This window comes from Mastomys coucha, unplaced genomic scaffold (genome assembly GCF_008632895.1).
Source record: "Mastomys coucha isolate ucsf_1 unplaced genomic scaffold, UCSF_Mcou_1 pScaffold23, whole genome shotgun sequence".
Classification (NCBI taxonomy): Eukaryota; Metazoa; Chordata; class Mammalia; order Rodentia; family Muridae; genus Mastomys; species Mastomys coucha.
The window spans coordinates 36,259,220-36,397,420 of NW_022196906.1; the positions used below are offsets into that span (position 1 = coordinate 36,259,220).

Below are 138,201 nucleotides of genomic sequence, written 5' to 3' on the forward strand. Positions count from 1 at the left end.
TTTTTTAAAGCTGAACATATATTGTCAGGTGTGTTCTAAATAGTGAACACATACAGTGTAGTATATGTGATTTTTTTCACTGTAGATAAAGAATAGCGATAAGAGTCTTGCCAAAGCAAAGTTTCTTTTTGTGCACTGAGATGGGGATTGGGAGGAGGGCAAACCTGATTGGCATCTGGATGCTGTAAGCTAGCTGTGTGCCTTGGAGCTGCATGTAAATGTCAGCTGAAGAGAAGATTGTTTATATATGTAGTGAAGTAGAAACAAACACCCAGGATCCTCAAATGCCATTAATAAAACATCGGGAGTGTTATTCTGAGTTAAGCAGCTCTACGTGGCTTTGTTAAAGATGGCTGGGAATTGTTTTCCTTTCAAAACTCAACTCCTTAGGGAAGCACTGAAAATCCATTTCTCACTTAAAAAATAGTTGTTGTTCTTTCCTATAAAATGTCACAAGGAGCACAATAGGCCCTCTCCTACAACATTGCCTCTCTTGAAGATGCCTTCCAGCATGTCAGAATGTGAAGGATTGGGTGCATCACTCTGTCCTCTGGCTGCCAGATGATTCCAATCAACATAGCTACAATGGGTGTCCTCCCATGCACTGGGTAGCCTTCAGCCTTGCTTTGCTTCTGGGACATGCTTGATAAGCAAGCCCCATGCAGAACACATCAAGGGCACATTTGTATTTAGACAAATGTACCCCCAAGTTTGGAAGCCATGTACTGGGGCAATGTGCAATCATTACTAGAAGAGGTAGCTACCTATCTATGGTAGTGACTGTGATCACCTGAGATGAATTTGTGTGAGGACATTGCTCATCTTGTAATATGTCTTATAGGGAAGGTGATATTGTAATACATGGTATCTATTCTAGTTTGAAATCACACTATACACATGCAGTCATGTATTCATTTTTTCTAATGTCTCACTGTATCTGTCTCCTCTCTAAGACTTCTGAAATGGTTTGTATGAATGGACTGTGGGCTGAGGATATGTATTTCTAACTAGTCTCTGATAAAAATCTTGACCACAGGAGATAGGCAGAATGGCTCTTACAACAGAAGGGGTTTTATTTTAGATCTGTGTTATCTGCAAGTGTCATAAAACTGTTGAGTTCTCCCTTAAGTCAATTTGATGCATGTTTGAATTCCTACTATGAGCCAAGCAAGCACTTTGCTAAATCTGGAGAGTAAAGCACATGAACTCATCTAACTGGGGAAGATATGATGACAAACCAACAGGTAATTGCCACAGGATAAAATGGGTACCCTAGACATCCACTCCATGGAAACTCAGAGGCCTCTTCCTCAAGAACATGAATTTGTACTCTTTAAGATAACTGATTTTTGTTAGGAAATCTCTATGTATTCTCTGTGCTTAATGTAATATTTGGGAATATGTATACACTACTAATTTATATACATATTCTTTTTGTGGTGAGAACCCTTGGGTTGGTGAGTTGGTTTGTCTGTTTGTGTTTGAGCATGGCACATTGTGACTGACTACAGTTGCCAACATGCTGACAGGTTTCTTGGACTTGTGTCTCCCATCTTAAATGCAATTTAACCATTTTGCCAGAACCTTTCCACATCCTCCTTGCACCACACCTCTCCTGTAAGATGACTTGAGAAACATTTGGTACGCTGTATATGTGATCATATCACTGAGTGTAAAGTTCAGCTGTGTCTTATATTTCCCATTCCAAGAACCATGCCAAGTTTCTGGCAGCTTACAGGGATGTGACCTTTCCTACAAGCAAGTGTGGAAAACGGAATTCTTGTTCGCCATGCTTGACCATGGAGTGATAGGAGATGTTCTGTAAGTGCTTCACAGTTCTGTCCTTTTTCAAGTGTAATTAAAATAACTGGTCTAGGGTGTGGGTTATGGCTTTGCTAGGAAGCAACTTATTGGTATGGTTCCTTTGAAACACTGGATAGCAGTGATTTAAATGCATGAGGAGCTGTTTTTCTGGAATGAACCAGTCAAGCATTGTTTTGGGTGTTCAACATTGAATGAGAAAAATGAAAACACACATCTCTTGCATCACTTCAATATACTGAGAATCTGTCTGGTATCTTTCATACAAGATGATTTTCACATTTCTCATAAACATTTGGCAACCTGTTAATGCCCACTCTTTAAATTATTCTGTATAGCATCTATGCTGATGAATGAGATACCAAAAATAGAAAAGCCACCTCTCCTCTCCTCTCCTCTCCTCTCCTCTCCTCTCCTCTCCTCTCCTCTCCTCTCCTCTCCTCTCCTCTCCTCTTTTCTCTTCTCCTCTCCTTTCTTTCTTCTTTGTTTTGCTTGGTTTATTTTCAAGGCAGGGGTTTCTTTGTGTATCCCTGGCTGTCCTGGAACTCTCTCTGTAGACCACACTGGCCTCAAACTCAGAGAGCTGCCTGTTTCTGCTTCCTGAGTGCCAGGATTAAAAGCGTGCACCACCATCACCTGGCAAAAGCCATTGCTTTACCAGTACCCTATGGCCATTGTAGTCTTGGTATCCCTGGCTTCCATGGTATCCCTGTAAGGCAATTTTTGTAAGGCTAATTTTTGATTGAGAGGACAAAGAGAATAGAAGGTGGAAAAGTTAGGACCTGAGGTGGAGAGGGGAATGGTAATGGCTGCTGTGCTTTATTTTCTCATATCAAAGCGCTTTTGCAGAGATCATGATGCATATTCTGCTTTGGAGTGGGCAGGGTTTTGCAGTTTAGCACAGCCTGGCCTCCAACTTAAAGTCCCCCTGCCTGAGAGTGCTGACTCACAGCAGGGCAGAATCATTGTCTCCTTCACCAATTCCGCCAGCAGCGATGACATCATTTGTGAGTCAGAAAACCTACCTGTCTCCTCTATCACCATCATGGATGAGTGGACTTGAAAGCTGCTACGGGAGGAGTGAGGAAACTTTAACTTTGTTCATATGACCCTTTAGTTACTAAGGAAACATTATGCTTCACTAATAATGGATATGTTAGTTAATACTGACACCCTCATTCAATCTGTAAATCAGATAGCTACCACCCATGGCAGGCTAGTCTCTGGAATTCTGGGGAAAGAATGCAAATATCACAGTGTAGCAGGATGAACAGTAATGTTTTCAGTCATGATCACTCCTCATACTGTCAGTTAGGCCAGTTATTCATACCAAGTAAAATTGATCATTTCCAAAAGAAATGTAAAAGTAAAAGAAAAGAAAAGTAAAGAGTCTGACAAAGAGACCACAGACAAAACACAAAAATAACACCACAAGCAAGTACAACTTAGTAAGAAGATGAAAAGAAGTGTGCATGTGTGAAAACCGGGTGATCATGACGATACATTGTATATTATATAGAATTTTGTCAAACCAAATGCTAAATTTTTGTAATAGAAATTGGGAAACTTTTTAAATGAATGACTGATCATAGAAAATGCCGCACATCATATTTTTTAGGATTGAGGCAAATTTTTTTTTTATAGAGACATTTGTAATGTTAACTACTATGTAAGAAAAAAAACCATTAGTTTAATTAGTTCAGCTTCTATTTTGAGAATTCATAGGAAAAAAGCAAAAACAACTCAAAGAAAATAGGTAACAAAAATGGGCAGAAATTAATGTGGCAGAAACATGATTAGAAAATATTAGCGACATTAGAGTCTGGCTTTTTGAAAAATAAAGTCTGTTTGTTGCTGAGTGCTTGCTTTTCTTCATGAGGTTTGGTGTTTGGTTCCTAAAACCCATGTATGGCTCCTCGAACCAGCCTACAATCTGTCTTCATGCAATCTAGCGCCCTCTTCTGGACTCTCTGGGGACTGCATTTATGTGCACATTTCCTCACATAGACATAGACACAAAAACAGACACGCGTGCGCGCACACACACACACATACACATGTAATTAAAATTAAATATTCAAAATATAATAAATAGCTATAATAACTTATGACATAACATTTAGTTTTTAATTTTAACAAAAAATTAAAATAGTCTCCAGGTGGTGGTAGCACACACCTTTAATTCCAGCACTTGGGAGGCAGAGGCAGGTGTATCTCTGAGTTTGAGGTCAGCCTGGTCTATAGAGTGAGTTCTAGGACAACCAGTGCTATATAGAGAAACCCTGTCTTGAAAAATCCAAATATAAAACAAAATATTAAAATAAAATTTAATTTTTAGTTAAAAATTAAGTTTAATTATGTTTTAGTTAAGATTTAAAATTTTCAATTAAAATAGTAAAAAACTTAAAAATTGAAAAATGAAAGGTCAAAATCAACTCAAGAAGAATTAGAACATTAGAAGATGTTACAACTGTTAAAGAAATTGAATAGATTCAAATTTATTCCTCAAAGAAAATTCTAAATCTACAAAGATTTTGAGGGTGAAACTTCAAAAACAAAACAAAGACATTTTTAATAGGAAGAAATTTTAATCTCCAAAAACAATTGTGGACAAAACTAGCAAATATTCTAGAACTCACAAGGGCAACATAATTTTGATTTGAAATTCCATGGAGGAATATATGCAAAGAAAAAAACATGGGGAAATATAAACTAACTATTAGCAATATCACAATGTCAAAGAATCAGTAGTAATTTAATTAAAGTAACAGTAATAACAGTAATTTCAAGTAAAACCTTAAAATTAATAGTAACAATTAATAGTAATTATCTCTCAAAATTGAGAGAAGCATTCAACATGCAAAAGAACCCATGTTTCAACATCAGCAACAATTAGAAAAAATTTAATGACATAGAAAGTCTAGGTCTTGAAGTTACAATGGCACCCATGTATATTTCATAAATAGATTTTTGTTATGTCAGAAAAGCAAGCTAAGCATATTATAAAAGACAAGCAAGTGACCACATCAATCAATCAAAAGAATTAAACCATCGGATCAACTCAATACATACTGAAAAGCCCTGTGAGAAAACTCAGTATGACCACAATGTCAGCTATTGGAAAAGTCTGAGAGCTACCATAGATTGATCAAGAATATTCACAAAAAATCAAAAGCAAAGCTCAACGGAGAAATGGGAAAGTTTTCATTTGTCATAAAGAACACTTCCAAAGCTCCTGTCATATATACCAGATGGTGATCTGGATATTCTAACTAACACAACCAGGCCAAATCATCAGAAGATATAAGAATTAGAAGGGGGCCTGGGGTGGAGCTCAAGTCATAGAGGGCCTGCCTGTGTGCACATGGTGCCAAGATAGAGGCAGAGATGGCAATGAACTCAGGGACAGATTGGACAGAGGTCAAAAAATGGACGTGACAGGAGAGATGGATAGTCATGGTACATGGAGATGTATAAGTTATCAACATTGCAGAGATCATCAAAAATGAGAGAAACGTCCAATATTCAAAGGCGCTTGTGCTTCAACATCAGCAACAACTAGAAAATATGTTAAGAAAGAAATATCACTTCTATTAGCAACAAACTTTAAGCACCAGGATTTTGAAAATAAACATTCCTGAGCCCTCACAAGCAAAAGGAAGCATATTTGGAAAGAAATTAAAACACAAAATGGATACAAATATTATGTTCTCCATAGAATTTAGCTTTTTAAAGGTGTCCATTTGAAAATGGATCTTTGGATATAATTCGATTCTTATAAAAAATTTCTAACAGCTTTTGGTTGCGTGTTCTGATTTTGGAGAACTTGAGTCGATTTTAAAATTTGTAGGCAAGAGCAGAGACCCAAGACTATCTAAGATATCTTTTCTTTAAAGATTTATTTTTTTATTTATTTATTTTTATGAGTACACTGTAGCTATCCTCAGAGGCACCAGAAGAGAGTATCAGATCCCATTACAGAGGGTTGTGAGCCACCATGTGGTTTCTGGAAATTGAACTCAGGACCTCTGGAAGAGCAGTCAGTTCTCTTAACCACTGAACCATCTCTCCAGCCCAGACATCTTAACAAAGGGAATAAAATGGAAAGATATGCTCTTCAGTGTATTGAGATGTGTTATAAAACCATAGAAATTGAGTCTGTGTTTTTAAGGCATGAGTAAATAGGTCAATAGATAAAACAGAGTCCACACGTAAGGGGCACTGGAAATCACTGGAAGAAAGATAGGCTACCACATAACTAGGCTTAGGCTTCTCATTAGCAAGTGATAAGAAAAATTGAATTTTATTTCAATTCACACAGACCACAATTCTGGTTTAGGAGAATAGCTTTACTTTCTAAATTTTGGGTAGGAAATGAGTTTTAAAGCATATACAGTGGAACATTACTAATTATTGATGGATTAAATCACCTATATTAAGAATTTGTATTTTGTTAAAAAAAAATAGACAGAGAACAAAAATAGATCTCAACATGGGGAAATGCCTTTTCAGTACATGTAAGTATAGATACTAGACTCCAGACAATAAATGAATTATATGACTCAACAAGAGAGGGACAAATGACTCACCAAACAGATGTACAGCAGACACAAACAGATGACAGTAGAAACCGGTACAGAAACCCATGTACTGATAATTTGCCTCAGCAGGAATGAAATGTTAGACCTTTCGTTCTTTAAAATTTTCTCCATATGAACGCCTGTGTTCCTGAAGGCCAGAAGAGGGCACCAGATCCCCTGGAGCTGGCGTTAAACAGTTGCAAACCACCTAAAAGGCTTGTTGGGCACTGAAATCAGGTCCTCAACAAGAGGATCTTAACTGCTGAACTATTTCTCTCCAGTCCCCTTTACATTAAAACCTTGAAATGTAGTTTCAGGCTCAACAGACTTGGGGGAAAACGACTTTGTAAAACTAGATGTAGGCAAGGCAGCACAGGACCAGAATCCAGTTCATGGAGATATGAAGAAACAGTCAGTGTCTCCCTGATGTCACAGAAATATTTAGGTTTGCACACCAGAAAATAGAAAGAAAAGGGTACATAGTAGCATTGTGTGGGAGAAAGTGCTCATATGCAACAAAGTAGCAAACTATGGCTTACTTCTGCAATGAGCTATTAAGCCACGATGAAAACCCTGGATACCTCTCAGAGTGATAAGGATGGGCGAAAAGTGCAATTCTGTGTGCACATACATGGTAGTGTGCTCTCTTTCATACAGTGTTAACAAAGAAAACAATGAATTGCTCAGGAAATGCACAGAGTTGTTCAAGTCACAAAGAAAGACAAGAGAAAAACAGTGAGACAAAGTGTCCATGAGGAACCCTGAGTGCTTAAGCCTGATTTGGGTTAGGCTTTCAAGGAGCTGGGAGTTGCCCAGTCTCATAGCTCCATAGTTGGCACATGTAAGTAACCCTGTAATGATACCCAAGAGAAACAATTTAAGAGAAGGACAGATTTGCTTTTTCTCTTTTGGCTCATGGGTTTAAAAGTTTCAGATTGTAGGGAAAAAGGAAAGAGAGAGTAATGTTGCTTGTATGAGGGTGGCCAAGAAGCACACACAGGAGAGAGGCAGGGGTGAGGGACAAGGTTTATCCTACCAGAGCATGGCTCCATCAAACCACTCTGCCTTCTGCTTCACTACCTCCCAGCAGTGACATCATCAAGTGTCTTGTCTATTGGTTGTCACAGCCCCAATGATTTAGTCACCCCTCTGTGATTGGATGTACCAGCCTTCAGTCTACCAGCTGGGACCAAGCTTTTAGCACAGGAACTCTTTGGAGAGGTGTGTGATATTTGAACTCTGGCAGGAGCATTATGAATGTCCTCTCTATTACAATTCTTTAGATTGTATATGTACTCATTTATAAATGTGAAATATTTCACAGCAAAACTATAAATTAGTTATAATTCTGTAAATAATTGGACATTTTCTTTGACTACTTGTAAATGTTTTACAAAACAGTGTAATAAATTAGAAATCACATCCTAAGCTAAAATAAAATTAACATTAGAAAACTTATTAATTTTTATAATATGTATGGAATGCTTGTAGAATTCCTAGATATTTCAAAGTTTTCAAAAAAAGTGTACAAATCACTTTTTCTTCTATGCTATTATTATACAATATTTATTTAAAATGTAATCCTTTAATAATTTTTTATGCTTCCTAACATATTTGTAAACTTATACTGATATTTAGTTTGGCAGGATGTCATAAATTGAGGCAAATCTCTCTCTCTTGGGATTGCGGGGGAGCTGGTCTCACTCCTTGCCTGGCCAGCTCTGTACATCTGGCCCTGGTGGCATGAATGGGAGAATAGACTGAGGGCATGAGAGCAGGAGAGCTGGGCACACACACACACACACACACACACACACACACACACACACCACCCCTTGTACACATCCACTGGCAGCTACAGCACTCCAGTGCCTAGGCAACATAGTAGAGTTGGCCCTGGTAACAAGGAAGCTAGAGAACTGGTGCTGACGGTGTGAAAGCACGAGAAACGGCCCCACTATAGCTGTAGGATGAGCTGGCCCCTCCCCATACTGGGACAAGAGAGCTGGCCTGGTTGGCATAAGCTGGGCTGACCAACTCAGCTGCAACTCAGGCCCAGATCCAGGGCTTTGAGTTGGCTCACCCCAACATATTCCCCATTTATGATCTGCTGAAATGTGAACCAGAACAATGACTCACTGCTATGAACTTTTACAAGGAAAGCTGTTGGGCAACTTCCATGCAGAGATAGTTTTTATTTTATTTTAGTTTTTTTTTGTTTTCTTTTGGGGTAGGTTGCAAGGGCAAAAGGCAGATATGGGGGAACCAGAAGATGAGTAGGATTGGGGTGTATGTTGTGAAGTTCACAAAGAATTTTTTAAAAGTCTTGCTCTTTAGCACAGACTGACCTTGAACTCATGGCAATCCTCCTGCCTCAACCTTCCAAGTGCTTTGATAACAAGCATATGCTACCATGCCTAGTAAGATTTTTATTATTTAACTTTTTATTGGTTCATTGTGAATTTCATATCATGCACCCCACTCCCAATCATCTCCTCCTCCCCCCATAACCATCTTCTATTCTTGCAACCTCCTCCTCAACAGAGAAAAAAAAATCTCATTGTAGAAACTGTAGTGTGTCAGTGTGTCTCACAGTATACCCTTTGTGGGGCAGTATGGAGCAATGGCCTGCTAAGGTAACTTAAGCTCAGTTGAGTATTTGACTTTGAGCCCTGGAGTCCCTGTGGGCAGCACTTGTGTGCTTGCAGGGGGCAGAAGGAGCTTGGCAGTAACTCCTGAGTTTTTGGTTCCTGTTTCAGCCACAACCCCTCACAGCTGCCCCTGCAGGAGATGTGTGCTCTATCAGGTAGACAATGCCCCAAGCTCCCAGCATTCTATCCCTATCCCCAGTCATCTGACCACAAGCCAGACATGCCACCCCCCATACAATAAAAGGGGTGGTTTGCCCCTCCTCTCTCTCTCACGCTCTCGCTCTCGCTCTCTTGCTCTCTCTCCCTTCTTTCCTGCTCTTTGTTCTCTTCTCTTGCCTTCTTGCTTTCTTGCTTTCTTCCTTTCTCTCTCTCCTTCCTCTCCTTTCCTTCTCTCTACTTGACCGACCTATTTTTTCCTTCCCACAATAAAATATCTCATTTATACATTGCCTCCTTTTTAACTAACATCCGCCCCACCCTAAGGCCTCAACACTGGGGAGAGAGAGAGCCATCAGCCTCACCCAGGCCCTGCTTTTGGTACAACACTTTGGTTCACACTTCTTTACTTAAAAATATTCATTCCAATGACTTGTTGGTCTGGTATGAAGCCTCCAACTTCTGCTAGTCTATCAATACAAGAACCTCACTGAGGCTCCTTTCAGATATCCTGTTGTTGACCTGTGTCATGGAGATCCCTTCTCTCTCCCTCTCCCTCTCCCCCTCCCCCTTTCCTTCTCTTCCTTTTCTTTTGTGAGAACCTGTGTAGGCCTGGTTGGTCTGGAAGCATTGTTTAGACCAGGCTAGCTTTGAGCTCACAGAGATCCTCCTGCCAGTTACCTCCCAAGAATTGAGATTAAAGGAGTGTGCTACTCTACCTGGCTCATTGTCAGTTCTTCCAAACACCCTTGGGCTTTATTAGTTTATTGGACTGGAGGCCACAGTCCAGAAAACTGTTATTTCCAATAGTGTCTTGCATTTATAATGCTGGGCTAGTCACTTTGTATATTCAAAGTGGTTGGCCATAGACTGTTTATTGAAAAATTCACACAGATTTATCTGTCTAGTTCTGTAGTTTCCTGTTGTCCTCCCTCAGTCCTCATGTGGCCCATGCATGTCTACTAAGGCATGCAGGTTTGTGTTTTCAGAGCTGTGGGTGGAACTTTTCTTAGACTTGTGAACAGCTATAGTTCTCATTCCCAAAGAATCTTGGACCTAAGGGGGTCAGGCTGAGAAAGCTATTGGGTGGAGACTGTGGTCCTTCCCTGGGTGATTCCCCAGGTAATGGACTGACGGAGCCTCTTTCCCTTCTTTTCCAAGGGGCAGGTATTGGCTTCCTGTTGGCCCATCGAGGGATGCCAGGAGCCACCCATTAAGGTTCAAGTCTGCCTTTGTGTGGCCTGAAGTGCCATTCAGCTCTCTAGTCTAGGCTGAGCTGTCTCAAGAGGGCAGACATCTTGAAGGCTGTTTCCTATAGGTGCTTGAGCCTTCACTGACTTCCAGATCTCTTGCTCCTTTAGTGCTTCTGAGAAACCAGATGTGTAAAGCCCTTACAAGGCCTTGGAGCCTCCCTGCTCAGGATGAGTCAATTTAAAGGCCTGGATCTAGGCTTGAAAAGTACCTGAGCTGGTCAGCCCACTGGCTCTCCCACTCTTAAACTGTTGGGGAGGTTCACCTGCAATCTGATGCAGTGGGTGAGGGGCAGGGTCAGCTCTCCTGCTCTCGTGACCATTGGGGCCAACTCTCCCACCCACCACCTGTGGAAAGAGTGAAGGGAGGGGAGAGAATCTCTCCCTCACCAATGCCACCACATAGCAGACAAAAGGCAGGGCTGACTCTCCCAACTCATGTCCTTGGGATTGGCTCACCCGCAACTCCCACATCCTGCGTCAGCTCTACTGTGTTTCCCAGGTGAGGGGCAGGGCCTACTCTCCCAAGGGCTGCAGCAGATAAGGGACAGGACCAGCTTTTCCCACTCTGATGACCTCGGGAGCAGCTCTCCTGCCTGCTGTAGGTTGCAAGAGGTGATAGGGATGCATCTCTTTCTCACCCATGTCACTCTAAGGCAGACAAGTTGCAGGCCAGCTTTCCAGATCACACACCTCCAGGGCCAGCTCTCCCACTATGCCGAAGTGAGGGGCAGAGCCAGTTCTGCACAGCCCACAGACATCAGCATGCCCTCAGGCAGCAGCCCAGACAAGGGGAATCCATCTGACCTTTGGATGTAACAGATCCCTGTTGTTGCAGGGCCACAGACCCAGAGGTGGCTCTTGCTGGCAGCACAGGCCAGGACCACTACCCCCCCCCCATGGTCCCAGGTGGTATCATCTGCTACTTACATTAGTCTGCTCCTCAGTATCCTTGAGTCTCCAGCTCTGACTCTCTTCATTCTGCCCATATAACTTGTTTTTCTTTCTCTTTCATTTCTCCATTTACTTGCTCCTCTTAGTGTCTGAGGTCCTCTCAGGAGTGGTCTCAGGTGTGCTATGTCCCACTCATGTATTATGGTGCTGGTCAAGGGTCATGTAAGGCATGGTTTACCCCCCCCAACCCCCAGCCCTGGCCAGACTTGTAGTCATCTCAAATTAACTCCCTGCCCCAGCCCCATGGTGTTCACCTATGGTTGTCTCAGGTTTACTCACTGTAGGTCTGTTGGAGTGGCCACTTGTGAGGGTTATCTGTCCTGGGCTCACTCCCACCCAGGCAGGGCCCATGGTCCCAGGCAGGGCTCTTCTAGTCTCTGGTTTGCTCCCCATCCTGGGAACCTATCCAGGCCTGCCTGGCACTGGAATGGTGGCTGTCTCAGGCTAGCTCTGCCTGGGTCCTCTGGCACTGGACCTGAGGTCATCTAAAGCTTGCTTTTTTTCAGGGATTGTTGGGCTGCTAATCACTCAGATGTTCACAGGTCAGAACACTATGCATAGACAGAGCCTCTCTCATCTCTGCCACCTGCTGACACACATGTGACACAACAGCCACACCTGCAATGCCTCTAGGAGCAGGTAGGTATTTATCTCTTAATAAAATAATAATTTTAATGAATAAAAAAGACTTTTTTCTTATGACAGGAATTCACTATATATCCCTTGAAATCACAATCCTCCTGCCTAGCCTCCTGAGAGTTGAGATTATATATGAACATTACCCTATCCAACTACTCAGAAACTTTCCAACCAAGCTAATCCAAACATTTGGTCATTGGTCAGAACAGGGTTAAGCAGCAACCCTCAGACTAAAGGTGCTTAAGACCCACAAGAGCTCACGTTCAGCTGCTACTCTTTCACACAGCATCCAAGATTCCGATCATCCTAATATATCAGTCTTTTGAATCACACTCCTCACAAGTTCTGCCACAAGGAACTCACCTGCTACAATTTTGTACTAGACCCCAATTAAGAGATCTTTCGAGAGCTATGTCTACAGTCTAGACTATACAGATCTCCCTTTTCTGAAATTAATTTGGACATGATGCCATTGACCTGTACGGAAGCAGCAGCCTTTGAATTCATGCCAGCAATTGGAATGAAGATGCACTTGAAGACACAAAGTGGTGGGGAGGGCAGATCCTGGAGCTCATGTTCATGGGTGCTGGGTCAGCAGCGGCTTCTTACTGTTAAGAAGCCACCTTCTCAGAGAGCATTTAGGAGGTCGTGTGTTCTGTTCCCATGTAGGGGATAATTATGCTATCCCTATTCTTAGTGATACAGAGACTTGACAGGCTGGCTCTGCCCCAGCCATCTGATACTTGGTTTAAATGGCTGTCATCACTGATGGAGGGGACCTTCTCTGGATAAGAAGTGACTCATTTCTAATCCTTACCAAATGGTTACATCTATCCACCCCTGCCACACACATACAGACACACACACACACACACACACACACACACACACACACACACACACGTACACATACACGCGCGCGCGCACACACACACACACACACAGTTAGCCTACCATTTCTTTTTTAATCATATAGACAACTGAGTGACTTTGGGATTGTTTGCCCAGTGGTCTATCCATGGCACTCCAAGGAGCATTGCATTCCAGGCTCCTAAAAGGTCTGAGTTCGTTCTTACAATATTCGTTCCCTTTCCTCATCTACTTGCAATTTTAAAATGTAAATTTTCTGTATTCCTGTTACTGCTTTAATGAACAGTTGGGTGACTTTAAGAAGAGGGGGAGAGAATGGAAGTAGGGACAGGAATGGGAGGAGACTTGAAGAGTGAGTTGGTCAGGTTGGGCTTAGTAAGTTCAAGCCTGGTATCAGGGTCTGCACCTCAGCTCGCGATACACTCCATCGTGCATGAGTGTTCCTCTTCCTCTTTCATGTTACTTAGACAGTAATTTGATATTTCTGTCGTAAATTCTGACAAATCAAGGTGTTCCTTGTGGTTTTGTAGTTGCTTTGAGACAAGTTCTTGCTATGTAGCCTAGACTGGCTTTACACTCCAGATCCTCCTGTCCACACTTCCCAAACAATAGGAGTACAGGCCTGTGCTGCAGACCCTGACTCTTTATTGAGATCTAAGCACAATTGTGTTGCTTTTGCTTATAAAATGGTCTTTATTGCCCCACTTATTCACTTGAGGTGAATGTTTTTAGTTAATTGTATAAAAAAAAAAATTATCTCCCCATGTTTAATTTGGCTTACAACAGGGGAACACTTCTTCAGTTTTTCTTGGATTCATCAGGCAAACGTGGAAAGTTAATTTTAATATTCCCAAGTATCCCCAGATTGCATGCTTATGTGCACACCCTTATGAGGGTGCATGTGCAGGTGTGTTCACATGAGGGTATAGGTCAAAGGTCAACCTCAGGAGTCTTTGCTCAGACCTGGAGCCCTTTAATTAGATGGTGCTTACCGGCCAGGGAGCTCAAGGTGTCTGCCTATCTCCACATTCTCTGCCTTTTTGCCTGATTTTTTAATTTAACCTGGGTTTAGAAAACAAACTCAGGTCCTAATATTTACCAGGCTCTGGTTTAATTTTCATACCCTGAAGCCATCCCAAAACAACTTTGTGTGGATTGGTATCTTCAAAAGAAGCCCCAGGTCTCATCTGGTTCAGTTTCAGTAGCCGAGAACGTTCTCCTCTCTCATTTCCACCTGCTGATACCATTTAGTAAGAAGATCTAAGTGTATTAATAATGGGTCGGAAATGAGAGTGTTTACATAATTTTTAATAAATGCAGTCTGCTCATTTTCTTTTCATTAATGCATTACTGTTCTTAGTAGCTTTTAATTTCTCTTGCCTTTTAGGAAAGCCTACATGCTGGATGATTTTCCTTCTTAAATGGCACTTTGGCATTCAAAAACACCAGTAAGCTCTGGGAAACTATTCCCACAAGAGATGGCTGGAAAAAAGCTTTTCCAGTAAGTGAATCAGTGTTTTTAAGATGCTAATAACTGTGCTGATTTGGTCCCTCCTTGGGTTGCAGTTAAAATTAATTGAAAAACAACAACAAAACACTCCTACATTTCTCACAGAAACCAAACAGTGTCAGGAAATGAAGAGCAAGTGGAACAGATCCCGTAGTAATTAATGGCACTCTTTTGGTGGCATTGAAGACTAGTGGCTTAGCATAAGAAGATATTTTTCTTCATATTTTTAAATAATTTATGTCAGAAGGAAAGCTAGTTTGGTTGTCATTTGTAATGTTTTTATTTTATTTTGAGCTACACATGCCTGCCTGTGCCTAGGTGTTGATAGAAGCAAGTGAGTGCAGTGTCTGCAGAGGCCAGAAGAGGGCATCAGATTCCCCGGAGCTGGAGTTAAAGTGGTTTTGAATTGCCTTGCGTGAGCGCTGGGAACAGAATGAAGGCACTCTGAAGACCCAGGAGCACTCTTAAGCACTGAGCCATCTGTCCATCCCCATAGCTAGTATAGATATCGTTCTCTGCTGGCTACCTTCTGCACAGCTACGCCACAGCAATGCCCCATGGCTTTGAGATAATACAAGGTTTTAAAAACTACTGGAGAATCAGTGCACACAGAGACCTACCTATGTGACTTAGGGTTGTTCTTTTACTTGATACTTTGGGGAGCTCATCATTCATCTGTACATTATACAGCTTCTCAGGAAGGTTAAAGGTCATGCCTGAGACCCATTGCACTCAGAATGATTACCCACTTCACCGTGTTTCAAATACCCGCCAACTTTGGGATCAGTCATGTCACCCTTTTGAGACTCCCTGGGCTCTTTCTGACCATTGTCCAGTCTTTTAGGTTAATTTCTCCCTCTGTTACTAATCTCTAATTTTAAAACTCACTCTGTGTGCACATGTATGATAGATATGGACATACATGTGCCAGAATGCATTGTGTGGAGGTAGAAGAAAATCTATGAACTCAGTTCTTTGCCTCCATCTTTATGTGACCTCCAGGGAGCCAACTCAGGTCATCAGGCTTGTATGACAAGCCCCCTTTATTCATTAAGCCTTATTTCAGGACCCTAATTTCTATTTTTGGTTCCTCATATCCCGGGTCTCTAGTCTATGTCTCTCTCAGTTCTGACCAGAGTTTAAAATACCATGTAAATGTACACAGCTGCTATAAATGGCTGGTCTGATGAGCCCCTGTCATACATCCTGCTGCCTACTTGACACCTCTTCTTGGATCTCTTACAGACATCTCACACTCAACACGTACAAACTCAACTCTTGATTTTCTTTCTCAGTCTACTTCAGACTTCTCCCAGCTCGGTAGACAATGTCAGCACACATCCATCTGTGCAGGTCAGAAACATTCTTGTTACTCTTTTGTCCTTCCTTTCAACCCCAAATATGCCTCAGCCTCACAGTCTCCACCCCCAAAATGGAGCTCAGAGTCATCCACTTCAACCCCCAACACACACACACCTATGTCCCAGGCTGAAACCAGAGTCTGTGGACAACTGAGTCCCTCTTATGTACTATTTACATATAACCTGTCCTCATTACCCTGAATATCCTAACTCACCTCTGGGTTAGTTACAAAGTATGCAGCACATATGATATGCAAACAGTTGTGATGTTAAATTGTTCAGGCAATATCAAAAAAGAAAAAATATACTACAGGAGTTGTACTGGCTAGTTTTGTGTGTCAACTTGACACAGGCTGGAGTTATCACAGAAGGGAGCTTCAGTTGGGGAAGTGCTTCCATGAGGTCCAGCTGTGGGGCATTTTCTCAATTAGTGATCAAGGGGGTAGGGCCCCTTGTGTGTGGTGCCATCCCTGGGCTGGAGGTCTTGGGCTCTATAAGAGAGCAGGCTGAGCAAGCCAAGAGGAGCAAGCCAGTAAGAAACATCTCTCCATGGCCTCTGCATCAGCTCCTGCTTCCTGCCCTGCCTGAGTTCCAGTCCTGACTTCCTCTGGTGATCAACAGCCATGTGGAAGTGTAAACTCAATAAACCCTTTCCTCCCCAACTTGCTTCTTGGTCATGATGTTTGTTCAGGAATAGAAACCCTGACTAAGACAGTAGTCAAGCACAGTGTTGGGGAGTGCATATATGTGCACTTCCTAGAGTTTACCTGTGGAGGTTGGAGGACAGCTTCAAAAGTCAGATTTCTCAATCTAATGTGAGTTCCAGAGATTAAATTTAGCTCATCAGGATTTCTAGGAGAGCACTTTTATCCACTGAGCCATGTCATGGCCCTAGCATTAAAAATGGTTTCTTCACTTGCCTACAGTCTTCTAGAAGCTACCTACTGATCCCTCAAATAAGTTCAGACTGCTTCTCATGGCTACCTTTCTAAGCCTCAAGCACACCAACCTAAAACATTTTCTCCATACTGCTGTACACTTACAAGTCACACTTACAGTGACAAGACCAGTGGGTTCAAGTCAGTTCCTGGTGCCATAGATTGTGGAGGAAAAGGTAGAAATTTTTCTCAAAATTTATATGGCTCAGAAAGGAAAGGCTTAAAGCCAAATACTAAAAATGTGGTAAAAATGGATTTTTTTCCTTGCAGTTCACCCTGAGTCCTCAAACCACACACACACACACACACACACACACACACACACACACACACAGAGAGAGAGAGAGAGAGAGAGAGAGAGAGAGAGAGAGAGAGAGAGAGAGAGAGAGAATCTATAGAAACTAAACAGAACCTGCCTAAAGGAAATGTCCAAGAAATAGTTTTACAGAATGTTAGAGGGAAATTATGGCTTTTCCTTGAGGAACAACCAATTCAAGTCATGTGGATTGGCTCTACTATTTCTTTGCTAGCTGTTCTAAGTAATCTGTTAACTTTTTTTTTCATTATGAAATCTTGTGTTTATTTGGAAGGAATAGTATCAAGATACTCCCCCTCCCCACATCAGTTTAGCATCCACAGGGAATATTTTGTTAAATTCCACTTTCGTCCTCAGGGAACTCTTGTCTACAGACATTCCCTTTCTTGGTTCTCGATTGCAGCAGGTTTTTATTCAAGTCTTTGAGGCTTTGTTCTTTTAACATCCCCACACATTTCAGCATTAAGGTAATTTTATTTATCTTTGTGCTGACTAATTTTACGTCAACTTGACACACAAACTAGAGTCATCTGAAAAGAGAGAACCTCAACCAAGAAAATGCCTCCATAAGATCCGCTGTAAGGCATTTTCTTTATTAGTGATTGATAGGGAGGGCCCAGCCCATTGTGGATCTGTGGGATGGTGGTCCTGGGTTCTATAAGAAAGCAGGCTGAGCAAGCCAGTAAGCAGCATCTCTCCATGGCCTCTGCATCAGCTCCTGCATCCAGGTTTCTCCCCAGGCCAACCAGGCTAGCTAAGGGTCCCATGAGAAATAGGGGCCACTGTGGGTCTCACCTCAACCTCTGGCCCTATAGCAATCTCTCTGTTCTTCCCAGTTGTGTTTTGTTCCGTGATCGAGCAGAACCATCTCATCCTACCTTCATGAAATGAAAGGGCTCCGCAGCTCACATTTCCCAGCCCACATGGATTTGCTTTCTTCTGGTGAGAGGAACAACTCAGAATAGAACTGGCATAAATAATGTAGAACCAGGCAAAAGGCTCTCTCTCTTTCTCTCTCTCTCTCTCTCTCTCTCTCTCTCTCTCTCTCTCTCTCCCTCTTTCTCTCTCTCCAGGTATTTACGCAAGAAAAATGTTAGAGAGAGATTATCAAAATGGTCAGTGACCCAAGTTCATGTTTTAAGAAAGGACATATTTTTAACAAGTGACTGAGAGATGAAGAATTTTGTTGTTATTGTGTGTGTGTGTGTGTGTGTGTGTGTGTGTGTGTGTATCTACCATTCTCTACCTTGTTTCTTTTAGGCTGATCTCTTACTGAATCTGGAGCTGGGCTAGTATCCAGTAAATCTCATCAGTCTTCCTTTCCCTCACTTCCACAACACTGGGTGTCAGGGCTAGGAAGCCACACCTGGCTTTTTGACAGGGCACTGGGGATTTGAACCCAGGTCCCCATGCTTGAGCAGCAAGCACTCTCACCCACTGAGTCATCCCTCCAGCAGCCCTTGTTATTTTTGTTGCTTCGGCCATACCAGAACACCACTGAATGCTGATTTCCAGTGACTCTGATTAATGTACACACTTTATTGTAAAATTTCCAAATCATCATATTTTCAGCCCTATCGTTTCACACTCCCTACAAAATTTGGAAAAAATTCCAGTGGTTGAACTAGAAAAACTTCAGCCTGATACAGCCATGGAGTGATTGGTTTCCTTGGTTTTGATGAGTCCTGGGGTCTTTTGGAGGGTCTAGAAAAAAATGCTAAATTTTGTTGAATCAGTGTTTTTAAATTATAATGCTGAAATTAAACAGTACAGTTCTTACAGTCATGATGATCTGAAACAGCCTATTATAATAAAACATATTTTGAGTTGTATGGTGGAGACCCATCTCCCTATGATGTAGGCAGCCATTGCTTTGGGGACAATATGCTTGCTCAGCATACATTTAAATTAGTGGTCATCATTGGATAAATTGTCCACTGTGGTCCAAAGTGATGCTGAAGGTACAGGTGCTGAGACTTCTTGCCTTCTATTAATTTAGTTTTCTGAATAGAAGTTAATGAACAAAAGTAGTTTTCTATGAAAAAAAAAAAAAGACCAGGTTAAGACTACAACTAGAACATACTAGACTGTGGGAGACAAACCTTAAACTCTAAAATCTACATGGGCCAAGATTCTGCTTACCTTGAATGTAATATTCAGGGGATTACCACTCTTCTCTCCTGTAAGTTCCAAGTAAGCATTTAGAATCTGGAACTTTTTTTTTTTTTTTAACAGGCAAACTTGTGTCTGTGTTATTTACAGCTCTTTTTTCCCCTCATTTTGTGCTGTGAATATTCTTATATGACACCCAAGCGCCTCCACATTAGGCACTGAATCATTTTCCCCTTGTCAAATCGGTTTGCCAAATTGCTTTCTGATCATGACTCTTCCTTCATGTGGCGGACTCCCACTCTGCATGGATGTGAGTATACCTTCATAGTATGTTACAAGCAACACTGCAAAGAAGCACAGAAAATGTGAACGAATGAACACCTGTGACCACCACAGGTCCACCTAATAGGACATAGAGCCCACTGAGGACCATTGTGAATACTGAACTATAAATGTTTATGGAAGGTATGGTTTGAAGGTGAAATGTCCATCCTCCATTGTTTACCCACCTGGTCCCCAGTTGGCGGCGCTGTTTAAAGAGGCTGAGGAACCTTGGGGACTGTGATCTAGCTGGTAGCAGTTGGTTGGCCTTGTTGGGCTAAGAAAGGGTTGTCTGTTCCAGGTTCCAGCGAAAGCGTTCTACTTTCTAGCTAGCTGCGAGGTACACGAGCTATAGAACAAGATCAAGAGGTCATAGACTGAGCTACCTCATGCCATCCTTGATATGACGGACTGTAGCCCTTAAAACTCTGAGCCAAAATACATCCTTTCTTCCTTAAGTTACTATGTCAAGTATTCTGTCATGACAATAAGAAAAAGAGCCAATAAGAGAATAATACTGGGACCTATGTCTTTTCTGCCTTGGGCTAATACATAACCCTAGAAGCAAAATTCTGTATGACTATAGTCTTAAAAAAAAACTTTAGTAATTTGAGTAGACTCTATGCCAGCCCCAAGGCAATTAAACATGTTACTTTCTTCAATAAAATGTTTGTATCCCAATTAAAATGGAACAACACAGTTGGATTATTTCCATGAATTATTGCATAAAGAAATTTAAGAGTTAAGAGGAAGAAGCCAAGAACTCTGGATTCCTGGTTATTGAAATATTATTCCCATTCAAATACTTCTCATTAGGAATTGATCATTATCAAGTAAATATACATGAAAAACTCCCCACATATATACAAGAGGGTTTGTGCTTTTCCTTAGTGCTTGATGCTATTTATCCTAACTTCAACTTAACACTTCTGTAATGTCTCCTCCAACGTGCAACATGATTCAAAGCCAAACAATATTAAATACAGTGGGAAAGCATTAGTTATGGAGGATGCTACATTTGCATAATGTATTGCAATTTCATCTAATGGGAGAATATCTTAGTTCTCCAAATATTTCACAATGGATATTTTATGCTAACAAAACAACAGCTAACCTAGAGGCTATGTGCAAACAGAAACATGCAACCAAATGTACAGTGGATATAATCTCTCCATTTGTTTTCTCAGTATACAGAATTTGACTGCTGAGTTCTTCCTGGAATGATGGCTCTTTTGTATTTTTATTTCTATCTATAGACATTGAGATCTGTCCCTCTGCCATGGCAATGTTTTCTTAGGAGGGAACCGTATTTCAGTGAACATAATTAAACCATCACCAACAGAACCTTCCATTAGTCAGAGCAAAGAGCTACTGCTCTGGCTTGGTGGATACACAGCAAAGTAGTTTGCATTCTGCTGCGGGGGAAAGGCCAGTAAATATTTCATGAGCTCTTCTGGATTGGATTGTTTATTTCACAACGTTTAAAAGAGATACTTACTTAATTTTTTTCAGCAGCTATTTTTTTTTTTTTTTTTTTTTTTTTTTTTTTTTTGTCATCGAGTTAGAGAAATAGATATTAAGGACAAAATTTGCATGGGTTGCCCAAAGCTGGTATTTTCTCAGAGTGAGGCTTACTGTGCGCATAAAAATAAATCTCATGGTGTTCTTCAGAAGATGCCCTTGGCATCTCCTGTGTTTTCTAAAGCTATATTCTGGTAATGTTCTGTATCTAAGGTGTGGGGAAGCAGCGAATGTAATTTGATTGCTGTGGTTTGATAGAATTCAGGTTTCATGCTACATTACAAATGGACACTAGAGGGTGCTCTTTGATCTTCTTTTTCTCTGGCCTGGCCCGATGTAGATACACCCATGCACTGAAAAATCCCCCAGTGTTCTAAGCAGGACAAAATCGCAATGATATACTCGGTGCAGAGATACCCTAAGGTTTAAAAGGGAGTCAGAGGGGTTCTACTAGGGGTAGCTTCTTAATTAATTCAAAATTAGTAAGAAGCAATGCTTTGTATCCCAGCCCTGGTGGCTGTTATCTTTTGATAATTACTTAATTCCTTCGGTTGCAAGGAATTTTATTAGATTTCAAGCTCTTGCTAAATGTCAAACGATTCTAAAAATAGTTGGAATATTAGACTATGTTAAATAATTAGTGCTCTCGAGCTCTGCCATGAGGATTTTGAGTAAAGCACACACCTCGCACTGGTTAAGAAACCAATTATAGAATCCCCAACTGTCACAAATAGCAGTTCCCTGCTCCCCAGTGTCTCCCTTGGTACTGAATACCATCAAGGATCTGTCCAACTGGCTTTGGTCTCCCTTTCTGGACCTTGATGAGCAGACTCTTTCCCTCTTCCCTTATTGAGTAAAGAAAAGATAACGTTCTAAAATTACCTTTTCTGTTTGTTTGTTTGTGGTAGGGTCTCACACAGCCTAGAATGGCCTTGAATGCCTTAGATTACAGAACCCAGCTTTGAACTCCTGAACCCCGCCCTGTCCCCACTTCCCAGGGTTTAGGTTACTAGAGATGTACCACCATTTCTGGCCTCTGAGTTATCTTAAACTCTCACGTGGCTTTGTTTATCAAGTATCATTTTCTAACATTTGAGAGTCAGCAGGATGGCTCAGTTGGTAAAGGCCATCAAGCCTGATTACTGAATTTGATTCCTGGGACTCCCAAAGGTTGAAGAAGAGACTCAGTGGGCACAAGTTGTCCTCTGAGGACACATGGGCAAATAAATGAATATAAGACAGAAACCTAAAGAATCTTCCTAGGAAAGTGTATGTTCTCATTTTACAAGGAAGAAAGCAAAGAGGAGGTACTGGGGGTGTTAAATGAGTCACATTTGGGGCAGAGCATGAGAAGAGTCAGGACTGGATCCTGATTATTCTGTCTGTTAGGCTGCCCCTGTTATTCTGTTAGGCTGAAGGACCTGTCTGTGCTGTCATTTGTAATGGAGTATTTCTCAACTTAGAGACGTGCTTGCTCTGAAGACAGCTTGAAAGCCAATACTGCTGGTTTCCAGTCTCCCTTTCAGGCTCAGGGCCAGTTTCCAACTTACAGGGTCTCTGAAAGTCAGTTAATGGTCATGGGACATGCACTAGCCAATGGAATGGGAGCAGCAACAAGGAGCCCTCCAGGCAGAGAAGTGACAGAGGAGGAACTCTGGGATAGACCTGATTTTGCATGCCCTTGTTCTTTGAAGCCACATGTTCAACTGGAAGCATCAAAAAATAGTGACACCACCATCAATCTCCTTCCCAGGAGGCCAGAGAACAGCAGAATCCACAGACATGAACAAGAAGCAAGCCTGTGCGGTTTAAGCCTTCGAGACCTCAGGGGTCTCGTACAGTGGCACCATAGTGTGGTTTACTGTGATGACATACAAGTGAAGGATGTCAGACATGTGAGAAAGCCAAATGCCAACAGCAAAAATGTGGCCAAAAGACCAATTCATTTTATGTTCCATATGTATGATAATACACATGTATGTGTGCATGGTCACATGTGTATGATTGCATATGTGTGTGCACCTTTCTGTGCAGGCACTGGAGGCCCAGAGTTGACACCACATGTCTTTTTATCACTCTCCAGTTTATTCCTGGGTTGGCCTCTTTCAACTGGACCCAGAGCTCAGATACATTTGCTAGTCATCTTGCCCCAGGGATCGTGCCTCTGCCTCCCAAAGTTGAGATTGCAGTGGGTCACCCCACTTTTCCAGCTTTCACGTGGCCACTGAACTCTGGTTCCCAACCCAAACACCTACTTTGAAAGCTGAAACAAAAACAAAACAAATCAAAATCCAGTTTTTAATTTAGTAACTTCTAATGACAGTGTTATGAGAATGAATAAAGATTACTAAGTAACATTTACTGTCCTTCTTGGATGTTTCTGATCAAATTTTATTTAAGAAACTCAATGAGGCATTATTGTGCTTGACCCATCTGATTGGAAAGCTCCAGGCTTCTCTGGGGTGAATGAAAGAGACACAACAGCTTGTCTGAGTCTTCTGGTCTCAAGGAGCCAGGAGTAAACAGAGAACACAGGGCCACCAAGGATGAATATTGAGAATTGGCCCATATTGATAGTTTTGAATTTTTCATCCACATTCCATATTGTCCCCAATGACCCTAAGGCGTTCAAACTGAAGTACACACTTACCTCCATCTGTCCCCATCCTTCTCCTAGCTCTCCTGAGCACATGCAAATGCTCAAACCTGTTAGAACTTTCTGGTTCTCCCAACAGGGGCAGTTCAGGGGCAGCCTCTGCCTACACCTCACTTCCTTTGCTCAGCGGCAGAGAGATGCAGGTGCTTTGATGACAGGTAAAATGGCAGCCATTGCTCTGGGCCCACATAAAAAGAAGCTGTGGGTTTCTGTTTAGTTTTCCAGAGTTCCCAGACCAGATAGATAGATAGATAGATAGATAGATAGATAGATAGATAGATAGATAGATATAATTCTAAACTGCTACCTATTTGAATCCAAGATAACTTCAAAACAAACTTGAAGTATGGTCTACTGTTTGTCGAATTTTAGAAAGGAAGGGATTCCTGGGAAAGATTTAGCAGGCCATATTTCTTTTTTGTTGTTGTTGTTTTTCGAGACAGGGTTTCTCTGTATAGCCCTGGCTGTCCTGGAACTCACTCTGTAGACCAGGCTGGCCTCGAACTCAGAAATCTGCCTGCCTCTGCCTCCCAAGTGCTGTGATTAAAGGTGTGTGCCACCACTACCTGGCACAGGCCATATTTCTTACAGTTAATTACAGTATATGTTTATTTGGCACTTATAAAAGAGGATGCTGCCTGTTTCTCTTCCACAGAGTACCTCTGTCCTCTGAGGGTGCCTTGTGAGTGTGTACCAGCAAGGACACCACACATACATGGAGGTGCCAGCTGACCATGGCCACCCACCCCAGTGGCCGCAGATCTTTCCTGTCTGCTTTTAATCCTACCATGCTGCTACTTTATGTACAGAACTCAACATCAACAGGAGCAAGTCCAGCCACCAAATAACGAGAATACTTCAACACAAAGTTTATTTAAGGGTAAAACACATTAAAAATTATTTGGTTGATTTGTAAAAAGTGAAGGACTGGGTTTGAGGATCAGGGTGGGCTGGGTGAGGTTCTCCAGGTCTGCAAACATTATCTCCAGTGACTGAAGCTGGCATGGCAAGGTGGAGGCCACAGCAGGAGGGGGAGGAGCTAAGCATGAGCTGAGGGCAGTGTTGGAGAGGCTCCACAGAGAGAGTCGCTGCTTTAATTCAAAGTCACAGCAGTAGCCTTGTCTGTAACCACAATGTTCCAGAAACAGCACAGGACAGGCTGACTTTTCTGGCCAGATTTCCCACCAGACTTCTGCAACCAGAGCTTTCCCTGACTGGCTTTTGGCCTGAACCTAGGTTCCCAGTGCCAGCTGTTTGGCATTGAAGGTAAAACCATGCTTTCCTCCGTTGGCTTTGAGAAGACACTATTGCATACTGTGGAAGAGGAGCCAGGAACATTGGTGTCCTCCAGATCCGACTGCTGGAGGAAGGTGGTGTGAGTTTGAGAGGTTTGACTTGGGGGACACACACTTTTATACCTACAGGGACTGAAGGAAGCACCCTGAGTTCATTATGAGGTTGCGCCTGATCTATAGACAAAATGCCACAGTGAAATCTGGGTCATGATGAGAAGAAGTGTCCACACTTGAAGTTCCACTGAAGAATTAGAGGCTGTGGACAGAACAGAGCAAAGCAAGGACACATCAGTTCAACAGGGTTCTGACCTATGGTCAGCACTCACATAAAAGGGAATTTCTTAGGGAAAGGGAAAATTTCAAATGGCCCAGATTAAGAAAGGAGAAAAGCAAATTAATCCAACCTTTAAGAGAGCCCTGCACACCTCAGTGGGAGAGCTGGGAAATCAGATGTCGAAGTGATTGGCTTTCTGTCTGCTTGGTTCTATTTTCTGGAGTTCATGGGTTTCCTGCTTCAACCTCCTAGTGGCTGGGATTACAGGTGTGTCCCACCATGTCCAGCTAAGACCACCAACTTAGCACAAGAGGACTTGGGGGTCAGCTTTATGGCCAACACAGCCTTTAAATTGCTAAATCAATTTTGCCTTGATTGCCCACTTCTTTTAGATGAAAGACAGGGGACCCAAGAAGGTTTGGTTTTGATAGCACTGGAACTCCTTTGGTGTTTCCCTCTCTTTCTGGGATTCTCTAGGATTTGCACAGGCTAGAAGCTAACTGGACTCCGGGGAGCTTCCTCTTGGGAGTCAGGAGCTTCCTTGGTCACTTAGCTGCCTGTCCCCTTCAGGAGAAGCCCACCTCTGCAACTCCTTCCATCTTCTTGCAGGGATCCAGTCACACAGCTGCACAGAGGCCCATCAACCCGGCTGGTGCAGATCTGCTCACAGCCGCCATTGTCTTCACACCAGTCCAGCCCTGAAAATGGAGACGCGGGAGACTTAATGACAGAAATAGCATTGAGGTACTGTGATCAAGGTGGGGGGGGCGTTCAAAGAGAGGGGAGAAGAAAGAGTTGTCAAAATCCAAGGAAAAGGTTTTCCTGGAGGACACAGGCAGTCCACTGCTCATTCCCGTGTCTCTCGTGTCTCCTCCTCATGACAGACACACATCCCAAGGGGGGCACGCCCAAGCCCCAAACTCCCACTGTCTTAGTAATCTATAGTGTGTTTTAAGGAACATACATACTTTTTCTCCTAATGGGTCCCACTGAAATGATCTGTTCTTTGTGCTCTTTTGAATAATCTGTGGCAATCCTGGAATTTTGTGGGCAATTCTGAAAGACAGAACACCAGAGGGAGATTTCACACAATTAAGCTGATAACTTATTCTCCACCATGTTTCCACCTCCAAGAGAGACAGCAGCTTCGGCCTCCAGCGCTATTGCTGCTCAGATTAATTAGAACCAATGCATTCTTGATCATCGAGCCCACTGGGACTCTAGGCTTTATGTCAAGCAGAATTAAATATACTTTCCACACTAGAATGAGATTCAAAGAGGCTCTATGCTCAGGAATGAAAATTGTTGGATCTCATCTGATACTAATGTATGCAGCACCATCTGTAAGTAGCTCTGACCATAATTCACATCTTGCTCCTGTAAACATGATGTAAGCATAAAGATGGATTGGGAAATACTAGGAATGAGACTTTAGAGCAATATGATCTTGAGGACATAGCCACCCATGATGAGGATGTCAGTCTGGATAGAGGACATGATGTCTTTGCCCCCTCATCTGCAGCCCCACCCAGTTCCAGACTATCAGACCCTGGTGCAGTTCTGAAGAACTATGAGTACTTGAATAAACAGTATTTCGAGTTTGAGAGCCAGTGGAGCACAGGCTATTTAATTCAGTATGCATGACTCAAGATACCCCTGAAGACTACTGTGGTGCTCCTTACTCAAGCCAAAATTATCTGTTCAAGGTATAGACATTCTTGGAGACATTTTCAAGGTGTTCCAACAGTAAAATAAGCATGACTGGCGTTTAGAGGTCCATAATGCTGTTAGCACCCTACACTGCACAGCTCAGCTCTCCTACACAATTACTCTATCCAAGACGTCAGTGGCTCCAGGATGCATTGTCTAGTATGAGGCCTTTGTGGTATGTCAGAGATTGACTACCTGGACATCATTCTACTATACTCTTTCCTCCAAATACGACCACCCGCCCCTGAGTGCATTTGGGTAGCACCATGCCAAACACCTGGTGTCCAGAGTCACTGTGAAGCAGCAAGAGCAAAGCTGAGCACTTGGCTTTTTTACACTTACAATCTTGCAAGAGTATTTCTCTGAGTCACAGAGGGACACGGCGCAGTGAAGATGAACTTCATCATAGTCGCCAATGAACTTGAAGACAGTGACGTGGAAACGACAGGTTAGGGACACTCCATTCTCCTCAATGCCAATGGTGTTGTCTTTGATGTTCTGACACCTACTCAAGAAAAAGAAAGCTTGATGGAATCCTAGCCTTGTTTTTATTCTCCTAGAGGTTGACCCTCGCCTACACATCAAGTTTCCACGTTTCACATAGAATGGCCATAAACGATAAAAGCGACTTTGCATCTGGAAGTGACCTTCTGGATGGCTTCGGTGTGCTGTTTATTATCACTCCCTCCGATTTTCACTGTTTGTTTCCAGACATCGACTGCCACCTTGAATTGTTATCCAAACTGCTATTGCCAATGAGATGTCTGTGGGGACTGCTCTCAATTTCCACACGCTTCGGGATCTCAGTCTGCCCCCTCACCGTGCTGTGTTCTACAGAGGACAGCACATGTCCTACATTCTCAGTTTTCCTCAGTTAATTATCGGAGTTGGCAGGGGCCCTGATTCAAATCCCTCAGGGACTCTTCCCACACTAAAGTAGGTAGGAGCTGGAGGAAAGGAGGGGCAGGATGGATGGATCCCAGGGATTGTTTGGCGGAGGAGGAGGGGGACTGCCTTTTTCCCACCTCCCTGTCTTTTTGTGGGCTAGCCAATACTCAGTTCCCACCAGCAGCACATCTCCCAGGTTAGTTGTTTTGCTTTAACAGCTACTTAAAACTTCTCCAATATAGTCTCTTCTGCTCATGTCTTCTCACCAGGCTTTCCCTACTGAAAGACCTTTCTGTTCTGCTTTCTTGGGCCCCAATCGATGGCACCCATCTCCATATAAATATCTCTTACACTCATGCCTGAACCAGGCACAAGTAACATTTCCTAGATTTGACAGCTGCACCCTGTTGAGTTTCTCCAGTCTAGGGATCAAGTTGCAATCACCACTGTGGCTCCAGCACACTACATGGCATATTTGAAAATCATTTCCAGATAGATGAATGAGGGGAAGAAGGAAGGAAAGAAGAAGGAAGGAAGGAAAGAAGGATGGAAGGAAGGAAGGAAGGAAGGAAGGAAGGAAGGAAGGAAGGAGGGAAGGAGCTGTGGCCACTGTGAGTCCATGAAAACCAAAAGACTTTCTAAGTGATGAAGATTGTAAAAGGTGCCTCTTTTTTTGTTTGTTTCTTTCCCCCAAGCCCACAGGATTAAATAGCTCAGCAATAAGGAAAATTAAAAATTGAAGTTATCCTTCAGCGTTCCCACACCTATTAGTTTTCGTAATTAGACAAAATGCAACTTGCTTCTCAAAGCAATAAGTCTCTTAAACGCTTTGAAAGGAAAACTAAAAGTGCCAGCTTCCCTTGTCATTATTATTCATTTGGAGGGTCTAAATAGGTTCAAAGATTTACAGTCTCCCAATCTTCACAGGGACCTCCCCTCTTTAGCCAGGCTCCCACCTCTCTCTCATGTGGGTAACCAGGTATCAGACAATCTGGCAACAGAGCCGAAGAGCAGGGATAGCTGTCTGGATGCCTCTCTTAAAGCAAGCAAAGGAGTCAAGTGTATTGATTGACACTTGTCCTTTTTCCTGTCTGGGCACTGGAACAGAAGGGAGAAGTTGACTGGGTCCCCAGGTTACTGGGCTGGTGGCAGAAGCTGGTATTGCCTCTGTCCTCCACGTAGCTGAGGAGGAACAACTGCCCCCCGCAACCCCATGTGTGAGGGGCTCCATTTTGCTGTACATCAATTAATCTGAGCATGTTTTCCCATGGGTCCATGGTGGGAGGGTGAGGGGACAATAAGCACACACCTCTAGTAAAGGTTAGAAGGACTGTTGGATTCCAGTTCTCACTGAGGATGAAATAATTTCCCACATAACAACGGTTTAATTTGAAGGCCTTTATTTAGACAGACCCAAGGGTAAGCTGAGATTTATGAACATGCTTGCTGGCTTGCTCTCTCTCACTGGGTCAAGCCCATTAAATACTATTTTTAAAATGCTAAATACCACCTCGTCCTTCAAAGGAGACCTGAACATTGTCATTTGGGTTTGTAGTTGTAGAATGGCTTATGTCTTAACTCTTTTATTTGATACAAGAATTTTGGAAGGGGAGAGAAGGAACATGGGAGGAGAGAAAATGGCTCCCTTTTAATACCATCTTCAAGGACTGAGGCACACCTAGTAGTTTCTAAGTGTCTTCCTCTGATTCTTGTGGGACTGACCATCTATTCAGAAAGACAAAGGCTTTAGTGAGATCATTGCTGGGAAACTCCATAATACACCTGGACAGTGTGACAAATGTCACCAGGGCATTTCAGTCACTCCTCTGTCTCTTGCTGGTTGGTGGCCTTAGGTGCTCTCTACTTAGCTTCTCTGAGGTTGTGTCATCAGCAAAACAGTGGCTATTTATAGCTTTCCCAGAGCCACACCCCCTCTTCTCTCAGAGCACATATTCCTTTTCCTGCACCCATAAAGCTCACGACAGCTCCTGGAGCAGCAACCAGAGAAGTCCAATGGTGCCTTCTCCTAACAAGGGTGACCCAAATGGGCAAGTCACCTGCTCTTCCTAGGAGTCTAAACTCATATTAGATGTGCTCCATTCTTAGTGACAGGAATTGGGTCTGAATATGAAGCCAGCACTGCCAGCAGCTGACTAACCACACCAATGACCTAGACAGACACAAATAAAGGCAAGACAGAACAGGAAGGCTCAGCATCTCCTTGAATCCAATCATCCCTGAAATTCACCCACATTTGTGATTAAGTTTATGACCACTGCTTCCCTTTTTAATTTTCATATAAGTTGAATAACCCTGGCTTCTACCAGTTATGCTAGAAAAAAAAAAAAAACTCTGACTAATATAGCCATCCAAATTAAGAATCCCTGGAGTGGGTGAGGAAAGCATCAGAGAATCAGATGATGGTGATGTGTGCCCTTCTGCTGGTGTATTAAAACGTCGCTGTGTTCTCCACTGAAGGCAAGTACATTTCTTTGCATATGTATGCCATGGTAGTAAGATAAATTACTAGAAAATGTATTAGTGTGTGGGTAAGTAGCCTGGTACAAGCAATTATTTTTTTACTCATTCTTGTTGTTTAGTCTTCTCATTCATTAGTTGAATACATTTCGCTGTGCAACCATCTTTCAGGAAATATATGAGGGGGTAGGCATATGAGTGTAAGAAGACTGATGAGCATAAGAAACTCTTTATGATACACAGCCCCACTTTCTATAGTTTTGGTTATTTACATTCAATCCCAGTACCAGATGGAAAAAAAATCAAAAGTAATTCATCAGGTTTGACATCATATACTGTTCCAATGATCTCATGAAGCCTTGTTCCAGCCAGGCAGGAGGTGAACCATTCCTTTGTCTAGCATGTCTGCACTGTATATGTTACTCACCCACTAGTCATGTAGTAGCTGTCTCAGATACTACTCATATTGACTGTTGTGAAATCTCAGTGAGTGTGCTATGAATCTGTCCATAGGAGCCTGAAGCTAAGTCGCAGGGCTGACATCATCCACCTAGCTCCTCCCATCACATGAGCACTGTGTCCTTCAAATCATCTCCATAAGATGCACTGTAGTAAGATGTTTTGATAGAGACTACTCTCACACAGCTTTTATTATATTATATTGTTTCAACAGCTCCATTTAATTATTAATTATGATTATTAATCTCTTATTGTGCCTAATTTACAAGTTAAACTTTATTATGTAGACATTACGCATATACAAGAAAAAATATAGTTTGTTCGTAACTATCAGTGGCTTCAGGTAGTCACTGAGAATCTTAGAATGTGTCCCCTCTCAGATAAGGGGGAACCAAGGTATTCTAATTTCTCTTTTTGTTGTTATTTCCGATATTATCGCTGTTGTTTGTTGTTGGTACTGGGAGCTGATCCCAGAACCTTAGCACATGCTGGGAGAGAACTCTACCACTCAGCTCTACCTCTACTCCCTTCTTCCTTCTCTTTCTTCTTCACACATCTGGCACAGTCCTTGACCTTCAGCTACTCCCACTAAATCTTTCATTTTCAGAATGAAATACCAGATTCCTCTCCAATTGATGATTCAAGCAGGCAGGACAGAATCTCTTCTTTAAAGCATCATATGGTACATGCACTATGACAGAGGATCTGCCACTAACTTGTGTGACTTTAGACAAGTTACTGGATCATGTACAGTCTACCTCCCAGGGTATTAGGAGGAGATAAATCTGCTGATACGAAATGCTGATTCTGTGGGTGTCAGTAAAAGCTAATTCTCATTCTCACTCTTAAAAGACGATGCAGAAAATTTTACACTAAAGGCTTAAGAGTCTGTTGTTGATGGCGAGTCTGCCACGGCCACTCACCCTCCTTCGATGATGAAGTACCGAAGCTTGTCATTGCTGTCTCGGGATGGGGTGGCGTAGCATTTGTTGAGTGTGAGAATCAAGTGTGTGGAGTCAGCTCCAACCACAAAGACCCCCACATAGAGCACATCCCGAGTCGTCAGCACGACTTCCCCCTGGCGGTAGGGGTGTTTGTAAGAAGCATTCTTATAGAGTGCCATCTTGGTGGTGAAACTGCCCTCCTGTGTTGGAACTGTCAGGTTGATGACACTAACGAAAAAGGAGTTATATGTGAGGCAAGAAACCAAAAAATAAATACATTTGGAAAAAAAAAAGCTTAATGTTATTTATTCAATTAACTACCATTTTTCAAGCTACAGTGTAGAGAGGGAAGGCATAGCATGTAGTCCTCAAATCTAAGGCTGCCTTATCCTATTTGGTCCCTACATGGGGCAATTTACATTTACATGAAATTAAATAAAATAAAAAAATTCAATTTATCAGTCCCCTGAGCCAAATTTCAAACACTCATTGGTCACAGGTAGTTACTGTGTCACATCGTTCCGAAACCAAGCCTTCCGGTCATTAGTCTAGAGCATTTTGTTTCCAGAAACATGAATTATATTGTCCCTGGAGCTTCAAAGACAAATGCTAGCTCTTTGGATGCTGTTAACCTTAGCTGTCAAGAAGAGAGAAAGTGGGAGAGAAGCCCCAAAGTTCTTTACCTTAGCATGGGCTTCACCACGGAGTCTAAGGAGATCTTGATATCTAGCTCATACGCACATGAAAATTCCACATTGATCGTACGGTCCCTCGTGATGATGTTGCCAGTGTTGTTGGCACTTTCAATCCAGATTGTGTTTTTATACATAATATGAGTGCCATTGGACTGCAGATCAAGGGAAGGTCAGAAATCATTAAACACGGAAGTATGCAGTTAGCATTTAAAATCCATCTCCCGGAATTATGGAGAAATGGCTTCATTCCATACCAAACCCAGAGGCTAGAATACATCAGCATGGAACCAGCCTCCGCACCAACTGGGGTAAAGCAGTGTTGCCACAGATATGAGCAGTGCCCTTCAGATGATAACCTTGAGTACCTAAGGAGGGTGGATTCTGTGTACCACTCACTGAATTCCAACTACAATCAGATATCTGCTGGAACTTGGGCTAGAGAATGCATGAGATACCGGCAATGCCAGGTAAGCATAAATTGAATCAGAAATTCTTTTTCAGTCCTCAACTTGAAATCTCCCTTCTAACAAACCTTTTACCAGGTACACGTACAAAGTACAACTGAACAGGAGAGTCTCACCTTCTTAATCCATTCTCCCTCTGAGGAGAGCACCAATGAACACAGGTGTGGTCTTTATTACATCCCAGGAAGGGACAAGAGGAGATGTGAGATGCTTAACTAAACCAAATCCTGGGAACTGCGACATAAGCGTTGGGGCCTTTCAGTATTTATATACATCCAGCTCCTTTCTTCAGCTAATACCTGTATGACCTAAAATGGCTTGATGAGGCTCTATTTACCTAGGAAGACACTAGAAGCATAAGAGAGCTGATGAAAGTCTTACAGATAGAGAACAAAGGACAGCAGTGGGCATTGCAAACCAAGGGAGGAAATGTACCACTTAGAATTCTTTTTTTGTTCACTCAACCACTCAGCCCCAAATGAGGATCAGTCTTTCTGCCTTTGATCTTTTCATAGTCTGTCTCTCGGCTATTCATCAATGAGGGTATTTCTATGCAGACTACCCTGGCTTTAAGGATCATCGATGCACAACTCTACTACCTCCACCTAGCGCTCTTCTCACCTGCACGATGTTCCCACAGTTCCCTTTGGTGTTGTTGATCTGAAAGGAGATAAAATCCTCGCCCTCGATGCCAGAGCACTGTCTGTCATTGATTCTCACACCCTCTCTCTCAAAGCCCAGCTGGAAGAGCTTGCACTTAGATATGGACACTTCCATCTGAGCTGCTTTGCAGGTCACCTCTGCATCAATGATGTCATGGGAATCTGTGGAAACAGGGGGACAAATCTGTCAGCAGGAGTCTCATCTTGCTGCAGGGGAGGGCCTGGCCACCCATGGTCATGTTTCTTTAGAGGCAGGAAACAATCTCCACTCAGAGACTGCAAGCATTTCCAATTAAGCTTTGATCACACCAAATGAGTACAGGAATTCATTCAAAGCAATAACTTGGGCGTTGGTGGAAGCTTATTAAAAAGATAAAAATGCTAATAAAGTGCCTTTTGTCTTTTCTGGAGAAACCGTGGCCTTCCTCCCACACATACTGGTGGCAGGTACTTTGTATAAGTGACACACAGAATATGTCATAGTGTGGTCTGGCTGGGGACCAGATGCCCCAGGAAGAGCTGTACTGGCCTGACTCTACCACCCACCCTGACTGAGCCTAGCTCAGGAAAACTCAGGGCTCACTAGTCCCGGTGAGCACCAGCAGAGGGCTCTTCTCTTTAATAAGCACTATAGGAACAAAGAAAACTATTTTCATGTGCCTAGGTGAGGTGCATTGCCCCCTCCTATAGAACATTCTATCAATTGGGCTTTTGTCATAAGTGATGCTAATTTTAATATATGCTTATGAGCTACTTGGTTTGGAAAGGATCATGGAGTCAAAAGACAGAGCACATCCCCTTTAAGCTGACATCCAATTGGACTTAGCTGAAGATAAGGTCATGTCTAATCCTGGGAAGCTAAGGTTAGAAACAAGAGAAGCAGTGCTAGTTAGCTGCTGTTCACATCAAACATTTCTTCAGCTGTGTCTCTAGGAACAAAAATCTTCGAGCCAGATAAAGTTGGCTTGAAGTCAGTCTTAAGGCACCAGGCACTCTCCTCCTTGTGTTGTTGGCATCAAAGCACTTTACTTATTTGGGAGTCGAGAAGACCACCTTGGATCTCTTTGATGTTGCTTGGACTCACATGGTTCTGACTGATTCCATTCACATACACATTTGCATGTTACAATCTACTGAAGAAAATGATGTAGCTATGCAGAGATGAACATCAGCCTACGCTAAGGCTGCCCAGTTGTTTCCTGGCTCTTGCAAGCTTTGCTTTTGGGTTCCTGAAGAGTGGGGAGTGCACACAGCTCCTTCTCTGGTACTTCCCTCAATAAGCTTCCTCAATGGGCCTGAGTGGAGATGTGCTAGTTACTCACTGTTTCCGTAGGGGGGTGGCTCAATGCAGCCACATAATTCTCCTCCATTGTCCAGCTCACAGGTCCTGTTGGGACAGTCTGCCCCAACACAGGGGTCTTCAACCACTCCTGCTAAAAAAGAAAACACAGAAACACACAATTTGATTTTCACACAACACACAGAGGCATTGGATCACACTTGATTTGACACAGTTCACTTAGAAATGGTCAGGTGGGCCCCTGCAAATTGACAGACAGGGTGACCTCTAAAAAATAATGACAAGTAGTGATGACTGGACATTTCCTATGGCTCTGCACAAATGCCTCAAGCTTTAACTGAATTAGCATGATTGGCTCTCACAAATACTTCCCGAGATGAGCACTACAACCCCAATTTCACAGCCAGAACGTATCCAAGGTCATCTAGGAAGGGACATTTTAGAAATAAAATACAGACTTTTATCTACCAAGTAATTCTATAATTTCTGCACCTACCCTACCACATCACAGTTAATATATCCACCACACCATATTGTATCTAACATGTTTTGTATATATTATAATTACTTGAATTTTTTGTCTTTATAGAAAAGTCACATCCAAACAATTTGTCTGTTTCTAGCTCCCAGCCATCTCAATATTTGTTAGTAACAAAATTAATTTGTTAATTACAGATTATAAATATTTTTTAATAACAAAAACTTAAGACTCCTAAGATCTCAGAGAGGCCCCTCATATTGAGACTTTTTATTTTGATTCATGGTGTACCTTCCCTATAAATATCTACTTGACTTTATAGAAATAGGCAAATCAACAACTATACATAATTCTCTGATTCAATCAACAGTACCGTTTTGCTGAAAGGAAAAAAGAATAGAGGTAACATGAAAGCTTTGAGGATGTAAAACACCACTGTGTTGCCATGAACAGTATTCCTATAAGAGATGATTCTTTCTGCAAGAGATTCAGACTCCATTGGAAACTCACTAACTGACAGCATTCCCTTTTACTGGTTTTCAACCTTCCTAACACGGCAACCTTTTAATACAGTTCCTCATATTGTCATGACCAGCCAAACCATAAAATTATTTCATTGCTTCCTCATAACTGTACTTTTGCAGTTATGAATAGTAAGGTAAATATCTGTTATGCAGGATATCTAATATGTGACTCTCCAAGGGGGTCGAGACCCACAGGTTGAGAACTGCTGCTTTCAGAGATTCATTTCTTTATGTGATAAATCCCTTTCCATTCAAGAGAGAAGAATCTGTGTTCAATATGCCATAGCCATTTTCCTAAGGAAACATTTGATGGTCATGAGCCAAGATTTCTTTGAGAGTTTCTCTGGGGCTTAGAAAGGTCACACAGGTTAGTTACAAGAAATAAGATAAAAAGATCAACCATAGATGTTGTAGTAATTAATAACAAGACATTGGGTGCTTTAAAACTACTAGGCAAGTATATTTTTAAGTGTTTTCATCACAGAGACATACAAAAACAAGGTTAATAACAAAACTCAGGAGCTGGAGAGCTAGCTCAGCAGCGGAGGGCATTTGCCACTCTTTCAGGGGACCTAGGCTTGGTTCTCAGCTCCCATATGATTGTTCACAACCATCTGCAACCCCAGATAGAGAGAACTCAACTCACTCTTTTGTCCTCTTTAGACACCAGGCACACACATGGTGCACATACATATATACAGACAAATACTCATACATAAGATAAAAATAAAAAAAATCTTTTCTAAAATATAGCCTTTACTACCTACACCTTGCTTGATGCGGCTGTCAAGCACTTCTAGTGAGTAACTAATTGTCCATAGTGAGAGTGCAGGAATGGCTCAGACTCAGGCTGCAATTTCTAGAAAGATGAATGAGATAAGCTATCAGCATTAATTAAATATATTTATTTAGAAAAGGCTTCCTTTAAAAAAAAAGACTTATTAAGTTTATGTATGTGAGTACACTGTCACTGTCTTCAGACACACTAGAAGAGGGCATCAGATCCTATTACAGATGGTTCTGGGCCACCATGTGGTTGCTGGGAATTGAACTCAGGACCTCTGGAGGAAGAACAGTCAGTGCTCTTAACCAGTGAGCCATCTCTCCAGCCTCAAGCTTCCTGTTTCGAAGACCCTTTCACTACTCACCCAATGTATTCCTTGTGTGGCACAGGAACAAGAACACAGGACAGTTAGCAAAAGGAGTCAATGGCTAATACAATAGACAGTGATCAAAGAGAACGGGAACAGTGAACAGGCCCACCGGAAGAGCTCATCCCAAAATGTAGTCGTCCACTTCTCATTTGACACACAAGGTAAGAATACCCTCTGGCAGAAAAGCTTGTGTGTGTGTGTGTGTGTGTGTGTGTGTGTGTGTGTGTGTGTGTATAGCTATAGGCAGACAAATTTCAAAAAAATTCACTTAACTTTAACATTATTTACAATGTGTTTCTTATGAACACAGTAGAGTAAAATATTAGTTACCAAACAGATTTCCAACAGACTAACAGTTTCTGAAACTACCAAATGTATATTAGAATTAACTATACCATTTGTCCTGTTTAGCTTCTGAATTGACTGTGCGTCCACACTTAGTCATATTTACTCTATAGACTCACCAGTGTGTATGTGTGATTTGCCAATGGTCCTGGACACACACTGGCTCTTAGATGCACACAGGATTGGTAGTGTCTGTCAGGCTACACACACATATTGTGTCAGTCACACTCTCATGCTGTATGGGCATACATATACACAGTACCCACTTATGTGTGTGTGTATACATTAGGATTTATTCCACTTATTTAACTGACACAGTAAAAATAATGGAAACACTACATGCATTGAAGTTTCTCACTGCAGAAAACAATGCATGAACTAGAAGTTATTACTTCACCATCTAGTTTAACATATGGACCCTATAGATATCCATCCGCAGGTTCTTTGAAGCCAGATGGAGCCAGCTCAATCCAGCTTCTCTTGTCATTTGCAATTTCCCTTTCCAATAGGGAAGTCATGGTAGAGCTGGGTTGAGAAGTAAGACAGCCAGGAGTCCCAGACTAGGTAAGTCCTTCCATGAAGTCAATAAATGGGTGCTTCCCAGAGCCAGAGTCTAGTCATTGACTCCCTCTTCAAATTCCATCACTGGACAGGGGCTATAGGTGGGTCAGGCTCCCCTAGAAATGCCCCCCCCTTTGAATCTCAGGGGCATCTCACAGTCCTCTCTCCTCCACCCCATGGGGCAGATAGGTAAGTAAATATGGGGTAGACTTGGCATCAGACAATGTTACCCCCATGGTACCCACAGAAATAAAAGAATTCTCTTACAGCAATTCTCTTTCTCAATCCACTCGGTGCTAAGGATACCGAAGGAGCGGCAGGCCTCGCCATAGGCAGCCAGGGAGCCGCACAGCTGGAACTTCTTGTGGTTGTAGCAGCCATCCAGGTAGCAGGACTCGTAGAAGGGGAGGGGATCAAGGAGCCCATAGCAGGGCTGAAAGAAGCCCTTCATGTCTGTGAGCTTCAGGCAGTAACCATCACCCTGCATGGCCTGGATATGTACATTGTCACACGTGGCTGCGTATTGTGAGAACTGTAGCTCGTTGCAGCTGGGGGCGAGAGGTCTGGTCAGAATAAGTGAAGCAGAAACAACCATCTGAGTTCTCCCATAGAAGGTAAAACCACATCTATTGTACATGTTGAGCTAGCCCTGACATTTATATGATAGGCAGATATCAATGCTGACTGAAAACATGACCTTAGGAAAGCCAAGTCTCTATCCACTTAAAAAAAAAAGTGAAACAATGTCTATTGTTCATCACTGGGATAGAGTACAGATAAAATGCCAGAATGAACTAGCAGCCAAAGTGCCACATGCCAACAGGTATTGATCTAACAGCCATTCCTACTTCAGTATATTTCATTGATATCATTGACATCATAACCATTAACAGAATATTGCCAGAATAACAGGAATGGTGCTTGTGGAATTCAAGACCCATAAAGAAACCCAGGAGCTTCTAGCCAGCTCCAAATTAGCTGTCTGAGATCAAAAGCATAACTTTCGTAAGGGAGCTGTGTGCAGTTGAGTTCATAGAAGGAGAAAGTGAAGAAAGGCAGAGGAAAACAAAGTAAGATGAAAACAGAAACTCGGGCACCTGTGGGAGACTCAGACCTTGCTCAATAAATGTCCTGAGAGCACCTGTTATACCTGTGAGCACTCTACTTGAGTGGGGCTGAGGGAGGCAGTGCCAAATTAGGAGGCAGGGGACCTAGTCCTGGCTTGGTACTCACAGGAGTTCTATGCAGATAAACCACTTAGAATGTTTCTCCAAGTAAAGAAAGATACCCAGTAAGGTGCTAAGGTCCTTCTCTGGTCTGGGTCCTTTCTATTTCACAGAATAATCTTAACAAATGATCTATTATTCAGTGTTTGCTTAGGGCAAGGCCAGGTGCTTGGAGCACCCTTTCTATAGCTGGGTACTTGGATGGTATTCGACATGCAGGGAATGAAGGGATTGAGGGATTGGGCTATGGTGGAAGCAAAGGAATGTCAGAAAGCAGAAGCATGTTTACAGAGCCAGAAAGGGGTCCACATGATTCTCCAGCCAAGAGGGATTCTAAATCAAGATCCTTTGCAATAACTTGTTTAGCTCTGTCTCAGCCAGCCAGAGAGGAAGAGGCTGGTAGTTACTCTGTAACCCATGTTTTCTACAAGGCTCTCTTCATTCACAACAGCTCTTGTCTACATCCGCCAAGCCTTCTGGGAAGAGTGTCTTCTGAAGCTCTTCATCCTATTCCTAGTAGGGGCTCCTAAGTCCCAGGTAGATAGCTGGTGATAGCTTCCACTTCTAACCCTAGGGACACTCTTCTGGGTAGCTGAGAGCAGAATTACTTGATAATTTAGAATCATAACACCTAAACCCAGCTCCCACTGTTGGTAAAATGATTGGGGTCTCCAAGGTACCTAAACCCCAAAGGCTAAACTCAAAGTTCTATGTGACAGGAAGGGAGATGGATGCCGAAGGAACTGTGCTCCTGTTCACAGCTCCTGTGGACGTGGGGGAGACAGGAGCAATGAGTCTGCAGTTTAAACTGCTGGGGTATACACACCTCTTTTGCATGCCATTGGTCTTCCAGCTCTGGGCCAGCACCACGCTGCTCACCACAGGTTTCCCCCGCAAGGTCACATAGTCGTCAGTCATGTCTCCATTGAAGTTGCCACAGAGGCCACACACTTTGTTCTGCAGCCTCTCACTGATGCTGATTTTAATGACATTGAAACCATTGTAGTATATCTGGATGTCAGGGCTGGTGTCGATCACCAGAAACCCCTCACTGCTGTAGATTTTGGTTGCCAAGCCCGTTATAAATGGAACATTTACTTGCGTGCCATTCACCTATTGGAGCCAGAGAGACAGGAAGCCAATCTTTTTGGCAAAGAACCAGATTCTACAGGCTCTGTGATCTCTACCACAGTTATTCAACTCAGCCCTTGTGCTGGGCCATCAGCCACCATGGGTATCAAAGTGGTTTCCAATAAAGCTTTATTTACAAAGTCAGATAGGTTAGGGGCACAGCTCAGTCAGCAAAGCGCTTTGCTCAAAAGCGTGAGGGCATGCTTGGACATGGTAGCTTGTGTTTATAATTCCAGAGTTAGAGAAGCTGAAAAAAGGAGAATCCCCGGGACTTGGGGGAGCAGATGGTCTAGCCTACTGGTCAAGTACCAAGCTAGTGAGAGACCTTCGTCTCCAAAATCAAATAAGTAAATAAAAGTGGGTGGCACCTTTATTTATGGTTGTCCTCTGGCCTCTACAAATGCCAGATCACACACGTGTGTGTGCACACACTAACATACAGATACAGCAAGTAGATTGGCCACAGGCCATAGTCTGACAGCTCCTGCACTAGAATTTAAGGACATGCACTTGCTATTTCCCCACAGGAGGCAAACTATGGGAACATAGGAGTGAAAAGAGAAGAAAACATTAGAATTGAATTGCCCTCCGTGAGTGGATAGATTTCTTTGTGTATATGTGTTAAACTTACACCAACATCTACCAATTACTGAAAATGACATCATAATCTTGTTCTAAGGGGAGTCCAACCTTGTTACAATGGACTTGGGGAACACTACCCTGTTTATGGTTTCCTTGTTTATAATGTGCAAACCTGAAGCCTTCCCAGACGTCTTATAAACACAATATTTTCTGCATTTGTCATTTTCCTGCTTTTTATAACATTTCTTAGCCCTTGAGACAGGATATAATATGCTTTTCCTGTACTTACAAAATAAATTGGATTTCCCCCCCTCTGGTTATTAGTATTGCTGTTCCATTAAAAAAAAAAAGATGGCTTTAAAAGAAAAAAATCTCTTTACTTTTTGGCTAACTTGGGGTGTCATTCATCAGTGATATCTGTCTGGCTCTGCTGATGGTCACTTTCACCTTCTCTTGTTTTCTTGGCCAATGCAGCTAGGTCTGAACTGGCCAATGTGCGAATGCAATCAGGGTGTCTAAAACAGTAGCAGCTCTCCTGGAAGCTAAAAGCCAGCAGTAAAACCCAGAGTTTTTTTCTTTTAAGCTTGCAAAAAGCAAGCCTCTTGCCTGACACTGTATACTAAGCTATTTGATGACTCTTCAAATAAAGGTGTACTGAGTGCTAGATTTAGCTGAGCTGGTTGTGGAAGGCAGATAAGAGGCACTATATTCCAGAACATGTCAGTGTGGCTCTCTCCTCCTCATATCCCACCTCTTACCTGAGCTCACTGTGAGGGAGCCTGGCTCCATCTTTTGGGTCAACCTGATATGACCGGTCTGGTATAACTGACTGGAACTCAATAGTTAAATAGGGCAAGTTAGATACTTCCTAAGTAGAGTGAGTAGAGTATTCAAAGCAAATATTAGTTATGGGGGTCAGTAGGTCCTTCACATGTATTTACATACAGGTCTTTATAAGCAAAACCAACCAAGGCAATGGCCCTGAGGAGGAATCGATCTAAGATAAATTCGACATTTCCTTTCTGTTGGAAAGTCACCATTTGCTCCGCTGGGCTTTATTTAGGTCCTTGCTTTCACAAGCAAGTGCTTACCTTCTCTTTATAGAGAAAGTATGGCAGAAATGAGGGTTGATCTTAGAATACGTGGGCAAGGCCAAGAATAACTGCAATGGCTCTTAAAAGCTAATGAGATGCCTTTTAGAAATTAATCCAGAGCAAAAGCTGACTTATCTACCATTTTATCTCCTGGAGCTCGATTGCTACCCTGATGTCATTACAGCCTGAGACGCTAAGTTTCCTGCCTTTGGAAACATCACCGACAGAGGCAGTGGTCCACTCTTACACCCACAGAAACTGCATGCTTCAATTCTCTGATGCAAGGATATTTGGAGCAATTCATTACTATTCTTCAACTCAGTTATTTGGGATAAGCGGCAACGAACAGCCAGCTACCACACCCCAGCTTCCCTTGGCTCATTTTGTAAGACTCAAAACCCTGTTTGTCACCTTGACAGTGTTCCGATCATTGATGAGAATCTGCTCTTCGTTAATGTAGAAATAGACTGGTGAGATGATAGTGAGGTTGGGCGAGGACCACTTGTCGAAGTTGATGATGAGCTGGAAGGAGATGTCTGGCAGTTTCTGGCAGATGGTTGAGAGCACGAAGGCGCAGTTGGCAGGGAAGCGCAGGAAGGCACCATCGAATGTGCGGAAGACACCACCCCCTGCCGCTACGCAGTAGGAGGTCTTGGTGCTGAAGCAGCCGCGCACCCCACTGCGCAGGGCGCACTCCTCATCTGACTTGCATTGGCGAGGGTCGCACTGGATCAGATTGCGCCTGAAACAGCGGCAACGCCGCGTGCAGTCCCCGTTCCAGAACAGCTGCTTGGGCTGGAAGAGAGGTGTCGTTCTAGTTAAACTGTGAACACTGACCGCAGTCAGGGTTGGAGACCCCCAAACCCAGCCTAGCCTCCCTTTAATGCAGCTGAGGTTAGCACCGGAGAGTGGAGGGAAGGAGAGCCTTCATTCAACCACTCATCCCATTGATACAATTCGGAAGGCCAAATAATACTCAGTTTAGAGTTTATTGGTCTCAATCAAGGACTCTGGAGTTTTTATGGCTGGCGTTGCTGAACTAATCAGAGCCTACCTGAATGTGCAGCTAGCTGCTGGAACTGGGTGAAGAAGAAAAATACATTGTAGATTTTCTTTCCTTAAGCCTGAAAATCAGGCTTCTAAAAAAGACAAAAAAGGCTCCACTTTAGGATGAAATTTAAATTCACTTGGGAATGAGAGGCCAATGCTTTAAACCTCAACCAGTCGAAAGAAAGTGATAATCAACTTGCATGATCAATCGTTTATTTCATTTCCTAATACTCACACTCCCAAGCACGTCCCTCACTTCAGCTGATTTCTGATTTACTTCTATTGCAAGTGCCTCTATCTCTCTGTATGTGCTAAAGGTAATGTGTCTAGCTAGCATCATAAAGAAAAGCTCTGGGGTCAGGCCACTTACAAGTCAGTCCCAGCCCTCAGCCTTCTTCAGAAGATGATACAAAAGTGTTAAAATGCCTATAGCACGGTGTCTCCTTAACAGGAAGCAACCGTTATTGTATATTCCTCCGAAGATGGGCAACAATGTGTTGACACGGTTCTACTCCATAGAGTTTATATTCTTAATCTTGTACTTGCTCTACATTGGGAATATCGAGAAACACTCACGGCCATCCACATGTGAAGACCCCAATAAGTAGACAGCAAGAGAGATGACCACACTGTGCCTTCAGGATGAGCATGGCTTGTAATAAGTGCCAAGTTTAGATTTAGGAGTTTTTTGGCTTACGAGTAATTGCATATATGTGATGAGATATTTTGGGAATAGGACCCAGGTCCAAACATGAAATTCATTTATGTTTCATACATCCATTCTACACTCAGCCTGATAATTGAATGCAATATTTTACACATCTTGTGTCAAAGTTTCATAGTGTGAATTTTTTTTTTTCTTATAGCATCATGTCAGTGCTCCAAGGGCACTGCATTTTGGATTTCAGATTTTTGGATCATAGATGTGTAATTTATATCAATTTACCAAACAATCCTATCCAGAAAAGATGTTTGAAGATACATAAAGGGGCCTACGATTCTGTCTGACCACTATTTTCTGTTTAACCACAGATTTAACAATACCCTCATATTGACTGATTGTGACTCAGATTCAAGGGTGAACCGAGGGCAAGCTCTTCTGAACAGGATGTCATTTATCCTCGGAGTGAAGACATTAGAAGTCAGGTCCTTGCTCCTTCTAGATCTGTAACATATTTGGGGTCCCCAAAGCCTCATGAACTGACTTCATTTCTCTTATCAGATTTATACAATAATTGAGTGGTTGGTCTGGCCTCTGTTTGATAAGAACACAGACATTACATCGGTGGGAAGGAAGAAAAATAAGCCGATGTTTGTGGATATGATCGGGGGTAAATAACCCATCCACACAAGAACTTGATTGTGGAGCCAGCATCAAAAGGAAGTGTCTGGCCCCACGCTGCTTTCTTTACCTTAATTAGACATGACAACGACAGCTGGGTGATTACCCTACATGCTAATGACTAGATGTGTTCTCTCTCGATTACCAAGGAAATCTGCTGTATAAACAAAGCCTCGGAGCTTGTTTGAATTGAGGCAAATGGATGTGGATTATTTGTTCTGTGACTTTGCCACTTCTCAGATAGAAGCTGTTGTCAAAACCCACTGACTTTCTGATGAAAACCAGATAATAATGCTTATAGTACTAATAGCTGCCAAGGGTTGTTATGAGCCTTTCTAGAGGATTCCAAGTGTTTTTATATGCACCATTTCATTAAAATGCCTGGACTTTTTTTTTTTAAAACAAAATGTTTCTCAAGAGAATAAGAACCACCATAACAACAGGAACCACTGATCATTGAAGGATTGGGTACCAGGTACCAAGGCTGGGCAAGTAGCCCGGGGCATTCAGATGATCACCCCTACCCCGCCCCCACACTGAGAAGCACTGCCAGCCAGAGTTCATTCATAGGAAAGCAGAAGGTCAGAGAAATGACACAGTCAGTTCAACATCACTCCTCCAACAGCGAGGGAGCTAGTCCTGTTCCTTCTGGCCACACTGACATTTAGGATCCCTGTTGAGGGCTGCATGACACAGCTGAGAAACACTCATGGCCAGGCTGGGAGCAGAGTTTAGAAATGTGCTCTTTGAATCTGGAGCCTGGTTATAATGGCACGCAGATGAGGAGAACACAGAACTACTGTCTTCCACGTGTTTTGCCTCTTCCCTTTGAGTGATCTTCCTAAGGGTTAACGTGGGCCCCAGCCCTTCTGAGAAGCCCTCTTGTTAGTTCTACTATTCTCTCTAATATAACCTCCAAATGTCTTTTCCAATGAAAACGAAATGGAGCATAATGCCTACATTTCTATTCTTTTATTTATTCCCCAAATAAAGGCAGCTCAGTCAATCGCAAATGAGTCAATGCATCTTTACAGAAAGGAGACATTATTTATTTTTGCCTAGTTGAGTTCCAGTTCAGACACTTCAATTAGATTTCTGGCAAGAGCTCCCACCTTCATTTAAAATTGATCTGCTCGGCAGGGTATCATTTTTCACTTGTTGATATGTTATTTTGTAATCGTTCCCTTCTTTAAAGCATAATTTTTGTTTCTCTCCTGAATAGGTATTTTTAAGTGCCTGAAGTCAGGGAACACACTTTCTCAGCCTCTTCCACTATGCCACTTGTGTAGTGGCTTCCACACCACCAGTGCCTGCCAATGGTCTACTCAAGCACATTTAAACGAAGATTAAGCTTGAGGCAGAATGACTTGCTAAAGACATTCTCATCGAGTTTTTTTTTTTTTCTTTCTTAGTTTGGTGTTATGGCAAGTTAAATATTACAGGCTTAGTGGCATGCCTCTTAGGGTGTTCGAGAACTTGGGTTCTATCCCTAGCACTGCCTCCTCCCCAATTTGAAACAGCAAAATGATTTAGCAAGCAAATATGTTTTCTTGTGTGAGGGGAGTGTGGGGGAGGGGACCTTCATCAGCACTCCGCCTCCACCCCAGAAGGAAAGGGCGGGATGAAGCCAGGAGGTTAGCACTTGGGGCCTTTCTAGGAATGATATCAGAATGACAAATGGCACATGTGTGGGAGCTTCAATAGCTGGAGAGGGAAGGCCACCCCTCCCAGCCTTCAGCCCCATATTTTCTGCTTAAAAACATCCTTAGCGGAGACAGCTACAAATGTCAGATTCACAGCCACTGTATTTCCAAACTAGAGTCCCATCAGAAGCTTTCAGACCAAGATTTACAGGGATGCAGTCCAAAGAAGGGCCTAGAGAAAGGAGTAAGAGGAGGAGGCCTTGCTCATACAGAGCCTGAGGTCTGGCGGAGATTCCAAGTCCTCAGAACATTACTTCCATTCTCAGTGTCTCAGCTTCTGCTCACCTACTGCACATTCATCATCATGGAGCAGAGGACCTGGCCAGTTCTGACTGTGCCCTGGGCCTTAGAGAGAAGCCAGTCTGGTGTGGAGGAAGAGGTCAGCCACCTCCTGTACCCACCTCATAGTATTTGCCATCCGAGTAGCAGCCGCAGTTGTGGGGCAAGATGCAGCTCTTGCCATTGAGGACATAGCCTGCGTCACACTGGCAGCCCTCTACGCAGTAGTGATTACAGTCACTCTTCAGGCGGATGGCGGCGCAGCGGGGCTGGCAGACGCTCACACAGCTCTCATAGTGGCTGTTGGGGGGGCAGGTGACCGCTGGAACAGAAGGGACTAGTCAAGTCACAAGGAGCAGGCTTTCCCCCAGCCTCAGTCTGGGAGGTCAAAGGCCTAGGATGAGGGAAGAAGTGTGGGACTGGCCACTTTCCCTTGCCCATGCTCTTTGCTTATGAAGAGACTCTGCCTGATTTCTTATTGCTTAAACAACAGGCTGGTATGTGCAGATGGAAGGGGCTAGAGTATCCTTCCGTAATCTTTGTCCTCTCGTTAGTGTTGGCTTTTTGCGATCTCTACTGCCTGCCACTGTGAAAACCCACTGGCCACAAGGAATCCCAACTTGGGCTAAACAAGGTGTGCACACCAGCCCAGCCTCTCGGGCTTCATTCGTACCAATATTCTTCACACCCTGCTTACCCAAACTCCCCATTCTTTCTGTCCCACTTAGAGAATCATGGGATAGTGCCCTCTTCCTATTAGAAAATGCCACTCACTCTTCCCTGCAAACCTCCATAGACCCTTTAGTCTAAACCAGTGGTTTATCAGCAAGAGACCCCTGAGCCACATAACCTCTGAAAATGTGTGCATATGTGCATGTGGGCAGCTTGACCCGGATCAGTACATTCTATGTCCTGAGATGCATCTAAAACTGTGGCTATGGAAGGCAGATAAAGTGCTGGCGAATACTGTTGAGTTCTAGTATGAAATGCAGACAGGTCATTTAGGTGTCAAGCCTCAGCTTCTTTGTGTACGTAGTGCAGGTACCAACAGCACAGCATTATCAGAAGAGCTCTGGGCACACAGTGTTCAATAAATATTAACCAATCATTACAGCAAGACTTGCTTGAGAATTTTGTAGCAGCTGTTCTCTTAATCAATGCATACTAAATGCACAACAGCCATCTATGTGGAAATGTCTCTATAATCTATGGAAGAGGTTTGGAGGGGGTTATCTTTCATCAGAGTGGTAAATAGAACCTTGTAGAGTGCATAGTCCTAAGGATTTTAATACATGAACATATTTATAGAAGCACTACCACAGTGTTCTTATATAGGTTTTAAAGTCTAGTTCAAAAGATACCACCCTCAGGTCATAGAAAATATAAATGGCCTAGGTACAATCACTAACAAATTCCAGTGGATTCTTGCATAAATTGTCTATGCACATAGACATGTGTGTACCTTATCCACAGTTTTGGTTTCTCACATGAATGGGAGCGTAATTTACAAACCATGCTATACCTTGTCAAACCTTCTCCTGCTTTTTCTGACAATACTTCTTCCATTCAGCCTTGAATTGTCTTTGTACCACTTCATGGTGTGTGGGTTTTGTCTGAATCTCATGGTATGTATTTTTCCCTACCTATGTTAGGCTATAGAATAACTTCCTAGAAGTGAAATTTTTAAGCAAGGATAGGTAACCCCCCGATTACCACCACCACCACCACCACCACCACCATCATCATCATCATCATCATCATCACTTCTACCACTTCTACTGCTGCAGTGCTGGATCTCCAACCCAAGCCTCACTCTGCCACTGAGCTGTGCTTCCGCCCCCTAAGTCTTTGGCAGATCCCACTGAGCTACCCTGTGAGTGAAGAAGGTTGTACCAAGGAACAAAGATTTGCTATCCTGAGGTTTCAGTGATGGCAACCCAAGATTTCTGACTTCTGGAAATGTGAAAAGTAAAAGAAAAAAATCTCTTTCTGCTGTGTGTGCATTTACTTCACACTTCTTTGAGACTTGCTATCGTTTCATTTGTTTACAATCATTTTTCTGTCTCCTGTGAACTAACTGCCTTCTCTCATCCATTACACAGTGTTGTTGAAGTTTCCTCTTATTAGACTGTAAGTGCTCTTTATAAATTAAAAACACACTTTAGTGTGTTACATGTATTATAAAGTATTCATCACTTGTCTCTGACTTTGCTTCTTCTTTTTAAAAAATTGTATTTTTTTAAATTATGTTTTTGCCCTATAGAGATCTAAAAAAAATTATGAGGTCAAATTTATCTAGTTTTGTTTAATAGCTTTGACTGTGTGTGTGATTGGGGGTGGGGCAAACTCCTTTGTTTCATTATAGTACTTTGGGGTTGTTGTTGTTGTTGTTGAGTTGTTGTTGTTGTTGTTGTTTTCTGACATGCTCATCTTTCGGCAGCTGCCCTTCCCATCACTGTTATGTTTTTGTTAGCTTGTGTTCGTTAACTTGTTCCTGTGAGACTATTAATACTGGTTATTAGTTAGTTGATTAATAGTATAATATAGAGTATTAATAGTAAAATATAGTCATTTTCATATCTGGGAAGACTTTGGATTCTTCTCTGGCATCAAACAGCACTGAAAACATGGTAGGTGACCAATAATCACCCAACTGTCAAAATTTTAAATTTTCACATTTTAAATACTGATTTATTACTTCTTTCCCCTCTAAATTCTCCAGCCTCAGAGAGCTGGAGACTGATGACTGCTCATGTGTACTGTGGTCAAGAACATGGCTCTGGTTCAGGCCAGTAGACTTATTTAAAACTGCCTGTGTGGACTGCAGGAATGGGTTGGGATGGAATGGACAAGCCCAAGTCTGGAGTCAGACTCACCAGGCTATGAACCCTGGTTCTGCCATTAACTGACAGGGTCACCTTGCACAAGTTTCTTATGCTCTCTGAACTTATTTTCTCCCCTATAAAATGGGGATGGCACTGCAGCTCTCTTCCCATGAGAAGTTTGTAAGTTTCCCAATGAGATAGTTTGTAAGCTACTAGCTCATCCTTCCCTCCCCTCTTCTTTCCTCCCCTCCCCTCCCCTCCCCTCCTCCCTCTCCTCTCCTCTCCTCCCCTCCCCTTCCCCCTCCTCTCCTCTCCTCTCCTCTCCTTTTCTTTTCTTTCCATGAGTAACAAAATACTTGAGACTTCGATGGCTTTGATGGTATCACTGATGATAGGAATAGTTGTAGCAATTCATTTTTTAAAAACTAATCAACAAGAATTTGTTGAGTTTGCAAGGAAATAGGTAAAACAAATCCTTAGTTGCTAAAATTTGATAGAAGGGAAATCCAAAACAATGATGCTAATCAATTTTGATTGATGATCTGCCAAGCACTTAGAGATGGGTCAGAGAGACAGCAGTTCTTGATACTCAGCAGGGCAACTCTCTCTCTCCATACTTCCCACTTCCCTAAATTGTTCTCTGTATGGACATTACCTCCTTCTCAGCTTCCCTTAAAGAAGGGGTCCACAAGTCCACATGCTACATCCTGAATAGGGCCAGGAAAATGGTGAGAGCTGTGGAGCACTTAGCTATGGTCTGTGCCTTTTACCATGTTCTCAGTATCTCTTGCTCCAAGTCCCTCACAGAGTGACTAAAATTAGCACAACAGCCTTGGCTGGTGGAATTCTAGGCGGGGTTAGTAATTAAGACAATTTATCTCTTGCTTTCTTTCCAAGGCCATTTGTTCAACGTGGGTAGAGAGGTTTTCGGTGCGTTTACAAATAAGGTAATTGAGTAATAAATTATCTCATTGATAAGAACAGCCAATATTGTTGAGAAAAATTGGCACTCTACCTTGTTACCAATACAGCACACGACAAATGGGCAATTTGGTTTAACCCCCCTTTTTCCCCTGAAAGTACCATTCTTATACCTAACTCGTGACTAATAAATTGGGTTAACTTTTAGAGGCATGATGACCCCAACTTCCCAGAGGTCAAAGTCACCTAAGATACAAAGGAGCTCATCAGGCCAGGCTTTCTTTTGAATGTCTCAAATGGGAGAGCTAAGCCACCTGCAGCCATGCCTTTTCCCCTCCCCTGCCCACATGCCATCTTCAGAGGATATGCTTGCTCTCAAGTATTTTCTTCTTTTTCATTATGATTCATGACCACCATCCTCCTACCTACCCTGTCTTTTGAGTCTTTACTCCCGTTTCAAAATGCCAACAAAGAAAAAATAAGCCACTCTGCACTGGGAACCATGTGTCAGCCTGGGAGAAACCAGGGAAAGCTGGTCTACAGCAGAGTTGGTATCCCAGGCTGAGGTGGAGGCGGGCAGACTTGAGTCTCAATGCCATGATTAGATGTCTCTATGACTAGGTAAACCCATGTACATGGTATGGAGGACAGGAAGAAATGAGAAACCATCTTCATAGCTTCTATCACTAGTCAAGCTCCATCACAGAGTAACTTTGTCCTTAGATGAGGGGTCATCATCAGGCTCCCTAACTCAATTCTTTTTCCTTCCCATGAGTGACAAAAGCTGACACCCAGTAGTTGGGGAAGAGTTCTTGTGGCTGTCAGCTCCTTAAGGCATTCCCTTGTTTGTCACAGCTAGCATGATGGCATTTGTCATTCATTATACCTGTCTGTTCCCCAAGCTCCCTGCCCATCCCGTGTCAGTCAACCCAGAGCAAGGAGAGAGAGAGAGAGAGAGAGAGAGAGAGAGAGAGAGAGAGAGAGAGAGAGAGAGAGAGAGAGAGAGAGAGCTGACTGTGACAGACCTCTCAAGAAGAATCAGGCTCAGCTTCCTTCCCATATATGTTTTCTGATCCTCTGCCAGGCTGAGGTCTCTCTGCCAAGAGCATGGTTTTCATGGTTTTCAGATTCAGAGGAAGTCGAACACAAGTCCCACTCTACTGATTCCAATAAATCCCCAGGAGACCTGGACATTGCTCTAGGCCCAGACTTTTTATAGGCATATATATGTATGTGTGTGTGTGTGTGTGTGTGTATATATATATATATAACTGAAGACACTAGAGACTGATTTTTCTGGACAGTCATCCACAGATATCATGTCCCCCACCTTCCTTGCTCAAGAACTGAACTTGAATGATATAATCTTGGACTCTTTACCCTCCCTCCTCTGCCCACCCCAGTTTCCATGAATCCAACGGCTGTGTGTGAAATGCAGACCAACTGATCATTAAACCACAACAGCTCTGTACCTAAATCTCCCCTTTCCAGGACAAAAATGAGTTTGTTCTTTGTGGATCCCGCTGTACCCCTTATTTAAAACTCCGACCAAGCAGCATTAATTTGTAGCTATTTTGTACAATCAGACCTTTTATACAAAGAAATGTGCTATAGTTAATGAGGCTGGGGTAGGAAAATAGGCCATGGCAGGTTAACTAAAGACTCACAGTGATTTATTTCACCACCAGCCTTTTCCTATGTGCACATGCTAAATGTAGATGAATTCTCTAGCTCACTCTCCTGTTGCCCACTAGTGTAGTGCATGGGTGTTGGGGCGAGAGTCAAATCCTGACCTTGCTGTTGAGACTGTCTAACCTTATTCAAGTTACTTCATTCCTTTAAGCTTCAGTTTTTCCTTGTCTAATAGGGTTATTGTAAAGAAGTAATGAAATAATGTTGATAGGGTATTTAGCAGTGGGTTTAACCACTGTAAGCCATTAATATAATACCTAACATGTATTGTGTGCTAGGATTCTAATGACCTAATTTGATCCTTCTAGTGTTTCTGTGCATAAATGGTTCAGGTAGCATTATGGCTCCTCTTCAGAGAAGAAGCTGAGTACCAGGAAGGGGATGTGAGTTACTTCAAGGTTACACTGATCCTTGATGACAAAGTTGAGGCTTGAATCCATGGACTGAACTCCCTTTTCAAATGCTTTTAATATTCTACCATGTTCTACAGTCACAAAGACTAACACACACACACACACACACACACACACATATGAAACGATGGACCCATGAGGTTCAAGAGCAGTGTTTCTCAACCTGTGAGTTGCGACTTCTTTTGTGGGTTGAATGACCCTGTCACAGGGATCACATATCACATATCCTGAATATCAGATATTTACATTACAATTCACAATAGTAGCAAAATTATAGTTATGAGGTAGCAATGAAAATAATTTCATGGTTGAGGGTCACCACAACATGAGGAACCATACTAGAGGGTCGCAGCATTAGGAAGGTTGAGAACCACTGACTCTTCCCCTGTTAGTCTCTAGGAAGCTTTTTATTGTGTGTTTGGAGTTCAAATGCAGCATGTGATATTCTGAGCTTTAGATATGTAGTCTCATTCCATCCTCCAGGGTAACCCATCAAATCTGTGGTGTTGAGCCCTCTCTACAAAGAAAGAAAGAAGACTGTAGGAGGTTACACCTTCTGTTTCAGGTAGTGAGGCTGAGTTCCAAAGTGCGTATGCTGAAGTCAGTGTTCCTAATGTGCCCTCACTTCTATGGAGTTAGAGGACCAGTCTCCCACATCAATCGGAAACAAGAAGGAGCAAGAAAGAGAGATAGGAGGAGGACTCACAGCAGGACGTGTAGTTCCTCCAGCCAGTCACTGCGATTCCTTGAGTCTGGCAAGTGCTGGCATAGTTTTGTAACCAGCTGCAGGCTGTCTGTACTGCACCTCCATCGATACAGGAGTCAAACAGGCAGTTTTTGTAGAAGAAGGTGGGGTTGACTTTGCTGTGACATTTGGCAAACCCAGCATTCTGGTTGGGGATCAGGCTACACAGCTGCTGGACTTTGGAGAAACCTTCAACTTTGGCACAGGATGGGCAGCGGTCCCCACAGCCCACCTGGCAGAAGGTGTCCCTCTTCACCCAGCTCTGCCCAAACTCATTGATACTCAGTGCAGGCAGCCCCATGGGCATCTCAAGGTCATCGTCAGGATTGCCATTGTAGCGTCCACATAGGCCATAGGTGCCATTCTGCATGCTCCGGGGGACAGTGATGGATAGGAATGTCTTCCAGTCATACACAACCTTCAGGCCGAAGTCAGTCTCCACAACCACATGAAAGCCGAACGAAAAGATGTTTATCTTCCCTTGTCCTAACTTCAGGGGCAAGTACAACCGTTCATTGTTGACCTATAAGAGACAAAAAAGGAGAAGAACAGAGAAGCCCAGTTGACCTAAACATTTCTCAGTCCTTCTAGTCATTGGTCTCCTGAAGGACACATCCCACACAGAGCTTGCCCAGGTAGAACATGAGCCTTGTATGTAATGCTGTTTATGACAGTCAACTCTTATTATTAGGGTTTGAACAGACTTAAACGACTATCCTTTGTACACTAATATACCTATTTATTTCAGTGCCTTCTGTTTATACAGCATTATTTTCCCCCAGGAGTTCAAATTGTTTTCTCTAAGGTAATGGGAGGATAATAAAAATTCAATTAACGTTGAGAATAAAATACCAAAACCTAGAACTCCTATGTTTCTATTTCTAGCTCTGCTGTGGATTTATTTTAGGCAATCTCCAATTTATTAATTCCATTTTTTTCTGGATGATGACTTCACTCTGTTGATTCCTCTGCCTGGGAGGCCACTCACCACCCATCAGCATCTCTTTCATCCTCAGGCTATGCTCCCATGTTACCTCTTTAATAAAGCAAGATTTTCTGAGTCTAAGACTAGGGCCAGTGTGATCACTCCCTTGCCTGGACAAGCACAGCATGCCATATCTATAATTCTCTTATATTCTCCTCTACTTTGGAGCAAGATCAAGCACGTGCATATCACCAAGTGTCTATCATTGCCTGCCTCAAGTGACAACCCATTATAGGTGCTTTTGTCCCACCTGCAAGATTCTAAGTACTGAGGGGCAGGGACCACTATGTCTACCATCTCTTCAGGACCTCCTATGTGCCTCACAGTTTTGTTTCCCAAATGAACCAAGCATGCCATCCTAGCTCCATTGTCTCCTATGATTAAATATGGAAGGTGTTTTCCTTGTCCCAACAAGGACCCTCATCCGCAGTTGTTGTGACTGTGGTACAGTGAAAACTCAGATGATCTTGGTCCATTCAAGGGAATCCTGTAGCTAACGAATGACCCACACTGGTGACCAGCTTCATGATGTAGGCCATGTTCAGAGTATCCAACATCTGAGTGTCTAAAGCCAGTTTTTATCTCTTTCCCTAGGCTTTCCCTGGCTTTCTTAAGAAACCCCATCTTGGGGTTTGCTTCTAAGGAACCTTCTACAAGATACCAAAGGGCATCCTCCCTTAACACTCTTTCTTTAGGTCAACTCTCTCTCCTCAACACTCAACTCATCTCCCTCTGCGTCTATGCATATTTGCCTTGGCAGAATCCATTCATCTCACAGACATTAATGTGGCAACTACTGTGTACCAAGCATAGCAGTAGGCTGGAGCAAGGGATGGGCCATTTTCTCTTGCATATAATAAAGCAAGGACTTGAACAGATCCTTTAGGAAGATCATTGATAAAAGCAGTGATGTAGGTACAGAGATGCCTCAGACTCAGCCAAGGGACAGAATCAGCAGGGTCTACAGATGACCCTACTCACATGGAGTCTTAAAGGGTGCATAGGGTGGGTGAGGCAAGGGGGGATGAGAGTGAAGATAAGGGAACTCCGAGCAAAGAGCATTCCCCAAGCAAAGGCCCGGAAAAGATAAAGCATCTTAGTCATAAAGAAAGAGTGCGCTTTAGTGCTGATTGATCATCAAGCACACCCTTGTGAATGGAGGATAAATCTGAGGACAGAGAGGCTGGAAGGACTACAGTCAACAATGCCCCGTTGTTGGTGTCAAATAGGCAAAGAGGCTGTATCCAGAAAGGCCGACCCATGACAGTCAGGCTTTGGGTGAGGGGACATTATCTAAGATGTTGGCAGGAGAATTTAAATGGAATAATGAGATCAGAAGTCAGATTACAAAATACACTGCACATAAAGTAACAAGTAGGTGATCCAGAAAGAAGTCCCACGGAGTTTTGTTAGGAAGGGAGCAGGGATGGGAGAGAGCAAACAGGGATAGACAAACCTGTGTGACCACCCTCAAGTTACTTGTGATAGATAGCATGATGTAGATGCCGTGTTAACAATGCTACACCACTGTTTAGGAAAGAATGAAACATTGTGTACATACAGAAAAGATACAAATATATACATGACTTATGGCGTTGGTTTGGCCTATGGATGTGAAAGTTGTGGTAGGAGCTCTGTCTTTGCTGGAAATGAGATCATGGGTCAGCGTTCCAGTGATGGTTTCTTTAAACAACTAACTCCAGTTTCCTTTTACAGGTTTCAGTCTCACATTACACACCCTGCCTTCTTTCTAGGCCTGTCCTGATGCTTCTCAGATGCTAGGTACTCAGCTCATTCTCTTCCTGGCAGATGGGCAGGTTTGCATCTGGATCATCTCTTCTGAGAAGCACCCACCCCTGAAGCCCGAAAGCAGATCGAGACAACTTCTGTTGTCTTATGGCCCTTTGCACAGAACATTTCTGCATGCTTCCTAATTGCACTGACATTGACTGCTAAGAGGTCTGTCTCTCCCGTCAGACTCTGTTACCTCCTTATGAGAGAAACCGTGCTTAATTATTTTTACTGTTTACTATCATTTTTGATGCCATTGTGTAAGTCATTCTCTGGCTGAGGAGACACTTTCTGTATAACCATTAGGACCTGGATTCAAACTTCAGGACTCTACCGAAGGCTGAACATGGTAGCACATGTCCTTAATCTTGTATTCCTGTGGGAGGATGAGAAGCATAGACAAAAGATTCTATAGATGCATCCAGGCCAGCTAGCCTGGTGACCTCAATGATGAGATGAGAGACACCACTCAAGGTGGATTTCAAGGACCAACATCCAATATTGTCCTATGACCTCCACCTGCATGCTGTGGAGTATGTGTGTTTATACTCAAACACATGAATGCACATGCACACATACAATTTTTTTTTTAACTTTTCATTTCTTAGTACAGAGTAGCTTGTTGAGTCAAACTCTACCAGAATGAAGCTTGAAAGCCTAGTAAGAGTGTGAGAGGGGCCCAGAGGCCTCCTCTGGACACAAAGGGTACCTCCTCTGGACACTGTGCTGGTACCTTGGGTTAGGGCATGGGAGGGACCAACTCTGTCCAGCTCTGGCTATGCCCGGCAGAGCCCCAGCCACAGCAGTGCCCCCTGCAGTGACTAACATTCTGCAGCTCACCCTCAGTCTCCCTGCCTGGTTTATAGAGAGTGTGTTTACCTCTAGCTTCATTTACCCTTGTTGATTTTCTCACTTGCTGCAGCACAAGTTAGTGCACAAGAAGGTCAGAATCATAGAACAATCTCATGTCCCAGCAAGTGACTTCTATGTTATCCTCCATTTCTAAGAGCACCAGTGGTGACCTGGGGCTCTGGGCTATATAGTTGGTCCTGTGCTTTCTCTCACTCTGCCATGATGACAGCCATTATTCTTCAGCTATGGTGACTAATAATAACATCATAGGAGAAAAGAATGCAAATCACTGAATAAGCAGGTCCTGTAATGCATATTAATAATTCAACGTAACTGCTAAATCTATCCCATGGGCTCACAAAATAAGAAAGCTCCGGTACATCCTGATGTGGCCTCTCGTCAGGAGTCTGAAGGCTGTCGACTGTTCCCAGCATGGCACTTAGGAAGAAGGGTCCTGGCCCAGAATCCTCATACCTCTTTTATCTCCTCATGCTTGATATTCATTTCTCTCTAGGCACCCCTATTGTGAGTAGCATCCTGTAGCCCAGAAAGCTACACTGAAGCCTTAACTAGTGGTACTTGTGAATGTAGTCTATACCGGGAAACAGTCTTTAAGGATATAACCATGATGGGATGAGGTCACATAGGTTAAGTGGACCCCACATCCAAAAATGACTGTCCTTTAAAGGAAAGAAAGATGTGATACTGAGAAACAGAGTGCAGAGAGCCCTCATGGCTCTCATCCATCATGAATCTCATGAGACTGGGACAGAGCACATGCCTGGAAGGTGGACTGACACTGTGGGGCTTAACCCCACACTGGAAGGGACAAAAAGTTGATACCCAAAAAGAAAGGGGAACTAGTTCCTCTGCAGGAGAGAGATGGCAGGAAGTGGCCATGAATATGCTGCAGAGTGGTTTTTCTTTGTTTATTTGTTTTCTTCAATTTGGCACAATCTAGAGTCATCTAGGGAGGAATCTCACCTGAAAAAATGCCTCCATCAGATTGTCTATAGGCAAGTCTGTGGGACATTTTATTCATTAATGATTGATGTGGGAGGACCCAGTGCTACCCCTGAACTTGTGATATGTATATGTGTATGTGTATATATATGTATGTGTATATGTAGATATCAATATCAAGCTAAGCAATTCAGTAAGCAGTGCTCTTCCATGTTCTGTTCATCAGCTCCTTCCTTGTGTTCTTCTCTTAGCTTCCTCTGTTGATGGACTGTAGGGTATAAGCCATATAAACCTTTTCTACCCAGGTTGCTTTTGGTCACAGTGTTTATCACAGCAATAGAAAGAGAATGAAGACAACAAGAATCCAATGGTCTGTGCACATAAATAGGAAGAGCTTACAAAAAAAATCCCAGACAAACTTGTGCAACCTCGTATATCTACACCTTCACCGCTGAGAGCATGCAAGGGAAGGCAGAAGCAGGATGAGAGCCAAGCAGCTGGGCAAAGATTATCAGCAGATAAATGTGTTTTAAAGGAGAAAACATCCAACAACCTTGAAAGGCCAACCAAGTGGAAGGATAGTGAATATCAAGGATATAATTAACTGCATGAAAATGTATAAACCTAAGGGTGAGGATGTATCAGATGGGGGAAAGAGGAGAGGGCATAGTGAGGTAATGCTCAGACAAAGTGAACAATCCCTTTGTTTTAACCTCTGATGAAAGTGGAATGGATAGACGGTGTTATAATGAGTAGCTTCAACTGTAGAGACATCTGCTAGAATTTTAATCTCGGGGCTGGGGAAGTGGCATAGTTGGTAAAGTGTTTCTGCACAAGTTCCCGGAAGCTACATAAAATGCCAGGCACATGCTCATAAACCCAGCATTGAGACGAAGAGATGGGAGAATCCCCGAGTTGTGTTTGCAAGCTAATCTAGCCAATTGGTGATCTCCAGGCTCAGTGAGAGATACAGTCGCAAAAAATAATAATTGGGGCTAGAGAGATAGCTCAATGGTTAAGAGCACTGGCTGCTCTTCCAGTTCACACAGGTTCAAGTCCCAGCCACCCCCATGGAGGCTCGCAACTGTCTATAACTTCTGATTCAGTGGATCTGACCACTGCTCTCTCTTGACCTCTACGGACACCAGGCACACATGTGGTGCATAGACATACATATGTATAGGCCAAGAATCCATACACTTAAGATAGAATAAAAATGAAAAAACAACATGCAAATCAATAAAGGAAGACACCTAATGTTGACCTGTACCTTACAGAAACAGACACACAGACACACAGACACACACACACACACAGACACACACACACACACACAAATACAGAGAGAGAGACAAACACACACACAAACCTAGAGAGGCATGGGCATCCACATATATATATATATATGTGTATATATATGTATATATACATATATATATATATACATATATATATACATATATATGTGTGTGTGTATACACACATATACACACATGCCCTATATATACACATATATGACATATATATATACATATATATATATATATATATATACATGCCCTATATATATATACACATGTATAACATTGTATATATAGGACACATGCACATTGGTCCATTCAGTGTCTCAGATTGTTAAAGAAGTTACCAGCATCAGAAGGAAACCCACAGGGACCTTAAAAGAAAGGGATCATAATGTCACCTACTTCAGTCACTTGACAAACACCACTGTGTAAGGGTCATAGTTCCAGTCCAGCCTGGAAGCCAGAGTGAGACTCCTTGTCAGAAACTGAAGAAAAACATACTAGCAACAAACTAAGGCTGCTGCCTCGGATGCTAAGTAAGCTTGTCCAACTATTGTAAAAGGAAGGCATCCGTAGAAACTGGACCTTCCCTGCGTCAAAGCTGAACAGATCCCCAGGAAGAAGAGAACCAGGAGGGCTTCTCAAGTGATTCCAGCCTGTTGTGTTTAGCTTAGTCTACCTTATTTCACCATTCAAAAGAGATATCGTACAAGATGCCAAGAAGCCCAACTGGACTTATAAGTATACCACAGGCCTGTGGGGCCCATATTAGGAAGGCTCATCCCCTAAATCAGTGCCTGTGAATCAGCTTCGCAGAGTCTCCTGGCTAGCTGGCTGGCTTCAGCATCAGGCTCAGGTGAGATGGTGGATCAGAGAGGGCTGCTATCTACAGTCTGTTTAGGGAGTTCAGGAGACTTCTTGGTCCTGCTGCTCTTGGCATCATGGCTAAAGGAGACTTCATGGATGAACAGGTAGAAGGAGGGACCTGAGGTCCTGGTATGTAAAGACAGTGTGAAGAGTGCCCCCCCCCCCGAGCTCCTCCCTCACCACCAAATGCTCCAAATGTGAGCAAGACTCTGGAACTCAGATGCTCTGGCAGCCAACGGGGAATAGTGGAAACAATCAGGGAGCCCTGAACACATTGAGCAGGTGTCACACAGATCTCAAAAGAGGGGATGGCAAATGAGGAGGCTAGTGTCACTGAGAGAACCACAGCCTGTGGTGGGCATGCAGCTTCTTATAGATGAACAACAGCACTAGCAGACCACGGGATTGCCCAGAGTTGCACAGTGGTTACCAACATTAGATTTGAATCTAGATTTTTGCCCTTGGAGATATGTCTTGCTATGATCTAAGGTGTATTGTTCATGCTGCCTCTGCTCTCACTTGCCTGTGACTTTAGCAATCCTTTGCTCTCTGAGCCTGTTTCTTGATCTGTAAGAAAAAGCAACAGAAATCCCCTGTGATGGTTTGTATCTACTTGGCCCAGGGAGTGGCACTATGAAAAGGTGTGACCCTGTTGGAGTAGGTGTGTCGCTATGGCTGTAGGCTTTATGACTCTTATCCTAGCTGCCTGGAAGACAGTCTTCTCCTGTTTCCCTTCAGAACAAGATGTAGAACTCTCAGCTCCTCCGGCACCATGCCTCCCTGTTCCTGTCTTGAGGATAAGGTACGGAACCTCCGAACCTGTAAGCCAGCCCCAATTAAATGTTGTCATTTATAAGACTTGCCTTGGTCATGGTGTCTGTTCACAGCAGTAAAACCCCCAAGGCCCCTCTCTCTCTTAGCACACTATGATTGCCTTTGGATTCTGCTCCACTATGGCTCAGTAGCACCCAGCTGGCCTGGGATGCTACCTTCATAGGTGCTGGATCTACTCTGGAGGTCAGACTTTACTACTTACCAACACAGTGTGCTTGTAAGCCCGGTGTATCACAATGCTGTAGCCAAACACGGTCACGTCCACCTGCTTCACCCACAAGGCTAGAGATGGGTCCCGGTCCTCATTCTTGGCTGTTACACTGAACTTGGGGAAAGAGTCTGAGATTGATCTGCTTCCTGTGGTGCAGAGGATAAGAGGGCAACTTGTCTGAAAGTCAAAAGGGTAGCCATCAAAGGTGAGGTAGTGGCCGTAGCCAGAGACGATACAGGAAGCATCAGTCCGGGGCTGGCAGTAGTATAAGCCACTCTCTTCCATGCAGTATTCATCATCCCTGCAGGGAATAGTCTCACAGTGGACACTGTTGTCTGTGCCATTGCAGTAGCAGAAGATCTGGCAGTCCTGGTCTACCCAGAAGGTCTCATTGGTGGCAAGTTGATGCCCCTCAAAGTTGCAGCCGCACTCACTCCGAGTTACACACTGGCTGCCCTGCAGGGCATAACCTTCATCACACTGGCATCCCTCAGAGCAGCTATCCACACAGATGGGGCCCAAGGCCAAGGTCTCACAGGTCTCTGTACATGTCATACACTCCTCAAAATGGCTGTTCTCCGGGCATTCTAGGGCTGAAGGTGGTCAAAGAGAAGACAACTTTGAAAAATGAACAGAGGGGAGAGACAGAAGTATGTGTGTATGTGCACATCTGTGTGACTGCATATGTGTGTACAATCACATGTGGTTTCATATTTGTGTAGGACAATGAGCTCAATGAAGCCATGGAATTGAATACTGTCACCCTCTCTGGCATAACCAAGGGTCAGACATTCCTAGGCTCCGTTTGTGTACTTGATCTTCTATGCAGAAGATTCTTTGTCTATAACCCGGTACTGACCACCTGCTAAATGTGGACCCGCTCCAAGGTCTTCTGGATTTAGACAAGTCTTTATCATTATTCTATAGGCAAGGATGTGGGAGATCAGTGATGCAAACTATCTACCTATAGCCAGGCAGGGGTTGAAACAGACGTCTTGGCTTAGATTCTGGAGACAGTGTGTGGTGTGCTACAGAAACATTTGCTTGTGGCCATAGAAACCTGAGGATGCTACTCTCTCAGTTCTAGCTTGTGAATATCTCTGAGCTCTGGTTTCTCTCTTGTTGTTGTTGTTGTTGTTGTTGTTGACAATAGCCATATTTACCTGGTAGGTTTTTTCTGAAGATCAAAAGTTTAATAGGCTGAGTCCACATTAGAGTATTAATAAACAGCATACTCCCCTCCTCCACTTTGGACCATCTTTCTCTTAAGCAGATTGCATTGGTCCAATATATTTCTCTTGGTCTTGTTTTTCTCTGCATCTAGCATCCTGTGGTCTCCTTCACCTCTTTATCATGCTCTGTATGCAGTAATCCCATTGCCTTTGCTCACACTTTCCTCTGCCTACATAGCCCCCTTCAAAGCCAAGTCTTATGACTCTTTCACATTTCTTTTCAAAGTCACACTTTGTCCCAGAGCCTTCCTTGGATCAAATTTCTGCCATAGAAGAGCATGAGCAGCTGTCTGTGAGGTTCTGGGTAAGCAACTCCCTTTACCCCATGCCTTGGCTGGTGACAGCAGCAATTTGACAGGAGCAGGGGCCAAATCCAAGAGCACAAAAGAAGTCTGCCTATAAGCCTAAAGATCCACAAAGGTTTCCGGCATTCTAGAAAACAAAAGCTTCCTATAGAACTTTCTTAGGCCCTCAGACATACCATCATTCTTCGGCAGTGTCTTACAATCCAAGGACATGAAGGACACTACAGAGAAATCAATTGCATGGATATAATAGCTCTACCCACGAGGACCGACTCGATCGTTCTGCACTGAGGACTGAAAGCCAATCTGTTTTTTTTTTTTTTTTCCTCTAGGCTAAAGGACTCTCTCCATTTCCATTGACTACAATACCATACGGCTTTGGAGTTGAAGGCTAGTTCAACACTGATTATATATATCTGGATAGAGGGATTTTCACACTTGTCTCTAAATTATGAATGCCATAGCACTGACTGCAGGTTTATGGGGAAAGCAAATAACATGACTTATTTAAATGGCTGTTGCTTATGACTTACTATGTTGTCTGGATTTGTCTGAGAGTCTGGAACATAAAGACGTGGAGTCATAAAACTTTCCCTTGCCCCTGAAATCACTCTGGGAAATTACTTAATTGGGGAGCTGGCTCTGCCAACAAGAGGGCTGGCTAAAAATGTCCAAACACAGGGAGCATGGTTGTCTGTTTCCAAGATCAAAATAGATGCTGTTCCTTGTTTGTAGCTGTTTCTTAATCTATTTGTTAGGACCCAGTCATAGTACACCCTCGATTCTCAGACAGCTGGCTGATCAAGTGTGCACACTTTGCTCATTCTCAATGGAGCTAAAAGATCCAAACTAGGAGGTAGGCCAGGTGTAAGCCTGTCTCTTCCAAATGAAACCATGCTCCATGTGGCCACTTCTGCCCAAACCCTCCTTTAAATGGCATTTGCATGAGCTGCCTCAACTCCACTGGCCAGAATGGGGCTTGGTGACATGTTTTTCTTAGGAAGCAGAAGAACCACTCACATAATGCCAGGCCTGGCTAAACTGAGTGCCACCAATATGTGCTCTGCACAATACAAAAAACCCATAAGCATTCCCTGCCAGGCAGGAGTCACACATTGTCTAAAAGGATGATCTGGCAGTAGCATAGATCTAAGACAGGGAATTTTGGCAATTCCACACAATGTGTGAATTCCCCCCAGAAACCTGGGTGTGAGAGCAGGGTCAGAAGCCATAGTAAGACTGGAGAAAGGCAGTGTGGACAGGTAGAGCACAGAGGAGGATTTGGAAGAGTCTTTCAAGATCCCCACTATTAGGGCAGTCAATAGGAACAGAGTGGCTCTCCTGCTGAAGGTGACTTTGTAAAGAGTTCAGCCTCAGGACTCATGGCATCTGCTGCCAGTCCTTTCCAAAGGAAGCTAAGGCTCATCAGAAACATAACTACCCTCTCCCAAGTTGACAGCCACCGGGCCTGCCACATCCTCATCAGATTTCTGAAGTTCATAAATCAGAGGTTTAAAGGGTTGTGTTTGCGTGTGTGTGTGTGTGTGTGTGTGTGTGTATGTATGTTTGTGTGTGTATATGTGTGTTTGTGTGTGTGTGTGTATGCATATGTGTTTGTGTGTATATGCATATGGGTATGTGTGAGTGTGTGTGTGTGTGTGTGTGTGTGTTGAACTCTGTTGAAAGAGCCTATAGCAAAACAATAATACCCCCAAGAGCACTAGGTAACTGGTGCCTAGATGTTGACCTCCACAAAACCCCTCACCAAAAGGAAGTAGGGCCCCTTAATGTAAAGGCTGAATGCCACCCAGGGAGGAGAGAATTCACAGATAAATGTGACCATCTTGTTTGATCAGAAAGTAAGAGAGTGCTGAAAAGCAAAAGGGAGACATGGCAAAGGATGGGGGATGAGTTTGAAGGTTTCCACAGGCCAAACATGAAACAAGTTTAACACCAAAAATACTTTTTAGATGACATGAGAAATATTGGACCATGTCCATATTTATGAGATACAGTGAGACAGACAGAAGGTATGAGCAGATTAGTGACTCCACTGAGAGACAGGTGGGGGAAACTGGGAGAAGGGCTCTTGCCTACAGTGGGATGGCGATCCCAAACTGGTAGAGCAAGCAGAACAACATTTAGACCTGAAATCTGTGAGTCAGTAACCACAGTGCATAAGATTTAATACAAACCAAAATTGACAGTAGGTTCTGAACCAGGCAAAGACTTGATAGACAAAAGCAGAAATGCATGATAAAAACCTCACCACACTTTGCTGTTCGGTTGTAAGAGGAAAACACACAGGAAATTTACAGACATTCCATCCATGCCTTGGCCTAAACACAAGCATGTGCCTCACCCACAAGGGGGCAGGCTGGATATAGCCTTAGTCTGCATGTGGAGCTTGTGCAGGAAGCTGAATGCAGTGCACACTTGAGGTTCCACATGAGTGACTCGAAGTCTAAATAGAAAGCCATTCTATTTTAAAGGGCAAAGAACACTAAGGGATAGATGTGTGGAGAGGAAACAAAGGGGTAGACCGTATACAACAGACTTAATCTGGGTAATGACTACATAGGAGTGCTCAGAATTTTTGTGTAACTTTGAAACTATTTTAAAAACATTTTTAAATGATAAAACTTAGGGTGGGCTGTGTCAGAGAGATACACAGACTCAGAACTTGGTGTCTTCCTAGTTTAGGGCAAAGTTCTTAGTGAGATAAAGTGAGGTAGTTGAGCCGTTCTTACTCTGCTGCATGGTGCCACACTCTCAGCCTCTCCTTTCCCCTTCTGCTGCTTCTGATAAGCTGGGTGTCGGGTATCTTGTCTGCTCAGGAGTTATTCTAATGACTCCTAGTATCACCACTGCCCTGCTGAGAGGGATCACATACTCTGGGGACAAAATGAAGAGCCAGGTACATGGGACTATCTTAATAGCCATTGTCAGGCTTGCTCTAGGGAGAAATGCTAATCTCTAACACCCTGAAAAGCTCCCCAACCCTACCAAAATGAATGGGGTTCTTCTTTGCCCAAGGGAAAGGTACCCATGAAGTCTTCACAAAGGTTTCTGCTCCTTTACCCTGGTGTTTGTGCTTTCTGTTAGATAAAACCACCAGTCAATGAGATGGCTCACTGCTCTACAATGAAAAGATGCTGTGTGTTTAGGAGTGAACAGAAGGGACTTGGGAGGTAGCTCAGTTGATGAAGTGCCTGACACACAAACTTTAAGGCCTCAGTTCAGATCCCCATATTTTAAAAAGCCTGAGTATCTATAACTCCAGCACTGAGAGACAGGTGGATCCCTGGAGTTCTTTGATCAGTGAGTCTAGTCAGTCAGTGAGTGTTAGATGAAGTAGGAGACACAGACTCAAAAGATAAGGTTGGAGGGGATGGATATATGGCTCACCTATTAAGAGCATGCACTGCGCTTGCGGAGGACCCGAGTTTGGTTACCAACACATAGGTATTAGGAAGCTCACAATGGCCTGTAACATAGCCCAAAGCATTGGATGTTCTCTATCTTCCAATGACACCTACACACACACACACACACACACACACACACACACACACACACACACACACTGAAGTGAAAATTAAGGTAAGAAACAGCCTAGTTTTGGTAATAAGACCAAAATCAAGCCATCAGACTCTGCTGGGCTCAGTCCCACTAAGGTGATAAGTCCTGCCTAGGAAATCATGTTAGAAGGTACTTCCCCAGCCTTAGCCGACCCTTGATGCAGCCCTAACTTACGGCAGAAGTCATAGGTCCTCCAGGGGCCCACCTCCACATCTGCATTCTTGCAAGCACTGGCATAGCGGGCCACAGAATCACACAGCTCTGACTCATTGCCTCCACTCTGGCACAGGCGAAACAGGCAGGTGCGGTAGTAGGCGGTGACATTGACTACCCCGTGGCACTCCAGGAAGGAGCTATTAGAGGGGTCGTTGATGATACCACACCGGGAGCGGCTCCGGTAGAATTTGAGCAGCTCGGAGTCATTGTTGCAGGCCTTCAGCAGGTCCCCACATTCGCCATTGCAGATTTCCTCAAATGTCGTCCAACTCTCCAAGAACACCGCCAGGTTGTCCGTGCACTTGCCATTAGGAAGGCAGAACTCATCACTGGCATTGGCATTAAAGAAGCCACACAGGCCCCCAGTACAGTTGAAGTACATGGTGGACAGCCGGATGTACAGAAGTCCCACATCGGAGTACTGGACGGATACCACGCCCTTAGACTCCACAGTTGTGCTGTTTTTGTTTCTATGAATCTCCAGCCTCCCCGAAGGGTGGAAAAAGGGTAATTCCACATCTTGACCGTTTAGCTGAAAAATCAAAAGCACTGATGTCAGGGGCAGAGACCCGTAGAGACCTCGTGCTTCCGAGGCTGGGTAGGACCAGCTCTGTGCCAGGGCCAGCTCCTTGAAAACACTCAGGAGCTGATGGTATATGTAAACTACACACTAACACCAATGGTTTATTCACAAGCTTGTTTCTTTCTCTTGAAGTGCCCATTTTGCTATTATTTTGGTGTGCCCCAGACGTTAAGCTTGTCCCACACAAACCCCCTGAGTGACCTGAGCTGAGGGACGGTATTTCCCCTGCTGCCAATCTCCCTTCGGCACTGCTCCCCAGATAGTGCCCTTCCTCCACACCTTTCTGGTTCCTTCTGCCATCAATTTTTAATTTTCTTGTTCCCCAGACCCTTGGGGTACATAGGAGAGCTAATGTCTAGATGCCCACCCACCTCTATACCTCTGCTATTTCTTTACTAGATTAATCTCTGTCAATTTACTAATGGGGCTGAGAACACAGCCTTTTCCTTCTGTGGACATGCATCCTGTAATCTCCTTGAGATGATTTTGTCTTGCAAACGCCTCTCAATTCCCCTTCGACTGAAAGAAAAGAGAGTCCTTTCCTGGCACCACGTCATCTCTGCCAAATCAGCCTCGGAACCCTCACCTAGCCCCATTGTTCAAACACTGCTCTAGGTGACTCCCAAGATTCCTTCCAGAATCAATGAGCCTGGCCACCTGATCATGGGTATATTAGCCCATGTCAGAGGGATATGAGGCAGCACGGCATGCACCCCTGCATTGTGACAATGAACTTCCTTCTGCCTGCAGAAGGGACCTTAAGCATGAAGAACATACATGACCGCCGCCAGCCTACTCGCACTTAAATCCCACTTTGAAGCTGTGTGTCCCTAGAGGAAGTTTCTTAACACTTCTGTGCCTTGGTTTCAATAGCTCTGTGATAAAGGCGATGCTACAACTTATGTCAGAAGAAAGACTTAGCTTGGCACATAGCCTTTTGTGAAGATTGGTTCTTATGGGCCGTGAATTTCATGCTATCTATTTCAGAGAATTCCAACCTGGCTCCATTTCTCCACCTGGTAGAGTCTCATTTTGGGTTAATCATTTTTTTTTCTTAAATAATGCCACCATATGGGATCCATGGTCTTTTTAAGAATCAACTCACAGCCTGAGGAAGAACGCCAAGTCAGATGAAAAGGGCACGTTCTGTCACTCCATCGAAGGAAGCAAGGAATCTTACCTTGACTTCCAAAGCCCCAACGCCTCCTATCTTGACCTCTTGGTCAGCCACAAGGATCCGAACACCCCGGAGCCAAGCAGGCCCTGCGTCAGGCTTCTTCTTGTTGATGTCAATTTCCAAGTACTCGGGACGCTCAGGGCAGGTCTTGAGTAGGGTGTATGATAACTCAGATGGGAATGCATAGGCGGCGCCATCAAATGTGTGTAGCACCTGGTTCTGGCTGAGCAGGCACACCGTCTCCCGCTTGGGGAAGCATCCCTGATAACCGTCCTCCACGGCACACACCTCCCCACTCCGGCAGGTCTTGTTGAAGCAGTAGACGTCCCCTCCCTCTTCGCATAAGCACTGCACTGTACAATTGGCTGTGGCCCAGAAGAACTCCCCCATGGTATAGTAGTGGCCATCGAAGTCACAGCCGCACTTGTGCAAGGGGACACACTGGCTGGTGCTGAGGACAAAGCCCTCGTTGCACTCGCAACCTTCCGTGCATGGCGTGGCACAGTTCTGAGAGGCCGTCAGATCTGAGCAGGTGTCGGGACAGCTACTGGTACATACAGAGTAATGGCTGAAGCTTGGGCACCGCACGGTAGACACTGGTGCGGAGAAAGGAAGACAGCTCAGTCACAGGTGAGTAGATTGGAATCCAACCAGCACAGTGGCTGGGAGAATAAAAAAACGCTCCTCCCACATCATTCAGTCCCCAGATGAAGGTCAGGTGGCCACTTACTGAGGAAGAGAATGGAGGGGACACCTGTAAGGATTGACTCTGTTCCTTTCTCTGTATGCTGTGGTGGTCAGAGCTTACTTAAGCTTTAACTCCCTGACATTCACCTTGAGGTTGTCTGTCTTTGCCAGATTAACCCTATTCCTCAATAGTTATTACTTAGTGATCCACGGTCACAGAGATGTTTTCAAATCCTCCACCAAGGACATGGGAGATGCCTTGAGTTTTAAAGAGCATAGCCCATTCTTAGAAAGAAATAAAACTTTCAGGAGAAATGAAAATTGTACCCATTAGAGGAGCAATTTGAAGACATGAAATTTCAAACAAGAAGGCACTTAAAATATCTGAGTGTGACCGAGGCAGACTGTGGAAATGAATTCCTGGGACATTAAAAATGAGAAAGAAGCTGAGCGATCTGCAGAGACTGTATGCCTGCTCCTCTGGGAGGCTGGCTGGGAGCAGTCTGCCTTCTGAAGGCCTTCCGTGCCTTAGAAGCTTGCTTCTCTTATTTAAGACTCTTCAGGTCTATATAAATGTTTGAGTCTAGTTGAATTCACCAGGCATAAGCCTAGTAAACCAGCTGTGAATTAAATATAATTCATGCCAGAAAGAGAGAGAGCGAGAGGGTGAGGGGAGGTAACAAGAAGATGAGAACCTAGGAAAATCATACGACCATTCATAAAAATTTACTTGGCCAATTTCACTGCTCTTGGATTGTATAAGGCTCAAAGTGAAGCCATATTCAACTTGAACGTGCATTGTGAGATGGCTGCCCTGGGAATAATAGAGGTTGGTCAGTCAGTCGCACTGCAAGGGAAGATACACCATCCCTTGGTTCCCGTGACCAAAATGCTGAGATTTGAATCTGACACATGGTGATTTATGTGAATCCAACCCACTTTTGTGGAGGGAGGCTCCTTCTGGCCTTGGAATTCAGAGAAACTTTTAAATCTCACCTCCGCAGCCTCTCAAAGGCACAGACAGCAACTGTCTATTTACTCACGTGAAGGGGAGATGGAGCACAGCTGCCTGTAATCTCACTCATGGGAAGGGAACCAAGGACCAAGAAAGAGACAAGTTATTCCTGTGCTTCTATATAAGTAGGAAAGGGGAGATTTAAATAGGATAGTGGAGTGGAAAGAAACAGACAACTAAACAGTGTGGAAAAGCTTTGTCCAAATGCCCGTCGTAAAAGAACCTGGTACTCCCACAAGTGAAAGTCAGGTGTTTCCTAACCACGCCTGGCTACCTAAAAAAGCTTCCTCATTGATGGTCTACGTTTCCTGTCCACAGTCCTTTCTCTCACCAGATTAGATGAGATGCTGCACAACAAATGACACAAAAGTTAAGGAACCAAGAGCCATAACAGAAGCCTCTGCCTGGGAGGAAAGCCATACATACCCCCAGGCAGACTCTGGCCCCTAGGCTAGCCTCTGTACTTCCTCAACAGCCACTCCAATGGTGGCAGCAACTCTCCCTGGCTCAGCTTTGGGCTGCTATTCCCAAAATGGAGGTCCCCTAGTCAAGTTTTTCCTGTACCTAGATGCATTAAGTTCATCGGTGGCATGTTGTTTCCTGGGTACGACATTGGGTAGGGTCAAGGAAAGTTCGCTTCGCAGTTCATTCTATATAATTTGGACAGTTCATTCTATATAATTTGGGACATTTCAACACACTACCCTTACTCTTGGACCTTGATTCTTAACAGGGTCTGGAAGAGGAAGCTTGAGATCCTATCCCTTGCCCCCAGCATGGGAGACATCTTTCATAGGATGGCACATCAGCTTACCACACCCAGTTTGGATTCTCCAGTCTCCAATTGGGATGCCCAGGGATTGGCACACCAAAGCATAGGCTTGAATGGCTTGGCAGAGGAGCGTGCCGTTGTCCCTCACGCTGCACAGGTCGTACACACAGCTGTGCACAAAAGCCGTGGCATCCACAACAGTGCCGCACTCCCAGAGGGGTCCGTCTGTCTTGTTGAGGAAGCCACAGTAGTCAGAACCAAAGTAGAGGGCCTCGGTGGCTGCATCACACTGAGTACAATTGTCTACGCAGCCAGAGCCACACTTCCAGTCAGCATGGTAGACTCGCCAGCTCTCGCCTAGATCCAGCACCGACATGGCAGGCCTGCCATCGGGGCGGAGGAAGTCATCCAGTGGATTTTTGTTGTAGTTCCCACATAGCCCACAGGTGGAGTTTATGTAAGAGCCTGGGATGGAAATGGAGGCGTAGTGCTGGCCGTCAAATGTCACTAATAGCCCAAAATCTGTTTCCACGGCAGTAGACATGCCACTCTGGTAGATTTTCACCGCCCCCAACTCTAAGGTGACGGGTAGAGAAGTCACTAGGTCATTAACCTGCCAACAGTAACAGTAAAAGGCAGGTGAGCAGGTGGCAATGCATGTGCCCCAGCACAAGTTGGCAAGGCTAAATAGAGCAACTATTTAGGAGAGAATGGTCACCCCCAAGTTTTCAGGCTTCCATGGCCTTACCTCTTACTGTGGCAAATGTCTGGGGGAGATATTTAGGTAATGGCAGGCTGTGGGCCAGAGTGCATTGGGCATTTGAGCCCAATAGCTCTGACAGTGCTAGTGCATGCGTCTGGGGACTGGCTGGCTGGCACCCTTCTCACCTGCCTCTAGGCTGACTTCAAGCTTTTGACTGAGAGGTGGATCACCTTGATTTCCCTTTTGATTTCTCTGATGCTCCATTAACTCTAGGCTATCATGTGTGTTATCCAGCATCCCCTCTCTGCCCGTTGCACCCACTGACCCTCCTACCAGATGAAACATGGTTGTACTAACTTTAGTATGCTCCAAGTTGATCTTGGAGGCCACCCTAAGCCTCCTCACTCTAAGCACATTATACTGTGACTACCTTCATTCAATCATTCAACACCAGTAAATCTGAATATTTGATAAGTACCGAGCACTATGCCAGGACCTGAGAAGTTTAGGGTTAAAAATATAATATTCACCCCTGCTCCTCAAGGAGCTTTCAGCCTACTAAAGAGGAGGAACACAAACAGATATTTATAGTTGTCAGTTCTAAATATGAATCAATGGGTGCGATGGGAGGATGGAGTGAACACTTAACCCAGCCTCAGGGACTCATACCAGGTTTTTAGAGGCAGTTAAATCTGACTTGAGTCTTCAAAGATAAACTCAAGTTGCCAGAGAAAGGCCCCAGGGTGGGTGTTGAGCAGAGAATTCCAGGACAAAAAAAATAAAGGCGGAGGATTAGAGGTAACTGTGTGGAATGGGGGGAAGCCATGGAATACTCAGGAACAAGCAGCCAAAGATGAAGCTGAAGACACAAGCCAAATCCTGGGGCTTCTGTAGTGTCAAGCAGTGTTCTAAGAGTTGAGGGTTACCGACAAGTGAATTGGTCAAAATCCCCTGCTGATGGAACCTAGAGTTTAGCTAGAGACTAACCGTGGTGAAACAAAAGGCATCTCATATCTAATGTTTCATGAGTGAAGATTCCAGTGTTCAGAAAGAAAGTTTATATCTATAAGTGAATGCTCAGGGCACAGATGCATGGGAAGGTTAACATTTAAGAGAGGAAGAAGCCTTGAGCTGAGGGATTCCAGGGAGGGATATGCAGGCCCTATGATGGAGGTTTTTCTGGGTGCTATAGACATCAGGGTCTCCATGTGGCTGAGCTGAGCAAGCAAAAGCTGGTCTTAGGCAGGGTAGCAGCCAGAACAAGATAGGACTTTGGCTTTAGCTCTGAGCAAAATGTTGATCCATAGAGGGTATTTAAAGCAAAGGACCCATAGGCTCTGACTTCTACTTTCAAAGAACCACTCTGGCTCCCACTTTGAGAACAGACCTTGAAGGGCCTTTAAGCCATGTTAAAGACAAGACAACACAAAAAGAGCTGAATTTCTTCTCTAGGGAGAGAGCCCCTACAACAACATGGGCAGATTTGCATTTTAGGAGGCTCATCCTAGCTCGAAGGAAGGAAGGAAGGACTTGCTAAACTAAGTCAAGATAAGAAGCAAAGGGGCCCAGACAGGCAGCTGCTGCCAAGGCCCAAGCGAAGCTAGGGATAAAAGACGAAAACCAGACACCAAGTGGGAGGGACAAGTTGTGCAGCTTGTTCAATTGTCCCTTGCAGCGAAGTCTCTCCTAGGATTGAATAAGAACTGCAGAGAAAAATCAAGAGTGAATCCCAGCTATCTAGAGAATGTGAACAGGTGGTTTGGAATGCTTCTAACAGAGAATCAAGTTTTATCTTCACACTTATGGTGCTTAGCTTCTGAAGACACACATGTTCAAGAGCTGAGGTAGACTGATTAATACTACAAGAGTCCTCAGTGGGCTTGACTTTAAATGCATATCAACTTTCCAGGCTGACCTAGACTCATACCACTTTTGGGCATATGAAAGGACAGGAATCTTACCTTCTACATGGTCATTATATTCTAAATTGGAAATGATACTAATCTCAAGGTTTACTGAAGTACATGCCACACATATGATTGAAAGCTGACCCTCAACAGGATTACCCTTAATGGTCTACTCACAGTGATGTAGGCTTTGACTTGTCTGTATCTCAGAACTAAGTGACACCTTCTGCTCATCACCTAGTTTCAAAGCCACTACTACATTTTAAATGTATTTATCATAGTAGCATTCCTGGTACCAGTGTTCTGTCTTAGCCATACTTGAGTTGCAATACGATATTTGTAAATCACAGAATATTTAAGAAGCTGAGGAACCCAATATAGGAATGCCAACAGATTAGTGTTTGTAAATGCCAGCTTTCTGGTCCGTAGATGTACATTCACGTGATAGAATGGGCAAATTAGCTTCCTATGGCCTTCCATAGTGAGCTAATCATATTCACAAGGGTTCTTCCCTCATCACCTAACTGGTTCTCCCACATTCCGTCTTCTAACACACCCCCATGAGAATTTACTAGTAGAACATCAGTGTATGAATGGTTAGGGTATAAACCTTCAGACTGTAGGGGCCTGAACAGGCCTGAGAAAGAAACTGCCCTGTAGTTAAAAATGGAAAAGGCAAGGGATTGGGTCATTTGTCTCTGTCTTTTAGGTAGAGTTAAACCAACAGGTGTGTAGAAAGCCATTCTGTAAGGAAGGTCAGACTGGCAGAGTACAGAAATTATCTCTTGTCCATCTGAGGTATGGAAAAGTAAATCTTCTCCAAGATGCGTATAATTTCAGGTTCTAAGCATATCTATTTCTGGATGTTTCCTTCCCTCCTTAGGTGAAAACCTAAGTTCCTGCTCCTAGCAAGGACACAAAGTCATCAGCAGAAACCACCAGCCTCTAGATTTTTCTCCAGTCCCTGTACCCCTGAACCCCACAGAGTCTCCTGTCTCTGTTCTCATTGCCTTCTGGATAACACCATTACAGCTGCCCATAATTTACAGTTGGAGAGCTTTTCTTCTGACATAAGAGTACATGGCACTTTCTTTACTCTTGCCACAGTTAGTCACTGTGCTTATGTTCCCCTAAGGCTCAAAGCAGGACCTCCTAGAGAACAATACCCTGACACATGATTCATTGGCTCATTCCTACATTTCGTTCCATTCCCTAGCAACAGGCACAACTCTTTGCTTTTCCTCTCCTTGTGTTCTAGGCATTTTCCTGGGCAAGAGATCTCTCTCAGGATGTGTATGGGGACAGGGTGAGGGGAGAAAAGATGAATCACAAAATGTGGGTCTTGGACATGACAGTGGGGAACCAGCATGTGCCGAATGCCTACTGTGTGCCAGGCTCTGTGCTGGGTAAGACACATCTGTTTGTTCTATTTAATATTTATGAAACCTTAGGTTCTTCGTATCATGTTCTCCTTACTTTATTTGAGGATGGATCTGGTGACTGAAACCTGCTGAGGTCCAAATCCATCTTTTGCCAATGATTCTAGCTGCCTGTATGAGCTATGAGTGTAGGCAACCAAGTCAGGCTATAGTCTAGGAGTCCAATCTAGGGACACAACTTCTCTCACTTGACAGACAAGGAAAATGAAGCTAGAGTCCACCCTGACAGCATGGCAGGTCCCACTCCAGAGTCAAAGATTTCCGTCCTCTGTGGGCTAGATGGCCTGCCCATACCTCATGGCCTGCCCATCCCTCTGAAGTACGCTAACCCATTCCAGTTCATGTAGGGGAGGAACATGGAAACCTATAGTCACTAAGAAACATTTGCTGGGTATGGATGCTTAGCTAAGCTGGTTTTCGTTAAGCTTCATTAGCACATGTAACCAGAATTGTTTATTTTATCATTTGAGAATGGATTCAACAGAGAAAACCCTCATTGAAAGAATGTTGCTGCTAATGCAGCAACTGGAGACAGGGTTGGAGAAAGGGGGCCTGCGATATACAAGGACACTTCATAGGCCATTCCAGGCTTGGCACAATATGGCTGGGAAGTCAGCTGCTTCACAGAAGTCTTGGGCTCCTTCCTGTTTCCTGGGCTTCTCCCCCCACTGTCCCCACATCACCCTGGGTCAGGGCTCTGCCTTCATCTAGCCACCCTTGCCTAGCATAGCAGGTGTATTCAGAGGCACTGGAAACCATTTGGCAAAGGGAAAAGGACGCCGTTGTTAGCTTGCAGTTGGAGTCACATAACCTTTTCTCTCTGAGGCATTTATATTCACATCCACATCTCCCTGTCGCTACAGAAAATTGAGGAATCCATGCCCTACGCCTGGACGGTGGAACAGAGCCATGCAAAATTAGCAGAGCTGCTGGGCCTGAAAGAGACGACAGTGTCCTTTCTTTCATTTAAAAAAAAAAAAGAAAGAAAGAAAAAAGAAGGAAAAGTCTGAGCACGAGCAAGAAAGAATTTTAATCAAAATGGAAAACAGGGACGAAGCATGGCACTTTCTTCTCAGCCACTGGTATCGGACACACCTTCTTTATTCTTTTACAATGCAAGCAAGTTGGGAAAACTGGTGAAAAAAAAATTTAGCAGGGAATGTGTCTATCCACAAGGAGAAAGATGATGCTTGGTGGCTCTGTGTGGCGCTATATAAATGTCCAATGGAAAAACTCCAAACTTCTGTACTAGAATCCTTTGCTGATATATGAACCTGTCCCTAGAGAGACTAACCAAATAACGAGAACATTGGCATTTCATCCATGGTCATAGCTCACTTTCCTAATTATAAAGCTGATGAACTGCACAGACTTGGGAATGGAAGAGCCAAAAAGAAAAAAAAAAGTAGAATTACTTCCCTGGTTTTGCCTTTTGTTGGACATGCTTTGGCAATTAAAACTACAACACGGATTTTATTAGTTCTGGTTGATACTCTATTTAATGACCATGCACCAGGATTAAGGATTACATGGAGTACTACAATCACCCCTTGTGGTCTCCAAGTTATGATTGCCTGGATAACTACATGGTTACAAGAAGGTCTTCATTAACATTATGAAAATTAAGGCCTCCACCAATTGAGTAATTACTAGGAGCTTCTGGCTTCCTCTTTAGTCAACACCCCTGTGACAGGAGTCATTTGCATATGCTAAACAGACCAGCAGAGCTTGGGGTGAAGTGGAGGTTTTCTGTAGAGTGGCATTTGAGTAAAGCTTTCATGGGATCTTCCCATACAGGAAGAACTCGCTAAGGATATCATGAAAGCTACTCTACAGCCATACCTGTTGGAGGCCAACCAATGTGAAAGTTTCTCTGTGGATGAAACAGAGGCTCTTGGACAAACAGGAAGGAGATGACACCCAAGGCTGTACTGAATTTGGGGTAGGAACACTGTAGCCTGGCCATGACTGTATGACTTTAATTATTGCAAACCAAGTCTATGAGAAACTAAGCTTGTCATTCTGTTCCCGGGACTTCTGAAAGACACATACCTGTTTCTATGTGTATACATATACAAGTATAAGCAGTGTCCACCAGTGAAGGAACTAAGAATGTGAGCATACTTTTTTATTTTTAAATATGGTCTCACTATGAAGCTCACTTTTGCACATATAAACTTTGGTTTATTAAAGCATCTTCCAGGCAGGAAGCACATCTAACTGTTTTGAATTTTATAGAGAGACAGACAAAACAATAAACAGAGGGAGGTTTTCCCAGGCTGAAGCATCTCTGACCCCTCTCCATCTCCCCATGAAGTTTGGAGAGGGTCTTACCTTGACTTTCCCATAGCTTCCTTTAGGAATGAGAATCTTGTAGCCATTGACCTCGACAGAGAGCTCCTTCACCCACGAGACAGCAGAGCCCCCCCGGTGCTCGTTCTTGGCCTCTACACTGAAGAAGGGGAGGCTGGAGGTTTGTAGACACTGTCGGGCCAACAGGTAAGCACAAGAGCCTTGGAAGTGGAAGAGGAAGCCATCAAAGGTATGGTAGTGTGGCTCCCCAAACACCACACAGGTACTGGTCTCCACTGGGCTGCAGTAGAAGAACCGGCCCTTGGGTTCGCACACCTCGTAGGGGCTACAGGAGGCCTCCTGACAGTAGATCTCATTGTTGAAATCCAGACAGCGGCACTTGATGGTACAGTTCAGGTCATCCCAAAACACTTCCCCTCGACGAAGGAACTGTCCTGGGAATAAGGACATCAGAGCCAACACTTACTGAGTGCTTCCCCTCTGTGCCAGGTACCAGGACAAAGGCTTTGCTTTGGTCATGCCTTCTCAAGGCACTTGTGAACCCACTTAGCTAGGGATTACCAATTGTCGCCCTCATTTGACAATCAGGGAAACTGAGGCTTAAGAGCAGTTGAATAATTCATTCAGCATCACTCAGCAACTCAGCCAAGACTCTGAGCTGAGGGGAGGGGGGTCTGAATCCAGCTTTGAGCTGCTGGCATTGTTAACACCCAGCTGGTGAGCGAGCTCACATTCAAGCACAGACACATTGGCTTCATCTGTGGCAAAGTCTCTGACCCACAGGAGCCACTTCCTTTTCAAGAATATGAGCAAGGGCATTCCAAAAGCAGACCCGGCTGATAGCCACAGAACACAGCAATCAGTTGTTTGCTTGCTAATTTGTTCATTTAATCAACAGTATGTGCAGCGTGTACCCCCAAAAGGTCAACAGCACAAATCAGGAAGCAGACATAAATCCCAGCTCCCTGGGAACATTCTAGAAAAGACTGACCTCGTCTGTGCTGCTTTCAAAGCTTCATAAATCCTATAGATGCTGCTTAAGCTGAACTCAAACCCTTGCGTGTTGTCTTCTCTCCGGCTCCAGGACCTGCCCAAGTCTAGTATTTCTCTCTCTTTATCTCCTGAAGAGAACTTTCTGACCAAGTCTAGGTCAGGAGGAAGGCCAGGTCATGGAGGAGAATGGTTTTAAGGCATGTACTAATTTTTAATAAATATTCACTCCCATTTATTTGGTAGACATTTAATCTTTAAAATCATTTCCCTAAGTAAATTATCTAAACACACACACACACACACACACACACAGACTCCTGAATATCCTACGAGTTGTCCAAGCTTAACCCCAGCAGAAGGCAGGAGTACCTTAGGAACAGTTCTTGCTATATTTGTCCAACACAAACATGTATCAACAAGCAATTATGCCTCCTACCTGTTGAGATTTGCACCTAAAAGGAGATAATAAACGTCTTGATATTCCCAGTAGGCTGTATGCATCAGCCCTTAAAACAAGCCCTAAATCCTCCAGCACCTTGGCACTAGCTCAAGCTTGCATACATTATAAGAGCATTTACTCAGTATCATTTCCAGTCTCTATATCTCCAGGCTTCCAATAAATGAGAGTGAAATGTCTCTGAATAGAGGAGATTTGGACCAAAAGGTAGATAGATGCTCTGTGATAATTTTGTTTGTGAAATGATGATTTAATAAGCCAGCACTATGGGACAGAGTCCCTTGCTTATAACCCAGGCCAAATCCCGATCTCATTAGATTGATAGACGTCCAGGGGCACATAAAAATGCACAAGTCCTGTGTGAATATTGAATTTGTCCTGCATATGAAACCCAAACACATAACTCAAGAGGAAAAGCATGCAGCGAAAGTGAGAACATTGAACACAGCTGGCACTGGACCATGCCCACAGCGCTGCCAGCCAATGCTGTCCATCACCACGCTGTTCATTCCCAGGACTCAGATGTGAGGCTGCCACTGAGAACTCACGTTGCAGTTCATAGTCACTGAACTCTTCAGCGCTTGAATGAAAGGAAAGAAGTGGTGGGGGGGGAAGAGAATCTGGGAAGTCAAGAGGTGAGAGATGAAGAGACAGAGTCTCACACAGATGGTAAGTAGTCTTGTTTTGACCCTCCCACAAGGGAGAAGGAACAATCTCAGAAGTCATGGGGGAGGGGCTCCAGGACTACATCCTTTCCTATCCAGTTTAATACCCACTTAGCTCCATAGCACTTATTTGTTATTCCAGCATGGAAGACTTCACAGAGTGCACAAGGCAACGATGCCCAGGCAGGTCATCTTCAAACATGAGCTTGCCTTAGGGCAAGTCAGAGGTTCAGTACTCAGTGGGAGGGAGCAGAGGGCATGGGAACTTCAGACCAGATGAAACTGGCTTTTCTATATAGATTAAAAATTGAAGCTGAGGCAAGAGATATGTCTGGCAGCCAACTATGCAGAGCATGCTTTCTATCCAAGGAAGAGAGATCTTCTTAAATGGTGCAAAGAGCTCTTACAGATCTGCAATCATTTTGTCTGACACTGCCCATGTTTCCACAATACCCTGTACCATGTGTATTACATGTGCTGCACTGTATCGACATTACACCTATGTCTATTTCTGCCACCATAGTATTCTCATGGTCAGCTAGAATACTATGAGAATCGACATCGTTGCTATCTGAAGAGTAGCTGGGGTTCAATGGGTCTATTACATTGTTCTTTAGAAAGATAAACTGGATGGACAGGTGAGTTGGGCTACTGCATAGACAGATGTAGGCATGTGAATAGATGGATTGATAAGAATAACACATGATTGGATGGATGGGTGGGTAGAAGGGTACATGGAGATGGAGTGGCTAGAGAGAGGGCTACTGGATGGGTGAGCCACTAGGCAAGTGGCTAGAGAAGTGGATTGATGGGAAAGTAGTGGAGATGGATGGGCGGCTAGGTGGACATCAGGTAAACAGAGACATTTTTGCTTCTTGTGACTGTAGCCTCTACAGCCTCTACATGTAGAGATATTAAGAGAAATCTTGTTTCCTGGATACTTTTGAATACAGAGGAGCAGGAATCAATACATGGGGATGCTCCTGTGAGAACTCCCAGGCTTATATGCATCTGAAGAGATTTGGTGGTTGAGAAAAGACGTCATACTACAGAGGCCAATGAACAGGAAACCCACAGAGGTGCCTTCCCGAGGACCTAAAGCAGCTCTGATCCCCCCAATCCCTGCATGCCTTTCTACCCCTGAGAGGATTCTCGAAACTCCTCTAGAACTCAGCTACTTTTTCTTTCTCCTGGTACCAGGAGCTTCTGATTTACCATTACAGGGGCTTGGCAACACTCCAAACTCACCCACTCCTGGGGATCTACGAGGTGCAGATGGTAGAACAAGAGTAAAGATGAGAAGAGAATCTTAAAGGGATGACAACAACAACAAAATAAGGCAAGACAGAGGGGCTCCCTTCCATCCATCTGGCTGAGAAGTCACTCAAGGCCCTGCTTCACTCTGGAGATATTCCAAACTGTTAGCCGCATTCACACCACAGGCAAGGACTTGGAAGCTGACCACATGCAGCCTTGCTCCCGGGGTGGTGAATGTGCCTGCTAAAATTACCTTGATCTCCATCACACAGCTGAGAGATGTCAAAAGGGTAAGGTGTCAGGAATGAATCCTCCCCCTGGCTGGAAAGCTCACCTGTCAATAGAAGGAAACCCAGCCCCGTGCTGTCAGAGAAAAGAGGAAAGCGTTTTTTTTGTTTGTTTTTTTTTTTGTTTTTTTACCTCTAGAGGTGCAGCCATTGGCCGGGTCAATTTCCTTCCCGTCAACTTTAAATGCCCAGCGTCCTGGTACGTTGACATTTGTAGTCTCTTGAATATTTACAATCTCAGGGGTTCTTGACCCCGGAAGACTGAAGAAATTTGTGAGGTTTCCACCATTAAATCCTGCCTGGAGCACACACACACACAAACACAGACACAAAAAGGGGTTTGAGCACATGCCATCCCTATTAGTTAGCTGACTCAATTGCTTTAAGAATTCATCACACTTGGAAACAATATATTACTTTTTCCTGGATTCTATGAGTCACCGCCATTCAAGGTATGGAAAGCCTGCCTAGTTCACCCCATGCCCAGAGCAAGGTATCAAAGATAGATAAGACTAGCCCCTCAGCATACTTACAAGATCAAAATTGTGTTTCTAGAGTACAATTAATGCTCTATTAATGGTATTAATGGGACTCTGTCCGCGATGTTGAGCAAAGCAAGCAAGAGATACAGTAATTTAAATCTATAAGAGGATGATATAGAGAACCTTTTACCTGTGCCATCACACCTCCAAGGCCTGTCAGAGGATCACCACCACTGGCTGTCCCAGTAGTCCAATTGATCTCATAGTAATTAAAGAGTGTGAATGTGTAGGAGCCATCAGACACCAGCACGGCCTGGAAGGTGTTCACCTGAAGAATGTACAGAAACCCTCATGACTCACATTCTCAGGAGGTCATCACACAGAGGTGGCTACCCTCACCCCCTACAACAACCACTTCGTGTCTCTAACCTCCACCCCCAACAGCTCTGAACTGCACCTCAGTCCAGCCCTCCACACATCCTGCCTTCGCTCAAAATGTATTCCCACCTCCAGTGCAGAAAAGCAAGATGTGTAGAACTGTGCATCCAAGTGAGAAGTTGCCTGAGAGAAACCCGGGGTCTGACTCAGTGCCCCCACCCCCACTCCCATCTCTCTTGGGCTAAAACAGAAGATTCAGAGTCCCCTTCTAGAGCATGCAATGACTTGAGAACACCTATAGATGGCAGCATGAGAATAAACTATAGAAAATGTCAAGCCAGGGACCTCAGCACAAATATCTGCACCCAGAGCAGAGTGAGCAGGGCGGGGTGGGGAGGGACACAATGAACCCAAAGTCCTCTGGAGCCGGCTTTCTCTGTTCCTGTAAAACATCACCATTCTGGATCAGATGTCTCCCCCTCCCCTCCCCGTTTAAGATGAAAGTTGGGAAGTGATTTTTAAAGAAGCTCTTTCTGGAAAGAAATTGTTCCTCTAATTGAGCATTTATGCATTACTTTGTATCTATCAGATCCTCAGTGTGCTCTGCTGCAACTCAGACTGATGCTAAGATGGGCAATGGTTTGGGTTCCTTCCATTTAGAGCTAAGCAGCTAAGGACTAAGTGAAATGAGTTGCTGGAAATTGAGCAGTGACTGCACTATGGACCATGGGAATCCAGCCAGAGCACCCAGCCTACCTCTTGGAGCATGGTCACTCCAAGCTTAGTCTTAAGCTTTTAAGGGGACAGGGATGTTACAGAAAGCCAAACCTTGCAGATGGTTCTCAGATATAAGCTGCATCCGGCCTTAGCCTTTACTATGTCCCTTTCCTCATCCTCAGCCTTGGGCCTGTGCTTTCAGGAAAGGCAAATCAAAATAGAATCAAAAGTAGCAGTTCCGCCCTCTCCCTCCACAAGCCTCTTGCCGGCTGCCTGATAGCATCCCAGCTAACATTCTGTGCAAGAGCAGAGGAAGACCCAAATTCCTATCCTGTGTAATCAGACTGGGACGGAGGATCTTGGAAACCCATTCTAGACAGTCCCAGGGAAGAGCACTTTGCTAGTAAAGAAAAGCCCTTTTTGTAAAAGAGAAGCTTCTCCTCGGGCTCTGTGCCTGCCACAGCCGATGGCGTTTATGATAGAGTTGGCTGGGTATATGACTTCGTTCTTTGGGCTCGTTCAACAAAAGAGGAAAGTAGGACAAAGAGATGAATGATCAATAAACTCAAGGTTTCTACAAGATCACTAGTGGGGCTAGATTTAAAGGATAGGTGCAGAGCCAGGGCCATGCACAGTTTGAAGCTGGACATTTTTCATCCCAGGATTCCCCTGCGGAACTGAATTTCTATTCAACATTTGTTGGAAATACCTTTGAATCAAGGAAATGCCTTTGGGATCAACTCCCAAAATCATTCTATCACTTCTTATCCACCCCCCCTCCCACAAACACACACACACACACACACACACACACAAACACACAGACACACACCTCATCTGCTCTTACTTACACAAACATCCCTACACACACATATTTTTCCAATACTCATTTTAAGACTTTCCTAGATTTTCCCTGGTTTTGCACAACCTTGTTTTTTTGAGAATTCAGAGAGCTTCTTATTAAACTTCCTGGTAGAGGCAGTGGAACAAAGTTAGGAGCCATCCTGCAAGTTCACTGTGATCCTTTGCTCTGAGGCTTACAGGGCATGAATTTCTATTATGGTCACCTTGGAACACAGACAGCACTTGAGGGATTTTTGTTGGGGATTAAGAAATAGCTGACTATGGGACTGGCACATAGTTAAAAGTTCAGTAAACACTGGTTCTCCTGAAACACATCCATTTCCTTTTCAGCTGGGACAGTGTCTTGTCTCAAGATCTCTCTACCCCTTGTTTAGTGGCTGTGACTGTGGGTGGTCTTGGGTAGAATAGCTAGGTCTATTTCGAAGGTAGGGGTGGATGGATGGACACTTTGCTGGTCTATAGAATCCATCATCTTTTCCTTTCCCTCTAGAAGTTCAAAGCCCTTTAAGGTCTCATCGTCCGTCTTCACAGAAAGAGATCTCACCCGCTTTAGAAACTCCATCCAAACTATAAAGCAGAAAGCACCTAAATGCTCCTGGCAATTTTTACAGCCAGCAGAGGGTTTAGTGGTGGAAATGGTGGTCAGCATTTGATGGGCCTTCCTTCTTTCCCCTACCCCTTCACGGACACTAAAATTTATCGATCGTTGGCACCCTGCATTCCTACGCTGTAAGATATGAGGCTTAAAGGACATAAAACATCACCCGAGGAGTCGTTAGCAATCCATAACGTGACAGGGGGAAACGTATGCTTCTTTAGAGGTTATTTCTAGCCCATGCATCTGCTGCTTAAACATGCGTCTTTCTGTTCTGCAGGACCTCTTAGCAATAAAGTGCTCCGAGTTGCTCTAGTCAGACAATGCTAAAACACATCCCCATTGGGTCCTAGCTATGAATTGCAAGGCCAGCACTTTTTAACCTCTCTCTGCTATGCAGGAATTTCTGTTCCACCCCCGAACAGTCAATTCATTGCCAGGAAAACAAATGGAATTACAAATAACCCTAAGAAAGAAGCGGACACACACACATACACACACACACACACACATATTTATATATATTTAAGTACATATATATTTAAGTTTTGTTTCTTTGTTTACTAGGAAACTACAGTTGAAGATGCATGTGATTGCAACTTCAAAGTTCTCCACTCTCATGGTCACCCAAACAAAGCTACATTCATTCATGGAAACTGGGTTTTGTCCCTTTAGGCAGAAAGTTGATTATCTCTATGATATTACCAGAGATAATCTTTTTTATTTGACTTTTATCTGAGTGCTCATTTGGGATTTCAGAGCAGATGTTGAAACTTTATTCAGGAATTGCTTTAACTGCCCACTCTAATTAACATCAAGTAGGAATCATTTCAGCCCTGGTCACAATAAAAAAATGTCATAACAAAATAAAATGAGCTAGGCCATTTGTTCCCCCAATCCAGCTCCTGCTTCTCTCCTGCTACCAGATTTTATGGAGGGGAAAAAAAGGGAAATTATCGATGGTGAGAAACATTTGTGCCCCTGGCAAGAGAAAAAGCCCTTTGTGTCCCTCACAAGATTCCTAATCACATGGCCTGGAATGACGGGCTTTGCCTTTATCACTCTCACAAAAGGGAATGCCTCCTGTAAGAATATTGTCGAGAGACTCCTGTTAGACATTGGTAATGAATTGTGACTGGGGTGACACATCTGAAATATTTCAGCTGACTGGACTGGTTCATGCTGATATTTCCCTCTGCTTCCTGGAAAATGGGTGGCGAGACCTATTCATTTAACTCAATGGAACTGACACTCCTCCACTCTACCAATTACATTTCTGATCAGTAGTGAGGACAGACAGGATGTCGGAGACACAGTAGAAAGTGGAAAGGTTGGGTGATTACAGGTGTGGTACTGCTGCCTCCGTAAAAAGTGACTTCCTCCCAGGTCACAATGAAAACCCAAGTGGCAGAGAAGGTTGTCATGTCTTTGAAGTACTTCCTGATGTCCTTGGTGGCTCTTCTCAAGATGGCGGGGTCCATGGTTTCTCTGTAATAGATCTCACCCCGAATTCCATTGTGCACATCTGCCCAAAATGGAGCAATGAAGGCCCTCCCGTCCGTCAGGGGAAAGGACTCTGGCGTAAACTGGCTCACTAGCACGTTGAAGGAAACAACACCATTGTTATTGACCTACAAAAATAAGAGAGGTTTTGCACAGTGGACCTGAAAAGAGGGAAACTTCAGAGTCACGAACCAAGACAGACAGACAGCCAAACACACAAATGAAAGGGGATTTGAAACGCTAGCTTTGAACCCCTAAGTACCAGCTACCGTTGTTCTTATGCAGAGGTTTGTTTCCTCCTGGACACGCTCATTGGTTTTCTGTCACTTTCAGTTTGTAGTCAGCAGTGTTCCTTATTAATTCAGTCTCATTTTCATGTTCTTTGTCTTATCTCTATTTGCATTTATTAAATGCTACTGGTATGTGTGTGCGTGTGTGTGTGTGTGTGTGTGTGTGTGTGTGTGTGAAGAGAGAGAGAGAGAGGAGAGAGAGGAAAGAGAGAGAAGAGAGAGAGGAGAGAGGGAGAGCGAGAAAGAATAAGAGGCAGGGTATCAGGCCAATCTGAGAATAACGAAGACAAAAAAGACAAATTTGTTGAGAGTCATAGATGCAAAACAGACAGGAGAAGACAGACAAGCATAAACAGTTAATTTAATAACTGAAGAGCTCCATAGTATAGCTTGAGTCTTGCTATATAATGAAAAAGGAGGCTGAGAAAGATGAATCAAATACTCCTTTGCTGAACTCAGCTCTCAGGGTGAGCCATTAGAAAAACAAAACAAAATAAAACAACTTCTCTTGACGTCATAACTACTTCTTCACTCAGAAAAAGGGCAAGGTTAAGACCTAAATATGTCCAGTTTCTGTCTGGTTCTTGTCACTCAAGAGCATCTTTATCTTTGTACCATCTCTGTATAAAACCTGAGCTATGAGTACCTCAAGTTGTGCTTGTAAATGACTGCCTAACAGGGAGTCCTTCATGATCTGTAAATGGCTCCATAAGCACAGGAAATGACAACACCTTACTGTAATGTGTCCCCTCAGTTCCCTCAGGACCTGAAATCAATCCTGTGTTTGAGAGAAATTGACTTAATCCCATGGCTCATATGACTTTAGTGTCAGAAAACACCCGTGCTGGGAATACTTGCACTTCGTGGGTAGAGAAAATCTAGAGATGATTGCCCTATATATCAAATTGTTTGTCATATTCCTACCTATCAGCAACAGGGTAGGTAGGCATCAACAGTGACCCTAGTCCCATAGGGAAGGGCTATACAGCTGGACTGAGGGTACCTCAGCATGTGTTTGTTGGAAGAAAGCCTGTGAGGTTTGGCGTATGAGATGGGTCAGAATAGAGAGAGGCTGGGAACCCATTGTCTTTAAGGGAAAAAAAAAGGAGCCACCCAGAGGCCCTCCTGCAAATGATGGAAGGACTTCACTTCTCAGAGCACTGGAAAGTCAAGGTACAGTTTACGCACAAATGATGCTGCCCTGAACCTGTCCTTCTGCAAGACCATGAATTTTTAAGCTCTGAGTCACACTGTGTGGTGGAAGAGAAAGAGGAACTGAGTGAAATTCATGCTCAGAGGCCTGGGAGGCCAAGGATCCCAGAATGGAAGACGTCTCATCTCCAAAAGCAGGGCAGCACACTTCAAAACTCACAGCCAGCTCCCTCAGACAAACCTGGGAGCCCCTTGCTGTGACGAGAGCATAGAAAGCAGGTTAGGATGCCAGAGCTGTGTATTTGCTAGGGTGAAACAAGTGTGATTAATACACACAGGCTCACCTGTGGAGGAAGCTGGTCGAGACTCAACGTGTGTTTTGATTATAGTCTGTGGTAGAGATCAGTGGCTCTCAGACTTCTGTGGGCACCAGGATTACCTGGAGAGCTCATTAAGATAGATAAGTAGGCGCTCTCCCCCAGTTTCTGAGTCAGCTAGGGTGGAAGGTGACACAGCAGGCAAGGCTTCCAGTGTTTCAGGAGCCCTTAGGTAGGTAGAGGTGTGTGTGTATGTGTGTGTGTATGTGTGTGTGTATGTGTGTGTGTATGTGTGTGTGTGTATGTGTGTGTGTATGTGTGTGTGTGTGTATGTGTGTGTGTATGTGTGTGTGTGTGTGTGTGTGTGTTGGGGGGTTGATTTTCAAGCTGTCCACTAGAAACTGCCAAAGCAGCAGTCTCAGTGGCAGAGGTGGGCATGCTCCAAATTTTAGATGTTCGTTCCTCTGGGCTAGGGCACAGATTTAGGGTGAGATATGGTGGAATCTACCTGTCTCCCTCAGTCTGTGAAGGCAGAGGCGGGTTCTGCTGCTCCAAACCACAGCCACCACAGCAGCAAGCATCCAAGTGGCCCAGCCTGAGACTGCAGCTGCCTAGGAGAACTCGGAACTGCTTCCTAGTTCAGGTTCCGACAATGGGACCCTCTGGCATAGCTACAGACCTAAGGAAGGGGGCCAATTCTGCAAACAACTTTTATGCAATCATGGATTATCCAACTCCCATGCTCCAACTCAGCTGCAAATTGGTCAGAAGCCCAAGAAGAGCAGATGTCTAAACTTTTCCCACCCCCAGAAGGGAGAGAAAAAAAAATCCCGATACTGCTCCTATTGTGGTTCTTTGTTTCTTTTTTTATCTTGTTGAGTAGCAGAAATAATGTGAGCAGCATTGGGCCTCTGCTTTGCTTCTGTGTTTAATCACCCACAAAGGCAATTTACTGCCCTGTATACTCCTCCACTATGAACATTAGCCATTAAATATACCTTTGACTTTCTTAATCATAAAACCCATCAGCTCATGAAGTCTCAGAACTTGTCGCTTTGGCCGCCAATAAATCTCCAATCCTTGGGGCCCTGGAAGAGGGGTTTTAAAGTGTTTTCCTTAATAACAGACAACAGGGAGAGCCGCTTCTGCACTTACATAGACAGTACGGTAAGGAACACCAAAGAAGAAGACAGGGATGGCCAACTTAATCTCAGATGAGCTTCCATCGTCTACTTTAGGGGTTCTGGTATCATTCTGCCAAAATGGATACATGAGCTCCCTGGGCTGAGCTGTCAAGAGAGATGGTAGTTAGATAGATTAGACGGCAGCTGCCTCTTTTGTTTGGCAAGCTACTATCCCTCCCGTCCACTAAAGCCAGCTTGTCTGGGTATGGTTTGCAAGCCAAAGGCAAGGCCTCAGCCTCACCAGTCTGAGTCTATGCTATACCTAGCTGATGATCTTGTGTCTTTGGGAAAGGAAAGAACAGAAGGGACATGGTCTCTGATTAAGGCAAAGACCCATGTGATTTATTCTGCTGTGCATCAGAGAGACCAGTGGTGATAGTGAGTGGGGATGTCATACCACCACGGGTAGCTGGAGCTCCCGGGGTCTGGAGGTGGCCTTTAGATCTGGCATGCATGGATGAGAAGAGCTTGCCTCTTGAGTAGATGACCAGATGAAGAGAATGTGGATGTAACCACAGAGAACCCTCCTACTCTAAGAATTCTATGATTTACTGAGACAGACATGGCAATTTTTCTTAAGGCTCCTTTCCTTCCTACCACATAGCAGAAGTCATCAGAGCCCAGGAGGAGTAACTGAACCAATACAACAGGAGGAGAGGGTTGGTAGGAACTGCCTGTGAGTGACCTTGATTAAGACCAGCCCAAGGACCTCTGTCCAGCTTTATTCACAAAAAGCAAACATGGGATCCTTGAGGCAGCAGAGGGGGGTGCCAGTGTGCATGCATGTGTGGGTGCATGCATATGCATGTGTTAGTGAATGTGCATGCGTCTGTACATGCGTGGTGGGGTTTGGAGTGCTGGAGTACTCTGTAGGGCAGAAGCAGACAGTGTTCTTCCTGGTCCTCCTCGTCAAAAGTGAGTCATTACACAGACCCCACCTGGGATAGCAGCATTTCCTCCCTGGATACTTGGAGCGCAAACTCTGGAGTTTCCCATGAAAATTCTTGCAAGGTGTGGCTCAGACTGGTGGGAAAAATAAGGCAATATCCCCAGGGCCTGCACTACCAAGGACCCAGTACAAGTGTACCTCTGAAATAATCTACATGTCATATCTGATAGCACTTCTCTGTTCTTTCTTCTTTTGAATGAAAGTTGGACAACAGAATAGTTTTCTTCCTTTGAACGTTTACCTGTTGTTTCTGGGTGTGGGGGTGGGAGTAGCTGATCCATGTTAGGCTATGGCCACAGCCCTCAAGCCCATCGTGAGACTGATGCTCAGCCTCATACCGGCTCTCTCTGGGAAAGCCCCCATTTTGTACTGATGCAGCTGAAAGGGGGGAGAGAAACTGGTCCCAGCTAGTTCTTCCCCTGGGGGAGCCCTTTTAGTGAGCAGACAACAGCCCCTAAAAATAGCTTGCAGAGTCAACAGATAGCTGCTGGGAGAGTTGGGCAAAGCTCTCTAGTTCTGGAGTGGGGAGTTGGTGCAGGTCTGCCCAGACAAAGGTTTAATCTCGGGGAGAACATCAGGAAAGCAGGGGGAACTAGTCTAGCCATTATATTCACACATTGTTCCCACATCTCAGAAGTTTCTAGGAAGCTGATCAAATCTTAACCTGTAGGAGATGCCGTGGCTGATTGAATCTTCAGAGCCAGTGATCTGTGTTTTATGTCAAAATAAGTATTTAGAAAGGCTCTTGGAATATTCTTATTTACAATATGGTAACAAAGTACAAATTTCTAGACGATGAAAACTTCCAAAAATTTCTTTGCCATCTTACTATGGCATTAAACATAGATGGGCACTTATTAGATTTGAAGGTGATTGACTGTCTTGAATTACTTATGCATATAGCCATCAAACTACAGGTTTGTCTTTCCTGGGGAGCTTTTTTGCGGTCCTGCCTAGTATGGAAAAGGGCTCCAGTTCATACAGTACAGTAATCATTTCCATGCAAAAGTTAATTGGTATTTTGTACAGCATTGGGCAATTTGTCTGGAGAAGAGAATCAAACCCCCTTTTTAAGGACACAGAAAACACTGACCACAGAGATCCAACTTCTCTCTGGTTCCAAGATTCTTCACTTAGTTTGTTATTTTTGAACAGAAACAACAGTTAAAAGTTTTCTGTCTTAAAAACATTACAGATAAGTACATCTAATACTGTACAACCTCAAAAAAGATTTGTTGAATAAAATATGGCACTCGACTAAAGGGAGCAGGCGAAAACAACAACCGATTCCCATCTCAGAACCAACTACTATTGAAAATAGAACTATTAGCAGCTGAGCCAATTGATAGTGTCACAGTTAGCAACAGAAACACTATCCCTACTCATGCTCGCTCTAAACTGGGAATTACACCATAAATATAGTTAGGTTTCCAGGACTTTTCTCTTTCATCAAAGAAAATTACACATCCTTGGTGTAGACGTGAGAGATGGAAAGGGTTAATTGTAGGGCAATCACTCTACTGTTATTTTGGGTTGCGTTGGACAACTATTAACACACCCAATTCTAGGACAATGGGCAGGATCTTAAAGGGAAGGTTCATCTAAGACCTGGGACTATGTAGCAGCTTCAACTTAACAGACAAAACAAAGGTGTTTTGGAATATTAGTCCTAAAAGGCTTGTGTTGATGGCCCTATCTTTCTAATCTAAAATCTCATGTACAATGGTAGGGTGGCCTATGCACAGTCCTTCACTAACTTAAGAGAGATACAAAGAGAAAGAAGGGCTCATGAGGCCTGAGGGAGTCAATAGCTTGTTTATTCGTAGCTTTCCACTGTTGACCTATGCCCTAGGTCTCTGAGACAAGACATCAACATCAAGGCTACTACTACAACTTCCTAACCGTGAGTCAAAAATACAATCACTCTTTAAAGTCTCACCCATAAGCTAAATGGCTAAATGGGTATCAGTGATGAGGGAGGAGCTGGACACCCTCATCTCCTGCAAGTACTTGAGCTAGAATTAGTCAGTGTTGGTTTAAAGACCTTTGCTGGCATATACAAATTGTGTTCAAAGTTAAATAAGAAAAAGTGAGCATCACTCAAAGTTAATGCATTTTACCCTTGACAACAGAATTTAATTTACTTTTTTTTCCTTGTTGTATCTGCAGACACATGTACACCTGCCCTTGCAATTACGATGCCAACAAAAGTGTCTCTTTATAAATTCAAGAGCATGCTGATCAAGAGCTGTATGAGATGCTGTCGTACTCACCTTGGTGCCGAACAAGAGCGAAGATGAAAGAGACCCAAATTCTAAGTAATGATGAATAATTCATCCTGGAATTTTAAAAAGAAAAAGGAAAAAAAGATCCCCTGCTTGCCAGAGTAAATAGAACACCAGGTGTGTTTGGTGGCAAATCCCGAGACACACCACAACCATCACAGAACAAATTCACATCCCAACACCAATCGTTCAGAGTTGGCTGTAGTTCCCAGGAGGCTCCCGGGTTGAGTTCAACAGTTGGGGGACAAAGTAGACCCCCAGAAGGTGGCTGCCTAGAAGCGTAGGTTATCAGGAAGTTAGATGGGAGAAACACAAACTGCAGGGAGCAAGAGGAAGGTGTCTACTTTGCATCTGATAAAAAAAAAATAGCTCCCAACTCCAAAAATGCAGGTCTCAGACCATGCCTCTGGGACTCTAACTTCTGCAAAGACCCAACTCTCCTAATGTTTCTAGTCTCCATCAGGATCCAGGAAATACTACTTAAATTATCACGTGTTTCTCCAGGTAGGAGGATTCAGAGTATGTCATCCCTTCTCAATAACCTGGAGCCCATCCATCATTCGACTGACCAGACTCACAGGTAGCCTGTCCACTGACATTCCACAGTGAAATGAATGATCAATGGCTACTTTGGTGATTTAAAAAAAAAAAAAAAAAAAGCAGCACACCAGAATGGCTCCCTGGAAATACAACAGAAATAGAGCCCCGCACTTAAGCAACTCTCGTTAGTTCCGGGAAGTTAATTAAAAGAAGGAACAGCACAAAACCAAACTCATTTGCATGTTAATTTACAATCAGCTGAGCGGGTGGCTTTACCCCCTGTTAGGATCGTGGATGGTCTGCACTGCTCCAGAAAGCTAAGACGCAAGCACATGTGCAAGATCCAAGTTCACCATGCACTGGCCCGAGGACCAGAGTGCGGAGCAGGAAACCTGCTCCTCACAGCATTCTTAAAGATAAACGTCTTCTCTTATCATTTGAGGTGATCAGAAACGTTCAGCCCAACCTTTAAGCAAAAGCAATGACTCCATACTGTGAGAGTCTTATGGCATATCTTCAGTTGGCAGGCATGCACATTGAAGTCTCAAGCACATAGTAAACACTAGCCGGCTTTACTGCAGAGGACAGAGGGCTTCAGCAGGCATCATGCACAGCTCTAGAAGAGGCGGGTGCCGTGCAAGCTTCAGGCCTTTCGGGGAGCAGGGCAGAGAGCGGCAGGGCGGAGGATTCACTTAGACATTTGTACTTATGAAAAATGCCACTAACCTGTTCTGTCGAGACTGGAGGAATTGAGTGAAAAGTATTAAGTCAAATCTTGGTGAGCCCAGAAAATTAGGTCTAAGAATTCACACGTCAGTTCTCCTCACGTGGCTGCCAATTATTTCTGATCCCTGAAATCACGTCCGAATCCCATACTCTTAAAACCAAAAATTCAGTTAGTCCTGCTGTAGAGTCGGGGGAGTGTTGAGTTGCAATCAAGTTGCTTTCTATTGATTAAGGGAAAGTAAATCTGCAGATCAGTTTCAGGACTGCGTGGAGAGGCTCTTCTCCTGAAAAACTAGACCTCCCCCTCTTTTAAAAAGAAAAAAAAAAAGTGGATTCAGATGGAAATGTCAGGTACTTGGAGCTGAAACCTTGGTTCTCTCTGATCAGAATCACTTTGCTCTGAGAAACACAAAAGAAACCCTCCCTTTCTGTCTTTGTACCCAAAAGAAGGCAACTGTCTAGCATTACAGAATTAGCATCCAGCAGCCTGGGAGCAAGCCCAGCAAAGGGGCTCCCCGCCACATTTAAACGACATCAGCTTTCTTACCAAAGTTTCTTTCTTTCTTTCTCTTTTTCTCTTTCTCTCTCTCTCCCTCTCTCTTTCTTTCTTCCTCTCTTTTTCTTCTTTCTCTTTGCTTCTCTTTTCTTTCTTCTATCCATCCTTCTCCTGTTTCCTCCTTTCTGTATGCGTTCACATACAGGCTCTACCCTGTTTGTCCCCTACAGACATGTATAAAGAATTTAAAGAAACTTGCCCAAATGTGTCAAGGTTTCCTTCCTCCTTCTCTCTTTGATTCATACACAGGTAGGCAGTGTCATTTCCCAGGCAGAACTAAGTGGGGGAGGGAAAACTATGCCTGTGACAGACACCTCCACTTGTGCCCCTGAGGGTCTTCATCGGGAGGGGGCACAGGCCTCTCTTGCTGGAAGTGTCCAGGAAGAACTTTGTTCAAACAAAGGAAAACTGTGTTCAGCTTGATGCTTGCCAGATTCCAGTAAGCTAAATCCAATCCTAAGTAATTAGCCCTGGACAAATGCACATACAAGCAACACTGAATGGACTCAGCAGGTTGTACACACACACACACACACACACACACACACACACACACACACACACACTCACATACGTATGCGTGTCTATGTAAAAATAATAATTAAAGAAGAGATCATGAATTTGGGAGGGGAAGTTTGAGGGAAGGAGGGAGGGAAAGAGTGATAGAGACACATTCCTCATGTGCAAAAATCTCTAAGAAAAATGTAAACATGTGGAAGACTGCAAAAGTATCACTAAAATTAAAATACTCAAAGTGGAGTTCATTAACAAAACCAAGAAGAAATAATTTGCATGCAGCATGAAAGATCCTTTTGTAAATCAAATCAATGGGAATTTTAAATATGTTCAAATCTTTCTCTGGCCAGACACTGATGTGTTGCCTGGACCAGAAATAAAAACTCAATCGAAACAACCCAGCTTTGCATATGTTGTGCTAAACAACAAGAGCGTTAGGGGAACCTGGTCTTTGCCATAAGTTTCCCCATCTACAGCCAAAGCCCTGTGATAACTGCATACGCATTACACAATGTGTTTATTCTTTCACTGGTAACGTGAATTCTCCCCATAGGCCCACTTACAGATGTCGAATGAATCCTTTCTTCCAAAAGGCACATATTTCTGTAACAGAAGACATAGGGTTTTGGTGTCTGTGCAAAACAGAATTAAATCCAAGTCCAAGACTCACCTAGAGCAGCCCTTGCCTGGTCCGATTAAACCTTTAGTGCAGTCTCATCAGACCTAACCGTCCAGAGGCAAAACAGGGTCTTAAAACCCCAGCTGGTGGCCCGTGCTAACTGCTTTAGTTTCCTTTTCCAGGGCACTCAAGGATGTTTCTACCCCAGCCTCTTTTGGACCCATATTGAATTCTTTGTCCTCCTTGAGGTGGGACTGCTACTGGCATGGAGACCATCTGAGCAGAACCAGATTCACAAGATGGCAGCATAAATGAATAAGAAGGACTTTGGCGGCCCGTGAGCACCAGGTGCTTGGGAAGAGGCTGGGCTGGCTGATTGCTGGCTGGGCTGGAAGCTGGGCGGCGGGGGCGTGCTCTGGTTGCACACTCAGTGGTCACAGATGGGTGGATAACAAAAGCTTCTTTTCATGGCAAGACTCATTTGGTTGAGAGTGTGAGGTACGTAAAGGTTCCTGCCAGGATTTACATGGGGGATTGATGAAGTTGAAGTGGGCTGGTGCCAGTTCCCCAAGATACTCATGCTTTACAGACATGGATGGCATAGATTGATGCTGCTTTTTAGTCGACAGAAAAGTCACTAGGGAAAGAAACAAGCAAAAATGAACTTCCCCCAAAGCAAGTAGAACAGTTGTTATGCATCGAATATTTCTGGTTTGTGTCCTAGGTTTCCTGCACCCTTTTTGTGAAAGAAATGGTCAGTTGGCATGACTGTGACATGGTCTAAGATGTCCTGTTGGAAAGGTTTTGTTCTAGGGACTTCGGTTTAATGACAAGATTCTGCAGGAGCTCACATTAAGCAGCTCTACTACATAACATTGGGGTCTACATAGGGAAAAAATTTATATATATTAAATCTATATCATTTACAGATGTATACACATATGCATATTGTATGATTCATTATAACACACATTTATATGTATCCTGTGTGGGCACATAAAATATAAATATCTTTATATACACAGCCATGTGCCACATGACACTATTTCTGTCCACAGCAAACCACATGGACAACAGTGGCTGCAAAAGATTACAGCACCAAGTTAGGCTGCAGTGGTTGTAACTTGTATATGACATCTGCATAATGAAAGCATGTCCAGCAATATGTTTCTCAGAAAGCAGTGTCATTACTTAGTTGGGAGATACATGTGTAATGGAGAGATGCCCCCAAAGATGCTCACTCCCCTTGATTTCTCAAAACTTCTGCCATCAGATCCATCCCACTCTACTTCACTAGCTGCTAAAATTTCTTTCCTGTGTACAAACTTAATAGAAAGGAATTTTCCCCACAAGACAGCAAATTGCCTGGCTTAAAAGCTGCTCCCACTTCATCTCCCAATTGCAAGGCTGAGACTCAGGCTCGAGTTGTAGTCTAACTTGGCCGGAGTTGTGAAAGTCTGAGCTCCCAAAGGAGCTAGCACATTGGCTTGGGATAACAGGGGAGAACCAAAGGGACACATTCCGAGGGTGCTCAGCCGAGGAGGCTGAGGTCTGGCACAGAACCAGGGAGATTCATTGACTTTAGAGATGATGGTTTTAACACTGGGTCAAGGGACCCCAGGGAAAGCTCAAACTCAGACCTCAGCCATTTACTAGAAGTCTGCAGAAAGGTGGTGGGCCAGATCCAGTAAGACTGAAGAGCCAAAATTACTGTGGCAAATGGCAAGAAAAGGCACCCAAAAAGCTCAGTGAAGTGAGCATGCTCCAAATGTCAGTGAGACTTACCTCTCACGCAGGAAACCACCCGGCACTGGGAGGCTAAGTGTGCTTCTCCTCTACAGGCCAGATCGAACCAGGCATGATCAGAGGAGTGTCTGAACAGCCAAAGCCAGGTGATGGCACCCTCCTACCTAGAGCTTGGAGGGAAGCAGCGGTTAGAATTTTCATAACAGAGAAGAGATCAGAGTGAGCATCAAGGGGGATTTGATTCATAAAGAACACTGGGAACGGTTAACAAAGCATGGGCAGAGAGAGGCCAGATAGCCACCAATGGTATATGCACTTGTGTGCATTCTGCATAGCAGAAGAATTAAACCAAGGCTGAGAGCAGTTTCCCTAGTCAGTTGTGATGTCTAGCTGAGCTCGGTGGCTCAGGCCTGTCATTTCAATTACTGGAGGGACTTCAACAGGAGAATCTCAAGTTCAAGGCCTTTCTGGGCTTCTAAGTGAGCTCAAAGCCAGCCTGGGCAACCTAATAAGATAGCGTCTCAAAATCAAAAGAGAAAGTAGAGCTGCGGACGCAGCCCAGTGGTAGGGTGCTTGCATAGCATGCTTGAGACTCAAGGTTCAAGGCCCAGTCTCATAAAAAGGAACTAGTCACAATCTCTGCTCCACGTCTAGACCCAAGCCAATTTTCAAATCTCGAATCAGAAGGCTGGAAAAGTAAGAGATCCCCAAAAGGAAGGCCTGTGCAACACCAGTGACAAATACATATTTAAACAGGCTCCTCAGGTCAGGCTCATAAAGAGACTGCACTCTCGGGAAAGGGGCTTCCCGGACATGTTAAGGACTTTTGGGCAAGGGGTCCAAGTCAACAATCAATAACTGAAGAATGTAGTATGAGGAGCCTAGGGGAGAAAAATAATGTCCTGGCAAAGGTTGGCTTACAGACATCTGCAGACCCATCAAGTAGACATTTTTCCTAGTCATGAAGGTAAGTGGGAAGCCTGTGAAACATCCCAGCCTAGGTCATGAATACACAAGAGGATGCATTCTGGGTGGAAGGGTGGATCAGTTGGTTAAGATTAATGTCACCTTAACGTACCTTAACATACAATCTTAATGTACAGGTACCATATCTCCACTCAGGATGGATGTCTCGAGACCGGCTGTGAACTACTGTGAGCTCATCAGAACCATAGCTGCTTTGTCAATATGCTAACTTTTCAGCACCAACTAACGTGGCTTCCTGTGTATGAGTGAAACATTGGGAACAAAGGCCAGCAATGGCGTCCATCATATGGAACAAAGCGCAACACACATTCACAGCTCTAACCCAGGGCCATGGGAAGTCTCCTACCACTCTAGGCTGGAATATGATTTGGCAGCACCAAAGCCTGCGTTGAAGCCTTGTCTCTCAATACAGAAGTGTTGAAGGTTGAGCTTCAGGAGAAAGTGTTTGGGTGGAGAAATGTTTGGGGCAGATCAACTTCCTGTCCTGTGAGAGCAAGTTCTAAGCCTGGTAGGTAGGACAAAGCCGCCTCGAGAGTAGGTTGCTGTAAAGTCTCAGCTTTCTTTGTCCAATCTCTCTTTCATGATGACCTTTCCTATTTTTTTTTTTTTTTTGCCATGCCTGGAATAGCATAAGCCTGCCAGAAACTGAGCATTGCCAGCACCATGCTCTTATACTTGCAGAATCACTAGGCCAGAACACATCTTTTCTTTACAACTTATCTGGTCTCTGGCATTCTGTTTTAACAATAGACAATAGACTAAGACACTCACCTTCTTTCATAATCTAATGCAAAGTGTTCTGTACCATCTGGGTCTCCCAGTATATCACACTGATTCAGTGCATAGTGACAAACTTCAGTGTCCTGAGCACAAGGAGGCATGGATGGCAGCAGGTTAGATGTCTTTGTACCATATGCTCTAGAAAGTGGAAGATAAATCCTTTAGACTCAAGGATACTGTTTTAATAAAACTTTCCAAACCTGGTGGCCAGGAATATCTCCTCCAAAGAGAAGGGCAACATATTTGTTTTATAGCTGCGAAAGACTCTCTTTTCTTTGTGTCTTTGGGTTCTGAAAGCTACACATTCTAGACATCCCCCCCACCCCCAATTGCTCTAACCATGGAACTCAGCCAGCACCGAGCTGGGCTGAGAATGTGAACAAATTCTGTAGCAGCTACAGGCTACAATGCAAACAGCTTTGCCACTTGGGCCATAGGTCTAGCTGACCCTTTGATGTTGAAGATGCTAGTAGTGGAACGAGATGAAATGGGTAGCTCAGAGCAAAACCCAGTGGTTCAACTACAGTGCAAGCCTCTGTTGTTCTATAGCAAGGTCATGCCTCAGGCAGCAAAGAGGTCTGCCTCTTCAAAATCAGTTCCTGGCATGTGACTGGGGTCTCTGATAGGACATTTGCCCAAGAGACAAGTGGCCACTTGTTCCTTTCTTTTATTATCTGAGCACATTAGACCCATGGTCCACAGGCAAGTAGACCCTAGTAATCTATCATAGGGTGGAAATGATACATTGAGAATAATCATGAACAGGCTGCCTAACCAGGTAGTTCAGGTTCTGTCACCAGCCACAGTGGTACCAATACCCCTGCTCCAGATCTCAGATCCTAGATCTGGCCACTTAAATGAAGGTATACATAATAGTCTGAGGTAAAGTTGGTGTAGGTGGTGTGTGTGTGTGTATGTGTGTGTGTGTAGCAGATAGATGGTAGCTATGTGATAGCCTCACATGCATGTCTTGTGTGGTACTTTTGGAAACTTTCATGAGATTGTTGGTAATGTTAGCAATGAGGAGGAGGCATCTTCCCAGTGTGTGGAGCTTTGGATAATACAATGTGTCATGTACTTTGTACTGAAGGAGAAGTGTTTTGAGCAGACGGTATGTATAAACTCAGAGGCGGTGCTGAACCACATTGCCAGCTGGACAGTGGCTTTAAAAGTTGGAAAACCAGGGACAAGGATGCCTAGAGTGAAGACGTGTAAGCAGACATAAGGGAATGAATACACAGTGTGAAGATCTTTATGTCATATATAAACACCCACAAGATCATCTGCTACAGAAGAGGGACTCAGTAGGCAGAACCACACAACCAGCCAACATGAAGCAGGGGTTGTTAGTATTGATACAATGGGTACATTTATAAGGTGGCCACAGCCATAGAGACGAGGATAGAGGAGACCAAGCATATGAACTCCCATTTAGCAAGGCTCTTCTGGTGCCTCTGATCTTCAAATGTCCCATCTGTGGAGGACAGAGCGCAGCTGAATCCCTTGACATGCCACTGTCTCTAAGAGACAGTTACTGACTTCTTCACAGCAAAGTGATGGAAACTGAACCGCTCTTATCGTATAAGAGTGAGTAGAGATAAAGCCTTGGTTTAAATATTTATAGTTTAGATAGGAAGTGTCCTCCAAAGGGCTCATGTATTCAAGGCTTGGTCTGGATGCTAGCAGGGTTCAGAGGTAATTCTTTGGGGAGGCAGCTGGATTCTGAAGGCTCTGACATTGACTAATGCTCCACGGGTTTAACATGTTTTTAAAAGTATTGCAAAGTGACAGAGCTGTAGAGGAGGGCCAGGTGGGAGGAAATAAGTCACTTGAGGGCATGTCACTGAAGCACATGTGGACCAGATGAGATGATGCCAGCCCAGGTGAGCAGTGAAGTAAATTGCTTGAGAAACAGGTGCAGCAGATGCAGAGGGTACTCCCTTAGCAGAGACCATGACCATGGCAAAACCCCATGAGACCACAACCTAGGGCACCCTGGACTCCTTGTGTCAAGAGCAGTAGACAGGATGAGCAGGAGAGGCAAGGGGATGCAGCTACAAAGTGGGATTAAGGAGGGATAGCAAAGCAGAGCTTGGTGACTCGTTTTGGTGCCTCTTGGCATTATTTTACTTAGTTGTGACTGAGGAACACGTGTGACAACCCCAGCCTGAGCTGCATATGGACATCAGGGTCTCAGGATGTTCTCAATTATGGTTCTGATGAAGCTACCAGGTAAGACCAGCATGCAAGAGCTGAGGAGCTCTTAGAGGGAAGGAGTCCACAGACATCAGTTATGGCCCTGCAATCAACTGCCATGGAGGGCAGCTGCACATCACTCTTCCCAGGCACCTGACCTTCTTCTCAGGTCTCCCCTAGAAACAGAGGATACTCAGAGACTAGAGGAGTCTCTCAGCTATGCAGAGGGATTAGAGCTGTTCTTGCTTCATCTGGACAGCGGAGCGCAAGTGAAGATGCACCTGTCAGATCCTTCGGTGATTTCCAGGAGACTCCGAGGAGTGTGAGCAGACAGCTTCCAACAGCCACCCCTTCAGTGTCCTCACCACATTCAAAATGGCAGTATGTTCTTGTCCTTCTGCTCCAATGGCTGAGAAAAATCACTGGGAGAAGGCCAGAGCCACTTCTGTTCAAGGCAAGACTTTCGTGTTCTAGAACATCCCTTGGGTGGGGTCACCTTTGAAGGATCCGAAGCTCAGTCTGAGGGCTTTTCCTCCCCATCCTGATGGTTCTCTGTTCTTCTCCAGGTGTTATCCCTACTATGACCTGCCCTCTGCTACCATATCCCTCCACCACAATAGCTCAACTTTTGCTTCCCAAGAAATTGAAGTTGGAACCTTGGTGCCTTGAACTCTGTAGGGATGGTTCTGATGCTGTTCTGTTCCCCAACTGATTCTTGATGCCAGTAAAGAAGCCATAAGTCAATTGCTGGGCGGAAGGAATAGGCAGGACTTCCAGGTCCCTGGAGGCAAAGAGATAGACACAAGGGAGGAGAGGGGAGTTTCACTATGCTTCTGATGGAGAAAAGTTGACCAGCCATATGAGATCTTGAAACGGAGAGGCCACATAGGCAGGTGGTCAGGGACGTTTAGCAGGGGCTAGATGTGACTGAGCCCCTAAAGTTTAGGGCAGGTGGGAGGTGTGGAGATAGGAATATTGATAAGGGCATACTAGCTGCAGGAGTTTAATAATGCCCAGCAATTGTGCCAAGAACGCAAATAGAAAATGAACAACTAGCTGGGCGGTGGTGGCGCACGCCTTTAATCCCAGCACTTGGGAGGCAGAGGCAGGCAGATTTCTGAGTTTGAGGCCAGCCTAGTCTACAGAGTGAGTTCCAGGACAGCCAGGGCTATACAGAGAAACCCTGTCTCAAAAAAAAAAAACAAAAAAACAAAAACAAAAACAAAAGAAAATGAACAACTGTGTGTGTGTCTTTTATCCATGGATTCAAGGGAAGCTGAGTGGGGGCTGTTAGTGCGGCCTGTTCCTTGAGCTTAGGCAGGGAAGTGAAAGCTACACACAACAAACTCGATACAAACTTTGTATTTTCAGAATGCATTTATTTCTAACACCTATCTAGTGACTAGTGAGGCCCATCCCCAAACCCCTAGCTCTACATGAGACAGACGACTATTATCTAAGACAACATATACACTTTTCCCTAGGAAGTAGTAATACCAGATCCTCAAAGTGGATGCCATGATAGAGGAAAATACAGTTGGGTTCCTGGGGATTTCTACATAATAGACAAGAACACCAAAACTAAAGTTAAAACTGAAACCAAGTCCTCCATGTTTCTTACATCTAGAAGTACACTTCTCCTATTGCCTTCAGATCTTCACTCCTGGTCAGAAGATGGGAAACTCAATATAAACAATTAGTATATCATCTCTTTTGTTTGTTCAAGCCAAGGTCTATGAATCTCTGTGGTTAACTTGGCATGTGCAATGTAGATCAGGATGGCCTCAAACTCACAGAGATCCACCTCCTTCTGCCTCCTAGGTATTAGGGTTAAAGTTGTGTACCACCACAGCCAGTTAATTTTTGTTATTGGTGTGTGTGTGTGTGTGTGTGTGTGTGTATGTGTGTGTATGTATGTGTGTATGTATGTGTGTATGTATGTGTGTGTGTGTCTGTGTGTATGTGTGTGTATGTGTGTATGTGTATGTGTGTGTATGTGTATATGTGTATGTGTGTGTGTATGTGTGTGTATGTGTGTATGTGTGTGTATGTGTGTATGTGTGTGTATGTGTGTGTGTATGTGTATGTGTGTGTGTCTGTGTGTATGTGTGTGTATGTATGTGTGTGTATGTGTGTGTGTGTGTGTGTGTGTGTGTGTGTGTGTGTATGTGTGTGTGTGTGGAGATCAGAGCAGAGTTCTCAGGAGTCAGCTCCTTCTCCCCCCTTTATTTAGTCGGGTGCAGATCACCATGCTTCCACAGCAAGTGCTTTTCCGTGCTGAGCCACCTTGCAGGCTCAGGTTTTCATTCCTAAAAACAGACTTTTAAAACCCAGGGTAAATATTTCCAAATTTTCCATATTTTTCACCAGACCATGATGATAATATTTAATTGCACACTGCAAATATTGAGTTTAGATGATAAAGCAAATGTTTTAGGATCCTACTTTTCAAAAATTATTTCCCTAGGTTCTGTTTCTTTCTGTCCTGGCCACATTTGTGTTCGATATTCTGGGTCTGGGCCAATATTTATATGAAAAATATGATGTTGGATCTCTGAAAAAAATCACAGTGATACTTATTAATGTTTATTTATGAGTCAGAACACTCCCTAAAGTCTCAATAACAAAAGATGTTCATATTTGAAATTTTATTATTTTTCTAAAGCCAACTTAAGTGTCTCTAATGGAAAAATTCATTATTATTCTGTGGTGTTGGGGTGGATCTGGGCCTAAGACACAGCAGGAGGGTCCTTTACCACAGAGCAACCTTCCTAGAAGCAGCCACGCAGTTAAAATAGTAAGTTCTAGGTACACTCACGTAGCTGAAACCTCAGAACTGGCTTTCTTCAAATAACCTCGCTAGTACACTGAGATTGGAGGGGCACAGGCTCACTGTATTCTCCTTCCCCCAAGGGACAGCATGTGGTTAGTGTAGAAGACACTTCAATGGCAAGCAAGGATCAGCTCTGACCAAAGTTTATTAGAGAAAATAAGCACAATATTTTAGGGCTAATGAAATAAAGTGCTCACAGGTCATTAAACCTAACACTTGTGCCTTCTGTGGTAGAGATGAAACCTCCATAGCCAGGCTCCAGAGGGACGATGGTTCTTAGGATTGGTGATGTGTGTAATTCATGGTGATAACTGACACATCAACTTGATGTGGCAGAGAAACATCAACTGTAGTAAAAGCACAACCTTGGGCCTGTCTGGAGGTTATTTCTGGAAACATGGAGATCTGAAGTATCCTGATGTAATCATCTTGTCCACCAATGGACAGACTCAGAATCTGACAGACAGTTGAAGAGTCTGTGGAAACTGTGGCCAGTGGGGCCCAGTTAAGAAAGTGTGGCATCTATGGGTGTATCTTAACCCAGCTACTCTTTCCTGCTTTTCCTTCTCTGTCAGTTTCACTAGGCACTGTGCCCTGACTCCCCATGAGCCCAGAACCAACAAAGCCCATTGGATTGAAGTCTCTGAAGAGTCTGCTAAAATAATTCCTTCTTCACCTATGCCCAGTATCTTGTCACACTGACACAAAGCCTGGCCGATACCACTTATGATGTCAGCCATGTGTTGAATCCAAGAGCCTAGGTCTACAAAGCCTGCCTCGGAAGGTAAACTTATTTTCAAAAGCCCACAGTATCAAGCCCCAATACAGTGAAGTTGTAGACTCTGCAGGGATGTACCACAGAGTAAATCACAGTAGCTTTATGTTCTTTTGGTTTTGTTTTATTGAGACAAGGTCTCACTGTGTAGTCCTGGTTGGCCTAGAACTCTCTATGTAGACCAGGCTGGTCTCAAATTCACAGAGGTGCACCTGCCTCTGCCTCCCAAGTGTTGAGTTTGAAGGTGCAAGCCACTTTGCCTGGCCCTTTATATGTTAATTTTGTATTATCCTACTGGAGAATAATTTGGTGATATCTGTCAAATCTCCAAACACTCTGGAGCCTCATATATATGAAGACAGTTTATAGGTAATTTCAAACATTACAGAGGCACACTGAAAGCAGCAGAGAGAAAGAGAAGAGAAACTTAAGTGTCAAGGAAGGAGGTACATACAATGAATAATTACATTGTATAAAGAGGCTAAGATGATTCTCTGTGTCCTATTATAGAGACATCTCCAAGTTATACTTCATGAACAAAAAGGGCAAGGCTTGTGACTATGCATAAGTCATACCCTTTGCTATGTAAGAAGAAAGCCATAATAATGCATATTTGGATTTGCTGTTATTTGTGTAAACTCTGAGAAGACACAAGAAAGGAACAAAAGACAAAGTACAGTTATTACAACGGGGCCTTTCAGGTTCTGTCTTTCTTATGTTGTGGATTTTTGAACCTTGTGGAAGATTCCTCTTTAGAAATGAAGTTTGAACATTTTAATGCCATCTCTTTGTAATGTAAAATATGAAACAAACTGAATTTTAACACGGCGGGCAGTTCGCATCACCCCTGTTGTATTTCCCAAGCAAAGCAGACACCTACCTTCAAATGTGACATTTTTCTCTTTAGCTCCTTCCTGTCTATCTCTCTCATGGCTTTTCTCACTTAACACTGATTGTATTACTTTGTGTTACCAAAAAGCACTCAGGAAAGAGGAGGCAGAGGCAGACGGATTTCTGAGTTCGAGGCCAGCCTGGTCTACAGAATGAGTTCCAGGACAGCCAGGGCTATGCAGAGAAGCCATGTCTCAAAAAAATATATGTGCTTCTGTGAGGTTTCAGCCCCAGCACCACACACAGCTGTCAATTGGCGAGAGCCAAGTGTCATTTGCCAACTCTGTCACTTTGGACATAAATAACCTATCTGTGCATCCATTTCCCTTATTGGGGAAAAAAACACCTCAAAAGGCAGCAGGAAAAGCAATGGGAGCTCCTTTTCCAGAGGGGCTGGAAAGGGACCTGTGACCTCGGGGGTGGCTCTATGACCTAGCAGCTGGAGGAGGGAACAGTGGCACACGGAGGGCTGGATGCCTAGATGTGTATCCGTCTTTTCAGTATTTGGAGAAGCTAGATGGCAGTTAAATAGAATTCAGCCCGAAAGCTGAGGGCATGCTATGTGTTCTTTGAACTCTGAACAGGAAGCAGAAATCACCTTAGACTTAAGTAGATCCCATCTACATGCTTCTGAAGCATCGGGAACTGCACGGACACTAGCTTCGAGGTACAGAAGCATGCTCCTTGGTCCTTAATTTCCAAAAGAATGTTAATTCCTAGCAGCTTACCAAGAAATGGTTGATAAACAGATAAGTGTAAAATGTCCCAAACTCTAAACTTGTAGAAATTATCTTTTGAAGAAAAATGGCCCTTGAATAAAAACTGGAAAATTTGTATTTTACCAAAATGAAAATTTCAATCTTATTCAAGAGGATGCTAAACAGAAAGATGGTCTCCAAAGGATAAGCAAGTAGTGTAGAAATCTAAACTTTTGCTAACAGGTAAGTGAAATATTTTTTTTAAAGAAAATTTTTAATTAAGATTTTTCAACCTCAGCAAAATTCATATTACCTTTGGCAAGATGGCCAGACTATTACTAGCTTAGGCCAATCTCACCAAGAAGGTACCCCAGAAACAATGCTCATCTTTAGCTGTATAAAAACCACCATATATCTTTGTCCCGCTGTTCCAGAATAAACACTCAGAACACAAGGAGTAAATGGACTTGGATTTTTAATTTTTTTTAAAGATTATCTCTCTATATATATATTAATAAAAAGTGCAAAGAATAGACCTTCATGTTTAAATTATATTCTAAAATAAAATATATATATATATTTATATTTCCATTAACTGCAGGAGACAACTGTAAAGGGCCTGAGAGTCCAGTCCCGTCTTGGTCACTAGAATAAACATACATTTTTAAGGAAGCACCTATGAAAAATGGTAGAGTTCACAACAACATTTGGGAGACACAGAGCCTCTGGGCATTCTTGAAAGCAGTTTGTTTGCATTTCAGTCTTACATGAAATGAAGAGAAAAGTGAAATTCATAAACAAAAATTTCAGTACATAGAACTACAGAGCATTCTGGTCTGGAGTCACGTTCTACTTGCCTGGGGCCTAAGCTGCAGTACAGAGAACCATACTCATGTGTGTTAGGAAAAGCTACTGGTGGCAAGGCTCCCGTGGTGATCAATACTGCACAACCAAGTGTTCTCTGTTCCCAGCAGGGCTGGTGGGGTGACATGGCTAAAATTCCCAGCTGGAATTTCATTTGCTCTTCCTTTGCTTATGTAGCTCCTTCTTTTTCTGCGTATAGCACTGCAGCCCTCTGCTCCGTGGCTTCATTTTCACCAGAGGGTCTCTAAGAACAAGGGGCATTTATCTCTGCTGCTATCTTGTGCATTTATGGTGACGGGCTGCAGAAGCAGGCAACTGTGGACCCCCTCTCTCTTAAAGCAATCTAGGCTATCTCAACAATTCAAACTAACAGATCCGTTTGGAATGAAGCTTCAGCAGCTCTGCCCGTGGGGAGGACCCTGCAGCTCAGCCCATGGGGAGGACCCTACGTTTGGATTTGGCTTTCTTGAGTTACTCTTTTCCTTTCCCACCGCTGAGAAGAACTTCTGCTTTAGAAAGGCATGTTCTACCTGCCGTGCCAAAGGCACACCTCTGTGATACCAGTAAGAACAGCTTTCGCCTCCTAACTGTCAACAATATGCTTCCACTCAATCTGATGAAATCAGTATGAAATACAGACAAGCATGATGGGTAACAATGCAGGCTCAAAGGTCCACAGTCTCTTCTCTCCTCCTTCTGGGTCTGTTATAAAAATAATTTTGGTTATAAATGTCTACGCAGCACCGATTTTATTTCAAAACCAGCTTCTTTACTCAGCCACCCAAATGAATCTGGAAGTACGCATGCTCAAACCGCTTCCTTATTTACCTCTGTTAATTCTAAAAGGCCAAGGATTGTACTTAAGATTTTCCTAATTGGAAATGATTCGGCAATTATTCAAACCACCAATTACAGTGCCCTAAAAATACCTATGCCAGTTGGATTGGATGAGAGGCTCCTCTTACATGCAACTGTAATAAAGGATTAGGCCTGCAGCAGATAAACACTGTTGAGTAAGAACAGAAGATACGAGTTTCAAAGAGTAAAAAAGCCTCTCTTAAAACTCTGTCATATATAAAATATCTCATTGTGACCAAAGTGTAAGTGCTCACTCTGCCTTCTGCCGTGGGACAATAGTGGCTCCAAAGTTCAAAAATAAGAGTGCAACTGTTTCCCAGGCTGACAAAGCCACGTCTCCATTACAGTTTCTCTTGCAAATTCCTCCGCACTCACACGCACATACACAAAGCAACCAGTCTTTATCTTCAGGACACGGTTGCCACAATTTTTTTTCCTATTTCCAAAAATCTGTCAAGAAAATTCGACTGCAAAATAACTGTCCCCGTCTATACCGGCCAGATCCCCACTGCTCATTTTTTAGCATTCTGAGACAAAGTCTGCAGCAGGAGAACCGGCTTCATTCATCTTTCTAAACCCTTTGGCTTTCACCCTTAATGCTGCAGTGAATGCAGGCCTGCCTCAGGAGGCCCTGGTCAGCAGCCTTAGAGATGCTGAACCTGAAGTGCGGTGGCAAGAGAGCAAACACCTGCCACATGGCGGAGGAGAGAACTTAAAAGGATACATCTCCCCATCTGTGAAGAGGTCACATGGGTCACCTAAAGAGTTTACACAAAATTAAGTTTGTAGGGAGGGGTGGAGTCACATAAAAAATGTTAAAAGCCAAAACAAAACAAAAACTAGAACAGAACAAAACAAAACAAAAAACTGCAATGAAACCAACCAGGTTAACAAAGGCCAAAGAAAAGATTTTAGAGTAGGAGAGTAGGTAAGGGACGGTGTCAAAGGTCAAGTGCTTTATACACACCCCAGCAAAAACACCTGGGGGGCTTTGACACTGAAAGTTCACTCGTAGACTAGGCAAAAATACAGGGGACATAAAATACAAAACAAAAACAGCTGTTCAATCACATCATCACAAAGTCCCAAGAAAAAGGTGGGAGCCACAGCTCCCTGTGATTAAAATCTCTCCCTTTAGAGAGAGCAAGGACGGCCCTCACTCAGGATGACACACAGGTGGAAAGCCTGCAAGCTTTCTCCCCCAATCCCATCACTTCCTTCATGCTCCTGGCCAGCTTAGCAGCTGATTCTCTGCTAAGGAGCGGGTACCCAGAACTCTTCCTTTATTTCCAATAGCTTATGTGATAAAGCTGTCAGGAAGTACATTCACTGAGCATTAAGGAAAGACCCCCAGAACAGGACAAGTGCCAGATAACGGGAGTGCCAGCTGATCTAACACTGGAGGGGCTTCTGGGGCAGTGGTGGAGAGGTTAAAATACCCGGCCCAGGCTTCCAGGAGAACAACAAGTTTCCTAGGGTTTAACGCTCCATCTACTTCTCTTTAAAACATAACTGAGTTCCTGAGATCAGAATCAGGCTGAAAATGCTTAAAATACTCAAAACCATTTAAAACTGGGAATGAGAAGGGGAAAAACAAACAAAACAACAAAACCAAGTTAAATTATGAACAGAGTAAAACTACCAAGTAAGTGGGTAAAAGTCAGAATGAAAACCAGACCCCCAAACAGAAAGGACTGGAGGAGGAGGAGGGTAGGGAAGGAAGAGCCAGAGAAGGCCCTCCCAAGGAAGATCCCCATCTCTGGATGTGAACACTGTGCATCACCCCTCTGAGAGGCCACGTGCTGTCTTTGGGCTTAGCAGGAAGGAGCCCAGTGGCTGACAAACCCCAGTGACACAGTAAGAAGTCGGTGATTTCTCTGTCATCTTTGGGGGGTAGGAGAGAGAGAGAAAGAGGAGAGAGAGAGAGAGAGAGAGAGAGAGAGAGAGAGAGAGAGAGAGAGAGAGAGAGAGAGAGAGAGAGAGAGAGAGAGAGAGAGAAAGAGAAAGAGAGAGAGAAAGAGAGAGAGAGAGAGAGAGAGAGAGCGCTCACATAAAGACTGGAGATGCAGCTATGTCTGCTAACTGAGCTGAAAAAATCTGTGGTAGAAAATACCAAAAATCTATCCATCCTAGGGGAATAAAATATACAAAACCCTTCCAAAGCTAAACAAAACCCAAAACAAAATGGAAGCGCCCTTCCTCCTAAAGAAGAGCACGCTGGAAACAAACACCCTGCAGGAAGTCCTTATGTGAGTTTTTACAAGGCTGGTAGACGTTATTTTGTTTTTGATTCCACAAAAATTTTATCTCCATCCCTAATGCCAAAAGAGTGCAGTGCTCGGGAGCTGTACTTCATCTCTTCTGGGCCAAACGGGGCCTCGTGGTCAAAGTAGTAGAGAAGCATGCTGCTTGTGGGCAACTGCACTAGAGTTTTTAGTTGTTTCTTCAGTTCGGCTACTGTCTGGTCCAGGCGGATGCTCATTTCCTCCACTTGGTCATTGAAGTGGACTTCTACTTTTGCACTGCTCTGGGGTCTTAGGTCCACTTCCGCCAAAGGCTCCAATTTCCCATATTTTGTAATGAGCTCATGATACCTAGGAGTAGAAAAAGAATGTCACCTTAAACTACTCACAATACACACAGGCAAATAGCATGGCTACCCTCAGTATCTTCTCATCCATCCTGTCCCAGACTGTCCCTTCCTTCCTACATGTACATCTAGCTACTGAGTGACTGCTGTGGGTTTAGTGTCCTGACACAGCTACTCTGCTGAGGCCACAGCAAAGCCACGTGCTCATGGATAGGAGCATCATCCTGAAGATGGTCCCAAAGCCTCGGCTATTTAGTAGGCAGCTTAGATGGGCCAAGGGTATCTCCCAAACACACAAGAAGACCTGGACTGCATAAAACAAGGTATGATACACACATGTAACCTAGCACCTGGGAAGGGGAGATAGGAGGATTATAAGTTCAAGGTCATCCTCAGCTCCACAGCAAGGTCAAGGCCAGTCTTGGCTGTATAGGACTCTTGTCTCAAGCAACTGGGTAGGAATGAATAGTTTAAGAAAGGAAACCACTAGAGAGATTGGGTGCTACAAAGGCTACAGGGAGGAGTCAAGTGCCCCCAGAGTATCCTTCTTTCTTTCTTTTTTCCTTTTTGGGACAGGGTTTTTTCTTTATGTACCCCCTGATATCCTGGAAGTCTTTCTGTAGGCCAGGCTAGCCTTGAACTCACCTCCCAAGTGCTGAGATTAAAGGTGCATGCACCCTTTTGGGGTGTTACCACTGAGAAAGGAACCTGCATAACTAAGCACCTGCTTCTTAGTAATACAGGAAAAGGAGGGGAGATGTTTCTGGATGCTTCCATCATGTAGAATAACAATATGAACTTCATCCGTTATCCAGCTCTTGACGTTCCAGCCTGGCTTCAGCCAAATACAAGACAGTTATGAAAGGATCAAGGACTCACTTTTGGAAAAAGAAGATAATAAATAAAGATATTCTGTCATCAGTACAAGAATAAAAAAAGCAAAGCACCGAATGAGGAAAGTGAGTTACAGGGGTGAGAACAGGGTCCCTAATATTAAATTCCCACACATGGAAACTCTTGTATCCACTGCTAGCCTTGAAAGAATTAAGTCTGATTTGATGGAGGAAGTTGGGCAGTGTCCTATAGAGCAGACAGGAAGAAAAATTCACCATTATTAGTTTTACCACTACTAAGACTTGCTGAGGTTAATTAAGGATCAGAACTCCACAGTGATGTAACATTGTGCTCTAGCTCTCCTACTCCTGGCTTCTACTCAGTATAATCAGTGTCATAACAAGGTTAGTAGAACACTAATGACACAGTGAGACATGTACCGAGAGATGGAGGGGAGAAATGGGGTGTAGTAAAAATAGCATAGGCCCTGACTTTCAAGTCTATGCTGTGATTCATATGACTCTGCAGCTCAGTCCTTTGGATCTGCTTCCTTGTTAGCAAATGCAGGAGGCTAAGTCCTGCCCTTCCCACCTGAAAGGCAGCCAGAAATTAAACAAGTGGTGAGTAACCCCTCAACATTCTAAGTTCATATACAAGTAAGACATCAGCATCATAGGCCTGCTGCTCCAGAGCTTACAACAGTAAAGCATACACACACCTTAGAAAACCCAAGACTGAAGTCTCCTCAGGAGGAATTTGTCAGCCTGTAGAATGTCTCCCAGTGCTGGAGCCCAGATTAAAACAAGAAAATAAAAAACAGATCCATAGGCAACAGCAGCAACACAGGAACGGAGGGTATAACCTTAAGGCCGAACCTTTCAAATGGAGCCCAGAGCTCTGCAGTATGTGGGTCAGCAGATCAAGAATCAGATCTTCAGACCATACCAACCACTGTGGAGAAAGAAGATAAAAAGAGAAAGTCTCCCTCACTAAAAGACAGCAGAGCCAGGGATGGAGGATTCAGGGATGGAGCCAGGGATGGAGGAAGTCAGCCAGGTCAAGGTAGAACCAGAATAGAGAAAAGTTCCAGCAATCAGAAGCCCATCTGTCTGTCCACCATCAGGATGTCAGGGCTTCAGTGAAGGAAAAAGCAATACAAAAAAAAAAAAAGCTTACAGCAGGACACAGAAACCCAAGTCAACAAACCCACCAGGACTTGAGATTATAGATGGCTGGAACCTTTCTCAATATCTCCTGTCATGTGCCTTCACATACCTGGAGATGACTATGATCTTGCAAATGAAATTCAAAAATAGTAGTGGAACTCATATGGTCAAGTGAGCTGACCCTAACTTAAAGTATAGTCTGGACATTTCCCCTCTAGACTACAGAAAAGTAGAAACAAGACCAACACTCCAGCCCCCAAGCTCTTCCTAGAAAGGAGAAAAAAGTAATAATGAAGGAGTCAGGGAGAGCTAATACACGCCATGTTTCAGAAGCCTGAGATGTGCCCACTTTCATACATAAGCTATAGAAGCCACAGAAATAGAAAGAAATACCACAGGAAGAAGACTGGAGGGAAGGAACAAGAACAAATTCAACAGTGGAGGCAGCATGCAATCTCAAAGCAAGCACCATGAAAAGAAAAGGCACCAGAAGCTCGGTGGCCTAGGAAGAAGTAACTGGAAATACAAAATCCTAAGAAGTCAAGGAGACTGGTGAATTGGGGCATGGTGAACCTCTGCAGGGGAAAGAAGGAGGGGAGAGATGATGGAAGAGAAGGGAGGGAGGGTAGAGGAGTAGGGAGGGGAGGGGAGGAGAAAGGGAAGGGAGGAGGGAAGAAAGAGGAATGCCATCATTATCAACCAGACAATCTGGTGAGGAAGAACAGCCAAGGTAACTGTCCCTAGCCCAATTCTGTTCAGGAATAATTTCAGCTTGGAGACATTCTGAAACAAGAAAAGACAGAGGGAAGTCCTTCCAGGGGAAAAACATCAACAAAAGGATTAGGGAATTCATAGTAAACCTGTCTGCTTAAACATGAAATTACAATTTAACAAAGGTAACTTTTGTATTTCTAGACTCCCTTGACACAACAGACACATGCACTGACCTCAGCCATAAGCATTCCCTGTAATCTAAGCTTCACTGTGGCACGTGAGCAAGCGTATTTATAAATTAAATGATTCTATGCTGGGACACTGGAATGTCTTATACATTCTCAAAATCAACATGTACAGAATAATCCATGGTTGTCCCCATTATCTTTTCTTTCAATCTTTCATATCTTAATAAACAGTAGTGAAAACTATCCAATTTTTCTAGCCAAAACCTGAGCAGTCTGGCTCCTTCCTGTCATGTATGATATCTCTTTCCTCCACTGCCTTCATCCAATCGACTAACATCTTTTGATTCCCCTTTCTCCTAAATGTCTTATTAATCTATATATAGCTTGAGTGCCCCATGAGCCTTAACTCTTATTAATGATCAGCAATGACAAAACAAGCAAAGGAAAAGCCCTTAGTAGTTTCAAGCAGTACTAACGGCTTAACCTGGCTAGTATCACAAATGCCACTCAGTAACTAAGAACAAACATCTCTCTTTAGTGTATGCAAAACAAGGGTGACCATGTCCCTACCCCAGGCTATCTTGGGCGTCACCTCAGCAACCCTCTTCCCCACATGCACGTGTGTGTGCACATGTATGCACGCACATGTATGCATATCTGTAATTACAGAGCCAAGTGGACAATCTTGAGTGACAGGGTTTCTCACTGACCTGAAACTCACTAACTAGGTGACACTGGCTAGAGAGCAAATGACAGCAACATTTTAGTCTCAGCGCAGCCTCCCCAGATTGAGGATTACCAGTGCATACCACCACACCCAGCAGTTTACATACGATTCACACCTGCAATGCACATGTGTGAGTACACATGATCAGCGGCCTGGTGAATGTCACATTCTTGGCTGCTATACTTCATACAGTTCTGCTGGACACTGTGCTACAGGGAGCAGGTGCTATTACCTGTCACATATTGTTTTTGCAACTATATGTGAACTTACAATTAATTATAATAAATGTTTCAATTAAAGAAGGGCTACAGAAGACTATATACATTCCATGGGTGTGCTCTTCTAGAGAAGCCAAAACAACAGGCACAGAAAACAAGCAGTAGCTGACACAGGGGAAAAGTTGGGCATAGGGTTGAGAGGAAATAGTTTTTAGATGATGAGAATTTTAAATTCTGGTTCTGTTGGAGAGGGATTACATAATGGGTTTGTCAAAACTCAGAAATATACAGGAAAAAGGGTAGAAATATACTCTATGTCAGTTATAGGACAATAAACCTGATTTTGCCTCAGTGGCTAAGAGTACTTGCTAGCAGTACCCACCATGTAAAAAGCTGGACCTAACCTCAGCACTGTTGAGGAAGAGGGCCAGACACTTTTGGGGCAAGCTGACCACCAGCTCCAGACTAAGTGGGAATCTATCTCAAAAGAACAGGGCAGAAAGTACCAGCACAGGGCACATGGTGTCTCCAGGCCTGTGCGTGTGCTCACATCACACGTTTAAAATGGATCCTGATACAAGATAACCAAATAGAATTCATCAAAAAAAGGGAAATGCAGAAGTGAAATTACTGCAAAGGCAATCCACACCAACACATGGTGCTTCTCACATGGCAAGAATCTCACTAGGGAGTGAGCTGAAAAGAAGGCAGCACAGAGACAACTGTTCTGTGGCCATTTCCACACACAAGTTTAGCACATAACTGCCATGGGATTTTGTCAAGAAACTCCTATCAGTGGTTGCCTGGGAACCAAGCCCTCCATGGCTGCTTTCTACAGATGAGTAGAAAGAGGTTCTTTTTGCTTCAGGTTCAAGATTTTCAACCAGATTTCATGTGGAAGAATTGCCCATCAAGATAAAAATAAAGCAATGTAGAAACCAAGACACACTCCACAGATCATAAGAGGTACCACAATTGTGTATAAACTCTTAAGGCTAAATGAAATACTTAGTAGAAAAATATGAACCCAACCCAATTCATTTTACAAAGCTAGTATAACCCAGAAGAACAGATAATTATTATAGGTCAATTTTATATTTATAAATAAATGGAAACATTTCAAATTAACATGAGATTAAATCATACTTGCTTATGAAGGATATTTCTTTTCTTTTCTTTTTTTTTGGTTTTTTGAGACAGGGTTTCTCTGTATAGGCCTGGTTGTCCTGGAACTCACTCTGTAGACCAGGCTGGCCTCGAACTCAGAAATCTGCCTGCCTCTGCCTCCCAGGTGCTGGGATTAAAGGCATACGCCACTACTGCCGGCGATATTTCTTATTCTATAACTAGTTGAATACTGGAAATGGTTCAAAACAAACATTATTGTTAAAATCCAGACTAATGGAAGACAATGTTAATCGAAATGCAAAAAGAGCATTCTATAAAACCTGGTGCTTTTCAATGACTGAAGGAACACCCTAGAAAACTAAGAACAAAAACTACTGCAGCTCAGTAAAAGTCCAATTTCATATCAAAATGTATGCACTGAATACATTCTCTTCCAAGGAGAAAGAAGGCCATTCATTAAACAACCTCTACTGCATTTCAGTCTGGGTAGGTCTACGAGCTCAGCTCAGAGCCTCCAGCACATGCTACACATGTATTCTACCATTTGAGCTACACCTGGCCTGTCTGTCATTTTAAAAATCCCACTGGATGTTCCATTCAAGGAAACAAGAAACAAGAATCACAAAAATTATTTGAGGAAATAAGTATGTAAAGAGAAATCCCCAAGAAAGTAACTATGAACTACCCTAAATGCTGTTAAGGTCAGATAAATAGCACACAAAACTGCCAATAGCCATCCTGGCAACCAACAGTAGCCAACTAGAAAAAGGAATCTCATTTGAAAGAGCAATGAAAGTTAATAAAGTATCTAGAAACTTAGTACCTAGGAACTTAACAAAACTGTGCAAGACATTTGTGAGAAAGCACGCGCATGCCCGTGAGGACACAATGCTATGTACATACTGCACAGAGCCCTCCTCCGCTAACACAGGGCAAGCAGTGAGGCCAGTTGCTAATTCTCCCCGCTGCTAACAAATGCAGTGTTCACAATCTAGTTACAGCAGGGTTTGTGAAACTTACTGTCCTAAAGCCTATGTGGGACAGAAACAGCCTTACAATAACTAAAATAATATTAGAACAATGGTGGGGAAGAAGCTTACCCTGGCTAGGAACTAAGACAGTGTAACGTTGTGATGAGGTAATGGTACAAGAATGGATAAATATGCCTACATATACCAGTGGACCAGATCAGGCCCCTGAAATAGAGCCATGGAGAAAAAGCAAGACACAGGACAGAGACATTACTACAAACCACCAAATCCATGCCAGGATGGCAGAGAAGGGGAGGTATCAAGTGCTGTGTGAAATCACACAGACAGCAATTCCACATGGTGACAGCCATGGCACGCATACAAACCACAGTGCACATGCAAACCATGGTGTATATGCAAACCACAGCACACATACAAAACTCATGAGAGTATCTTAACTGTCCATCACATAGGAGAAAACCTCCCCTTTAATGTGATTAGAATAAGTAGCAGCTGTGGCTACATGCATAAGACCAGCACACACAGCCAGCCATATACTATCACCCTATACCCATGCACATACTACCAGCACCAACTGGAGTTTATAGTAAAAATCAAAACAAAAAAGAATTCAGAGGTTGGGAGGGAGATATGGTGGGTGAATACACACACACACACACACACACACACACACACACAGAGGCACATATATTTTTTTTTTTTGAGACATGGTTTCTCTGTGTAGCCCTGGCTGTCCTGGAACTCACTCTGTAGACTAGGCTGGCCTTGAACTCAGAGACCCTCCTGCCTCTGCCTCCAGAGTGCTGGGATCAAAGGTGTGCACCACCACTCCTGAGTATAAAATAAATTTTAAAGAGTAAGCCGTTGAATAAAAGATTGGTGAAGTTGGCATTAAAGTTTAATACTGTTTTCAACAAAATAGAAACTGAAAAGACCATGGAAGATACTTCACTGACACAGAAGTATAAGCCCTATTTTAAATGTGGTGTTGTTGGTTTTAAAGAGATACCAAAGATGCACACCAGGTTTCTGACATGAGGAACTGGAGCAATGGCTCAACAGTTATGAGCACTTACTAGCTTTGCAGAGGATGTGAGCTCAAACCTGCCGAAACTCCAACTCGAGGGGGATCTGACCAACTCTTCTGGCCTCTGTGGGCACCTGCACTTGGATGTGTAAGCACACACACAATAGATGCTTGCTCTGGTAACTTTCTTGAGTAAGAAAGAGAATAACCAGGAAGGCTAAAAGCATCTCACATTTTCTCCGAAATATTCTTTCGTTTTAATTAAAGTAAAATACTGTGAAAAATAAACTCATCAGCTCTGAATAGAGAAAAATGAGTACCTTACTATTCTTAGTAGTTTTTAGTTTTATTTTTTATTTTTAAAAACTAAACAAACAAACCACTACAAACAAAATGGTAATGCTGGCTATTTGTTCTGGCCAAGGCTAAAGTTCAGAGATCAAAGACTGTCCCCAAGACCAGCAGTACACGGGGCCTCACTGGGCCTCTATTCTTTGAAATGCTCATCCGTAAGTGCTTTAGAGATCAGGAAGGCAGCTACCTCCTGCTGGGCTGAGGCTGAGGCTGAGAAAGAGGCAAGAAGTCAAAAGCAAGTCCTGGGTGACTGGAATGACAAAGCCTGCAGGCCACAGGGAAAGCTAACATTTCAGAGGGGCTCTGAGGAGCTGGGAGGAGAAAGCCCCTTTTGTCTCCATCAGACTCCCAGCTGAATGTGAGCAGTGCTGTGTCACCACCCTGACAGAGGATGATGGAGCTTGGCAATGCGGAGAACCCCAGGAGACCCGTGTCCAGGGGAGGAATGTTCCTCACAACAGCAGGTCCTCTGTGTGGAAGGAATATGAGGTAACGGACACAGTGCGCTAGGATTCCTCCAGCGTCGGAGACAAAACGGGCCTTCATCAAGGTGGTGTCCAAATACAGTCTGCTGCCCTGTCTCACAATCATGGGAGATGCAATCAACTCATCTAAGAAAAGCCATTAGTCTCGAGCAGGAAAAGCTACTCTCCATACTTCACAAAGCATGTCACTGGTGACACTAAGCAAGCACTCGAGGAACTGGGCACCTAGTCCCCGACATTCTAAAGAAGCCTTCCTTCATTTTTGAGGGGAGCGAGCAAAGAAAAGCTTAAAGAGGCTGCTCCAGGCTTTGCCCCTGGTTTCTGACAGCAACTCTTCTCTGTCCATCTGTCCATTGGCTAACTGTCCTCTGGAACCTTGGCTCTTATAACTCTTTTGATAAAGTTTGAAATTTTAAGGTCTGAAAAAAGGGACACCCCAAACCAGCTAGCTCACTCACTTTCCCACACTGAGCTCAAAAACAAGAAGCCACTGCACCCCCAAAGATACAAGACAAGTTGAGATCCTAAAGGAACTTGCCTCCTTTTGTTTTTTTTTTCTCTCTTTAAAATTAAACAGAGGACTACGTATTAGCTCCGTGCTAAAGAAGCAATTTAAATCCAATCTCTCAGAGGAGATGGAGAAAGGAAGCAAAGACAAGATAAAGGGAAACTCGTGAACAGAAGCAGTGCGACAGGCATCGGGTTAAGGGCAAAGCAATAACAACACACGTGCTGGGCTTTGAGTGTGGAGCCCCCCAATCCCCACCATCATGAATGATGATTGTCTTGCCCTAGAGGGACCATGACTGTAAACATTCAAAAACAAGCAGAAATGCTCACTGTGATTCCCTAGGACTAAATTCTATAATTCAGTATCCTACACAGGCATCCTCTAGAAAGGCTTTCGGTGTCTAGAGTACAGCCTTGTTTCCCACAGTTGCAATTAGTAACTTACTCTCTAGGTCTCTCGCCCTCCTTGTAACCACAGCCCAAGCCCACCCTTTGAAGCAAACACCCCCCACATCAAACTTACAGCAATTTCCTACCACAGTGAGAAAGAACAGTAAGTGCTACCACCATGCTGGCTCCTCTCTTACCTCTACTACTTCCAGTCAGAATAATCCCCCTTACCTTGAGCAGGCAAGCACAAATGCTTTCTAGGATAGGGTGGTCCTTTCCCTGACCTAATCATCTTCCTCATGCCCTCTAAGCACAGTCATGCACTGAGCAGTGCTACACTGCCAGGCAACGTCTGGATCCTGGGGAGAAGGGAAGGCCTTAACAGGGAACACGCTGCTCTGCCCAGCAGACAGTACCAAGTGTGGGAGGCATGAAGACACCAACATACGAATGGACAGACAATGTAATACAAATCAAGTCTGGTAATAGACAACAAGTGAGATCAAAGTGGGCTAAAGGAATTACAGGCGACAAGGTGCACTGTCTTAGCTAGGGTATGCTCATGAAATAAGGTGAGAGCAAGAGAGAAAGCCACACTGGTAGCCTAGCCTGCTTGGTGCAGTCCAAGCTGGGAGAGAGCACAAGAGCCTGAGGTGACAGTGAGCCAGCAGGTCACCAGCAAGCAGGTCACCAGCAAGCAGGTTCCTGCTTCTGTGGTTTGAAATATATAAACCGGACTTTGTGTCAGCTGCTGTAATGTTAACAGTACAGGCAAGATGCAGTGTGAAGGTTTGGACTCCAGCACGAGGCAGACAGAAGTTAGAGGCCATCTATGGAGAGTCTGTGAAAATCTAACTTCAAAAGGAAAAGAACCCAAATGGTTTCCATAGAGAATAAGGAGAAAGAAATCATGAGTGACTGCATCATTCTCCTAAGAGCTCAGAGCAGGAATGGAAGGAGTGAGGAGGCAGCAGGGGGCATGTGTGGAGGAAGATCGTGTGTGGGTAAGAAGACATCAAACGTGATTTCAGACACACTTTCCACATCCAGGAGAGGTGTCAAGCTGATAACTGGAAACACTAGGTCAGGGTAACTCATCCCTGACCCGACCTTATTACATTTATTGTTTATTTATTATTACACTTATTAATTACAGCTACCCCACACAGGTGGCATCTAGAGCCCACAGGAATGGGCTACAAGTATGAAATGGACAGGTGCAGGAAGAGGAATGCAAGGAAGAAAGAGCTGGGAACTCAGCCTCTGGAGGTCAGAGGTCAGGACGCATGGAAGGAAAGGATCTCTAGCTTGGCCCCAAAGCAAGCCTCTCCCATACCGCTGTTTATCCTTGCACCACTAGTTCCTGGCCCAGTGCTGCTTGGTATATAGCAAGTATTCAGTAAATAAGTTAAAACATCTCCTGCACTCCAACTAAGATCTAGAGTCAGTTCCTAGAAGTTCTCCTGGTGAAGCAGAAGAATCCAGTCACTGAAACATGATCAACCAGCAGAGGACATCCTTCCAGCCACCTGCAGCACACACTCAACTTACTAAGAAACAGTACACCACTGCTCCAAGAGCCACTGGGAGACAAGGCACAGAGGAAGCCTATTGACCAGCAGAGCAAACACTGGGATGCTCAAAGGCCAAGAGACAGACAACAGCGGCTTTTCTTCTCTGGTTGTCTCAGACAGTAAATAAACACACAGCCTGTGTCGGGAGTCTCCATTCCAAGCTGGCCAGTTACTTGCCATGAGCAGCCACAGCAAGGAGGCTCCACTCAACAGAAGACTACAATGACAAGGGTAACCGAGCACCCATAGGCAATTGCTGAACTCTTATGAGACACATTCACAACACTGAGGTGTGGCTCCCTTCTGTGCCCAAAATGGTTTATTCTGGGGTAGGAAAACAGACTGTAGATCTCTGGATCGTCCTTAGTGAGTTCCGTTTGTAAGATAATCAATCACAGCCAAACAGTGTGGAGAAAACAACTCTGCTGCCCCCAGGAACCCTCAGCTAGCCATCATGCCCTTCACATGTCATTCAGAGACAACCTGGGTCACTTTCCTCACAAGTCTAAGTAAAGAAGACTGACTTCATGTCTAATTAACACAAGGCAGAAAACCCAGAGAGAAGGAAGGGCTCAGGGAACCAAACTAGGAGAGACAGAATGGAAGTCAGGGTACAGGAAATCGAACTGGACACCATTCAAGAGCACCACCGTCACCAGCAGCAGGACCAGTCAAAGGAAGAGAAATGTCTACTCCAAAACAAATGGACATAGCTGTAGATTTCAGGACACTGAAGCCCTACTGAGTCAATATAAACCCGAGGTTTCCTAAGGAGTCATACTTCCACTGTGTACTAACTGCACCAGGGCTATGTGTGTCGTCAGTATTTTAGGAAGACGTAATGTATATAACTGGAAGAGAAAAGGGTGAGTTCAGTGCCAATGCTCCACCCACTAGCACTGTCTTAATTCACAGCATGCATACTGTACACGCTATGCACTTCAGTATACACATTCTATACAGTGTCTTATCTGTCACTTCCTCTTGCTGTCAAACATAAATGCCACTATAATTTGTATTATACTTATTTATTTATGAATTATATTATTTGTTGTTGTGGGTGTGGGTGTGGATGCCATGGCACACATGGAGGCACAAAAGGACCTTTCAGGTGTCAAGTTCTCTCTTCTCATGTGGGCACAGTAGATGGAACTCATGTTGTCAGGCTTGGTGGCAAGCGTCTTTACCAGCTGTGCCATGTCGCCTGCCCCCACAGTTCCTTTTTAAATGCAAAATCATTCTGGCATATCAAAAGGGCTCAAAAACATTTGCTGAATAAACCCATCAGATTTATATAAAAACTGCTGGGACAGGCATTGTAGTGTATGACATACGTCAACTTTGGCTATCTGGTATCTGAATGAGCTTCAGATGACAGCCTTGAGGGAGGGGTGGCCCAAAACACATGAGATACAAGCAGCTGAAAGACATTCAAATACTGAAGAGAATGCATTCTTCCTGTGTCCCCAAAAACTAGAAGAGAGGAAACAGCACAAACCTGTCACTTTCAATCTTAGGTACTAGGCAAAGACGCAGACATGGCAGCTTGTGTGTGCCTCAGACTGTCCACCACATATGGGCAAGAGCCCACAGGAGTCACAACAGGGCATTGGATCTCCGGAACTGAAGTTATAAACAGTTCTGAGCTGCCATGTGGGTCCTGAAAATTGATCTTAGGTCCTCTGTAGGAGCAGAAAACACTCTTAACTGCTGAGTCATCTCACTACCTCTCAGAGGTTACTGGCAGCAAATACAGACCTAAAATTCATGGGCAAGGCTACAATGATGGCATACTACCTGTTGCTGTCTGTCCAAACGTCACTGTCAGGAGCACGCTACTCATGTACGGATAGAGAAATCCTAGCTGGGTCTTCGTTCCACTGATCCTGCCTGAGAGTAATTCTCTTATCTTCTTGTCAGCTCTGTGAGCCACACAGCTTTTATTATTCTCTTACTAAATTCCTACCTGACTTAACTTGTCCAGAGATGATTCTGTTGTTTGCACTAAGAAATTAGCAGGCAATAGATGAATTACAAGCAATAGACTCTCAGGTAATGAAGGGCAATCTGTGCTTGGTTTCTGCCTAGGAGAGGCCAGTGGGTATCATATTAGTGTTCCCAGAAGACATTCTTTAAAGCCTCAATGTGGAGATGTGAAAGAACTAATTATCACCCATGGTCACATGGAAGGCTTGGGGTAACTGAGATAGTGCTGCCAAGAATGAAGATAGTGCAAATTGAAGGCCATGAGGCACAGCACCTGCTAGCTTATGGGATTAAATAAAAGGATAACATGGCAAAATCCCCATAAACTATGCCCAAGGAGGAGGCTGGAATACAGGTACTATTAAAAATGCAGTGTAGTCAGGCATAGTGGCACATGCTTACTATCCTAGCACTTATAAGGCTGAGGAAGGAGCAAGAGTTTAGAGCTAGTGGCAGGAGAGGTGGCTCAGGACTTAAGAGGGTCCCAGATTTTCCAATGGACCGGAGTTTGGTTTCCAGTACCCTTGTCGGGCAACTTACAAATCACCTGTCAACTCCAGTTCAAGGGAATCTGAAGAGTTCTTCTGGCATTCATAGGCACCCGCACAACTGACTCCCAAAAATACATATATAAACTTTTTAAATAAATAAAAAATAAATAAATAACATGACTTTGAAGCTAGCCTGAGCTACATAGTAAGACCCCATTCCTGCCCGCCCCAAAAAACTACCTTTATTTTTTAAGAAAACAGCTAAGGTACCATAAAAAATATAGAAGAATTTATGTCTTTGCTTCTAAATTGTAAGAGTGTAACGTCTGTAATAGTCACATGAGCACAGGCAAGCTGAAACAATGACTGGAGAAGGAGAAAGGGCTGGAGAGATGGCTCAGAAGTTCAGAGCACAGGCTGCTCTTGCAGAGGACTAGAGCTCAGTTCCCAGCAGTATCACTGGGTGGTCCAAAGCCACCTGCAATTCCAGCTCCAGGGGATCTGACACCTCTTGCCTTTACTAGCACCTGCATTACATGCAAGACCCACCCTACTCCCCAACACACACTTATAACTAAAAAATAAATCTAAGAAGTAAAACATAAATAAATCTAAGAAGTAAAACATCTTTAGAAAAGAATGCAGGAGGGGACTCGAATGAAGGTGTGTGCAGGTGTTTATAGTCCTTCCACACTTCTTCATGAGTCTATTCCTCTAAAAAGCCCCTTGCAAGAATACACTAATCCATTTTTTCCGCCCTTCCATACATACACCTTGGCTGGCTAGTATCAGGGCACACTCAGAGAGGATAATTACAGAAAGACTCTGGTCACTAAGGCACATATTGGAAGTAAGTGTAAGGTAGAGCCCAAGGGCTCAGACCAAGGAAGGAAGGACATCTTTAGCTCTTGCTGGCTCTATTGGCATAGGCACTTGCCAAAATGTCTGAAATCTGACAGCTCCCATCAGCAACTGAGAGCAGTTACTGTGTGTGTGTGTGTGTGTGTGTGTGTGTGTGTGTGTGTGTGTGTGTATGTGTGTGTGTGTGTATGTGTGTGTGTCTATGTGTGTGTGTGTGTCTATGTGTGTGTGTGGTGTGTGTGTCTGTGTGTGTGTCTGTGTATGTGTGTCCAGTTGGCTGACAAAAGTGGGTTTAATCATGCGCTATGCTAAAGGAAGCTGAGATGTCAATTTTTTTGATAACATGCATGAATTCAAAATCTTGAAGGACACAAGAATGATGAGTGATCTTATCATCCTCATTGCTTCCCACCTATCTTTTCTCTTTACGAAACCTTAGAAGGACCTAGAAGATAGTTCCTCCTCCAAGGCTGTAAAAAGAGCAGCACCCACATCTCTGAAAAGGACTTCACAGGCCAAGGATGCAAGTAGAGGATTGGAACTAGGCTATCTGCTTCCACTTGAAGGATAGAAACAGCCAAACAGTGACATGTAAGTGCTAATGGATGGGAAATAGGCATAATTTAGATAAAGAGACAGACAAGAAGGAATGGTTATTAAATAGTCTGTGTCAGGGCCTGGGGAGAGAGGTCAGCCAGTACAGTGCTAACAGCGTAATCATGAGGACCTGGGTTCAGATCCACAACACCACTGTAGAGAGTTAGGGATACCACACACATACAGTCTCTGAGAGAAGAGATTCCTGAAACTTGCTGGCAAGCTATTTTAACTAAATTCCCAAGCTCCAGCTTCAGGAAGAGACTCTGTCTCAAAAAAATTATGTGAAAGCAACTGAGGAAGACAGCCGATGTCAATGTATTTTCTCCATACTCACAGATACATATATAAGTGCACACACACACAAATACATGAATATTCACATACCTACACAAAAATAAACGAATGCATTCAACAGTCTGTGTGAATCGTCTGCAGCAGTGAATGGGTCCTGGAGTCTTTAGGATCACTTTAAGGAGCTCATGAGCCCTGTTCAACTGCAGCATTACACAGAGAGCAACAGAGCTTCCCTAGTGAGAACCACAGTCAGTCACTACCAAAGACCTGGTGATGGGGACTCTCCTTCCATCTCCACAAACTCTAGGTCTGCAATCCCAAAAGATGACAGTGCAGTTCACAGCATACCCCAAGATTCCGTCCAATAAATAGCTTGTAAAATGGCTTTTAGATGTAAGCTTTCCAAGGTTTCAAACCTTAGCCCTCAGAATAGTGTCCTTCTGGAAACTGCACCTCACAGCTACCCATGCTATTTTCACACATCACCAGGCCAAATGTATCACCCAAAAAAGTTTGCTGAAATGTTAGCCAAGGTAGGTGATTAAGTGCCAGGGGAAATAGATGAGTCATATTTAGGTGTAGATGGAACCCAGAGGCTCTCTTTAGGACTTCCTGTACTACCAGGTCTAAAGGGATTGCAAGTCTAAGAATAAAAGCAGAGATATGTAAAACTAGTAAGGGTGCAGATGCCAACACAAACAGCTGGCTCCAACTGTACTGCCTGAAGTCAAAGAAGGCTGTGAGCAAACAGAAAGGGGGTGGAAGGAAGGAGTGAGCACCCAGACTAACCAGAAACTCATCTCCATGTGCATAACAATCACATTAAGGACGTGGTTTGTACAACTGGGAAAGGAACACCTAGATGCTGGAAAGTGTAAGAAGTAAGCTCCTTCTTGTTCCTTTTGCTGTGTGGTTTCTACTTGGGGAAAGTGTGAAGACTGGGATGCTGGGGATGTGGTCAGGGAGAAAATGCTCACCCAGGAAACCCAGGTTTCCTCCTCAGCACCAGCGTCCACTATAAAAACAAAATAAATAAGCAAAGTCTGATGTTTCATGTTTCTCAAAAGAAATTCAAGAAAATGCATAAAAAGATCCATGTAGTTTTAACCATGTGGTTAAAACAAGAATTTGGCCACATTCTTCTGTAGTTTTCATACTTAGGAGGCAGAGACAAGGGGGAGGCCTAGGTTTAAGGCCAGCCTGGGGTCAAAGTGAAAGCCAATAAGACCTTGGGTTAAAATGGGAGAGAAACAAGATGGGGCCTCTGGCTGTCCTCATCAACTACCTCTACAATGGCAGCAGTTATGCAGTAAGTACTTAATAGAGTTTTAAATGAGAAAAATCATTGGCCAATGACACAGCTGCACTGTGGTGTCCACAGACAGCAGTGCCAGTGGTGACGCATCAAACAGGAGCTGTCTGTACTTCTCTTGGGTCCTGCCTAACAAGTCTTTCAATATCCTTATAATACATTTCTCTGCTGATTAAAGCTAATCAAGGTTGATTTCTATGGCTTTCATTCTAGAACACTATTACAGACGAATAAATGCACATCAAGATAATTATACCATTAGGGACAGAAAACAATTTTATCTATTTCTGTACCTACACAGCTTTATCTACAGGTATTAGTAAGTTTGCCAAATGGAATAGATACTGGGTCATACTTTAGCTTTAAGATTTATTTATTTTGTGTGTTAGCATGGCTTGTAAGTTCCTGCATGTGCGTGCATATGTGCCTGTGAATGTGTATGTATGTATGTTTGGGTATGTTGGTGCAAGTGTGTGTGTCTGGACATGTGTATGGGGGAGGTGCACCAACTGGTGCTCATGTCATGATGTATGTGTGTGTGGGGGGGTCACAACCTGAAGGACGGGGTTGTGTCCTTCCATTCTGTGGGGGGAGACTCCCACTGTCAGGCTTGGAGGCGAGTACTGTGACCCTTTACCTGATAAGCCACCTTGCCAGCCATGGATTTAATTTTTTTCCCATTTCATTTAAACCTCAAGTGTATAGTCTACATTAAAACGTATGATAAATACCCCCTCCCTCCAGCTTGCTGCTCTAAGGTCATTTATAGAATCTTAAGAATATTTAATTTCTCTTGTATTTTTAAATACTTAGGACTTTTAATATTTCTAAATAATCACAAAAATACTTTTATGCAAATTTATAGCCCTATAGAATGCTCATCACTTTTAGTCACAAATATTAGACTGTAAATACTAATTCCTCTGAGGAGAAAACGTGTCCGTCCAGCAGGAATGAGTCCGAGTCAGATGCATTGCAGATATTACATTCAACCTGCCTTACATCCCTCCCTTATGTCTGCCCTGCTGCTGAAACCTGGTCTAGGGAGGAAGGGCTCCTGCTAGTCTAGTGAGGGATAGTCTAGTGTAAGCCTTGAAGATTCCCTGTTGCTGTTTTTGCTACTTGGGAGTTTTCTATTTAATGGTGCATAGTGGGGTTTTGTTTGTTTGTTTGTTTGAAGACATTCAGCCCTTGCTAACCTCAAACTCACTAAGTAGCTAAGGATAGCCTTCAACACCCAATTCTCCTACTGGACTCTTTAATGCTAGGATTACATATGTAAACCACCAAACTCAGTTGTTACCGCCACCACCACCACCACCACCACCTCCTCCTCCTCCTCTTCTCTCTCCCCTCCTCCTTTTCCTCTTCTTCCTCTTCTTCTTCCTCCTCTTCTTCTCCCTTCCTTCTCTTGCCCTACCCTCCTCCAAGATAGGGGTTCCCTTCCTAATCGTGGTATCACTGACGTCCTGGTCCAATAGCCTCCTCCACTTCCAGAGGTCTGGAATTATTGTTATGTGCAACCATGCCCAGCTATCTCTTTTTTTCTTTTCTGTTTAATACTTCAAGGACACTTTCCATCTTCTCTCCTTTCCTGCATGTGTGTGTGCATATGTGGCTTTGGATGTACATTACTTCAGAGTGTGCATGTGGAGGTCAGAGGACAGCCTCAGGTGTCAGGCCTTACTCAAGACAGCCTCACTGCTGTTTATCCAAGCTATGTATGTCAAGTTTGCTGGCCCAAGAGCTTCCAACTCTCCTGCCTCCCCTCCTGTCCCCCATCATGGCTAAGACTGTGGCCTATGTACCCGACTCCCATGTGTGCTTATGCTTTCTCAGCAGGCACTGTTACCCACTGAGCCTTCTCCATGCTCATGACCCACAGGCTGAGAAGCATGCTACTACAGAAAAGAAGATGTCTGCTTTTGTATTTTCCCTTTCTCTTTAAAACCTACTTACAAAGTCCTCTAGGATCTAAAGATCAGATCTTGTCCCAAGGCAACAGCTTTTCAATGGCCTGGTGCTCTACAGAGCCTACTTTACCTGAATGGCACTTCCTCCTGTGGAACATCCACATAGTACCGGATGAAAAACCTCTCAGAATCCTCTCGCTCACCATCTGTGACAACACTGCCATTAAGTTTGGAAACGGAGGGCAATCTGTAAGTTAGAACCACAATAAAGACATTTTAAGGAGCTGGAAATAAAACAACTGGTCATTGTTTTTAGAAGGACACAGCTGGAGGGGCCTTGCTCTTGTGTGAAGACTGATGTACAGTAAGGTCATCAAAAGAATGCCAAAGTGCTGCATTTCCAGATGTGGACCGGATGCTCTGTCTTAAACCTGATCTCTCAGAGCACAATGCTAGGACACACATTCCAACACAGGTGGATGGAATTCAACCCAAGCTGTGGGTCTATAGTACCTAATAGCCCCACTTCACACCTTTCCTTTAATATACTTGTGTCCATGTCTGTGTATGCACTCACATGTGGGGGTGTCTACAGAGGCCCAAGGAGAGTAACAGAGTCCCTAAAGTTGGAGTTATAGATAGTTGTATACCACCTGACATGGGTATTACATGAATACTGGGAACAGAACTCTGGGCCTTAGAAGAGCAGCGAGTCTTTTGACTACTGAGCCATCTCTCCAGCTCCATTTTAAAGAGGAAAAAAAAAGGTAAAATTTTAACACTATATCTTATAAAATTCAATATAACAAGAATATAAGCACTTCCACATGTAATCAATATTTTAAAAAGTAAGTCATAAGCTCTTTTATAGTCTCTTACTCATATAAATTGGGGGAAATCCTGTGTCTGTTTTATAATTCAAATTAGCCAAGATATTACTTCAAGTGCTCACAGACACCCAGGCTGGTGGCTACCATGTTAAATGGCACAAGTTCAAATGCAGTATGTATAATATGAATATATAACTCATGAGTCACCTTATACTTGTAAAAGAACTGTGGGAGGAACATAAAGCCCAGAGCCTACCTACCATGAGACTCAGGCTTCCCCATGAGGGAACACTGAGTCCTCTGACTGTGCTAAGAAATACCTGCATGGTAATGTGGGCCTGGGCATTAGCTGGGCATTAGCTGGGCACAAGGGTCAATACTGTGCTGAAGGAGGACCTCTTCTGTAGAAACCTCAAAGCCTACTGCCTGTCCTTTAAGAGCTCTGTGTGGGGTCCATGCAGAGAGCAAAGCAAAGCCTCGGGGCCATTTTCATCTTAGTCAAAATTGTTTCTCTGCTGACAGTTCAAGTAAGCACATACACACTGGTGGGAGGTTGCACAGTGTGCAGATGGGCATCAGGGACAGAGAAGACAGAAAGCACACACAAGATAGTGACAGCCATTAGTCTTAACTAGAAAACAGATGGTGCTGAGCTGGCTCCATTTCTGGGTACAGGTGCACTCTCTATGGCCACATGTTAGAAGAAATCAGGATACCTACATCAGATGACTCTCCATCAACAGTCTTTCACCTCATCACCCAAAATGAGCTTTCAAATGTTCTAAGAATTTAAAAATGAATGGGCAAAACATATATTTACAGGAGAATTTCCCCCAGTGGTCTCAGCAGGACAGCTATGTCTTGCTCACTACAGTACTTTCCTTTATACAGACCTGAGCTCTACCAGTGCAAGCACTGCCTGCTCAGGAGAAGGGACAACCCACAGCTCCTCTGAGAGGACACTGCCTGCTCAGGAGAAGGGACAACCCACAATTCCCCCAAGAGTGCACTGTCCCTTTAATGTCCCTTCAGAAGGGCAGAGATGAGAGCAGGGCAACACACCTGGCCACCACCAATTTCCTGCGCTCCTCAGTGGTATACGGCTGCAGAAGAGGAATTCCTAGCAACCTCACTTCTTCAAGCTTGGGGAATGAATTTAGTTTGTCAATGTCTTCCCAGGACTGCAAACCTATTTGAATAAAAGACATTATTTAAGTAAAATCAGAAAAGTACAAAAGGAAGAAGATAAACACAGACAAGCAGCTACCAACAGTTCCTGGAATGCTGGGGTGGTAGCAGCCAGTCAGATGCTGGTCCCTCTCCTAGGACAGAGGGATATGGTTAAACTCCAAAAAACTTCCCTGGATAACAGGCCCAGTGCTGCTTGCCCAGATTCATTGGCTCAGAAACTAAAGCAAGAGGATCTGGAGTTCAAGGCTTGGACAGGATAGAGAGACCCTCTCTCAAAAGTAAGCAACTAAAACAACAAACATTTTCCATTTTCCATTTTCCAGAGCCTCTCTCATCTTTGTGAGCTCAGTAGTGAAGGACAGACGGGGAGGAGGTCTCCAATATCCTCCCATTTCCTATTCCACATCAATGGCTTCTAATTGGGTTGTCGTAATTTCAGCAAACAGGGTACATGCTATGACTTTTCTAAAAAGTGACTTGGTTGACTTCTTTTACTTGAATGCAGACTCGTGGACTGTGAGTGTTAGAGGTGATGGGGGCATACCAAATTTTCTCAAATAGTTGTTTTAAGAAACAGGATGAAAACCAGGCCAAAAGAATGAGAGTAAAAGTCAGATTGGGAGGTTCTGTGTGGTGGTGGTTGTGGTAGTGATGGTAAAAGGTATGTTTAATAAAGATGCACTGATGGAAATATACAAGAACTTTTAAAACTCAATTAGCTGAGTCTGGTGGAACAGGGCTGTTACCCCAGCTACCTGAGGGGCTTCTTCAGAAGGAGGGTCTTTGGTTCAAGACTGGCTTGGGTAACTTAGTAAGGCCTTGTCTCAAAATAAAAAATAAAAAGAGACTAGAGATATAGTTCACTAATAGATTAGCACAAACAAGGTCCTTGGCTCAATTTACAGCACTGAAAACCGTTCAACAGCAACTCAACTGCAACTTAACACCACCACTAACAGCCTATCAACTCAGAACAAACTAATAAACAACCCAACTAGGAGCCAAACTACAACCAAATTACTAATAACCTAACAAAAACCCAAATTAAACTGACTAATAATTCAACCTGTTTCTTTTAACGGTTAGTTCTAGACTAAACTTTTCCATCTTGGTGGAAAATGCTTAGAATAGGATGTTCATAGAGAGGTAGAACAATGGAACCACTCTAAAGGAAAGTGAAATCCTAAAGGGAAGCAAGCTCCTTGAGACAGGAAATAAACAACTTAAGACCAATTCAGGAAGTCCCTGAAACTGACCAGATTCTTTAGGTCCCACCTTCCCTAAGAGTATAAACAGTGAAGACTGCAGAGTATAAACCTGACAAAAGCAGAGACCAGCGCAACTGTGGAGAAAACATAATGAGCAGCTGAGGCACTTGAACAAGGACACCCTCCAAATTGTTGAGATTCCTGCAGGTTGTTCAGTGTGTTCCAGGTTCCCAGTTTTTGTGAACTAACACTCACGCTGGGTGGACTTTGGTCTTGTCTTTGAGTCATCTGTTTTGTAAGTAATCCCTTACCCATATTTCTATAAATAACCCCCCAAAAACCTCATTGGTTTATCAAGTTGGACTTTTGTGGTATCTGTACTTTGGTCTTTCATCTGTCCCTTATCTGAGGTATTTGCTCTCCTGTTCCCAAGAATAGTGTCTTACAACAGTACAACACAACTAATGGCCCAACTATATATGACCCAGCTAACAACCTCACTATACCTAAAAGCACAAAACCCCTCAACAGACACCATAGATGTCAAGTCAGCAGATGGAGACTTTCCTGAGGTCACTCCAAGACACCTATTAGAAGGCAAAGCACACCTCACTGCCACTCCCAAAGCTGACATGCATGGGGGCAACACAGCTCATTCACAGCTGGAGGAAGTGGAAAATGGCACAAGTACTTTGAGACTTGGGGGTTTCTTACAAAACTAAGCACAACTGTATGGTTTAAGTATCATGCTTTTTTTTATTTACCTAAACAAATCACAAGCTAATATCCACTTGCAAATCTGCACAGATATTTATAGCTTTATTCATAGCTGTTCAAGGTTGAAAATGAGCAAAAACCCTTCATGAGCTGCTGGATAAAACTATGGTATACCTAGAAGATGGAATATTGCTCAGGGCTCAAAAGAAGAAACTATCAAGCCATGAAAAGGCATGAGGGGCATACATGTGAATTACTAAGTGAAAGAAACTGATTTAAAGCCCCACATGGTGTGACTACAATGAATGACCCTGGGGCAAAGGTGGGAGTGCAGAGACAATGCAAAGATCAGGGGTGGTCAGTACTGGAGGGATAAACAGGTGGACCAAGGGTATGGGAGAGCACGGAGCTTCTCTGTGCACACCACGTGGAACAACTGTTTTGTTCGTTTCTTAAAGCCCACGTGCATCTAAGGGAGATGATGGACTCTCAGATGTTTGCCAGAACCAGTTCAGTGATGGACTGCTACAAACATAGAGTGCCTGTGGGAGGTAGATAGTGGGGCAGATGTACATACACAGCCACCATCTGTACTTTCTACTTAAGTTTGCAGCTAATCTAAAGCTGGTCTTGAGTAAAAATCATTAACATGCATTCATCTTTGTATTGCATGGGATTCAACACCAGTAAGGTAATTATCAAAGAGGTACAAATGAGCACTTTAACAGGCTAGGAGACTGGGATTCCTTATCCTGCATCTAGATTAAAATGATCTAGCTTATAATTCTTTTCCTGTCTTTTAATAACTAATTCATCAATTTCACTTTACTTCTTTTATATGACCCTTTTAATGTATAAAATAAAAATTATGAGTATAAGTCCATGCTCCTGAGGACTTATTAGAGTACTTATGAAGATGAGGGATGTCCTAATGTAGTGGGTCATAGGTTCCTGCTGGAAACCCACCCCGCTACCAGCACAGCTATGACTAAAACACATTTTTACCATATCCCATGCATGAGCTTGACCAGTCTGACCCAGAACAAGGGGCTAGGTGGCCAGCCTGTGTCTCACCTGACTTGTGGAGGCTGATGGATCGCAGATTAGGGAACAACCTAGCCAGGGAGTCAGCGGGCTCCTCGATAGCATTCAAGTGATTGTTGGCCAGGACCAGGGTATCCAGTGAAGGGAACATTACACCCAGCTTTCGGATTTCAGTCCAGTCTTGGAGGTTATTGTCTGTTATGTGTAGGAGCTTAAGGGAATGACAGCAAACAGAAGGACAAGACACTGTTTCATAGTCATTAAGGCACAGGAAGAGCTCCTCCAAACTGCAGAGAGAAGAGGGAACAGCCAATTGTTTAGCGTAGTTGAGGTGGATCTCTACACACACTGCCATGTATTCAATAACTAAATGATCCAAGTACCACTGATCCCAGGAGGCTGGACCAGGAAGACCACCAATTCAAGGATAGCCTGGGCTACGTGGTGATAGCCTGACTTAGAAACTAAAAATGAATAAATATGCACTATATGTAAGACTCTGGCATGTGTTATAGAGTTATTTTCCTGAAGCTGAAAATAGTGTACCATGGGGAAGGTAAATCTAGCGTGAAGCAAGTCTGACAGGAGCCGCTGCTTGGTTAATCCCTTGCTTCCCTGAATGCCAGAGTCTGCAGTGTTTGAGGAGAAACAGTCTTAATAAAATGTAAAGGCAATGAAAGAAAATTCCAGAAACAACATGGACAAATGTTTATAAAAAGAAAGAGTAACTACCAAATCCTTATTCTATGTCAGGCCTTGTTTCAGGAACATTAATATAATGGTGTCTACTTTACAGACAAGGAAACTGAACCCAAAGAGGTTAAAGGCTTGTCAAAGGTCTCATGGTTAGCATGTAACATCTGAGTTTAAAAGTTAATTCAACTGCTACATCTAGTGGTACACACAAACCATTCTAGATTCCAGCATCTGAGAGGTGGTGAAAGGAGAATGAGTTGTTCAAGGCTAGCCTCAGCACAGAGTGAGTTTGAGGCCAGCCTGGGCTTCATGAGGCTTTGTCTCAAACAAAAAAATTGAAGCCATGCTGGAAGCTCTACCCAGTGAAGAAGGCTCATTAGATTGACAGTGAGGAACTACGGGCAATAAGTGGGATGAGGGGAAATTCTGGGGGTCTTGGATAATTTCTATATTTAAACAATCAAAAAACCTACAGCTTTATTTCTTACTATCAGAGGTTTCCTCTGGATGAATAAAAGCATAAACACATACAAACAGAACAGAACATTTCTAAACTGACAACCCAAAGTATAACTTCTTTCTAAAATTATTGAAAAGAATGTAAGGTGCACTTAAGCATCTCAACATCACCATATTTTAGAGACCCGAGATTTTTTTTTTCCTTCCAAAGGAAAGGGCTAAAGCACAATTCCTTTTTTTTTTTTCCAAAACAGGGTTTCTCTGTATAGCCCTGGCTGTTCTGGAACTCACTCTGCAGACCAGGCTGGCCTCAAACTCAGAAATCTGCCTGCCTCTGCCTCCCAAGTGCTGGGGTTAAAGGCATGCGCCACCACTGCCCAGCTAAAGCATAATTCTTGAGTCGGGTAATCAGAAGATTAAAATGGAGAAAGGCTGAGGTGCTCTGGATGGCAAATGCTTCTGCGGGTATTTTCTCAGGAAGGATGCCATCCTATGTTGCCCCTGGAAAGGTGAACAGGTCACCCCACACCCTTGTTCCAGTGATTTCATTTTTTTCTGAAGCTTCTCATTCTATATATATATATATAGAATTTCTGAGATGAAAGATCAGCAGAAAATTCTATGCAGAGACATGCATGGTGACACGTGCATGGGCTTACTCTGGCAACTCCTGCAGTATCGTGTGCACTGTTTCCCACGACGCTTTGCTGTTGTTGAGAACAAGTTTGCGAACCCCAGAGAAGGACCCAGCGCATGTTTTTTCTAAAACTGACAGACTCAGAGGATTGGAACTCAGGTTTAGAAACTCCAACTGAGGTACGTTGGACACAATCTTACTGACCTGTGGAGAAAAGAGAGAAGCTTCAACCGGGCAGCAACTGGAGCTGTCAAAGAACAATCCCGTTTAAGAGGGCCCGAGTGAGTGGGTTCAGGGGAAGGGCCTTTTACCTCGGGCAGTACCACTCAGCAAAGGAGCCTACAGAGCAGCAGAAGGGACTTCGGCAAACTGAGGCAAGTCATTTAGTCTGTTTCCAGGGAGTAGCATGGCTGAGAGTCCCTATGTGACCATTAGCAAGGTCCTGATGCTGCTGCCCCGTATAAAAGGATGATGTAGATGGCCTTCTAGGCTATACAGTTTTAAAAAGCTAAAACTGGGCCACACAATTGGACTGTGTTCTCCCTCCCATTCTCAATACCACAGTAAGTCTGAGTAAACACTTCTTCAATCCCCAGCCCCAGGGCTCCTGTAAAGATGTGTTCAAAACTGACTGCAGAGACATCACCACTTAAGGATGCTTCAGTCTGTTGAAATTTAGTTTCCAAGACAAACTAAATTCTAAGACGTAATTATTCAAAATCCCAAAGTACTCAATATAGATCAATAGATAGATAGATAATAGATAGATAGATAGATAGATAGATAGATAGATAGATAGATAGATAGATAGAATAAAGAATGGATGTTGGTGAGGAATGATCACCAATTTACTTAGCAACTTAAATGTAAACAAGTGGGGCAGGAGACTTGACTGGGCGTAACTACTCACTTTGCAGTTCTACCTGCCCTGACACAGCTTATCTCATTAACTCTTAATCTGCCAGAGGTGACTCTTTATTGTGACAAGTAAAACAACTAAGCTCAGAGATGTTAAATAATCTGACTATGGTTCCACAGTACATCAAGAGTATAACCTGGAGAAAATGAACAGCAACTGCAGAGATGCTGGCACGGTTAGTAAGGACCAAGGGAAGGAAGCACAGAGCGATGGCCAATGCCTGAAATGTATTAAGGCAGTGTGGGAGTCAGAAAAGAGGGCACAGTTAGAATTGATTTCAGAGTATTGAGAGGCTTGGATCAAATCAGTTTCCAACACTTGTTAGCTGACTAGTGTCGGACACATCACTTAACTTTTTCAAGTCTGTTTCCTCACTGGTGAAATGGTTAAATGAGGTACACATAATGTCACTCAGGGTTAAGACCGAGTGTCAGTTTGTTTTCAGACCTCTGGAGGAGATGTGGAGAGGTGCAGAGAGGACCACAGACAGAAGGTGAGGCCACAGCACCTGTGAGCTGCAGGATCTTCTCAGTTCCATGATAAGATTAACTCCAGGATGGCTAGCAGAAGTTGGTTGTGGTGGTGTTTCTGTCTACACACTAGAGTCAGATGTCTGTTGCCTGTGTTAAGGGATGACTGACTGCATCTATAGATTGGTGAAGTTCGCTTGCTGCAACTCTTTCTGTGACCTCCCCAAATCTGCCTGGTCCTCTAGCCTCCCCCTCACACATCAATATATATACTGGACATTAGCCATTGAAATACTTTGCAGCTACCAAGTGCTACACAAATCCTAAACCAGCTTTCTTGTGTAAGAAAAATCATGAATACTGTTTGTTCAGCTTTTCTAACATCTGTTCCACTGTCCTGTTTAATCTGGTATGTGTGACTTAGTGATAGTTTCTCTTTTGATAGGATTTTTATCAGAATTGTTGAATGTTTTGTCACCTGACTTATAAGTGAAGTGTGACTCCTTGGGCTGCTCGAGTGGTAGCTTTTATGCATCCATTTATCTATTTGTCTGCATAAACTACATAACTCACTGCTCACAAATCGTACTCTGTAATTTCTTGGCCCTCTGAGACATGCAGTCACCAGGCATGTTCTGTCCACACTGCCCAGGTGTAGAAAAAGCCTTGCTGACCCTCACACCCATGGCTCTCCTGGAACCTGCTGCTGAAACCTTGGCTCCCTAGAGTTGGGTAGACTTAGGGGTAAACCCTGGCATTGGGGGTGGGGAAGTGTTCAGACCACACCCTCCTCTGATTCCATCCCCTGCTGAATCCTCTAAATTTGTTGTTTTGGAGATTTAAAATTGCACACAGGCTGTTTTTTTACCTCTGCTTTGAATTTGTACCTCTCTGTCTCAGAGAGGAAAGCCCTCACATTCACTGTTTATCCATTCTGTACACTAAATGTTATACAAATGAAGAAGTGAGCTACCAAACAGGAAGATGCACTGAGCTGCTGTCTGAAGCATGAGGGATCTGGACAGGCTGAGAATATTCTCTTGCAGTCACTTCTGTGGGTGAATGTTATCAAACCATAATGCAATATGTGGCTAGAATCTGAAATCTAGGCTGGGACTATACACAGCTTAACAGCTCAGGCAGGGGCTGATGACGTATTGCGTTCCTGACCTAAATACCAAGGAGAATGACCTTCACACACAGGACAATGACCAGCTTCCCTTCACCTCTTTTGAGGAGGGTGGGGGTATGAAATTCTGCTTAATAACTTCAAACACAAGTACAGCTCCTATTAGATAGAGACAAAACACAAATCCTTCCGCAACATCCACCTGCTCAATCCTCCATATTCCTATATTACAAAGTGAGTAACTTAAGAGGTTGGAAAACAAATTCTGGGCTCTTCCAAGCTAAGGGCTGTGTGATGCTCTTTTTACCATCTACGTTAGCCAACAGCCAAGTGTCTGGTGAGGACACTGTGTATGTCCTCAAACACTAAACTGGACAAAAGCTAAGCAATCAGGCAGGAAAATTTATGTGCTAAAAATACGTATTTTCTCTTTAAGTATAAAGACCAAAATGGCTTCCTGTGTAACCTCACACTAAGGATAAGAATCAGGAAAATACAATGTTGATTAGACTGATAAAAATTTACTTATGAAGCCAGGTGTGGTAGACACCTTTAACCCCGGCACTCGGGAGGCAGAGGCAGGCAGATCTCTGTAAGCTTGAGGCCAGCCTGGTCTACAGAGTGAGTCCGGGATAGTCAAGGCTACAGAGAGGAACCCTGTCTTGAAAACAATATATATTTTTTTACTTATGATAGAAAAATTTCCCAACAGCAAAGGTTGACACACTCCACCGAGTTTCTAAAACAGCTCTTCACTTGGTCTTTAAATTAAAAAAAAAAAAAGACTCCCCTGGCTGGAATGAGTTGAGTTGGTCATGTGCAAAGATGAATAACTTGCACCAGCTCCAAGGCCCCTGCAGCTCCAAGGTTTCCCAGGCCTCTACCCTGGTATCTATAAAGGAAGAAACTAAAGGTGTAAGGAAAATGGAAAAGAGATTGATGATAAAATCTGTAATTTATACCCAAGCTTTTCTCTGCCTCACTTGACTGGCTAACTCTTCCCTCCCTTTAAATACTTTATTCAATTCCTTTTATAAAATGGTTTCGATAAGAAAAAGGGTGGTGGAGAGATACATTGGAAAAGGTTGGACAAAATTCCACCCTGCCAAAAATTCAAGTCAATAGCTAATGCTTTATATACAGGTGCCCAATTAAGAAAGGCAGACAGACACATTTTTCCCTCTCTCTAAAGTATTACATTTCTCACCCATATGTGTTTTAGCCTTGAGATATATAGCAGCTAAGAGCATAAAACAAAAGAAATGGCTCATTACATGTAATGTTAGCGACCACTCAGAAAACTCAAAGAACATACTATGTTACTTTGTTCAACACTGCTATGCTAATGCATGCTGAATTCAAATGGGTTAATGTCTAGGGACAAATAATCTTTTGCATAATCAGATACATGGGTTGCAAGGCAGCTGAAATGTGATGTCTTAACCCAGTAACCTATGGAGCATTTGTAGCCTGGTGAGGAGTTGAATTGAGGCAAAATAATCAATCTTCTTTTGCAGTTGGCATTTCTCTAGTCTCTTTATGCTCTGACATTTACTCTAAAAGACTTGGATAAACTATAGTTAAGAACAAGGAGGATTACAAGGAATGGTGAAAACTGGAAGAGAAACCTGAAAGCAATAGCAGCAATAGGCTACCAAGTACATAGGAGGATGCTCAAAAGGAGTGCAGAGACATTCAAATAAAATATGCAGTCCCTGGCTGTATGCAGTGTGGTTTTGGAAACAACAGGGACCTTTGGTAATGTAGAGAAATAGCTAGGTTCCTAGCTTAAGCTCTGTGTGCTGGTCCATCCTACAGATAGCTCCCTTCTCTGAAGTACAATTACATCATTATTAAACTGCTAACCAGTAAGCAGAAGCTCAGGTACAAATTCAAAGCAGAGGTAAAAACACAGCCTGTGTGCAATTTTAAATCTCCAAAACAACAAATTTAGAGGAT

The 138,201-nt window shown here is 43.7% G+C and overlaps 2 protein-coding genes and 1 non-coding gene across 7 annotated transcripts in view; all 3 read right to left on the reverse strand.

Moving 5' to 3' along the window:
* Nucleotides 1-11,920: 11,920 nt before the first annotated feature.
* On the reverse strand, nt 11,921-12,052 carry LOC116074109. Its single transcript, XR_004112079.1, has one exon. It is a non-coding gene; the product is annotated as a small nucleolar RNA SNORA17 (small nucleolar RNA).
* Nucleotides 12,053-24,507: 12,455 nt separating this feature from the next.
* On the reverse strand, nt 24,508-91,187 carry Tecta (tectorin alpha). The gene is made up of 23 exons (XM_031345124.1): nt 90,992-91,187; nt 87,741-87,874; nt 84,667-84,954; nt 80,960-81,097; nt 80,421-80,586; nt 76,650-77,062; nt 70,309-70,879; nt 67,796-68,388; nt 65,991-66,564; nt 60,689-61,290; nt 52,852-53,413; nt 46,417-46,616; nt 42,332-42,715; nt 39,940-40,226; nt 38,155-38,435; nt 34,848-34,958; nt 33,485-33,687; nt 32,388-32,551; nt 31,684-31,932; nt 27,278-27,440; nt 26,194-26,281; nt 25,807-25,923; nt 24,508-25,207 (listed from the first exon to the last, which is right to left on the reverse strand). Exons 1-23 carry the CDS (start codon nt 91,053-91,055, stop codon nt 25,107-25,109), a joined length of 6,453 nt encoding a protein of 2,150 aa, XP_031200984.1. The 5' UTR covers nt 91,056-91,187; the 3' UTR covers nt 24,508-25,106.
* Nucleotides 91,188-105,328: 14,141 nt separating this feature from the next.
* The window catches only part of Tbcel (tubulin folding cofactor E like), a 57,338-nt gene continuing 24,465 nt past the window's right edge, over nt 105,329-138,201 (reverse strand). For all 5 annotated transcript variants that reach the window (XM_031343142.1, XM_031343140.1, XM_031343138.1 and 2 more), the window contains exons 4-8: nt 133,747-133,928; nt 131,963-132,219; nt 128,835-128,961; nt 127,073-127,189; nt 105,329-109,182 (exon numbers count right to left, since the gene is read on the reverse strand). In XM_031343142.1, the coding sequence (XP_031199002.1) occupies nt 108,864-109,182; nt 127,073-127,189; nt 128,835-128,961; nt 131,963-132,219; nt 133,747-133,928 (1,002 nt within the window). In that variant the 3' untranslated portion in view covers nt 105,329-108,863. The remainder of the gene's footprint in view (nt 109,183-127,072; nt 127,190-128,834; nt 128,962-131,962; nt 132,220-133,746; nt 133,929-138,201) is intronic.

Bases quoted from the DNA above. Each gene is read 5' to 3' on its own strand.
- Tecta (XM_031345124.1), bottom strand. From the start codon at position 91,055: ATGAATTATTCATCATTACTTAGAATTTGGGTCTCTTTCATCTTCGCT. The intron at 70,880-76,649 runs GTAAGACCCTCT...TACTGTTGGCAG, and splicing joins GAAGCTATGGGAAAGTCAAG to GTTAATGACCTAGTGACTTC. The intron at 42,716-46,416 runs GTGGGTACAGGA...CCTCTCTTCCAG, and splicing joins CGGATGGCAAATACTATGAG to CCCAAGCAGCTGTTCTGGAA.